This window comes from Syngnathus typhle, linkage group LG10, assembly GCF_033458585.1.
Source record: "Syngnathus typhle isolate RoL2023-S1 ecotype Sweden linkage group LG10, RoL_Styp_1.0, whole genome shotgun sequence".
Lineage (NCBI taxonomy): Eukaryota > Metazoa > Chordata > Actinopteri > Syngnathiformes > Syngnathidae > Syngnathus > Syngnathus typhle.
In genome coordinates this window covers 9,535,211-9,657,974 of record NC_083747.1, presented here as the reverse complement: position 1 = coordinate 9,657,974, position 122,764 = coordinate 9,535,211, and the positions used below count along the sequence as shown (strand labels likewise).

Here is a 122,764-nt window from a genome sequence, read left to right as displayed (position 1 = left end):
ACTAGGGTTAGGGTTTCAAACTACGGTTAGGGCAATTCCGGTCCTTGAGGGCCTGTGTCCTTCATGTTTTCTGTCACCCTGTTGCAACCAGCACATCTGATTTAAATGGTCAGATTATTAGCAACGTCGGCAGAAGCTGGATAACAATCCTGATCGTTTGAATCAGATGTCTTGCAGCAGGGAGACCGATAAAACATGCAGGACACCGGCCCTCGAGGACCGGAATTGCCCACCCCCGTCATATACTGTATGATTATTGCACAACATGCAAATATACCATGAGCAGCATGATAGCAGAGCAAAGTCCAATCTCCACAGGTGTACACAAAGTTTTTTTGTGACACCACATGGACATGACCTGCTGATATTATCATATGGTGGAAGACCCTCAGACAAATGACCGTTTTAAAAGACAACTACACCCAGGAAGACAAGCAGATGTCTCGTGGAAAATCTTTCACACTCCATCTGCAAGCATTCAAGTTGATATGCTCTCTTTCTTTTGTGATGTGTGAAATGGTTGGCTTGCTTTTATAAACATGTTGTGACAGATGTTTAAGACTCAAGATAGTGAGCATCAGTGGCAACTCACTTCCTGCCAATGTATTGCTTTTCTTTTATTTACACATGCTTTTTTTTATATATAATGTAGAAATTAAGATAAAAAATGTTGGTCGATTTAATAGAAAACACACAAATAATTTGTATCTATTAGTTTGAGGTACTCTAGTATGACAGCAACAAAATACTACTTAACAATAAAATAGTACTTAACAATGACAATTGTGCAAATACCGAAGAGACTCCATTAAAGATGGTCCATTTCTCACACAAAAAAACCCTCTATGCTCAGGAAAATGAAATTGGCATGCATTTTCAATATCCATCTGTCTATCCATTTTCTTTGGGGGGCAGCAGCTTCAGCAGGGATGCCCAAATTTCCCACTCCCCAGTCACGTTGTCCAGCTCATCCCGAGGAATCCCAAGTGATTCCCAGGCCAGTCGAGAGACTTAGCTTTTCCAGCGTGTCCTGGGTTATCCCAGGGGTCTACTGCCGGTGGGACATTAAGCATAAAGTGGACATTTGCGATGGTTATTAGGATCATTAATATATTGTTCTACAAGGTAACTTTAACTTCTAGCTTTTCTCTTCAGATTCCTAGTTTGACTCAAGACAAATCACATTCAGGGACTTATGTATATAGGTTTTATCAAAAATGTTAAAATGATCAAAATCTTTGCATCACATTTAAGCAATTAATCATTTCAGTTGTGTTCATTGTTGTTTTTACATCATGTATATTAATGGTGGTAACCTTTCCCCCCTCTCTTATTTTTATACTTTTTTCATCACTGCCAATTATTATCTTTAAGTGTGTGTTTATACGATCATAACTGTTCTCATTTCTACACATGGAAGTGAATGGAGTCAATATGGTCTTTCTGGTCCACTTTGTGGGCTGCATTTCTTCATGGAGACTTCCCAAGCAATCAGTCGTCCATTGCTGCCTGTAAATGTTTTAGCACATATGCGCAACGTTTACGTTGAAGTATATTGTAGCGCACATTAGAGATATACTTAATGGGCTTCAGTAAAAGCCCTGGCTAGTCAAGAATCGAGGCAGGTGCAGACTCTTACAGTAGATAAAGCAGACGGGCACTGAAGATGAGTTCATGACAAACACTGTGAGGCTTTTAGACGCCTTCTCCGAGCTCAATCTTCATTTCCCTTGACACTGATTTTGCAATAAGGATCCGGAGAAAAGGGGAATGTTCATCTATTCATTTTAATGATCCTTCATTATTGACTGCTGGCAGGGAGGGGGCGGGTAAAGGTAATGATTCTTTGTCTTTACTGGCCAATCACTCCTCTTAAAGGAATCAGACTCTAAATAAGGCCACTAATGGATGCCTACTGTGACCCAAAACTGACCCCGCATGCAATCCAGGACTTCCGCACAGACTGGAGATTGCTGTGTGATCTTCTGACTCAGTGTTGGTTCCAACTTCTCACATCACAGGGTGGAACTGTGAACAGGATTTATTCAAGCCACAAATCCAGCGTGGGCTGTGATTATGGATTGCAAAGACGAAGCGCACTGGAAACCATGATTGCAATAATTATTAATAATATAATAGTTCACTCTTATTGCTCTCATTAGAGAAAGACAAAGCGGTTGACATTATGGAAAATATGCCGATTGGCTCCCTTTCAGAGTTAGATGACAAAATGGATCACACATGTGTTTACACTCATTTATAAAGCCACAGACTGAGGTCTGTTAGCTTAGTTTAGTTCAAAATCTTGAAAACAGGCCAGACAGACTCTGTCCCAAGGTTACAAAAGCTGCTCGTCATACCTGCCGAGTCCACAAGTATGCTCTGATCCACCACATGTATGCGTGCAGTAAACTGAGAGGGTTTGTGTACCTGACAAATTGTTGAGTCTACTTGGAGTTGTCTGCACACTGACTGTGCATGGAGAACATATGATGAGGTGACTGCAAATCACTTCTATCATCACCTGTAAACATCCTGCTGATATTAAAACTGTCCAAGTTGGGATCTTTGCCAAATGTCTGCAATTTCAACCTATTTATCACTGTTTTGTTCTTTTTCATTCATCAGGCCTGCATTTTTTTTTGCTGTATGTGGACAAATGTTTTCCACAAGCTATAATTTTACAGGTATGCAGTTGAAATCAAATCACAATGCTGCACTTTCAATGAAAGGAAAATTGTGATAAACCGACCATAAAGTTATCACACATTCACACTGTCTTCTCTTTTATTCTCTGACGTGTTTTGATTAATGCTAATTTATCTTCAAATATCAGATTATTAAGACACAGTGCATGGCAAGCTTAAAATAATTCTAATCAATTCTGGAATATATATATCCAATTTGTTTGTGTTTATACAAAACTAAGCAAATGCCAATACTATGAGCAGTGACTTCATTTGTTGTCAGCTGTCATCAGTCTGTCACGGTAATGAACCCTACTTTGGTCCAGCCTCCAACAGCTCTTTAAGGCATCATTCACGCCGCTGAGGAGACACACTCAGGTATTAGTAGTTTTGCCTGGATGGTCCAGTGGATGATGGGTGGGCGGGGATGTTATTAGCAGCATTCATCTACAAGGCTCCCCAAGCTATACTATATTGAAACTGACCACAAGACAACCCTATCATCTTCAAAGATTACCTGTCTCCTGTACGCTATATGAATGTTTTATCATAAAAGCTTTTCTTTTTTCTTTTTGCTAAGTGCCTCCTTGAGTGTTTGCTTTCAACTTTTGATTACTTTATGTCTTGTTGCGAAGAAGAAAAAAGGCCAAGCCCATTTGAATATAATGGACCTAACGGGAAAGGTAATCTCCGATGCACTGGGTTTATAAATGTGGTGAAACTCAATGCAACGGGTGTGAAAAGTGGACACTTTTAAAATGTTGCTACCTAAAGTATGTTTTTAATCTCATTAATTTGTTGAGCATAGGGCAAATGAAAGTCTTGACAAAATTTATAAAATAAAATAACCTGGCAAATTCTGTATAAAAATCCACTTTTCAATATGAGAAGAATTATAGGATGTGGTGCATCTCCATGTAAAACACCTCATTCAAAACCTATAATAATACCAAATCACGTTTTCAAAAAAAAATGTCTTTTGATGTTCTCATTCACATCTCACTTTTCTCAGTTTTATATACACAATGCCTTAGTTTCATTTTTATACATAGTCTTGAGTCATTTACAAGAAGAAACATTTTCATACTCCTTTGGTCCAGACACTGACATTTCCAGCACCAAGACACTCCAACCCCCATCTAGTCGAGGTTTTAGCAGACACTGCGTTGTGAGTGAAGAACGATTGCATAACAGCAGGCGAGACGTGATCGTTCCTGGCCGTTTTGCAAAATTAAATCATTCTCTGCATACCGCAGTCCCATAACTACACATTAAAAAGCAGCATGAATGAGGACATTCGATCATGTGTTTTAGATTGACATTGTGAACATAAACGTGGATAAAGCAGAGACGAATTTAAGGTAAAATGAGACAATGTTACATATGAAGTAAAGAAAAATAAATATAAAGTTAAAGACTAGTGTGCTTTTACACTTTTCACCCTTAATTACGTGGGACCCACATTTATTCTGACCACTGTTAATGGGCCCCATTTAAGTGTATGGACTCAGTCACCCCCTTTGCAAATCCTTCCAAACTGCTCAGCAGTATTTACACTAAACACACCATAAGTCATAAAAACTACTGGAAGAGATAAGAGCCAGCAGGTGATGTATGAACCACACAGAGATGATGACCCCAGATGTTCACATGGAACCTCTGGGATCTGAATCAGACACCGACTAGTTATGACTTTTTCATTCTTACCTGTCCCTGGGGATTAAAGGAAAGAAAAATGAACACACTCCTTACACACATACAGTCTCTGATTTAGGGTGAGGGGGATATGATGCAGATGCTGTAATATGGGCAGACCCCCTCCAGAGGGATACCACACCAGGCCACCCCTAAAGTACAACAGCATTTTGGGGTATTGTAGAAAATATAATAAAGTCCCTATGTACCCAAAGTTCATATTTGAGATTTGAATTGATTTAATATAATTTATGGAATACCATTTGTATCATGAAGTTTGAGGAAAAGAAGCGGGCGCTTCAATTCTTTTTGGTTTTCCCATTCAAACAGAGACACCCAGTGTTCATTTGCAACACGTGCAAGTGAAGTCTCCTACCTAAAATACTCAGCAGCACCTTGTAACATAACATCAATAAAGTGCTATTGGCCTAATATATATATTTTTTTTAATCCACCCCAAATATGATGCACATTGTCAGGGGGCTATTGCGGGTACCAGTAAAAGGATGGATGACGTGATTTTTCCGGTCTTGCAAATTGTTAAAGGCAATATTCAGTCGTATTCTCTTAAAAACAAGATGATTGTTATGTTTGAGTTGCCATATGCAAACGTCAACAACCCATGTTTGAAATGCACCCAACGTTGATGCGAAAATGTACATGTGTATGTATAGCCTACAACAAACTTTGTTTAGATCCTCAGACTCCAATGTAAAACAGAAAAGACAAATCAAAGTTTGTCTTTGTGCTTGTATGTACGTAGATGACCCTAGTCTCTCAGTCTTCAAGACACATAAACTACCAATAGCAGGGACAATTGTATTAGGGTTTTTATTGCTCTTACAGTTGTGACATCACCCAGTGAATTATATTCTAATAGTTTGCACCACATGTAGTACAAAAAAAAAAAAAAAAAACGTGTACCTGATAAAACAGGGATGAGCAATTTAGTATAAAAAAACAAATGAAGGTGGCATAAGCACTACTAGGGAGCTAATATACTTGCATGCACTTCCTAACCAGATTTATGACAAAAAATGGTAAGTGCAAAATTTTATTGTGTGCATTTTTCTCACAAAACTTAACTCACTCAAAACTGTAATAATATTAAGACATTGTGTTTGGCCTTGTCATACCAAATCCCCAAATTATTAGGCCTACTCACAGAGTAAGGCTATAAATGGTACAAGCGCAACTAAGTGATGCCTGCCATCTAGTGGCGAACAATTGAATTACATATTCTATTGATTGTTTTGACCTGTTTGAAGAAACCGTGAACCTCTCAGTCTTCATCATCACCATCTCAGCAGACTAGAAAACACCTAATGCGAATATGTTTACCCATTCTCCCACATTTGTGAGACCGCGAGGCCACGGAAGGTGAACCGTGGTATAGGTACGGAACACTATGTACACATGCATACTGATATTATATAACACACCTGTAGATATGTTCTATAAAAATATTAGAAAAGGTGACATATAAATCACAACAAAAGTACTAAGAAAAGAGAATTTTCATTTTGGGTTTATTTGCATTGTTTTAACAGTAACAATTCTACAGCAATAACAATTCTACAGCAGTCTGTAATTCAATGCAACAGTGTAGTCTGAAATTAGCATCTTAATTAAAAAAAAATCTTTGAAGTGCACGCTCAAAATAATATTTTGAACTGTTAACAAACCTTGTAAAAACTAAGGAACTTACTGACAATGAAAAAAAAAACAGTAATACATATTTAGATCTGGTCATGTTTTGTGGTCTTTACTCTTTCGGAAGTTGATCAAGTGAAATAAGAAATCTACTATGTATTACCAATTAGGTTTACAAAACAAGATGGAGTGGCATCTAAACACCTAAGGCCACTCAGCTCTGTTAAAAAGTTGGAATATATAAGCCTTATCACTTAACACTGCCACTAATGTGCCCCCATTACAGCAAAAGAGCATGTTGAATCTCTGGTTTGAATAGCAGTATTTTTGACATGTTTCTTTGTCACAAGGGACACTTGGTGTTACAGGCATCGCCTGACTTAAAAAGGCCATAAATGCTCACCAGTGGAAACATAGAAAGGGCACCCAGCATGGAGCCCAACTGGACTACAGCCCCACACCACACAAGGGCGCCATGGCCCTCATCTCGTAGAATTACTCCGATTATTACCTTTACATAGGACAGGGAGAGAACAAATACGATCCAAACCAGCACCTGAAACACACAAGATCCAAAATAAATGCTAAGAATAATAAGTGAAGCTGGTGCTAGCACAAAACAAAATCTAAACTGAAACAACTAAGTACTATATCCTCATATGTACTACAATGCATGTTCATGCATTGTGTTTAAAATATTAATTTACCATTAGATAGACATTTGATTGTTGAGGTTCTTGATAGAAACAATGATAATACCCGTCCATTGTTGTCTCTTGTAAATAGACTGACAAACTCCACAGCTTCAGTTCCTTCAAGCAATGACTTTGCAGCCTTCTTCACAGATAAAATATTAGATGAGGCAAACAATAAATGGCTGCCCCTCCAGAAAAAAAGTACAATGACTAAGTCCATGTGTACTGCTCTCAATACATTATGTACTGTAGGTATAATGTTCTCAGAATTATAATGAAAAGTTTTAATGTTGAAAGTGTTGTCTTACTATAACAACGGTTCCAGATACACTGTGGACCAGCAAAGGACACGGACTAAGAGCAGCCATTGCCATGATGTAGGCTCCAAATCCAGTGCCAAAGACAGTCAGAAGACACATGAAGATGAGTGACCTGGAATAAAGAGCAACACATTAAATGCAATTCTACATTTTCAGTCTTTATTTAGGTTTACATGAATGGTATACATGCTACTGTGCTTCTTGCACCTGAGCTATATAGTAAGTGTCGCTACAGAAATATTTAGCCTTTGACCGGCTTATATTTGGACATCAGGATTTTCAGAATGCCGCATTAGTCACGCTTACCTGATTGGCCTAAACATGGCAATGAAACAGGCCATTGGGTTGGCGACAGCTGCCATTGTGGCAGCCAAATGGTAGGCCTGGTTCCCATAAGGCAGACAGGAGTAAGACTGCACTGAAGGCAGCACTGCATTGGTCAGAGCATTCACCCAAGCCAGTACAACAAAGATGAAAACCACCTCAGAGTTACTGTATGTGCCCCTGCCAAAGGCGCTGCGAGGTTCCCGCTTGGCAGATTCGAAGGAATTTAACATTGGCTTTTTCTCTGGTGTTTGGGTGTGTAAAGAGAAAGCTTGCTCTCTCTCCCGCCGTGTCACTTCTTCCTTGAAATAAAGCTCATTCCTCTTCTCCCGAGCCACAGCTGGGTGATGGTTGAGAAGAATGAAGGCAATCAGGCAAACAACCATCATTACGCTCAACAACAGGAAGAAGATTTGAACGGAGAATTTTGCTGGTTGATACACTGCTTGGAGCCCCCAAGTGTCAACTGTGGAATTTCCAAGCGTTTTGTTCAATGGCAGTGTCAAAGTGGCATTATGACAATGGACGACTCCAACACCTTGAACGAGAGCCACCAGTGCAGGTACCAGACCACTGAGGCCTTCACCTGCAAAGTAGCTGGTGAGGTACTGGGGGCACAGACGCATCATGAAAGGCAGAAAGGTGACAGAGGAGGTGCAGTCCACCACAGAGAGCAGGAAACATAATATCAAAAGAGGCACACTGTGCAGGGTGCTCCCTATTGTCACTGTGTGCTTCCAGAAGAACGCCAAAAGGAATCCCACAAAGATGCCCAACGTAACGATGCAGTAGATGATCGGCTTCTCATTCAGCACTCCTGGGCGAAAACGATGCATCAAGATGATGACGAGCGGGCCTATGTTGGCCATCTGGATGAGGACTGTGAGGTAGGACGGCAGGAACCAACCCTCAGGGATTTGTGGCACAATTAGTGGGAGCTCCACCCACATTCCGTTGATTGCCACCCAGGAGCCCATGCCAAACAAACATGCCAGCACGTGAGTCAGCACTGACATGATGGTGGCGTTGAAGAAGCAAATGAAGATTTATACAATCTGAAACACATAGAAAAAAGGCCAGTTTGATCTGAACTTTTTGATGGAAAGAAAGCTATAAATACATCATGTGCAATTTTTTTAATGTTATACATGTATAATAATGGTAATAGAAAAAAAAAAAGGTTTTCTACTTCACGGATTTCATCTATCACGGGTTCTTTTAGGAACGTAACCCGTAAATAAACATTAAAACCTGTTAAAACTTGTCTGGTGTTTTATTCCTTGTTTTTATTTTTTTGTGCATGAAAACAAAAATCTGACATTTGGTTAACTGCTTTGTATGACAATATGTATATGTGTTTTACGTTGTGTAATATGTAATATATAATAATATATTCATATTCGTTTTGTTTTACGGCGTGGAGGCACCAGCTTCAATGCGCATTACCGACACCGACTGGTTGAAGTCATATGAACTGAAAAAACAACAATCACTTCATGAAATGATTCGTTCACTCTTGTTCACTGAAATGATTCCTTCGTTTGAACGAATCGTTCACTCACGAACCAATTTTCAAACTTTCAGCCACGGCACTGTCACGATAATGCGACCAGCCCGGTGCAGTTGCGCGGTCGGCGGCGCGCTACGGTTGCGCGTTCGGGACTGCGCTGCAGTTGCGCGAACGGACAAAAGTTGCGCCAATGGAAAAATGCTTAAAAAACGCGGGGGGGTTTGTCTTGGAACGGATTAATGTTTTTTCCATTATTTGTAAGGGGGAAAATAGATTCGGAATTCGACCGATTTACTTCTCGAACCGCCTTCTGGAACGGATTGTGGTCGAAAACCGAGGTTTGACTGTACAACATTAACAAATACATAGTGCACAAGTGCTATTGACGGCGAAGAGATAGATTCTGAAAACGTCTTTATTTTTTGAAAGCAAAACAAAGCTGCAGCGCTGGACTATGCAGGGCCAATGATTCTCGCCCCCGCCCACACACATATTAAAAATAACTCCTGTATGTATGTGTCTGTCTGTCACATGATGCAGAGTAGTGTAAATAAAACACATTTGAAGACTCAAGAAACAATGCCGATGTCATTATTATCTACTATAAATAACACCTTTGAATGAAGAAAATAAAAATGCTTTGAAGTTGCTAGGTAAAAGTCCAGATTTAAATCAAACTGAGATGCAAGAGCATGACATTAAATAGATGATTTACACTCCATACAATATAATATTATTACTATTACAGAATTAAAACAAATCTGCAAAGGGATTTCTCCACAGTGAAGCAAAAGACTACACATTTATTGCAACAACACATCCTGATATTGTTCACAAGGCAATAACTGATTTATAAAACTAGCATTTACAACTGCATTCTGTCTATCTGGGATGATATTGAAATTGGTTTAACAATCTGATATTTCTCATCAATACCTTTTCATTGGATTTCCTTTTTATTATACTGCACTTGAACTGGGTTTCATAATGGTAAAAACAATGCTTCACTTTCAAAATACTCTTATTTTTGTCTATTTAGTGCATCAAATGCTTAAGATACTCAAAACACTGGCCAAACTCAACGAAAATAACTTAATCTCCTGTGCCCTTGTCTCCTCCTCCGGTGAAGGATGCCATGAACTTCAACACACTGCGCCCATATAAAGCAGCACGTGGATATACTCGCCAAGTTAAATAGCCATAATATTAACCTTTATAGAGTTCAACAGAAATAATTAACAATAATGTGATGAAGCCATACATTTAAAAAAAAAAAAAAAAAATTAAAACCCAAAGGGTTATATTAAGATAGCGGCATACTCAGTGACTTTGAAACCTTAGAATAATGCCACCATAATCCAGTCGCAGAAACCTAATTACAACAACAAAAATCGATCTGTTTACCTTGTCACCCAGAATTCTCACGCTCTCCCAACAAATTGTCTTCCCACTATTATGACTTTACTCTATGGCAGTGTGCGCGTTTGCCGTGCGTGCGCGTGCTGGCCGGCTTCACTTATACGTTCTGTAACTGTTAACTAAGGGAACTGCACATGCGTACATGCCATACTGTGAACACTAGCAACGTCAACATAGAACATTAACAACCTTGAGGATACTGGTCCGTTACAGCGATACGAGAGGGTGGTTGCCATATTGGACGTGACAAATCTGACTGTAAACTAAAGCACGTGAATGGACTACTCTTCATAAAACGGCATGACGGGCAACACATGGGCTCTAAAGTATATTTGCTATTTTATGGGAGAGAAAAAGGCTTTGTTTTATATTTCAAACTCATTTATTTCTTTATTTCTTTATTTCTTTAGTTAGTTAGTTAGTTAGTTAGTTAGTTAGTTAGTTAGTTAGTTAGTTAGTTAGTCAGTCAGTCAGTCAGTCAGTCAGTCAGTCAGTCAGTCAGTCAGTCAGTCAGTTAGTTAGTTAGTTAGTTAGTTAGTTAGTTAGTTAGTTTACATTTATTTATTCATTTATTTATTATTCATTTATTTATTTATAATCCCCTCAAAAAACAAAACAATATTGAGTGGAATAAACTTCATAAAACAACATTCTATATCAGGGACAGGCAACAGATGGGTTCAAAAGTATATTTGCCATTTTATGAGAGAGAAAAATGTTTTGTTTTATTTATTTATTGTTCATGTATTGATTTATTATTTCAAACATTCATTTATTTATTTATTTTTACTTATATTCCTGTACATTCCCCCCTCAAAAAAGACAGAAAAACAAAGCTACCCAGATAAAACGGGGTTAATGGAGAAACAAAACAGAAAACGGGCAAAATTCTATTTTAAACATCCTAGTAAGTGTGCTACAAGTTTCTCAATTTGCAACTGTTACTAAAACTCTCACAACTATATGTTTTTTTTTAGTTACAAAACATTGTTTGGCTGTTTGGCCAGCCTGTATTTATCAACTACCTGTTGAGTCCCATTGACTAAAAAGGCTTGATGTTCATTCCTGTTCATTAATTCATTTAATAAGTTAAAAAAATCAGTTTACAATGAAATTTTAACAATAATAATTATGAAATATTTTGTATTTCATAATATTTTGTAATTAATTATTTATTGTCTACTTATTATTTGTAATCATTGCAAAAGGATATCAAACACTAACCTACCTGCCTGTGGATATGAAAACGGTGAGTCAGCATTAGGTTTCACAACAGCCCTTAAGACAATGCGCAGCGAATCTGTGTTGGCCTTTTGGTGTTTCAGTAGAGTATTCATTATTCCCTTTGACTCCGGTGTTTTACTAATCTGGATTTCTGCAATATTGTCATGTGACTGCAGAGGGCTGAGCCAGGAGTCATGGCTGTGAACCAGTCAGAGAAAACATGTCTGGGTGGAGGAAGGGAATTCGGGAAGTGAGTAAAAGAGATGCAGAGAGCAAATTAAAATCTCAGTACCAGGGGAATGTACAAAGTAATAAAAACAAATTGTTAGAACCTAAAACGCATTAATAAGATTTGTTGTGCCGTACCCTAAAAGCTAGAGTTCTGTTTGTGATCCCATTCAAGGTAATGACATTAGTTCAATGTAGAGGCATGGATTGCAGAGTGGATTTAATTCCAAAATATAAGGAGTGGAACGTATTGAAGGAGAAATGCCAATTTGCTTTCTAAGTCATTGAGAATGGCATCAATTCTATTCCAGCTAGAATTTGTCTGCTTGAATAAAAAATATTTATTGTGTATTCGTGCCTCAAGTAGTTATATGTGAATATTGTAAATAACATTGTTAACTTCCTCTTGAGGGATTTTTACGGCCGGATCTAATGAACGTTTTCAATTTATCATCCCGTATAGTATACATGAGCCAAAGAGATCACAGGCTAGCCAACTTGCTTTGACAAAACCTCGCAGCAGGGTGTTGTTCTTATCTGGGTCATGGTCAGTAATTTCTAAGAACAATACACTGCTTTCTTTTGAAAACTGCTGTGTTTGAACCAGTATGACTGTTTGTAGAAAGATTGACAGCGGGATAGCAAACTGAGATGAGGATCCACAGATAAAGTTTCTCCCACTGAGACTTGATGATTATATAATATGCACAACAGAGGTCTATGTGTGCATATATGGCCTACATTTTCACATAACACTAGCACTGTTACTCTATTGCAGCCTGTACTACCACTATAACTACAACTGCTAGTAATACTACTCTTACTTTGACGTGATGGCAAAACATGGCAACTGATTGCATGAAAAACAAACAAATAACTTTTTGGGATAGAAAATACAGCAAAATCAGCCACTTACAATGTGATTGTTTAATATTAGAATCATATTGAGGCAATAATCACAACCAATATTTGAATTTTGTAACAAATTATTCATTTATTGGTGCACTTCAACAGAAAAGGATTAGTGACCTAAATCGAGAGGTCGCCAAAATTGGACATCGTAAAGAGTGCTGAATACAGGAACATGTGAAGATTAAGTTAAAGGTGCATAGTAATTGAGTTGAAATGTTGTTATTTCTCCACAGTATATCCCATATCCCAACACAAACAAATTGAGGCCAAAAGGCGTATTCTATGCTTAAAAATATTTAATGAATCAATTCAACTGCATAGACTCAACCCTACTAAATTTCACCTTCTGTCTGCAATACCAGATCTGAAAAACAAGAACACAAAATGGTGCATTTATGCTGCGTTATTTACAAAGATAGCAAAAATGTATTGCGCTCTCACTCACCAGCTTGTTTAATTGTCATGGATAGACGGTACCCCAAAAGAAAATTGTAATTTATTTAAAGTTGCTTGGTATCTTTCATTTATCACATACTAAAACGAGCAATAAAGCAGTGCACAATTGTGTTGTTTACATGTGAGCTGACCGTAAGAGACATTCCACACTACAGAAAGGAAAAACAAGAAACAAGATGCACTTTTGGTACAAGTTGCTAGTTACACAAGCAAAAAAAAAAATACCGTCAATTCTGAATTGTATTTTTTGGAAAACAGACTTGATGGCTATGTACAAAAACAGATTTTAACATGTATCTCATTACTACATTTTTTGCTAACAAATCAACCTGTATTGTAGTAAGAAAGTGCTTAATATGTGAAGAAAATTCAAGAAAAAACAAAAACTTTTACTGCAATAAAAAGCAAATATCAGATCAACACATTCACAGCAATGTTCCATGAAACCCCCCTTTAAAAACAATCCTGACAAAATAGTCGACTTTTCAAAATGTCATTGCATTTCCTGGATGCACAATTTTCAATGATGACACTATCCTAAAAGCATTAAAAACAATGCAAGATCACTTAAACGCACGGCCTCAGAAACCGTAAATGATATAAGGTTGTGGCCCTGCCAAAAATATCATCTTTGCAGCAGCAAAAAAACAAACCGCCCCAAAAAACAATTTACATTGTACAATTGAGGACCAACATACTGTATCCTCGCAAATTAATAGTGGTTTTGGTATTTGTGTTTTTGGATTCTCAGTGGACAAACAAGGAACATACTTTTTTTTCCATGGCAGTAAATGTTCACAACTGAGCATTGTACACTATTAGGTTAAACAGATGATTACTACATAGCAGTTTATACTTACTGATTCTGATCATATAAAAATCAGTAAACATTGCTAAGGGGGAAAAATGATCATAAGGCAACCATGCATAAAGTTTCCATGCAAAACATTTACAAAACCTTCCAGTGTCCATTTATATTTTTATGTGTAAATTGCAACTGGAGCGTGAACATGTTTGATGCTTCACACTTGGAGAGTTTCAACAGACACTCCAAAGCTGCAGATTTTTCTATATCTTGACCTTCTGTTGTTATTTTTCAGGGTCTGCATTTTGTGTTCGACCACATTTCTACTTATCAGTATGTCTGTGATTCAGGGCCGTAAGGCTGTTTGGGTTTAGTGCACACGTGGAGCTTGAAGGCAGAGGCAATCATGTAGGGAGCAGCCTCTCAGCTTCTTCTGGAGGATGAGAAAGAATGAAAACAAAGTGATATATTGTATAAAGAACAGACTGCATATGCAGTCACTTGAGATAAAAGTTTATTGCCTGACCTGATGGTGATAGAGAGTTGTGGCCTTCTGTAGAGACAAACAGGAATTCAGACCCTAATGCAGCAATGGAACTTCGTGGACGTATGCAACGGTCGCCTGAAAAACTTCGGCGGAGTAAAGCCTGAAAAGCAAGACTTGCTAGTCAGGTGTCATTTGTGAAGGACAAAAATATTTAACATGAAGTGGTAATGCACAAATCAAAGGTGGCAAAGGTGTGAGTACGTCATAGCTTGCCTTGCGTGTCATGGGGCTGGTGGGGGCGGAGGCGCTGCTATAGAGACTGAGGCTTGAGTTGGACCTGCTGACAGTCAAACCTTTCGATGTGCTCACTGTGGGAGATAAGTACTTTTGCTTGATCTTCAGGTTGGTCCGACCTTTTACTGTGGGAAAAGTGCAGTTTTTAGAACGCTGTTACCCATTTAAGAATTTCTTAATTGTCACAGAAATAACAAAAGACAAAAGTAATGATGAACAAAGTAGACAAATCCAACTAATGACAGTCACAGCATTGCTTTTGAATTACAGTCCCTAAAATTTAATAAAAATAATAATAATGAAATAGGTCTGACAAAACTAACCATTAATCCAATAGTTCGATGGTGCCTTATAACTCTCATGCACATTTACATTTGAGTTCACCTCTAATCAATGATAATGTTGTTCTCAGCTATTTTGCTCACAGTGCATATCTGTTCCCCTCACACCGAGGCTAAACATATCCAATGTCAGGTCATTTGTATTTTTCATTAGACCACAGTTTCAAGGTTTCAATGCATATTCTTGTTTTCTTTGACCATAGCATGTTTTTCTTTTGTTTAGCAGAAAGGTTCCAACAAGTTTGCAAGCATAAACATAAACAAGGTCAACCCTGCACAATATATTGCAGACGTTTACTGAAACCACCTGTAGGCTGTAATAAGGATCTTTTTTGTTGTTTTTTTTCTGTCAAGTTTTCATATAAATCAGGGGTCCCCAAACTTTTTCCTGTGAGGGCCACATAACCTTTCCCTTCTCTGATGGCGGGCCGGTGTCAGTTTGTAACAGAAAAAGTGTGACGATCGTAGGGTAGCTTAAAAAATTTATTGTTTTCCAGAAAGCCACACATAACCAAATAACGGTTATTTAATAACCCTTTCCAGGTTCTTTACAGAAAAAAAGTCAGGAAACAAATAATAACACTATTAATGAAATAAATAATAACTAAATAACCCTCTCTGAGTTCTTCACAGAAAAAACGGGAAATAAATAATAACTAAATAACTCTCTCTGGGTTCTTCATAGAAAAAAAACCATGGAACATTAACTTTCTGTTGTGCCATGCACAATCTTAACAGATAAAAGTTCAGCTCAGTTGTCAGAGCAGAACCTCTCTGACAAATATGAGCAGTCTCTTAAAGTTCTTGTGTTCCTTCCTTATAATCCTTTTGTAGGTTGTAGTTTCCAGCAAAACTGCATCTGAAAGCTCAGCGCGCAAATGACAAGCATGCTGTCGTCACAGCCCACGCTCTAAATTCGGGACTGATACAAATAGAGCGCGAGTGCGCCATGTCCGTAGACGCACTTGTGAGTGTGCACCGAGCTTTCTGACACGGCTTCCGGTAGTAAATGCGCAGGCGAGCGCTTCCCCATCTACTGGGGAAACGCAGTCATTGCAGGCAAAATGAGCAAAAAAAAAAAGTTTAATAATACAATTTGTTCAGTGTTGGCGGGCCGGATTAAACGGTCCCGTGGGCCGTATCCGGCCCGCGGGCCGTAGTTTGGTGACCCCTGATATAAATAAAATATTTGTTGAACTTGCTGTTTTTCTTGATACATGATTTGCACCGAAATGTAACGGTTTGTTCATTTCCCACAAAGTTTAGTGGTAATCGGTTGGGTACTACAACCATCTTTTGTGATTGATGCTTGGAACTTAAAACAACCTTGATACTACCGTACTATTATTTAAATGAATGACTTTATCTTTATAAATGCATTTGTTATGTTTGTTGATGCATTCTGTTATCAAACTGTGACCTTGAAGTAAAAAATACTATTGAGACAAGTCCAGTTTGCAGTAACCTTACCTCTGCAGGGATCATTCTTCACCAGGAACTCATCCAAAGCAGTCCAGCCTCCTCCCACTCTGACCATCAGTGTGCTCCGCAACATACGCACCATCCGCAACTGTTGGGAATCTCCAAACTGCACACAATTGAACATTTGCAATGACAATTCACTGTCAAACATATTTTTTGTAAGGAAACTCACCCGGTATCTGTTGGCACTGATCTGCTCTACTTGAAACCTCTTGGGACAATTACATTGTGATACCTGACGGCTCACCTGCAAAAAGAAAAATGCAAAAGTATGTGAACCATTTGAGTCACGGCAAGTAATTTTTCCACTAGTAAGCAATGTACCTCTTCATTGATTTGATCTGCGTCCAGAGTTTTCCTGTAAGGATCTCTGCTGGGGTGCAGCGCACTCACAAACTCATAATAATCAATGAAACCATCACTGTTCATGTCAAAAATGTTTGCAACTGCATTCATCTCCAGCGAGTTGGTGGGGAATTCTGCAGTGAATGGGGTGGGGAGGGAGGTCAGTTGATACAGGGAAGTAATAATAATACAATTAAATACTCACGGTACAGAAAAGTTTTATGGACATGATGTTGGTGACAATGGAGCACATGAGTCAAAAAAATGATTGCATTTAATTGGTAAAAGCACATTTTTACATGTCCTTTCGTGCAATGGCTTCAGAGTGCCTTCTGAAAAGTTTTTCATTACTTTATTAAATAGTAGTAATCAGACACAGTCGCAAATTTGTCTGGCTTTCTGTTCTGTAGACGGCATCACATTCACTTGTCATTTTTCATTCATAATTGGTAATTTATGAATTTTTTTAGTACACAAAAATAACAAAAGAGAAGCGCCAGCAGGTCTTACTCGAAGCCAGGACATAGTCGATGAACTCTTTCTGGCTGATGCGTCCATCCTGATCCCGATCAATGTTACGGAATACATCTAGGATGCGAGACTTCAAATGGCTTATCCACTGAATGTAACGTTTTCGCCAAATATTAAAGTCAAAGTTGGCAAATTCTTCAATCTGTATTTAAAAGAAAATAAAGCAAAAATACAAGGCTTAATGTCACATCAGAATTCATAAAAAAATAATCACAATGGGTCCATACACATTGGACTCTTCCAACAGTGTACTTGTTTCATTCTCAACAAACACAATAACCTCTTTGAGTTTTTGCTGGTGTTGTTCAAGATGTTTTTGTCTTGCTACCGCCAGGAGCCAAAGTTTCTGCCACTGACTGACCAGCTGACTGAGCAGTGGGGTCTGGGGGTCAAGGTGCTCCAGGGGGAGTGGTGCTGTAGGCTGCAACTTTAGAGTGCTCCGCCTCTCTGGGTAGACAAAGCGTGGAAGTCAAATAAATTCTAAACACAATTTGTTGATATTGCTTTATGTGTGGCACATTAACAGTGGTGTCCTTACTTATGATTGTTCGTTTGAAGGGTGAAACCTGATGTTTAGAAACACTTTTGCGTTTGCAGGACTTTGTTGCATGTTCAACTTCTGGTAGCTTCTTATTGAGCTCCTCCATGAATACCTGCAGGAAGAAATTACATTTAGCTGACGTGGTAAAGGGTTAGGCACCTTTCTTCTTTACATGATGCTAAAACACATACACAGTGCTGCTGAATAAGTTCTTGGTTCTGCTCTGTGTTTTCAGGCACAGGCTCTTCATCTCTGATACTGAGAGCTTCTTGTGCTGAGGAGATCCATTCCAACAGCCTCTGGACTTCCGCTCTCTCTTCCTCCAGTAAAGCTAAAGTCGTCTGGATCCTTAAGCCTTGTTGCTGGGCCCATGTCAGAACCTCAGAAAAGCACAAAAGGGATTCTCTAATGAAGAATACCGTACCTGTACTGTGTAACTGGCAAATCATTGACTGAAGAATGAATGTGTCATTTGTCATTATGCTGGCACCAGATCGCTCACCTCCTCGTAGCGGGTCTTGGTGACACCCATCCAAGACTTGAGGGTTACGACTGAGTCTGGATGACAAGAGGAGAGGATCTTTTGACCCAGACACTGGATATTCTCCAACTCTGCTGATTGGGCTTTTAAGGTAAACATTGTTTCCTGTGGAAAAGTACGCAAAAGTCAATTTTTCATGAATGTATTACATTTTGTAATGATCTACGAATACATTCATGGGCGACAAAGTTCCCATTACCAGACTTCATTGAGTCGCTCAGTAATCCTAATCAGATTTATTTTATGGCTCTGACCTGTGTAAACAGTGTTTACCTCATTGTGCTTGTGGAAGGCAAGCAAACTTTCTTCTTCTTCCGGTATGACCCCGTATTTAAAAAGCCTCTCCACCTCACTGAGACGCTCCATGAACGAGTGGACAAGGCCATCAAACTTCTCAGCCTCAAGAGAACAAAAATCAAGATATGAAAGTTAGCAATACTATCAACATTTATTACGTATCGCATAGCACAAAGTTACTAATACTAAGCTTGAACTACCTGCTGAAGTGCAGCCTCAAGTCTGTCCTGTTTTCCAACTGACAGCCTGCACACCACCTCCCAGCGGCCCTCCAGTTCATCCATTTGCTCCTGCAGCCAGTGGGAATCAGCCGTACTGCTCTTGGTCAGGTCCTTTACAGAGCGTTTCAGGGTCTTGATGCACCCTGCCCGCTTCCCCAGCTCCTTTTGAAATGCCTACACAAGAACAATGATCAGAATGTGCCAAATTGCGACACTAATAAAATGCATATGAAATACAATAATTTCCGAGAGGGCATCATTATGTGAATGAAGAAAATGACAACATTCCTTCCAAATCAGTTCTCAAAGTTTCAGAGTCAGAACAAAAATGAAATATTATTATCATCGGGGCAAAACAAGGTGATTCTTGGGAATGGGATATACTCTAGTTAAAAATATAATGTGTTTCGCAGAACATAGAACTAGTAATGTCAAAATTCAGTTTTGTTGCCTTACCTTATGTTTGTCTATCAAATTGTTGACCATGTCCTTGTCTCCACTGACAAGAACATCCTCAGCTAAGTGGGGCTCAGCTCTATAAAGCCAGCCATTCAGAGCTTGAAGAGCATCAGTGAACCTTCCTGAGAACAGCAACGCTTCCTCTAGTTTGTGTTGTCTGCAAGTAGAAAAACACAAGTAAGTTTTAAACTTAGGACTTAATATTCTCCTGCCAACAACAACGTATCTTGATACCTCTCCATTGACTTTCCATTGATGGTGTCCCAGGAGTCTTTCAATTCAGCCAGGAGGTTGTCCAGGTGCTGTTGGTCATAGCTACTTTGAGCTCGTTCATGAAGTTTGCGGCCACTCTTTAGCGTCGCTTCATACATTGGCCTCTTGGATCTGAGCATTTTCTGGAACTCCTAAAGAAAATGATCGGGATCGGTGAACATGTACAAATGACAAAACTGTTGTTAAACGCAAACCGCACCTTCTGCTCAGTTAGTTGTTGTTTAATCTCCTCATGTGACTGTGCAATCTCTTTATGGTTGTCCAAGGTTTCTTCTACCTCAAACATCCAGTCCACCAGGAGGCGCCAAGATTCATTAAACTGAAATAGAGTGGAGGTAACAGTCAGTGAGTTCAAAATAGGATGCCATGTTTCACACTCAAGGTTAATGCTTATAATGGTTGGTGATTGGAAATATATAAAAAAAAAACTCTACCTGTTTGGCATTCTTTTTGACCTCCTCTAGCGCAATGCTTCTCTCGGAAATACACTGCTGTAGTTTTTTGTAGCGATCGTGGACAGTCATGATGAGGTTATGAATGACATCACAATCCTCTTTCCTGCTAAGCGCAGCAAGTCTACTGCCAGCACTCTCTACCGTGGTCTTCTTCTCCCCATAACCATTCACCTCATCCACCAGCGTCTTTACAGATATGTATAAATTCAACAATAAACAGTTATTACATCAAGTCATGCTGAATAACAACAAGAAGAATGACGTATAAAACACATCCTACTCTGTGATCTTGTAGTTGGTTATAAACTGTGTCCAGAACAAAGCTGGGAGGTGTGAGGAGTCCAATAGACTCTTTACACTTGGACATCTTGGTGAGAAGGTCCTGGATGTCACTGTGGAATTCCTTGGCCAGTTTCAAGCCTTTCATAAGCTTTGCCTAAAAAAAGGGGGAAGAAAACAACACACAACTGTATCATGTCTTAATCATGAAGATTAATAATGGATGAAACAGAACGGAAGAGTTGAGAGACCTTTCGCTCTTGAACTTTGTTGTACACGGAAGACCACTTTTGTTCTATTATTGACAGGCTGTGTTCTGTACTTGATCCTGGCACAACACTGCTGCTTTCCAGCATTCTTTGAATGGCATTTTTCACATCTGTATAGGTGTGAAGCTTTGACTCTGTCTCGTTGCATAATTCCTGTTACAGGTGTGCAGAACAAAGCAAGTCGGTTCACTTTGAGTTACAAAGTTTGTAAACGAGTTTGTGTGTCTCACCAAATGAGCATTAAGCCTCTCAGTGGTGGTTTCTGGCATTCCCCACATGGATTTGGAAGATGGCAACCTGATGTCTGTGTTGTCCAACCACTGCAGAAGGTCTTGAATTTCCATTGTAATATCTTGCACCTGCAAAATATGACATAAAATCTATTTCACTTGAGTAAAGGTACACAAGCATGTTATTGGTAACCCAAAAAGGAGATCTCGTAAAAATCATGGTAAAGGGATATTGAGCTGCTTTACAGATGGTACCCCATAATTATACACTTACAATTGAAAATCATTACCTGACTGAGTCTGTTCTCTAACTCCAGCTGGTAACGTTCAGTTTCACAACAAACAAACTCCCAGCTTTCACTGAGTTGGTCCAGTCGAGACTGAAGTGCACAGTCCCCGGACCCAACTTCGAGCAACTCCTTGCCTGCCTGGTTCAAAGATTCCATTGTGCGAACATGAGACATGACATCATTACGCAACACCTGTAAGAAAAGAGAGACGTTCCATAGTTAATGTCATGAGCTTGTTCTTGGATTATGTCTGGAAATTTTGGTTACATATTTATGTGGACAAATTTGTGCAAACATAACCTTTTCAGGAAACAGTACGTGTAAGGAGGTATGTTTCTTTTTATCATTTGAGGTTTTATTGTTTGCAATTTGAGTGATGTTTGCCACAACGACTTTCTTTTGCAGGCATTTTCACTATTGAACATTATTATTTCATCACCAACCTTATGTTTGGCCAGCTCTATTTCACAAGCCTGGAGGTCGATGCTAATTGTCTTTTTGCCCCGCAATTGTTCAGCAGTATGGGCAAGCCATGTCTGTAATTCATCCAGTGTGTGTTGGAACTGTCCCAAACCCAGTAGAGCACACTCCAGTTGATGCTGCAAACAAAAAAGTATATAAAAAAAAATACATCTGCAAACAAAAAAGTAGCAAGCTAGATACTCGCCTACCTGTCTGTTGACAGTTTCTGACTCCAGATTGTCCCAACGCAGTCGAAAGTCACACAGGGGTGAGACTGAGCCTGGTGACGATCGAAATACAAAGCGATGGTTTTGGCTTTCTATTTCAATCTTCTTCTGGTACAGTTCTCGCTTAAATTCCTGAGAAACACAAATAACAGAATTAATCAACTATATCGATATCTAGTGGGGCCCGCTACTCGCGCTATATATCATAGTGAATCCTCACCTTGAGTTCACGCAGCTGCTCTTTGACTGATTCTAGGTCAGTTCCAACCATGAACTCTTCAGTTGACCTCAGTTCTGCAGATTTCAACCACTCAAAAAGTCCCTAAAATGTAAAATGTTAGGCTGACTGACTAATTTTCATACTGAACAAGATGCATGAATAAACATATACTAATATTTAGTACCTGCTCCTTTATTAAACACAAAATATCCATAATCATATACATACCTGCATAGTGTCTTGGTAATTTAAGGACATTTGGAAGGACTCCTCAAGTTTCTCATGGCATTCGTTCCATAATTTACTCAAATTGTTCCACAGGCAATAAAGCTTAAAAAGGTCAAACACATTGTTGTTCTTATTACATCTCATATCATCACAAATGATAAACTTAATCATACTCCTTACTTCGTCCAGGCTTTTTGTGACATCCGGTTTGTCCGTGTCCCCACATGCTGACATCAGATCCATTCCGAGAACACCAAGGGTGTCTAAATCTCCTTGCAAAGTGTCAATGTCTTCCCTGAGTGTCTGTTGGATGTCAGATTTAAAGAATAATTATGTCAAAATGAGTGTTTTGTCACACTGTAAGGCTTAAAATTTCACTAGCCAACCTGCATGGTCTCTAAGCACTGGCGGATTGTTTCACAGTCCGTTTGGCTTGCATTAAGATCCAAAACTGCTTGCTGAGCATTACTGAGAGCTGCGGTGACCTCAGCAACATCACTCCAAAACTTCATGGATAGATTCAGTAGTTTGAGCAACCAGCTTTCCCTTTCTTGAACCTGACTATGCGTCTCATCCAACAGCTGGGAAAGAGTCGAGACTTGCTCCTGGATTGCTAGCATTGTAAAGATGTCACAAAGTTCGTGGTGAGGAGCAGTGACACAGGAAGTATGGAATCTTAATATGAGTAGACACTGGCGGAGCTAGATAGGAGGCCGCAGAGACACTGCCCCCCCACACACTTAAATGTGCATGAATGCCCCCCCGTAGGGGCCAGGCCAGATAATTGACTTTTAGGTATTTAAAAAAAAAAAAAATCAGGATTTGTATTCACATTTTGCCTCAGTATCCATAGAGAACACATTATGAATGTTTATCAGATTTTCTGAAGAATTTGGGGCATTTGTAAAAAATGTTTTTGCTTGGCGGACCACTGAGCTAGCCTTGGCTACCCCTTGACCCCAAAGGATAAAAGTCTAGCTCCGCCACTGTGAGTAGATGACTGTGACATGGATTAAGGCAACATCTCTGTCTGTAAGGAATGTAAAGAGGTAACATTCAAGCATTGTTATCACCTGTGTCGAGGGATGTAATTCCTGCCGCCCTTGTGTTAGTCAGCAAGTCTTGTGCCTGTGTCTTGACACTTGTGAGGCTGAGCTCCAATTTGGATAGTTCAGACAGCAAGTGCTTGTTGTCATGCAGTTGCTCCTGAATCCTCTGGGTCAGACACTGAAGGGGTGTTGGACTCTGGATGTGACTGCGCAGGCGGTCAAGACTTTCTCTGAGAAGAACCATCCTCTCATTCAGCTAAAAAAATTAAAATGGTTGCATTATTGTTGCAACAAAATACAATGTAACACTCTGATTTCCTAAAAATTACATGCATAACTAAATATTTTATTTGTAACACTAAATGTTTCTGGAAAACTAGATATTGAAATAGAAATTCATCCACATTAGAGAGATGCCATAAATATTTGGTAAACCTAATTGTGGTGTTCCAACTTATATACTAGTACATCCATTATTTGTACCGCTTGTCCTCACAGGGGTCGCGGGCGTGCTGCAGCCTAACCCAACAGTCATCGGTCAGTAGGCGGGGGACACCCTGAACCGGTTGCCAGCCAATCGCAGGGCACACAGAGATGAACAACCATCCGCATTCACACTCACACTTACGGGCAATTTAGAATGTTCAATCTGCCTACCATGCATGTTTTTGAGGATGAGGGAAAAACCCAGAGTGCTTGAAGAAAACCTACGCAGGCACGGGAAGAACATGCAAACTCTACACGGGGAGGGCCGGAGGTTTGATTCCAACCTGGACCCTCTGAACTGTGAGGCAGACGTGCTAACCAGTACCACCATGCCGTCCAAGTACATACTCGTACTGTTAATTTCATTGCAAAATACATTTCATATTCAATACAGAGTAATTAGTCAAATATGCACATATTATTTGTAGTGCTGTTGTTGAATTAATTTGCACGTTTACTGAATTCCTGTTCCTTTGAGCAAGCGATACGCCCCAATTTGTCATTCAAACACCCATGTGCTGTTTATGCTATTGCCTTACTGGAAAATTTGTTATAAGTGTACTTGCATGATCCTAATTTAGAATTGGTGGAACCTTACTTGAGTGAATCTGGGTAGGGAGTCTTCAAGTACAATGGCGGTCTCTCTGACACGTTCTCTGATGGCTCTGTGCCGCTCCTCAGCCTCCGTGGCTTTGCAGCAAAATCCCTCTCCCTGAATTGGGTTTAGCTCGAACAGGCGTTTGGCCAAGGAGCATAAGCGTGTGATCAAAGGCCGATGTTCAGCTATTGACTCCCTGAGACCCTTAAAGTTGGAGGAAAAGAATAAAATTGTTTAACATCACTGAGTTTAAAGTCTTACAGCCTGATTTGCTGAAGATTTGCGTGTACAAAAATGGGCACAACAGAAGCTGATCTACTGACCGGGCGGAGCCAGAATTATGTCTACCAAATGTGGAATGTGTAAGCACACAATTGATCATTCTTGATTTGGGAATCGGGATCTTAGGGGATAAGGCTCTTGACATTTAGATAACAGGAAAATTACTTCTATATAACACATCTGAACTTTTTTTTTATTCACTAAAAGAGACGTGATGATGTAATGTGGAGAAGGCTCTTTTTACCTGTAAAAGGTCTTGTTGCTCACGTAATGCTTCAAAGCTGATTGTGCTGAGGGAGAGCTGCCCAACAAGGCTTTGTGTTTCATCTAGCCAGGGTGAAACCTCAGTAAGGCCCTCCGAGAACTGAACAACAAGTGACTGAGCATGCTCAAGCTGCAAAACTCCATGGGAATTAGTCGCTGATGTGGTGGCGCATTGTTCCTGTAAGGCATCTAATGGGGTCTGCATAGAAAGATAAAAGGACCATTTTAAAACTCCAACAACACACTGCAAGCAAAGTATTATGTGTTAAAGTGCTTACCTGCAGATTCCACACTTCACTTTCCTCGCTGTATGTTTGCAAGAGTTCAGCTATTTTTACCATCTTCTCAATGTTGAACCTGTGTTGAAGAATCTCCACAGCCAAAATCTACCCAGGAGACAAAACACCCAATTTGTTTGTGCTTTGAACTAGTTAAATTGCACCTTTATGCAAAATCTCTTACAATACAAATCAAAGTAGTGTTCAATGTGCACAACCTTCTGCTCATTGAGTTGTTCTGATATGAGGTCAGGATCCAGGTGAACAGTTTTCATCTTTTCAAGTCTTAGCGCTGCATCCTTAAACCAAGCCACTTCTTTCACTACAGCCTGTTCGAGCTATTAAAACATAAATAGAATCATAAAAAATATGACGAGGGTCATTTAAACACAACTATATAAAATAGTATGAATAGTATTTATAAAAGTAACATACCCCCAAGCCAAATGATTTTAATGTTGGTCTGACATTTAGGTTTCTCCCAAATATTTAAGGTAGTTTACAGCCACTGATCTAAGATTTAATTGAGAATGCAGTCTGGCTAGTCTCACCAATGTAATGCTATATTTAATATAGTACTTAACTAGCTATTGTATTGGATTTTTCACTGCTGTAAGTAACACTAACTTTAAATCCACTTTCTTTATCCGAGCATTAATTAACCGATAATTGAAGTTAGTAAGATATGTATTTTCCGTTTGCTCAACTGTCTTGCAAATGAGAGGAATATTACAGTTAAATCTAAAAATGTGAAGTCTGGCAATTAATATGATTCAATCTTGATTGATAAATTAGCAAATGTTGATGAACTCAATGGAAGGACAAACGTATGTCTGGGGAGGTTGGTAACAAAGTAACTTGGATATTTTAGCTTAACATATTTTTCAACGGCTTGATCTTACCCTCTGTCTTTCAGCTGCACATAGCACTGCATCTCCGCCATATGTTTGTGCTCCTGCTATACCCAAGAGTTCTCTCTCAATACGACCCAGCCACAGGTGGAGGTCCTCCTGACTGGATGTACAGCGATTGGATGCTTCCAGAGCTTGCTCCAGTCTTTGTAGTACATCCAGACTACTCAGATTTAGCACGGAGCATCGGATACGAAGTCCATCTAATTTCTCCTGCACCTGGTGTTCTTCCTCCTCTGAAATCACAGTCACACCATAAATCGTTGGTATAGTGCAATACGATACGATACGATACGATGCCACGCATACGATATAACTTTGTTTGTATAGTGCATTTAGCAACAGATGCAGCTGTAACAAAGCACTTTACATTTAACATAGCAATATAAAGTAAAGAGGAAGGGCCTGTAAATATCACCTTCGGTATAGCAATCATCATGAAATCCTAATGAGTTGGTGGGTATACGTATTATTACCTGAAATCACTTCCATGAGCTCATGGCCTGTTTTTTGAACTTTTGCAAGCTCCGCACTTTTAGCCTGAATCTCATCTGTAAATGCCTGAAAATAAATAACTGCATGTCAAGTTTGACTTGGATAAATAATAAAAAAATAAATAATAATAATACAGTATGAAGAAGAGGTCAACATTTCCAACCTTAGCCCTCTCTGTGGCTTCTGAAAGATTCAGCATCACTCTTTCAGCATTGCGTAGTTCAGCTAGGGCCTGCTCAACAGATATCAGCCACTGCTGCAGATTGTCTACGCCTTCCTGGAAGAGTCGGGCCATTGGTAGAATTCCTTCCAGACTGTCCTTCCTACAAAGAATATATATAGTTAATAAATAAGCTCTAGTGAGGTGTGTGTGTGTGTGTTGAAGACAATGCCTGTAATAGCTGACCTTTGATCCGCCTCCCACTGTATGGACTCCCACTTCTGTTTGAGAGCAGAGAGCTTGACCCTTGCCTGTTCCCCCTCCTCTCCTGGGTGGGCCTCCACCAGCCGAGGACCCTCTAACAACATAGTATGGATACTTTTCCGTCTGTCTGTTAGAAGGCGCAGCAGGAGCTAAAACATACAGTAAAATATTATGTTTAGTTGATGATTTATGATGTTACCAAAAGAGTAAAAAAAGATGTTCAATGTCAACAATAATTGGCAAATATGCATGCACATGACAGAAGTAAACATGGAAATGTCACAGTCAAGATTTATTCAATATTCATTCATAATGATTCAGTCATAATCCGGAGGGTCCAGAGGGTCCTCCCTCTGAGATTTGCCAACATCAGGTAAGCAAACTCTGCCCACTCACTCCTCAACAGGACACTTTCTCTTTCATTCAAAACAGGTCTTACCTTGCTATATCTTCATCCAACTTAACTATTTTGGTTTATCTGCCTACTCAAGGCAATTTAAGTGTCTATGGAGTGTGAAAGGAGGTGATAAGAAACAAACCCTTTGTTCTTGAAGCTGTGCTTTCACCACTTTGACTTCTGAAGATGGAGGCTTCTGATTAGCTGTGAGCTCCTCTATTTCACACACCCATGTCAGCAAGGCTTCCAGGCTTTGAAGGAACGTCCCAGTATCAGTAGATATGTTTCGCAGAGCCAAAGTAGACTTGGTTTCCTTTAGGAAAATCATGCATCCCATAATATTGACCACATCAATTAATTGAATGAATACTTTGAAGGCAAAATCTAATCAGTTTTGTCAACATGAAACGGTAAAGCATACCTTCCATTTATCTACAAGGGACTCTTGATCTGAGCTTGAGTGTCCATCACCTTGGAGCTGTGAAGTGAACAAGGTTGCATCATTTTTTTCTAAATTACACTTGGAGATAGATGAACGTCGGGCCACTGACAGAGATTGAGACCAAGCATTGCTTTATAATACACAATGTTAGTTTAGATGACAAAACAAAGGGATGGAATGGAAGGAATTGAGTGATTTAATAATGTTAAAAGTTTTTCGTATCAACCTCAGCAAGTTCCTGGGCAACTCCATTCAGGACTCGAACAGTTCTTGTGATTATGGGGTCCCCTCCCTTATCTCCTGTTGGATACTCTGTCACCTCCACGATCTCAGTCACAATAGTTTCAGTCACCTCTGTCACTTCCGTCACTTCCCGTGATGCCACCGTCTTCCACGACCAGGGACTTCCTTCTCTAGAGTCTCCCCTGTGAAAACTAGTCCTTCTCTCTGCAGCAGTCTTGTCAGGATAAGCCAAGGGAGATCTTGAAAACTCTGGGGGAACAGTTCTTCTAGTCAGTGTCCCATTTCGTGATGTTTTTACAGGAGAAGGGGTGCCCTGCCAGGCATTATCCAACGTACTGGTACTTCTGATTGTGGAGGCAGGGGAGCTGTGGAGGGGTTTGTCAGAAACTGGTGTATGAGATCCTTCTTCTCTCTTGGGATGAGGTTCTTGTGCCTCCTTGACTGTCTCTGCCACATTGTCATTGCTTTTATCCTGCCCATGGTGAGGAGGCTGACACTCTTTTCGTCGTTGGTAGCACTCTTTCAGGAAATCCTCATCTGATCGCACATGCTTGGACTTTTGGCCCAGGCAGGTGGGCCGGCTTATGAGGTTACCCATAATCCTTCAGCCCAGAGGCTAATGAGGCAATAATTGAGGTAAGAGCCCTCGGCCATGCATGTAGATTCTCCTTTAGCTACCTAAAATAAGACAAATAAATCATCATGCAAAAATACACTGTTTTTTCACAGCACTACATGCCACAGCTAAAATGAAACCAGCTCTCTGTATTACTCCTTTCTTGGCCAGAAGGAACCCTAGCGTGACATTTGGCTGTGATGTTTGCTGTGCTTTTGTTTTCATTTAGCCCACATACACACATGCTCTAACTCGCAGCTAAAATATTCTGGTCTTACAAATCAATGTGACAGGCATGTCAAGGATCCCACTGTCGGCATGACGAACCAGTGGCAATGAGCCAATCCCATTCACTCAGCCAAGTCCAAGTGACCCACTTCTATGAAACTTATTGTCAAACTAGTGTTAACAGTATCAACATATATTTTGGACACAGATTTGTATGTCCTTTAATCACAAGCGGACTGGACGAAACACTTCTGTTGTCTGCCTTAATTGTTTTGTACAGTGATCTAGGACTACAGAAGCTAAGGTGTGCTCATCAGACTATCACAGCAAATGGCCCTGCAAGTTTCACAACGTGCTACCTTTGGTGCTGTCCCAATTCAGACCTCTCAAGGTCACCTTAACTTGATGACCCAAAAGGGTCCGCAACTGTGTTGCATCAACAGACAAATAGAGGATTGGCTCATGTAACAGAAATGGGAATTAACTGTTTGACCGCCTATAGTTCATACTAGTATGTGTGCTTTTAATACCTTTTGTGATCCAAATAGTCTGTGGCCATTGAAAACAACAAAACATTTATTATGACATTGAACTTGGATTTCATTTTTCTCACACAAATGTTAAACTAGACACATTCTAGAGGACATGGCTTTTAACTAAATGAGAGTCGACGTATGATTCCTTCGTGTCCATTAGTAATTGCATCTCATGTACTGTATGTCTCACCAGGCAGCTGATGCTGTCAGATAATCCACAGGGGAGTACTGAGACTGATCAGAGAGTGGTCCCAGACAAAGCCTAGATCAATAATTACCCAGTTAGTTCACTTCACTGCCCACCAGTGGGGCACTGAGTATCTGGCTATATCCACATAGGTTAACAATTCAAAAGCATGGGTGTGCCATATTTTATTGCCACATCACAATGATCAGTCACCCACTGCCCAAAACTGTGTTTCTGTTTTTTTTTTGGTCTGCATGAAGGGTGAGGTTAAATTATACAAAAAATAATGTTTTTCATTGTCCCAACTTACATTATAATCAAGGCACCCTAAAAAGCCCTTGCTCCTGCATCTGAAATGCCAGTAACTGTCTGTGAGCTAACAGCCATAATACTACTGATCCATTTCATTATCTTGCAATGACCTAACCATCTCATCACTTAACCCGGGTCTACTTTAATTCAAACCAGCCGGTTCTCTGCTCTCAACAGTTATTTCTAGTAAATCAATGCACTCAATTTAATTCATTAGTAACAAAATATTATCCTTGGGTGTAAATAAATTATCCAATTGGGGAACTAGCAGCACAGTAATAATCCCGAATTACAGCAGTAGAGTAGTGCTCTTTTACGCTCACAGTTAAGCGAGGTATTAAAATAATAATGATTGTAGTGGTCCCTGAACGTGCATATTGGGCAATACATTTACTCAAGAGATTCATATAACAAAATAAGCCCATAGTATTCCATTGAAAGGCTAACCGATGGCTCAAGGATGTTAATCAGGACTAATAGGCCATAGTACAAAAATATACATATATGGGGGGTTTTTTTCCAGAAATTTTGCAGCCTGTCTAAAGTAATTGCTCTTTATTTGAATATAGCTAAACCACAGTCCAAAGTCCTTTATGATGTGAATTCCCAGTTCATGCACTGGAAACACAAATTGTAGTTTAATACTGGGAGTTTGGGCAGTTAGATATTACATGAATTACACTTACCCTATACCAGGGACCAACAACATGAGCAAAGGAATCCAGCCAGTCCCATTTCAGCATTCAAACGGGAAAGAAAAAAAGCTTTGTCTGAGCATCCTTTGAGTGGCCTCCCAGTTCCAACATCCCAAACTGAAGGCTGTGCACCCATACACATGCATGCTCTCCTGAATACACAATCAATAAATTCCATTCATTTATACATGCTCACCTACAAACACACTTTCTAAACACAACCATGCACATGTCCTGATAACTCATGCTTTTCCGTTGCCCACAGTCACAGGGAAACAATGTCCTCCTCCTTTCCCCTCACAGTGCGCCCCTCCCCTCAGCTTACTTCTCCTCCCACCGGCTCTCTGCTCCTCTCCTTTTCTTCTTTGTTGTAAGAGCTGTGATAGAGGAATTCCTTCCTTGTTAACGCCGCTGATGGGACAGTGCGCCGAGATGCAGACAACGTATTCCAACGACTCAATTGAACTCCCACAGTTCACTGCCAAGTGCAGCTTATACATGGAGGTCAGACCCGAACAGATCCACTTCACAAGACGATGTTGTTCTCACCAAGTCTGATGCTGCTCAGGTTGATCCTGTACCAGGCAGCTGGATGGCAAAGTGACCCTTTTACCTCTCTCTTGGTTTTCCCCTCATACCCTCCCTCTTTTCACCCGATAAGGCTGTCCTGCGGATCTGAAAGCAGCTTAAAAATTCCATGCTGCCGCGACTTGAGTGGGTGGGGGGGAGAAAAAAAATAAAGAGTTTTCTAAAGGCCCCCGGGCCGCCCTCAAAACATTCACATGTTAAGTGACAGCTGCCTCAGCCCATTCCCCTTTTGGTGGTGAGGGAGAGAAGTGCAGGCTACAAAAGAAGAGACCCACACCCACTCTGATCCCCACCCACTCATACAACATCCCAACCCCCTTGCATTGCTAATTCTCCATTCAGTCAGTTCAGCATGTCTCCTCAGGAGCAAGAAAGGCAACACATTTCTGCGAAATATCTCAAATTACATTTCATTTTACTTTCATCCATTGTAATCCTTGCTCAGAAACAAAAAATTCTTCACAATGATACCAACAACATTAGTATTTTCTCTGCTTATGGCCTTAAAAAGCAAAGGAAGGACTCTTACTGAGAAATATCTTGTTAAAAAATGCCACAATATTTCTGAGGACTACCAATCTTAGTTTAACGCAACAATTCATGTGAACATTGATGGATGTTATAAGAAACGGGGCACTTTTATTTTGGGTTTACGGTAAATAAAAGACTAACATTCCCAGCGTAAAACTACAGAATAGACTACTGTTTTCTGTGCAAGTGTACATAAGCACACAAGAAGTGTACACGCTCGTCACTTCCCAGAAGTTTATATCGTGCCCTATTTATTTTGTTGCCTCTGTATTTCTCCAACCAGCCAAATAATGAACCAAATCAACTGTTCCAACTAACAAATGCATGCTTGTACTGTGCATACACCCACACACTATCCTACTTAACAATTCCAATTAACAGACACGCAGATAGTTTTTTTCCCCCTACCTAATTCACAAGTTGAGTGTTCCTCTGTTAAATGTTAGTTTTTTAAAGCCAACCTAATATGTAGTTCAGAACAAATTTAGCGTTTTCTAAATCTGTTTCTAATGCAATTTATTGTAAAAAATTAAAACATTACTTGTCTTGTTTTTAGTTTTGGAGGAATTGATAGAAAACAAAATACTGTACTAAAGTGGAGAAAAATGGACAAATGTCAATGACATTGGCCAGAAAGAGCGAAATCGCATAAATGACGCCTGTGGGGTGATGTTATTAAACCCCTGGGGAGAGCTGAAGAAGAGTTCCTCATGTGTATTCTAAGAATCTACGATTGACAATCTGCAGCCAGATTGATATACAGAACAGTTTCTTTGGATCACTGTGATTTCAAGTATTTAACTTTTTTTTTTTTAAATCAAATCCATGACTCTGAACATAAGTTAGGAGTTAAAAATTCAATCAAAGATTAAAAGAAAAACAAATATTTAAATAAGTTCCCATTGTCTAAAAAGTAAACCAAGTCCTAAAAACAGAGGATTGTACAGGATTGTTATGCTAAATTTCTGCATTCTTAAACTAACTGCTTTCTTTAAATGTTGTTAAATAAGACTTCAAAATGTGTCCTCCCCCAAACATGGTAATTTGCCCTGTTCATGAGACACAAAAAGGAGGGTTCATTCCTTAGGGCAAACCAGAAGCCCTTTTCACGCACATTCATTTATCACCCAAAGTGGTTGCTTCAAAGAAAAGCAAATGAAAGGCTATGTAGTACTTCCCAATTGGGCTTTCTGGTCCGTGTCGGGTTGCCTTGATGCTAGAAGTTACAGTTATGGTTTGAGTATTTTTTATACACAGATGAAGGATTTGATACCCTACAACATGTAAAGCACAGAGCAATTGCGAGTGTCAGGGTTTAATCAAGACCCAAACGTTCACCAAACAGTCAGCAGCCTGTACTTTTCTTGTCGTAAGGGAATATTGGACATTTTCAAAAATTTCTCGCGACAAGAAAACTCGATAAAACAGTTCCCACGTTCTGCGAAGATTTGCAACCTCGAACGAACCCTGACGAATTCTGACGCAAACGCAGCATTGGATGCCTTTGAAAACACTTGCAATTGTTCAACGCTCAGTGGGACAGAAGCTTACGAAAGGCTCAAGGTTCTATGGAAAGAAATTTATGGGGGGTTACGATGTTTACCATATTCTGGGCAAGGAAACACCTTGTCCCTGAGGAAATGAAGACCCCTCTTATTATTGGTCGACATATATGACCAAATTTGGCAGTGTGTATTGATGAGATGCAAAATGCAACTTTTCCATCGCAAGCTGCAATGCTGTTTATTTCAAGCCTCGAATTATAAATGTAATAATCAGTCAAAAAATGTTCCACAAAAAGGTTAAAAATTACAACAGATTTTCTGTTCAAATAGATAATAATGGCATAGTTCATGTCTTCAGGAGCAGATGTGAGAGCCTCTGAAGTGTGATGTTAAAGGTCTGTATCGACTAGGTCCTCACTCATGCTGATAACTAACGAGTCCCAAAGGTACAACATGAAAAAAACAACGCCAGAAAAACTAGCAGAGCACCAGACTAACACGTTAGCATGACAAAGGTCTGTAACCGGATGTAGTATGACGAAGGCATTACAGAGCCAAATGTATATTTAACACGCTCTCATTGGGGATGGTGACAAGCCACCCAAAACATTCAAGCCACATTGGTGAAACATGCAGATATAACAAAACATGAAATGAATCAATCACCCAAAATTATGCCATTTGTTATTAAACTTTATTTTATACTACTACTTGTTTTATTCTATACAATGTATATTGCAAACCATCAATGAATTAGAAACATATAATCTACCTCAACACTATACTCTAACACAGCTAATAGCTCAATTCAACTAATTCACTTCAGACAAGATTTATTTTTTGCCAGAAATCCCCTAATTTATATTTTAACACTTTACACATTTAAAAAAAATATATAAGTCCTTAGTTATACATTTTTATTACCTAATTTCATGTTAAGCTCTTGTGATTTTTTTCTTAATAAAGATGTTTCTTAATACATCTTTCCACGTGGCAAAATAAATGCACTTGATATAAACATTCATGTGACAGTGGTGATCAATAAAACAGTGGGATATGATCACATTTACCGCAATGCTCCTCCTTCCTTTCTTTTCTTTTGCGACACCCTGTCCTTGTCATCCCCACAGCATTTCATGTCTTTTCAGTGTGTTCATTCATGTGAGCAGAGGGCCTCCAGTGATAAACACTTGTGTAGCCTGGCTTCCCAGACCAAACACAAAAAGCCTGATTCCCCCACACCTCTGCCCCCCTGTGGTCTAAAGAGGTTTCCCTGCAGGAGTAGAAATTTAGGTTTTCATTGTATTATGTTTGGTAAGAAAGAAAGAAACAAAAGAAACTACACATCCATTTTGTTTCACTGGGCTGAAGTCAATGTCACAGACAGTGCCTCCAAAAAGTATTCACAATGTTTAAGTTTTTCCACGTTTTATGTTACATCCTCATACCAAAATGGAATAATTTCTCCCTCCAAACAAAAAAAAAACTGGATGGACAACACCCAATAACCAGACCAGGAAAAAAAAAAAGATTCCTGACTGGTCTCTGTCTCAGCCACTCAAGGACATTCACAGAGTTCTCAGGAAGTCACCGCTTTGTTGTCTTGGTTGTTTGCTTATGTTGGTTGTCCTGCAAGAAGAAATATTTGCCCGATGCAGTCTGAAGTCCCAAGCACACTGCAGCGGCTCTTTAGCCAAGATTTCTCTGTAAATTGCTCTATGCATCCATCCTGAAATCCTGACTAGTCTTCCAATTCCCACTGTTGAAAACCAACCCGACAGCAGGTCAGTCAACTAGTTCAGAATTTATTCTATTTGTGTAAATACTTTGGCGATGCACTGATCTTTACACGATGACAATGTGGAGTACTCAATAAACCTAACATACGATTTGGAGTTAGGGGGAGTTAACCGTAACTATTCTGATGTAACTTCGTGAAGCTTTGTATGACAAAAGTGGCTCTATTAAAAAAAAAGTACTGCAAGCTAAATGTCCTGCTGGTAAAGGAAAAAAAAAACTTGCGATGAAAATGGGATGGAGGAAAATAAAAATAGCAGAGATTAGTACAGAGACAACAATATGAAAACAAGCAAAAACTGACCCTGAGGTTAAAGGAGGGAAGTCTCATCTCCATACACATCAGCCATTGTCTCAGTGCTCTGATTTGACCCCTGAACTCACACTGCCATTGGCTTGAATCCTCAACGTCCCTCCTGAAACAAAACAAAAAACAAACATTTATATACTACCAAATAAACCTGAATCAAGAAAAGTATTGTAACATCATGAAAACACTAATGTGAATTAAACTATTGGAAGTGTGCAAAACCTTCAGGGTGCTCAAATTCAGTTCACCTGTAAAGTCAATATTGCATTTTAGATAAATCTTGAAAGTTCACCTAAAAGCCAATGTTCCTATGTTTTTTTGAGTTGTGTATTTCCATTACTTTCATTTAAATTAATACAAGGCAATTTTCCTCAATAATGCAGACAAGTCATCTGCTTTTTTTTTTTTTTCTTATCCCAGCTCTTTGCATACCAGTGTTGCTGGTCCTGTGATGGTGTTGTTGAGTCAAACAAATCCCATCCTGTATCCTGCAAGATCACATGAACCGTCCATGTAATACATTTAAAATACACATGGTGTATGAAGAATAAGTGGCTTGATGCGCTTCGATTCTTGATGCTCTTTGATGCTTACCTCATTGCTTGCAGAAAATTCTGAGATGGAATGATTCAAATTTAAGAATTCAAGAAAGTTGTGAGAAGAACTGATTGGCATAAATTCCTCACTGCCTTTGCTTGAAGTCTTCTCGATAGGTGTCGTTGGCTAATATTGACACACAGAGCACAATGTGCATGCATGCAAATTCACAATACTAATATTAACATTGTTGTCATACTTTAAATATTTCATTGGATAAGAAAACTGCCGGACAAAGCCAAAATATGAGATTGTTACTAGACTCCAGAATAATCCCAACCACACATTTCACATTGAGCAAGGAGTTAGACAGGATATAAAACAGGATTCAACATTAACAGTAGCTGGATGGATTGTGCACCGGTGTGTCAGTCCACTACTGATCATCTTTGCGGCACTGTGTCATTATGGTCATAACTTGTCAGAATAAAGTGCAGCCAATGAGTGATATTTTCAATTCAATTTGTATTAGTTTTTTGTTCTTATGACGGTACTTAAAAACATGTCTTCACATTAAAATGATCAGTGAGACAGCTACTTTTACAATAATTTGTATAGATATGTATATTTCCCCCAGGGATCACTATCTATCTATCTATGAATGAATGAATGAATGCATATGTATCATATAAAGAGGCTCAATTAGAAATGATAACTAAAATTTATTATATCATGAATATCTGGGGGTAGTCTGCTTGTGTCAGGGTCACCACAGATGGTTCGCTAATGAAAATACTGTCCCCTTGTGGTCAATTCACTAAACTACCGTATTTTCCGGCCTATAAGGCGCACCGGACTATAAGGCGCACCTTCAATGAATGGCCCATTTTAAAACTTTATCCTTATATAAGGCGCACCGGACTATAAGGCGCACCATTAATGCATCATGTCAGATTTTTAATCCAAATCAAATCATTCTCCATTTTATCTTTTTTATTTCAACTTCAGACGGAACAAATTACTTTATAATCATAAAATAATGATCCATAGTCTTTTTGAGTCATGATTCATAGTCTTCAGCGGGCCACTTATGATTGATTTCATGACACAATACTTCGGGCCAGTTTGAATTTAGGAATTTGGTCCATATATAAGGCACACCGGACTATAAGGCGCACTGTTGGTTTTTGAGAAAATATTAGGTTTTTAGGTGCGCCTTATAGGGCGGAAAATACGGTAAGTCAATTGGCCGGTGTTTACCATATACCATATACATTATGGTCATGTATATTCCTTTTAAATGTTTAATTAGATTTTTTATTGATTTAAGCAGATGGATAAATGAAACAATAGTAAAAATAATGGAAATAGATGGTTTAACTCATATTAATATAAAATGACAATAGGGCATCTCAAAAATTTTATTTACATAAGTTAGGTCAAGAACATTCATCAGTCAAAACAAAAACGTAGTATAAACAAAAATCTCTTTAAAAGCAAGCTCATTATTACTATTGAATATCCATAATCACCCTAATATTACTGTAGCAAATTAAAACAAAAAACTAAACATTGTTGCTACGACAAAAATAATCGAAGATTAAACAAAAATGACAATGATTTGTATTTTAAGGTCTTGTGTAACAGAACATGCATGACTAATATGGATGTTAGGAAAAATATTAACAAAGGTTCATGTTGGTTGATCTTTTTCAAACATAAATGAATTTCTGAAATTGTGGGTGGTGATGAGTATTGTGGCAAAAAATTAAAAGTCCTTGATGAAGAAGGTTCCAGTACAAGCAACCAGAGTTGGTGTCAGGTTGAATCTGTCTCAGCTCTCTTCAATTGCAAAATACAAACAATGCTAAAAATAAATAAATAACTCAAGGTAAACAAATAATGGTGTAATGGCAAATCTTTGAATTAAATTATTCATATAAAGCTTAATGAAACTGAAATAACCCATTTCTAGACATTTAGTGTACCTGTGCTCCTATGGGATGTTCATACTGTTTGAAAAATCCATCTAGTTTGTTGGGCTCATAAACTGGGGTCATCTGGAAATCTGTGCTCAAAGGAGGGATTCTTAGAGACTGAAGGAGCTGTTGAAAAGAAGAAAAGCAATTGTAGTTAAACACCAATACAATTGCAAAGCAAAACTATTTCTAAATGTGTCAACTTGATTTTGTATTGCTGGTAACAAACTAATAAGAAATAAGTATACTGAATTTGATGAACAGGCAGTTCGAATGATGAATGACTTAATGAATGTAAGGGACACACACACAAAAACAAACCATGGAAAAGCAAAACAACTTACAACAAAATTAACAGATGGCAGGTCTGCATCATGTGTGGAAGGTAGGCTGACATCATCTTAGGGTTTGCAGGGAAGAATGATTATGAAGAATCCAAGATGTGTATAGAATGTGTATAGAGTACAAAAAGCATGCAAGCAAGTCCATTTAATATAAAATACAAAGCATCACAAAGACTCATATGAAAGTACTGTATTTTTTCATTTTTCATAACTTTCATTCAGACAGTAAATCTCACTGTTGTATTCTGGTGTTTACATTTTAGTGTGTCTTGGATACTGAAAATACACAATCCAATATTAGAATCAACAAAACACAAAATCTCTTTCGACTATACAAGCATTTGAATCTGTGTATGTATTAGATACATATTTGGATTTTGTCAAAACGTCGTAACTATGCATTTTGTTTAGTAGTGTCAAAAAAGATACAAAATAAACAATGTATTGAATTTCAAATAAAACAAGGAATACTGGAAAAATATTTTAGTTTGACAAAAAAATAGCATTAGTTCAGAAAACACAAATATGTTTCAAAATGTTAGCCATAAAATAAGAGCTATAAAGCCCTTTTGAAAAAGCAGAAACATGCTGGATATACTGAATGTTGAGTTTTTTTAATTTATACTTTCAAAAATATATAATTCCTATATTTGCAGAAATTCTTTGTTTTCTTTATTTTCAATTCTTTCAATAGACTTGAGACATGGTTCCTTGAAACAACATGAATAGTCAAGGTAGGGCTTGATTTGGCGGGCAAAATAAATAAATTACTCTGCTAATAATTTTTTTATTCCCCCACAGAAAGAAATGAACAATATAATCGTACTGTTGATTTATTTGTTGAGTATGTCAATTAATAAAGCTGTTGAAGGCAGATATGGCCAATCAAAACTTGCGGCTATAGCCAGTTGAGGAAGATGTGAAAGAAGAAGAAGAGTAGTTGACGGCGAAGCCTGCATCAATACTGCCTCTCCTGGATCCTGATCGGGAACCTGTCCTTGAACCCGACCGTGAACCATAAGCAGATCCAGAGCCACTGACATTGTAGGGACTATAGAGGCCTTTGCTAGACTGTGAAGAGGCCTCCAGAAGCCTCAGACTAGTTCCTTCCTCTACCATGCTTCTGTCCATAGCATCTCTGAAAGATATTTTGAGTTTAGTTTTTGGACATGTGAGGTATCTTGAGTAGGAATTGACATCTCTAAGTTTCTGGGCTGTGCGGGCATCGATTGTACCCTTCTTGATCGATTCATCCAGTGAGACTCTTCCCTCGACATCAGGCTCAACAAGTCCACCTGTCAGATATTGTATTTCAAGGAATCGCTGCCCAGCTTCATAATACAACCAGCCCTTCTTCAGAGCTTGGGAGGCAGACATCCTCTCTTTAGTTCTGGGGTCTTCAAATCCATTGAATGCTTTTTGAGCCAGATTAAGACGATCTACCATAACTTTGTCAACAAGACCCTTTTCTGCAGCGTCTGTGACTGAAAATCTCTCTCCACTGGAAGGGTCGATTATTCCCCCAGTACAGGCTTGGGCCTCCAACAGTCTTTGGCCAGTGATATTGTCTACCAAGTTTCTGCGAATAGCCTCAGTGATGGATACCTTCTCCAACGTGTCTATGTCCAGGATTCCGGCTATAGGGCCAGTCTCCTCTGTTGGATCATTCCATATGACTGCAGGTGGTTTTATGGAAGGAATTGGGCTCATGGGAGAGGAGAAATCAGAACCAAATGTGGAACCAAATGAAGATGAGCGAGAACGGAAGCCTGCCATGTTTCCGGTAAGCATGTCAGCAAACTCTGTGATGGACAGGTTTCCAGATCGATATGTTTCAAGAGAATTTTGGTCAATGAGGCCACGTGCAAGAGCGTCATCAACATCATATTGTCTTCCTGACTTCCTGTCAATAATGACGGATTTAACTGTACCATCTGAGGATGTCATTGTGATTTCTTCCCATTCACACTCTTGTTGAGCAAGCTCCAAGTAGGTCTGGTTGTCAATGAGTCCCCTCCTGTAGGCCTCATACACTGTCATTTCCTTGCCTGTATCTGGGTCAACAATAACAACTCTTCGTTTACGAACTGAGGATTTTGAGGAAGTCTTTCTCTCTCGCTTCTTTTGTTTAAGGAGAAGGAGAACCAGGCCAGTGTCAGGATCAGTAATGCATCTCTCCATGAGTTGCAGGTATGTTAGGTTCTCTTCAGTGTTGGGATCAAAGAACCCTTTAGTGTCATCAGATGGGTCTGTCAGTATTTCATTCATTTCCTCATCAAAGAAACCACGTTCATAGGCCATCTCAACTGGCAATCTGTGACTTTCCTCTGGGTCAATTATTCCACCAGTGGCTATCTGAGCCTCTAAGAGACGGATGCCATGATCTTTTAAGATGAGTCCCTTTTTCATGGCCTGGAAGAGTGATATTGTCTTGCCTGAATATGGATCTCTATATCCCGTCACTGCACGCTCCGCAGAAAGAAGTTTGTCTTTGAATTCAGGTCCAACAATTCCCATTTTCACTGCTTCATTAACAGTCAGCTTAAGGTTTTTGATTGGGTCAATAACATACCCTGTGGCTGCCTGGGCCTCAAGAAGTTCGAAGGCTGTGCCTGGCCTGATCATGTTTTTCTTCATGGCTTGGTAAATTGATAGACGTTCTCTTGTGTTCTCTATGAATACACCTGCAATGCAGCTTGTGCCCTCAAGGTACTTGGATAACCTATTACTGACCTCCTCCACTGAAATAAGACCTTCATTTAGTTCAGTGACCGTTTTCTGGTCAATAATTTGTGAACGGACAAGTTCTTCCATTGTGATTTGTTTTCTAAGGCCCTTGAACGTCAGTCTCTTGTCTCCCAGAGAGAGGAGACGCAACCCGCCCTCTAGCGTGCATCTCTTAAGTAGCTGTGCATATGACAAGTTCTCATCAGTAACAGGGTCAATGAAACCTTTAACGTCATCTGTCAATTTCTCGTTGGTTTCCTTGTTGATATAACCCCTCTGCATCGCAATGTCTGTGGGTAGGTGGAACTGGAATACAGGATCGATAATTCCTCCTGTGGCAGATTGTGCTTCTAACATTTTCAGAGCATAATCCTCTTTAACGAGATCTTTTTTCATCGCCTGGAAAAGAGATATGACTTTTCCGCTGTATGGGTCTTTGTATCCCGTAACTGCTCTCTCAGCAGAAAGTAGTTTATCATGGATCTCGGGGCCTACAACACCCTTACGAACGGCTTCATCAACAGTAAGCGTCTCATTTTTTACCGGATCAACAATGAATCCTGTCGCTGCCTGTGCTTCCAAGAGGCAAAGGGCAATTTCTGGTTTAAGAAATCCCCTGTTCATTGCTTGGTATATACTGATCTTTGAGCTCGAGTCAGTCTGGACTCCGGCAACACAGCCAGTGCCATATAAATACTGTTTTACACTAGTCATCTCCATTATGTCGCGGATATTTCGTTTGCCCTGTTTAAGAAGGTTGTACGTTTCCAAGTCAATGATACGGGCATTGTGCAGCTCCTCAATGGTAACTTGTCTCCTCATTGTCTTACATAGAGGAGGACTCTCATTTCGGATGATCTCTCTCTGCTCCATGATTTCAATAATAATTATGATCATTCGCTCTTTGGTGATGTTTCCAGAACGATATTCATCGATAAGCTTTTGTCTCTGCTGTTCTGGAATCAAATTTGAGTTCATGATATCCCAGAGGTTTGTGGATTGCTCAGCAACACCCTCAATCGGAACGTCAATTTGGGTATTGGCCAGGTCACTCTGTGTTTGCTCCTCAGTGATGAGATACGTCTTCTCCACAACTGTAGGAGACTGAGGCTTTGATAATGGGAGGACACACATGCCTGTATCTGGATCTCTTTTGCACTTGTCTTTAAGCTGTCTATATGTTACATTTTCATCAGTTTCTGGGTCTATGAAAACCTTGTTATCATCAGATGGCTGAGAGAGTCTGTTAGCCATTTCCTGACTGAAAATGTTCTTGTCAAATGCAACATCCATTGGGACACGGAAACTGTTTACAGGGTCAATTATTCCTCCAGTGACCATTTGTGCCTCTAGGAATGGCAGTGCTTGGTCTTTCAAAATCAGATCCTTTTGCATAGCTTCAAAGAGTCCTATTTTGTTGCCTGTAAATGGATCTTTATATCCCGTGACAGCCTTTTCTGCAGAGAGCAATTTTTCATGGAGCTCAGGGCCTACAAGACCAGATTTTACGGCTTCATCTACTGTCAAAAATTGTTTTTTCACAGGATCTACAATGAACCCGGTAGCGGCCTGAGCCTCCAGAAGTGAAAGACCCGTGTTCTGTCTGATCAGGTTTTTCTTCATAGCCTGATAAATGCTTAATGTCTCTTGTTTTGGCTCTAGGAAAATGCCAGCAACACAATCTGAGCCCTGGAGATATTTGTTCACATGGGGATTCTCACTAACTTTTTTAGGTGTTGTCTTGCCGTGTTGAAGAAGATTTAGTGTTGTTTTGTCAATTATTTTGGACTCATGAAGACGACCTGCTGGTATGGGTGATCTGAGACCCTTGAAGTTCAGCTGTTCCTGTTTCTTTGCCTCCTCTTCTTCTATAATTGTGATGATAATTTTAAGTATCTTTTCAATTGTTATCTTTCCAGACCTAAATTGTTTGAGCAGGTCAAGTCTTTGTGCCTCAGTCAAATAGTCAGAGTTTATAAGATCCCAAAGGGTCATTTTCCTGCCCTTGAGTGGCCCGTAATCCAGTTCAATAGTTTCCTGAGTCATAGCCTCTTTTGTCTGGGCCTCACTAAGTGTTGGCTCTTCCTTTGCATTGATGGCTTCATTGGTGAGAAAGAAAAGCTGCAGACCGGTTTTTTCGTCAGTTAAACATCTCTGGAACAGCTGTGCGTATGTGGCATTTTCTTTCTTGTTGGGGTCATAGAAACATTTGACTTCATCAGTTGGTTGACTTAGAACGTGTTTCATTTCATCATCAAAATAATTTCGCTTGCAAGCGACATCATGGGGAACACGATGGCTATTGACGGGATCAATGATGCCACCCGTGGTCATTTGGGCATCTAGCAGTCTGATTCCTTGCTCTTTAGGAATCAGATCTTTTTTCATTGCTTGAAACAGAGAGACCGTCTTTCCAGTATATGGATCTCTGTAACCGGTAACGGCTCTCTCTGCGCTCAAGAGTTTTTCGTGCAGTTCAGGACCAACAACCCCTGCTTTGACAGCTTCATCAACAGTGTACTTCTGATTTTCAACAGGATCAACCACATAGCCTGTTCCTGCTTGGGCTTCAAGCATATTTAAGGCAAGCCCAGGTCTCAATATGTCCTTCTTCATTGCCTTATAAAAGGACATGGGCTCCTTTGATGACTCAGTAACTATGCCTGCAATGCAATTTGTGCCTTTAAGAGCTTTGTTGACAGGGGCCATTTCAGATACCTCTTTGACAGTCTTATTACCCTTTTGCAATTTGTTGTACAGGTCCTTATCGATAATTTTGGATTCAAGGAGTTCAGAAGCAGGAACCGGTGCTCGAAGACCACTGAAGTTAATTTCATTCTTCTTTTCTTTTTCTTCTGCCACAGTGATTACAATCTTAATAATTTTCTCAATTGTGATCTTGCCTGTCTTGTACTGACGGAGAAGATCTTTCTTTTGATCTTCAGTGAAGTATTCCGAATTTATTATTTCCCAAATGGTGACAGTCTTTCCCTTGAATTTTCCAAATGGAACAGACACAGTTGTTTTACTGAACACATCCTTGGTCTCTTCCTCTGTGTATATACTTGAGCATTGTGCAGCTTTATCTGTGATTGGCAAAAGAAGCAAGCCAGTTTCAGGGTCAGGTTTACATCTCATCATTAGCTCAGAATATGTCAGTGGCTCTTGGGTGCTAGGATCAAAGTAACCTTTTGCATCATCTGCTGGTTTTTCTAAAGTCTTGTGCATTTCTGGATCATATAGTCCCTGTTTATAGGCCACTTCTTTGGGCACACGGTGACTATTGACAGGATCAATGATGCCCCCTGTCGCGATCTGAGCCTCAAGGACTCTGATAGCATGATCATGTTCTATCAGACCCTTCTTCATTGATTCAAAGACGGATATTTTGTCTCCTGTATATGGATCTTTGTATCCAATAACAGCTCTTTCGGCTAAAAGCATTTTATTATGTAGCTCTGGGCCAATCAAGCCTTCCTTGACAGCATCATTAACAGGAAGCTTTTTCTTATTAATGGGATCCAGCATGTAACCAGTTGCTGCCTGAGCTTCAAGAAGAATCATGGCTGTGCCTGGAGTAATTTGTTTCTCTTGAGATGCTTGGTAGATTGACACCTTTTTATTCGATGGTGTCAAAATACCAGCAATGCTGTTCTTTCCTTTGAGAATGGTTTTGAGGTGTTCTTTCTCACCAAGATCTTGAACTGTAGTTTTACCATTTTTGAGCTTATCAAAATCTTTCTTTGGTAAAAGACCTAACTCGAAAAGTCTGCTAGCTGGGACTTTTTCACGAATACCATCAAAAGATAATGGATCTGGTTTCTTCCCCACACTGTCTACTGCGTCACTGGCATTTTGCCCATTGAAAACATTGTCAACCGTAGTAACCTTGACAGTCTGGACTGTCTCCATCTGCTGGAGTTTCTCACGCAGTTTCTGGTTCTCTTCTGCTAGGATTCTTTCCTGATCCAGTCTCTTCTTTTCAAGTTCCTGCATTTCTTTTTGCTTGTTTATCATCTCCTTTTCAGCTTCTTTTTGTTTATTAAGAGCCGCATCCATAGTAGCTTGCAATTTCTTCTTCTCTTCTTCCATCTGTAGTCTTTGGCGCTCCTGTTCATCTTTCAGAGCTTGTGCCTTTTTGACTTCCTCTTCAAATTGGCTCTCCAGTCTCTTTTTCTCATCTTCAATGAGCTTCTCCTTTTTCAACAACATTTCTTTTTCTGTAAGGAATGTTTGCTGGAGCATTGTCTTCTCATGTTCAATTTGTTTCTGCTGCGCATCAGCCATCTGGCAGGGAAAAAGCAAGAAAAAAACAAGTCAGTAAAAGTTTTTGCTGGGCTACGTATATGTTCCTCGCACCAGTTTTTGTGTTTCAAACCACCACACCAAACACCATACAGTGCAATCTGCTAATGCATGATAATTTATTTTATGTGGATTAATTTCTAATTTTATCAAACAACTTGTTTTTCAACTGGGAGAAAGTAACATCTTTATTAACCACTCTATATACCACACCACATTTAGCCTGCTATGAGTAAAAAAAAAATTCGGATAGAATTAATTGCCCAGTTTTTTTTATACACAATCCCAGAAAGTCTAGTTTTGTCCTACTGCATTATCTCAAGCATTTACTATAACCATTTGCTGATAAAACGAAAATGGCTGCTTCTGTAAAATTGATATTACTTTTCACATTGTAGGTTACACATCCTAATTAGGATTTACTGCTGTGTGATATAGACATATTTTTAAACAACAATATAATGACGTGGTCCCTAGAAATGTTTCATGGCATGACACATTCAGGGTGGGATGTGCATGAGCACAGTGCACTGCAAAAATAAAGTGAAACTAAAAATCAAAGATGCATGGTTAGTTGAATCGAACAAAAGAGATAGGAGAAATTGGAAGAAAAAACTGGGTTAGTTTTGAGAGTTAACAATGGCATAAACTGCGTTGTTATGCCATTTTGACACAATACCTCTTTAGATTTATTTTGAAGTTCTTCAGCATCTCTTTTCAGTCTAGCCTTCTCTTTCTCAAGCTCTGCGATAGCTTTGCGTAAGTCGCCGGCTTCTTTGCTGTCATTTTGTCTCTCAGATTCCAGTTTTTCAACAACAGTCATTTTTTCTTTAGTGGCAATTTCAGTTTGATGAAGACGGGACGCTATTGTATCAGCTTGTTGCTTGAATTTTTTCGCTTCTTCTTCCGCTTTAGCCTGGGCTTCACTGAGCTGAGAAACTTGGAGCCTAAGTTTTTCTGCCTCTGCTACGATCTCCAATTGCCTTTTTCTTTCGGCTTCGAGGGATTTCTGATATTCCTCAGTTTCCTCTTCAAGAAGTTGCTGCATAAGCTGTTTGTCCTCTAGGAGCTTTTGTGCTTGCTCTTGAGCCAAGTCCTTCTGCCTCTGAAGCATCTCTGCCTCTGCTCTAAATTTTGATGCTTCCTGAATGGCCTGCATCTTCTCTTTGAGCATTTTATCCGCAAGAGCCCGTTGCTGATTCAGGTCTTCTTCAGCAAGCTGCCTCAAGCGAGCTGCCTCTTGTGCTTCTACAGTAAGTCTTGCAGCGTTCTCAGCAATATTTTTCATGTTTTCTGCTTCCTCTGCAAGGAATTTCTGAGTGTTGTCTTTGTCTTTCTTGATGAGGCGCTGATTCTCCTCCTCAATTTTCATTTTAAGCTTCAGCAGCTCTTCCATCTGAACTTTTACTTTCAACAGTTCATCTTCAACCTGGGATTTTTGTTTGACAGCATCGTCAACCTCATCCTTTAAGCGATGCAGCTCTGCATCGAGGAGAGACTTTTGATTATCGGTCTCATTAAGCTGAAGTTTAACTTTTGTGAGCTCTTGTTCTACGACAAATTTCTGCTTTAGTGTTTGCTCCGCCAGTTTTTTGTGCTTTGCCATTTCCGCATCCGCTTGTTGCTTCTGCTTCAATGCTGCAGCTTCAGCTTGGGCAAGTTTAGCAGCTTCAAATTCGGCTTCCTTCCTCAACCTCTCAGCATCTTCCTGGGCTTTGGCTTGGTTTGTGGCTTCTAATTCAGCAGCCATTTTTTGTCGCTCTGCTTCCTCCGCTTGTTGACGGAGCAGTGCTGCTTCCTGCTCTGCCTTCTCCTTTGCAGCCTCGGCTTCTTTGGCAAGCATTCTGGCTTTCTCATATTCGTCTTTGAGCTTCTTCTGCATGATACTATCCTCTTTCTGTTGGGCGAGAACACTCTGTGCTTGCTGTTCCGCTGCACTGCATTTCAGGGCAGCTTGTTGAGCTGCTACAACTTGTTTTTCAGCTTCTTTATCAGCCAATTCTTTTTGCTTCCTGGCTTCTTCTGCCTTCTTTTTTAGTCGCTGAAGTTCATCCTGAGCTGCCTTGCACTGTCGAGCTGCCTCTTCCTCTGCGGCAGTGATCATCTTAACTTTGTCCTCTGCTTCCCTCCTCTTTCGCTCCTCCTCAAGAGCAAGCCTTCTGAGGTTTTCAGCTTCCTCCTCTGCTTGGATCCTGCTTTGTTGTGTTTCCTCTGCAATATTTTTCAGCTTATTTAGCTCGAGTTCCAGATCGAGCTTTCCCGATGATGCTTTCTCAAAGTTGAACTTGAGGATTCTGATCTCTTCTTCGACAACTCGCCTCTGTTTGAGTGTGTCGTCCACTATAGCCTTTTGTCTATCCATTTCAGCTTCAGACGACATTTTCAGTTGAATTATCTTCTCTTCAATTGCTCGCTTGTGCTGATTGGCTTGGTCTTCTAAAGCTTTCCTCTGGTAAGCTTCGTCTTCAGCGTGCCTACGCAGTCTCTCATTTTCTGCTTCTTTTTCTTTCAAAGCAATTTCTGCCTCAGTTTTCAAACGGGTGGCCTCGCTGATGGCTGCAAGCTTCTCTTTGAGAATCCTCTCAGCCTCTGCTCTCTGACGAGCTGCTTCATCCTCAGCAACTTGTCTTTGATGCTTAGCCTCTTCAGCAATGGTTCTTAGCTTGCCTGCCTCTTCAGCCAGGTCCCTCATCTTGGCAGCCTCTGCCTCAAGAAGCTGTTTGCTTTTCTCTGTGTTTGACATGGTCTCCTTTTCTGCCTTTGACTTCAGCTGTAGGAGGACATCCATTTCACTTCTAACTTTGGCTAGTTCGTCTTCAAGCTGTTTCCTCTGTTGTTGAGCTGCGATGACTTCATTCTTCAGACGGTAGAGCTCGTCTTCTAGCAAGGATCGTTGTTGTTCTGCATTGTCAAAGTCTGCCTTGAGACGAATCAGCTCCTGTTCTGCAACGAGCTTCTGCTGTGCTGTGCTCTCGGCCATCTTCCTCTGCCTTTCGAGCTCTTTCTCAGCCATGTCTCTCTGCTTAAGGGCTGATTCTTCAGCCTTTGCTCTTTTTTTAGCCTCACGCTCTGCATCATCCTTTTGTTTCTCTGCTTCTTCTTGTGCAAGATTCTTTTTGTGGGATTCTTCTTCAGCCTGGAGCCTTAGACGAAGGGCCTCATTGGCTTTTTGTCTCCATTTCTCAAGTTCCTTTTCGGCCTCTTCTCTAGCCGATTCCGCATCTTCGTGTTGTTTCTTAAGGCGTGATGCTTCTTGTTGCAGTTGAAGGACAGTACCATGCTCCTGTTTGAGTGATTCTTCCAACTTTGAGGTCTTTTCCACAAAGGACAAGTGTTTGCTCTGGAGCTCGATGGCAGCACTTTTCTGCGCCGCCTGATGAGCAACCTGGATTTGTCTTTCCTTTTCGATTTCTGCTTGCTTCACTTGCCTTTCTGCCTCCTCTGCCTGCAATTTGAGCATTTCAAGGTCATCCAGTGCTTTTTGTTTTTGCCTTGCTGCCTCCTTTTCTGCCTCAAATTTTAATTTCAGTTCCTCCTCTGCCATACGCTTTTTCTGGGTCTCTTCATTAACCTGTTTGCGTAGCTTTTCTGCTTCTTCTTGGGCAGCCTTCCTCAGTTTCTCAGCATCAGCTGCTCTGTCACGAAGCTGCTGGAGCTCAGATTCAGCTGTAGACTTTTGTTTTACAGTTGTCTCAAGTTGGATTCTTATAAGACGGATTTCCTCTTCAATCTTTGTTCTGCTCTGTAGTGCATCATCCACTTGCTGAGTTTTGTCTTTAATTTGTTGCTCTGAAAGGTTTTTGAGCTCATGAAGTTCCATTTGGACATTGTGCTTTTGCTTTTCTGCATCTACAGCAGCAACTTCTCTCTTATTAACTTCTTCCTGCATTTTGAGTTTCAACTCTTGCGCCTCTTTTTCAGCCTTTTCAATGGCCTTTGCATGTGCTTCTGCTAATTGCTTTTGTTTGTCTAACTCAGCCTGCATCTCTGCCATTTTTTTCTGTTCTTCTGCTTTGAGTTTCTTTGCAGCTTTCTGCATTAGTGGAAGCAAATGGTAAAGAAAAGATTATAATTGAGCATGACAAGTAGAAGGTAACAGTTTACATTCACCAGCTCTAAACAGTGCGGGTTTAACATTGTAATTACAATGGTAATCACAACGTAATCACACTGGAATAAGAGCAATGCAATGTAATTTATTACCAGTGCAATGTTAATGTTAAAAGTCAGCTAACAGAACAAGTCAAAGATCAACGTCAGATGCAAAGTACAATTAACTGAGGTTAAATTCATGGTGCAATGAAATTAATTCATGACAAGGCAATTCAGTGAAAATGGATGAAGTTTTTTGTTAATGGATGGAATGGACATTATTTCACAAAAGGAAAAATCACATTGCATGCAAGAATATTGGTCTTCCACTTGCTGTCTATGATTATTTAATATCACAATCCTACAATAGTAGTGAGGCTGTACAAATGTAATTTGATGTACAGTCGTTTAAATTATTTATGTACCATACCAAATCATCATATATATTCAATTTTTAGTATATATTCATCTTATGGGACTTTAAAAAAAAAAAAAAAAAGGGTTCTTTAAATCACTACATATAAACCACACAACAAAATGAAGAAGAAGCAAAGGAAAAGTCAAAGCGAAAAGGCTTCAGAAAATTCCACTGTTAGTCAGGACACCAATTATAAGTATAAAATCCCCTCCACTCGAATATGCTATTAAGGTTGACTTAAAGAAGTTCCTTGAGTAAGTAAGGCTCCCATGCTCCCATGTTAAGTAACTAAATGTTCACTCTTGTAAGTTTCTTCCATTTGTGTAATGACTTAGCTTTGTTACGTCTCTTTAATACTAGGGTATTATTATAACTGAAAAAATGTACTGTATTTTATCACACCAGTCACCAAAGATGTCGAAATGATGCCATGTGGTACAGTGAAAAATGCAAGAAAATAAAAAAAACAATCCATGTGAAAAAACCATCACCACTAAACATTTACCTCTTTACTGCTCAAACAAGTTCAAGCATTCATCAGGGCAAACCACTGGCAAGCAGTTAAGAGAAGCAAACAAACACACCATTAGGGTAAGAAAAGAATTCAAAAACCCAAACGTGTGAATTTGACAAGGAAAACCCAAGATAGTGGGAAATAGAATGTAACTGTCTATAAGCGACCAGAGTTATAAATAAATAAATAAATAAATAAATAAATAAATAAATAAATAAATAAATAAATAAATAAATAAATAAATAAATAAATAAATAAATAAATAAATAAATAAATAAATAAATCAATCAATCAATCAATCAATCAATCAATCAATCAATCAATCAATCAATCAATCAATCAATCAATCAATCAATAAATCAATAAATAAATAAATAAATAAATAAATAAATAAATAAATAAATAAATAAATAAATAAATAACCTCCAACTAATGGGACAAATCCTCCAATTTAGAGACTGTAAATTTAACCCAAAAAAGAAAAACGTACCTACTTCCATACTTCACCCATTTCAGTTTGAAGCACCAAGTAATTTCACCGTAATCTCTCAAATAGCAGTGCTCTATCGATCAAATACTGTTTATCCATGTGTGTTTGTGCGTACTTGTGAATGTGTGATTGTACCATGAGCGTCAGTATGAAACACTCAGACATTACATGAGTGCGTGCTGATGGGAGAATACAAATGCTGCTAGTTTGGTTGATTAGCTTGTTGGTTAAGGTCATGTTAAATTTTAGTTTGTTTGGGATTCTCAGCAAGTGACGCACCTCCTCATTCTCCAGGCGTTGCTGTGCATCAGTGATGAACTTGATGTACTGACTGGTCAGAGTCATCAGTTCACTGTATCGGGTCCTCAGTGTTACATACTGGTATGGAAGAAGAGTCACATGAATAAGGAAGTTGTTTTAAGTCAAACACTGATTAATATGTGGTCCTGTAACATGTTCATTACATGGATTTGAAGAAACATACCTCCTGAATGATGTTATCAGATGTAGAATCCAGTTTTGTTTTCTTTAAAGGAGAAGTATGAGGCTCCACTTGAGCTTTATAGGCAACCAACTGGAGTTCATAGTCCTTTTGGGGGGGAAATTACACACTGGAGTTAAATTTGTAAATCTGTAAATGTGCCCGTCTTTATTGGCCTTTTTTTATTCTGTGGCATTTCATCTTAGCGACCACATGTCAAAAAGAGGGAGCTACAGTTTTAATTTTATAATACAAGCGTCTCATTCTCACCTTGATTGTGTCAATGTACCCTTTAGCATATTTCTGACATTCATCAACTTTGCCTTTGTTCTTCTCAATCTCCTCCAGTAATTTCTGTTTTGAAAAGCAGGATAGAAATGAAATTGAACTCAATTGTTGTATGCGATGACAATGCATTTGCCTGGTGGTAAAAATCAGCGTCAATAACTGACCTTTTCCAGGGCCAGTTGCTCTTTCAGTGTTTTGCTGTCAGTGATAGGCACAGTCTGGATCCTTTCTTGCCTTTGCTTGGCCTCTGCTATCCAAGTGATAAGCCAATCATAACTGTCACGGTAATAGCCAAGCTGCCGGCCGAGCTGCTCAAGCTCTCTCTGACGAAGGTCAATCTGCGTGAACACGGCCTTCCACCGGTCCTGAACGCTAGACTGAAGCTGCTTGTAGTGGTCCAACTCAGTATCGCGCTCACTGTGCACACGACTCATCTTGTCGCTCACAGTAGAGGCTTTCTTTAGTTCTTCTTCGAGAGAATCAAAAACTGGCTGTTCAGCCTCAGCCTCATTTCGGATTTTCTGCATTTTTGAGACCAAAACAGAAGTGGCAGGGTTATGAATAGTGACCACAAATTAAATCTTGACAAAGATTAGGTTAAATTATCAGTGTGGTGGGAAATGAGAAATGAGATACACAGACATATTTGTTATGTATCTAAAATTCACATGTGATCTATGATGAGGTATTCTTTTGTATTTTCTGATTACCTTAAGCTTTGTACGGCACGTCTCAACGGCCTGGATGTCATTGGGCACAGTGTGTGCTTCACCCAGGTAGTCCTCATACTGCTTGAGTACACCCTCAGCACCCTGACTGTTACGAATGACCATTTCCACAGTCTTGAGCCTGGTGCGAGATACAGTGAATCAGTTGAAAGCACACCAACATGGAAGCAATAAGAGCTACTGTGTAGAATTGTTTGAGAGTCTCACTTCTCAAGATAAATGGAGGAGAGCATGTTGGAGTGATCCATCTTCTGAACGGTGAGGTCTAGCTCAGAACGCAGCACAGGAGTAGAAGTAGATTCCTGTGGGGACTTCAAGATTTCTTGTGCCCTCACTGTCAGTTTATCAAGGTCCTTTTTGAGACCCTCAAGCTCTGTCTGCACTTTCTGTAAAACAAAGAGTCAAATATATTAGTTAAGAAAGAAAATAAATTCAACTGGGTAGATATGGGAAATGAAAGAGGTGGATGTAAATTGGAAATCTGCTACAACAGATCTCCTATTTTTCTCTTTAATTTGTAATTTGCCACCCATTCTTATCATTTAATGGTTATTGTGCGTCATGCTAAACCATTGTGGATTCATTTCTGAGTTTTTGGTCATGACATTCTTTGGCATCTATTGTTTAAACTTTGATGCACACATTCTACTGTAACTTTGTGTTAAAATAGCAAAAAGAGTGCAGCATACCTGCTGGTTTACGGTCTTTTGAACGCATTCTTTCAGAGGGTCTTTTTCCATTGGTTTGCGTATACGAGCGACAGTCTGAGCTTCACAGCCCTCGATTTGCAGTCGCAGGTCCTTGAGCTCTGTGATGTAGTTCTTACACAGAGACTCATTTTGTTGACCTATGAATAGGAGTTTCAATTTCATTATGTGTGAATAGAAAACAATGTATTCAGACAAAATAGCTCGCAAACTCACAATGAGAGCACATGCAATTCATGTTCACACCATATGCACTCACCTGTAATGAGGACTAATACTAAAAAAAATATACCTTTACAATGTTATACAACTCGATTTTTTTAACGGTACGAGCATACTGCCAATTTCATTTCCGTACGTGACCAATGAAACAATTTCATTCAATTAACCCAGAATTGCAGGCAGTAATTGTATTGTGCAGGCTTTTCAGTGGAAAACACCATGCAGTCAATCATCTACATCTACTGTACTCTCACAAAACCATATCCATGTCTAATCTAAAGCTTGGAAGCATAACTTTACATCACTCACCTCCGAGCCTAACAACCATTCGCCCTGGAACATGAATTGAGAACATAACATGTCTGCTCTATATACTACAGTAGATATGATTTATCCCTTCCGTCAGACAGACATTTTAAGATGTGTACCTTTCTCCATAGAGCGAAGCAAGCTGTCAAAGTGTTGGGTGGACTTGGTGTAGTCTCCCTCTACGTGTAGGCGGTCATCAGGTCCAAAAAGCTGAGAGTCCTGGCTGTCACGCATGAAGTCCTGGTAGTGGATCTCCAGGTTCCTCATCATTTGTCTATATTCATCTGGTTTCATTGACTTTAACTGCAAATGATAGAGGAAAATAGGTGGAATTAAAATCTAAAATATTGTTTGTCAATGTGAAACAGCAGTGATTGTAACACTGTTGAAATAATGCCTTTCAAATGAATTTGGGGTCACATTTTTTTTTTTTTTTTTACACAAACTTCAAATTTAATCCTCATACAAATACTAATTTTGATTTTTATTTTTTTAAGATGCTAGCAGAACTGTGTTGTTCCCATATATCATTTCATTTGATTTAAATGTAATCCTAAAACACAAAAATTAGACAATAAAATAAAAGTTTATCCAGCAGCCAAGATACATACCATGGTGATGTTCCACGAGCGAATCTGTGTAAAGTCCCTCATCAGGTACTGCCAGGATAGCAAGCTCTTCATGTTGATATAAAATGTCTGCCACATGGACATCATCTGCTGATGCCCTGTTTCCAGACTGTGAGGAGGAGGAGGAAGGTACACTTACTTTCACATTACTGCACTGCAGGCTCTATTAGGTTTAACAATCAACAGAACCTTTAAATCTATAAACTGCGCTTTTTTGGGTCTCTCACCTGGACACACTGTCCATGGCATCCTTGTTTACTGGAGGAACCAGGAAGCAAACAGATGGCACAGTTGCCTCATGTCCAGAGCGACTCAGAACCTTCCATTTGAAAGGCTGGGAGTTGTTGAGGAGTGCACACTCATCCCCTTTATGAACCGTAATCTGTGAAAGAATGGAGAATGTAAGACTAAAGTGGCTCTTTGGTTGATCCATGTAATCATTTTGCATACTTGCAACCAATCCTCACCTCTTGTTGTTTGAAGTCACAGACAGCTTGAATGGGCTGTTTGCCTTTGATGGACACGGTGGGGTTACGTGGTTTCAGCTGGATGATGGAACGAGCCCTTTTGTTCAGGCCATTCACATGTGTCTTGAATTCATTCAACTGTTCTCGCTCTTCCTGTTGACATTGAAGCAAACTAAATTAAAACCAGGTGACAACCTGATTGTACAATAAGGTATGTGCAAGCTATCATCCCTACCGCAGTATCCTGCAGCAGATCCTCCAGGCGTGTGGCTGTGGTAGAACGATCACAAGTGTATTTCTTATTCATGGTCTCCTGCATCTTTTTCATCTTGTTCTGAGCCTCTTTTACATCAGCAAAGAACTGCAATGGGAAGACAAAAATATTCATTAATCCATTATCCAGTCACATCTTTATACCTTTGTTTTCTTCACAGTCACGTGAAAATATTTTATGAATATATTTAAACATGAAAATCTTTACAGCAATATCCATTTTAAGTCATAATAAAATCATAAATACCTGGTAGTAAGCCGTGTTTTCTTTAAGATGAGCCTCAATGCAGCAACACAGTTGCAGTATCCAGCTCCACTGAGTCTGCAGGGCACCTGTGAAGGCCTGGGAGAGAGCAAGCAGTTATGATGATTGCAAGTCAAAAGAACATTTTTGCAAATGTCGCAGTCTAAAAGTTCTTGATGTAATCACCTCCACTGTCTTCTTGCCAGGATGGCCATCTTTGATAAACTTATCTCCTGTGGTCTGGATATCATTCACTTTTTTCTCCCTGTGCTCCAACTCTCGCATAAGAGCCTGAAGGGTAAGAAGAAGAAAAGAAAAAAACCCATTAAAATTACATTAATTTGTATAAACATATTCTCAAATGCTGAATGAAAGACCATAAGAAGAGGTCTACTTCAGAAACACACCGAGTAGTTGTCTTTCTTTGCTGCCATGTTGGTGTTTTGGTCACTCCAATCAAAGTGAACCTCCTCCTCCTCTTTGTCATTTAGCCACATAAGCTCCTTGGTCGCTGCACTGACAAATGCATGCAGTGAATCCAAGTTCCTCAAGCGGGACTTTGAGGAGGTCTGAGAGGAGAAAAGCGATTGAAAAAAAATGCGTCAGGTTATATTCAAATAATTGAAAAATGTTAAAGGCATGTACCAATTGGTGAACATGCAATTCAGGAACATGCATATCTATTTGCCTATTTACCAGGAGTTTGCCATAATGAAGATCCAGTTTACCCAGGTACTCTCTGTATGTGCCTTTGCTGGCAGGGGATAGCTGGTTCTGAAAACCAAGTCGGATAAAAAGAAACACTCAACAGAAGCTCATCTGAATGAAAATAAATGGGGAAAAAAAAATCAAATAAATAAGAGTACCTCATCAGCCTTTGCACGTTCGATCTTTGATCTGAAGTCTTCCACTGTCTGGTGCAGGCCTCTGTGGCTGCCAAGCTGTGACTCTACAGAAGGCAGATCTGAACCCCACTCAGCTCCGTCGATGCGCAGTTGATTCTCCTCCACCCAGGCAAGAAGATCTTGGACATAGCGCAATGTCACGTCATCCAATTCTGGCCGTACTTTCGACATGGTAGTCTTCTGGGATGTTTGCGTCATGGCAATCTGGGAAGTCCTCAGGCGAAGGTTGTAATCGCTGCGCAAGTTGACTAGGCGCTCGTGAAGGCTGTAGACTCTGCGCAGAAAGAGGATCATGTATGGCTATTTAGTGACCAATCCTTCCTGGTAAATGCAGTTTATGTGGCACCCACCTGCGGTACATCTGTTCAGACTGAGGGTGGCGCCCATCCTTGAGTGTCTGTACATCATTGAAGAGCAGACGAACAACGTTGTCGGCCCTGTCTAGTTCACGCTCAACTTCTGCTGTGTGCTGAGCTGGTTTCCCCGCATTAAGGAGGCGGATATCCTAACAGTACGAGATAATTATAATGTCAATGTTAATTACATTCAGAAATGTTATCTCAATGAGACTGACAGTTTGACATTTAGAGCATAATTCTGTGTAGGCTTGGGACTCACCGTCTGGAGCAAGGTCTCAAGGTGGATTAGGTGCTCATCATATCTTCCAGTCTCCATCTGGACTTTGCTTATAATCCTCTGAAGCCTCTCAAGTCTGAAAGAAAAATGAGATAAAAAGATATGTTAAGGATTCTCTATTATGTATCGCAATTTGTAGAGTAAAATATAATATCACATCAATTATCTCAATAAAACCTAACAAAATTCTCAGCAGTGTAGCAGAAGTGACTATGACTGACAACAATGTCTACGTTTCCACTTCTCGGCTTCATAATACTATGAGACTGACAAGATGAGTGGATAATCTTGTGATACAAATCATCCCATTTCTGAGGCATGACGCCGTGTGTCACTAAAGATATGCAAAATCTACAATCGCATATCATACAAGTTGATTCAGGAGAACAAGTGCAAAACCTTTCTCTAGCTGTGTACTATTGTTTAGACTGGTACTGTCTAGTACTCGGCTGCCAAGCCATAGAAATAAAGTATACATATATTGTTTTACAACAATACTTAATATTAATATTTTCATAATTTCATATGTATCAGTGGATAAAATAGTGAAGCTTATGGCAAAAATGATGACTGTAGAATCTAATTAAAAACAGCATGTGCTACAATGTTTTGTGTTGACACTTTGCTTTTTATAAATAAAAAAAGAAGCTGATATGTGATTGAACCTGGAGTAATACTGTTGGCCATATCTGGCATTGGAAATAGAGATAAGGAAATTTGTCCGTATTTTTCAGCCCTATTGAGAAATATTATATATTTATTTAAATCAAAATAAGGTTTATGTTATCAAATATCTGTCAGCTGACCTCTCAAACTCTGTCCTCAGCAGTCGTTCTCTCTCCAAAATAGAAACGTGAAGTCGACCCCATTCTTTCTCCACATCAATCGGATGGTAGCCAGGGGGGACCTTCACTTGTCCAGCATTGACTGCACTCTGTGATTAATCAAAGACTATTAATTATTGTTCGTTACAACAGGATACAAGCAAATAGAATGAATTAGCTTGCCTCAAAAGTTTGGTAGATGTGCTTGGAGCGGTTCTTATCAGATTCTTTTGGTGGCAGTTCTGACTCCTTGAACTTAATGAACTGGCGCCAAAGGAGCTAATGGAAAAACAACATTAAGGAAACGGACAATTTGTATTTAAAAAAAAAAAGTACACAAATCAACAATTAAGACAAATCCACAGAATGCATAACAGCATCATTTGCATATAGTCTCACCTCTATCTCCTCATAATTGGCTGGGAACCTCCTCTCCTCAAAGACCATGACATGGTGGTGGATCCACTGGAGCAGAAGAGTTACGAGCTCATAGTACTCTCGCCAGCGAACCTCCAACTCCTGAAGCCAAGACAGCAAAACGGATAGCAACAACAGTTCAGTTTAACAGCAGGGGGAAACAACAGGGGACCTTTTCTTCTTCGGATTCACCATTTTCCATCACTCGCATGTCACAGTAAACTTAATTAGGCACCGCCAAACAAAACAGGTATTGTGAAAAGGAACAGATTGGAAAATGAGGTCGACGATGGGAACAGTGCTGGTGTAAAGTAGGATACTAATTTTTGTTGACATTTCAAAAATGTTTACGTGAGCAGAGAACTTCTCCACATTGCTTCATTCTGCCTGCGCTACGCCGACAATGCTTTACAGCAGGTCTGTTCCTGCCTTTCATCATCGGTTTAAAGTCCGCTTTCCAGGCGCCGCTGGGTTGGACTGGGTTCTCGATATGGCTTTCTTCCATCGGGAACGGTCCATGACCATCTCGTGGTTCCTGCCTTTCAGATGTTCTTAAAAATGCAAACTTGCACTGGCAATTCATCTAAGGTATGAAGTATGATAAATGTTATATACTCCTAGCACAACATGCATCACGAGCCGTGCAGCAAATCATCGCATTTGGCAGATGCAATTCTGGTCACGCCCGTTCACATCTGGCAGGGCAATCATGAATACGCCTGTTTTTGTACATGCAAACCTGTCAAGGCCCTAACGCAGTATTGTAGAGTATTATTAGTGTTAACATTTTGGAAATACTTTACCGCTAATGTGACATTGTCTTTTCTCAGTAAGTCTCAATTTTGAGAAATACAAAAAATGTTCTGCTGGCATTCTTCTGTTAAATAATTAGTGGAACACAAGTAGATTCAGAGTGTGCAGAGCACTGCTTTCTTTCAAATGAGAGTTATCTTGTACCATTACAACATATGACATTGTGTAACTAACTTACACAGACAGTACTACGTATATGGCCAGATTTGCGCCATCCTAGACAGATTACGTTTTTACATTTCACTCACATTAGCTCTCATCGTGTCCTGTACAGCGGCCCGAGGCATGACATCATACAACGAAGACACATAAGTGATGATGGATTTCTCATCAGGGTGGGCAACATCAACATCTGAAATAAAAAGGCAAAATTGCATTATGAGACTCTGTACCATGCAAGTGGTGCAATAACACAAATTACCAGGAAAGGAAAGGCAGGTTTATTTAATGTACAAGACAACTCAAAGTGCTTTACATAAAACATTGAAAGTAATATGGAAAGAAAAAAAATATTAAGAGACTGTAATCATAATAAAATCATCTTAAATCATTAGATTTAAGTGGAAATAAACCAAGCATCAGCCAAGATAAAGTCAAAGAGAAAATGCTCCAAATGTTTGCTATGTTTAATCTGTAGAATCGATATAGGACTAGAAAATAAAATTTTGTAATTACTCCCTCTTTGTAGTTGACTGTGGGAAAAGTGTGGTGTGTGAACCTTTTTCTTTTCTCATTGAATATAATTTAGTTTTTTAACACACATCTACAACTCCAGAATTTTCTGGTCTTACAAAAGAAAAAAATAATCATAACTTTGTATGATGTTGGAAATCTTTAAAAAAAAATTAAATCATCCGTACCTTCAGGATCCAGAAGACGTGTCACACCCAGGTCTTTCTCAGCAACGTGGAAGGCCTGTTCTAGGTTCTGCAGGTTGGTCTGGTGATATACTTTGCCCATGTCAATAAGCCTGGGACTAGGAGAACACAGGGGAATTAATAGGAATAAGCCAGAAATAAAAAAATCCAAATGAACTACTTCCACATGCATTTTATAATAAATCTTAATATAGTTTTTTTGTTTGGCTAAAATATTAACATTAAGAGGTAAAACAGTAAATTTAACTTGTCTTGCACCTGTGTCATTATGAAAATAATGGATGAGGTGTCATGACAAGCTGTAACCTTAACCGTATTGACAGCAAAAAAGTGAGTAGACTTACTAGTGTTTATGTATGACAGCGTTGAAAAGTTTCCCATCTCTCCAGCTGGTGCTGAAGTTGTCACATCGGAGGCCTTGGTAGCCATCAGTCATCCTCTGAGACCAGAGAAGGAGCTTTTCCTTGGCCGTCATATCTTCAGACTGGCCGTTGACCTGAATATCCGAGATCTAAAATAGTACAAAGAAATTATGTAGTTAAACACTGAATGATGGAAAAAATTGGGAATGTGGAAAATAAAATAAGAATTAGATGATGCCCAAAGTTTGATCAGAATCAATATAGGAAACCAGGGGTAAAAATTATTTACTCCCAACTATAATGAGGAGCAGAATACAGTATGATTTATTATTAAGTCTGTTGATTTTTTTTTGTGTGTGAAATAAGTAATAAATTTGGCTGCCTAAAAATTCTCATCAATTTATTAGACCCCTATTTAATGTAACGTTTATGAATGAATCCAATGGTAATAACAAATCATACTTTTCTGCGACAGTTAACACAGCATTACTCCATAGCTGCTGGAGATTTTATTTAGGAAGTTTTGGGGATATTTGCTTTTGAAATACAAAGCGGGGAGAGGCCTGTATTTCTGGGATGTGGGCTCGGCACACCCTACCCTTGAGAGTCAGGCACGATGACTCATACTCACACACCCGCTTACACTGCGTTAGTAAACTATGGTGACTTCTCTGATTGTTGTATGAATTGAATAAGGAGATACGGTTTATTCTCTGAGAGCAGTGTGGAAGGGTGCAGTCCATTCTGATTGGTTCCAGACAGTTGGGAAGGCCCAGATCATAGGTGCAGATCCCAGAGATGGCGGGATGGAGCGATAAAATTATAAAACACAACACTGACAGCGGAGGAGACCTGGAAGTGTAAGATGATGGTCCATATTAACCCAAGGGTCAGCTTGGGGTTCCCGTCAGCAATGTCATCGTTTCTGATGTTAACAAGCTTGACCTGGTGACCAAAAATAAACAAGAAGCAATCATTTTATCAGAAAATTGAATAATAAGGAAAACAATTTACATTTTTAAATTGATTAAATTTGATATATTTTACCTGACGGTGTTTGAGGAAGTCCAGTGCTATTTGTACATTCTGCAGTTTGTGGAATCTCATGCGGCCTTTCTCTCTGGGCTGAAATGAACAGAGAACACAGTTTAAGCATAGAGTGATAAAACAATGCTAAACCAAAATGTTCATGCTTGCATTAAAAAAAATTGTGCAGTTGTTTGGTTCTTTTACTTTTTCACAGCAGTCATTATTAAAACACTAACTTATTGAAACATTACGAGATATAATAAATTCAGCTGATCAGTAGAAGAAGGTTGTATGTTCCAGCAATTGCTTATGGATGAGGGGAGGTCATGCTATAGACTTGGCACTTTATTTTGAGTTTTCATATTTTTTCTGTTCTTCTAAGGTCGAGGTATTGTAAAACAAACAGAAGACAAACAAAGACAAGACAAAAGACAAACAACAAATAATAAAAAAATCTCTAGGAAGGCATAAGGAAATGATGGGGGGAATGTGGGATATGACTAACCAGTTTATAAACCCACTCACCAACTGAACTCTCCTGAGAATGTTTTTCTCCCTCAGCTAGCTCCAAGAGGAGCAATGCAAAAAGAGCCAGATGGCAATGATCAGTTCACACAGAGAAAGGTTAAAGGGAGGCAAACAGGAGGTGAGGGAGAACAGGGAGAACAGGAGCTGAGCTCTGGATGCAACAGGCGATCAAAAAGAAAGGCCAAAGTTCACTATCATATTCACTTCTGACCACTGACCAAAAAAACAGTCTAATATTAGCAAGGATAAGCATTTGACCACATTTGCTTGAATTGAAGGAAATGTTTTAACTCTCACATTAATCATACGTTTTAAAACACAATTTTAGATTCATGTTTTTAATTCATGTATTTAATTGTAATACATTGAGCATAATAATTTTGCAGAGTTGTTTCGGAGCAGAGGTCAATCCTTTTTAAGGCCGCTAACGAGTTGACACTAAATCCACGCTGACTTACTAATTATAGTTGCAGCCAAGTAGTGCACTACGTAGATGACTAATCAGTATGATAAAACTAACAAACTATACTAACAGAATGGACCATTTATTGCTTCAGATCAGATTTTAGAGAGATACAGCAATACTGACCAGTTTTTCTCCAGAGAGGACCTCAAGCAATGAGATCAGGTTATGTCCATCTCGAAGGTCCTCGTACAGATCTGACACATGACGCTGGGCCTACCAGAAGAAACACAACAAAATATGAGCAACAATGTGACAACAGTTATATTAGTATATCTTGAAGAGGGATGTACAGCAGTTGTATTAGTTAATTTAAACTAATTGGAAATAACCTATTTGGATAAGAATTCCCCTAGAGATTTTTGTGCCAGTTCCATTATACATAGTAACTCAACTATGTATTGTTGTAAGCGACTCAAGTCTGAGCCCTCTTAAAATTGCAGAAAAAAAAGTGAGCAATCTGTTAAATCAGATTGGCCAAAACCAAAAATCAACTCAACTACATAAATGAAGATTTAAAGATGGCAATGAACTGAAAAACTGTGGTTACTGAATAATTAATGAAAGTGCTATTGTAATTCACTTTTCAAAAGTGTACAGACAAGTTGGAAGGTGAGGAATGTGAAGACGTGATTTGAAAATTGAGCACACACGGTGAATGTGGGGGCTGTCACAATGCAAGTACTGTATTAGCCATTTTCTAGTCCACACATGTTTAGAAAAGCTAAACTAAAACATGCCGGTACCTACCTCTGCTCTCCAGGGCTAAATAGAGAGATTAAAACAGATGAGTAATGTACAAAAGGAATGAAAACAGGTTAGTGCTAGAAAAATCTAAATTGAAAGTGCCAAATGCAGTATGATGTATAGACTGTCGGTTTAGAACTGATTATTTGGTTGCATGCAAGATAACAGAAGGTAAGAGAGAGAGACATTTTGATTAGCCTTGTCAAAGACTAAATATTACTAAAGGATAGGATTGTTTGGTCTTGTAGTAACCTCAGCCCCTAAATGGAATGAAACAAATTTGCCCTTACATGTTAGAACAGCAAATGATTCATTTAGGCAAGAATTTAAACCACGCTGGGCATAGTGGCCACCAGGATTTACTGTTCTCACAATCCAACTGTTTCTTAAGACATATACAACACGGTATTCGTTATAATATGCAACATTTTAGTCCTTTTTCATTTGTATTTCCACTATGCTAATGATATGATATAGAGAGTTGTTGCCCTGTCCTGTTTAAAGTTCTTATGCTTTTCTTGACTTGAATATCAGCACCTTTCATAATGTGTGTGGATTCAACATGATCTCAGGCCTCAAAGTCAAATGTTTTGCTCTCGGGTGAAAATCATTCACAAAAGAAAACTGATGGGCCCCTCAAACTTGTCACCAGCTACTCTGTCATCAAGTACCTAATATGCCCTGCACTTGACATAAAGTAAACATTACTTGACGTAATCGTCTACAACTCATTGAATGACCAAGGAAAACTCCGCTATGACTCTTTCGGGCCTCTCCTTACCACACAAACTATAGGGTGTCCTGGAGCCCACCATTTAACTATCACGATCAATCACTTTGTCAGTTTAACCTTAGCACAGCATTCCATACTGTTAACACATTCCTGTCAGTAAAATCGGACAAAAAAATTCTCCTACTTATAAATTACAGATGCAAATTTATAAAATCCGATTTTGTTTTGTCCTATTTTACCAAATTAAGTTGACAGGCAATAGTCAAAGTAATTCAAGAGTTTTTTCAAGAGTTTTTATTCGCCATGTTTGAGCGTGCCAAACAAGGAATTTGTAGAGTAAGTTACAACTTAACAATGGTTTGTCTTAAGATGCAGTACCAACTTTGTCTAAACTGCAATTTGCAATTTGAAATTGCTAAACAACTTGCCTGAAGAACTCTTTAAAAAATGTGTGTAAAAAAATCTGCATGCTTCAGTGTCTCTTGCAGTTTATGGGCCGGCATGCAAGTACCCACCTAAACCTTGCTCAGCACATATGCTACTGTTGGCTTCAATAACTAAAAACACCTAATTTTACCTCTTAGAGGGAACTAACATAATCCAGATGTCTATTGAGTCACATTCCATAGTAGTTTGAAGTGTTACACAGTAAGTGTAAAAAGAATGCACGAGTGCATGTGGTAGCATGATATGTTAGTGCTGCACTCACATAGAAAGGAAAAAACAATCTTGTGCTAGCCATCTTGTTCCATTCCTCAGGGATATACATAACAATTAAGCACTTAATGCCACAAGGCTAAAGATATATTACTGCCAATTGTAGCGTTCACAAAGACAAGTGACAGAATGATGGATATTTTCAGTACGATAAGGGAGGGGGTTGTTTTATTGAAGCAAATAAAAAAGTTAAAGTTAAAGTCCCAATGATCGTCACACACACATCTGGGTGTGGTGAAATGTGTCCTCTGCATTTAACCCATCCCCGTGTGATTTTAATCCATCCCCTGGGGGAGAGGGGAGCAGTGAGCAGCAGCGGTGCCGTGTACGGGAATCATTTGGTGATCTAAACCCCCAATTCCAACCCTTAATGCTGAGTGCTAAGCAGGGAGGCAATGGGTCCCATTTTTATAGTCTTTGTAATGACCCCGGCCAGGGTTTGAACCCACAAACTTCCAGTCTCAGGGCGGACACTCTACCACTAAGCCACTGAGCTGAGCTGAAATACTTTACTCAAGAGAAAATTCAGAGGGTCCTCATGGATTGTTCACACTCAGAAATTATCGTAGCCATTTATTAGGTAGCTTTCAGGCTTCAGTGTAAGTATAAAAAGTGGAGAAGGTGACAGTGGACGGAAGGTTTCCACAGATGACTGAATGGGCTTCTAGCGAGTCATTTGCGGCGGTAGTGATGTTAAAGATGGGAAACAACTAACAAGCGAGTGCGTAAAGAAAAGTGACTGGACAGAGAAATGCCAAATTCAGCTGTATCTGAAGAACTTGGAAACTTCATAATTATAATAAAAAATTGTAATATTTGATAAATCTTAAATGTAAATTTAATTGTGCTTTTATAAATCTTTTTAACACACATCTTTGGAAAACACATCTTTGTGCAGCTAGGAATTGGCTATTTGTAAAGTTATTAATAGCTGTATATAGGTTTTGACAATACTGAATGTTGTTTTTCCATGAAATACACTCAGCTATTTGCTGTTATTTCAGATCATGCTTTAAATGTTTAAGTGTCAATTTATTAACTTCCTCACATCTGGGTTTCAGCCCTCTCAACACTGAGCATTGCACCCTGTACTCAAAAATCAGTGCAATGATTTGTAAATAAAAAATAAAAAAAACTACATCTTCAATGTCGTAGATGTACACAATCTAGACGGGCGTGCCTCTAAGCAAGTGCGTCACTGCGGACGTGAATGAGTTCAAACTCAGGAGGGGGCAGCCGGCCACGCTCACCAACTGGTGCGAGACGTGACAATATCACGTGGGTGTTCTTTTCTTTACTGTACATGGACAGAACAGTGTAGGAATGGTTATTAAGGGAATAAAAAGGTTTATGTCATGTAAAAGTATTCAGGAGGGTTTAATATTGTGTACTGGACCACAATGTAACGGAAGATTTATACGCAACCGTAACGAACTTTGGTTTTGCTATGCCTGATGTCCCCTGGGTTAGTGTAGTCTTGCAATTCTAAAGATGGACACTTTGCATTGTTTTGCAAGGTAAACCATAATTCTAATTAACTTACAGTACACCCATGCACTCTAGCAGCCAACAAGAAACACGACGGGTTGGAAATGTGGTGTTTAAAATTCTAAATAATGCATTTACTGTTTCCACTTCACAGAATTTTGTTTGTCGCGGGTGGTTCTGAAACGCCTCTCCCGCAAAAAAACAGGGATCACTGTACAGTGATTATCTCTTGACAGTTTGATGAATGGATTTACCTTAATCAAGTGCTTGTTCACCCATTTTGTGAAGGTCTTTTTCTGTACTCGATCTCGCTCATCTGAAAAACACAAAAACCACAACGAAAACATCAGAATATATCATGCCCAGTCTATTGATGTCAACTTCCTGCTGAGCTGTCAGATGGAGAAATAAAATGTCCTACTGTATGACTGTGTTCCTTGAAACCTTACAGCTGATACATTCAATTTGTTTATATGGAGAAAGCGAACCAAAAGTTGTGGTTGCTAAGGTGTGTTTCATTTCACGGCAAACACAATTTGTCAATAGGTGGGTGGAAAATACCAGAAAATCCATTATTCTGTTTTAATCAGACAGCATCAGAGTACATGTTTGCCCCATTGTCTCAAAGGAAGTATATTAATAAGTCGAGGCTTGATTAATGTTTAACATACTTTCACTATATGACATAACATGGCACCAAGTGCAGGAAACAATTTTTCAACAAGACACAGCAAGACCCAAATACGGAACACACCCATTAATGCAACTCCACTACCTGCATTGACCCACCACCTGTTGTGTCTTTCTAAGAGAACAGGAAAAAACCACAGGGTGTGTTTTACCAACCTTTATAATTCTGACTGCTATAAACTATTAAGGCTACAAAGGATCTAACTAACAAGAATGATAGAGTGACGTCTAAACCTTAACTTTGTATTAGGAACAGGTTGTGGAAATGCTCACACCCCATGCAACTAGTGACTCTTCTTCTTAGAATTTCTGACTCACAAAGCAAGTCCCAGAGTGAACTATGCCCATCAATATAAAGTCATTTATCTTATCAGTTGCAAGAGTGTTATGTCTACAGCATAGTGACACACCTAGTAACGGGTAAGCAAAGGGCCCTCTCCACAGTGGATGTCAAAATGCTCCCATATTTTCCTTACAGTAATGACTACTCAGATTACTTTACTTCCATATAACTTGGAAGAAGTGAACACCACTTGAATCAATTTCCTGGGGAAATTTGAGATTTTTTTTACATGGACTTTATTGAGCTTAGCACATGTGGTCAATGCATTCTATCTCTATTGTGTTACCTCACCCTGTTTCCACTGCTGCATGCTGACATGACTTTATAAATGCAGGATGAGCTTGTTGATAGGGACACAAGCAAGTTTCTAGATCCAAAACTCAAAGCAGTCAAACAGCTAATAATATTTTAAGCGGCTATCAGTCCGGAGTGTGACACAAGGGAAACGTCAACAGTAGCAAAGTACCGTATTTCACTCCTGCATGGAATGACTTACGCATTTATCTCGTGAATAGCCCACTTGGCATATCACACAAGAGCATGGTTTTACTCACCTAAAATTTGTATGAATCAAATAATCATAGAGTATTTGTTAAACTTGTATGAATCAGATAGTTAGAGTATTTGTTTTGAAGATAAAGATTCAACTGGTACCCAGCCAAGTGAGCAACAAAGAAAAATGGACGGATGCTGCACAACAACATATGACCGGTTCACACAATGTAAGGTCAAGGCAGTACCTTTTACACACTATATAAATAGTTCTTCCAAAACAGTAGTACCATGTTTGAAAGGCATGAACTTCGCATACTGGTACCTTTCCTGGTGTCCATAGCCTTCAACATCCCCTGGTAATAGATTTCATCTGAGGGCATCCTCTCTCTGCCCATGCTGTCAGATGAAAAATTCCTGTACCGCTGATGTGGAGATGCCATTTTTGAATAATATTCCTAATTTCAATTAGTCAAAAGACTGGTTGCCAAAATTATATTAAAATTGACGCTATCTGTCCTTTGGTTTGTCCCAGCAGTCCCGTGCCCCAGGTACGCTCACTACTTTGAAATCTACCAATTACTCCTCCCTTGCCTCTCAACCTCCCCACTCCCTGACAGGGTTCAGTTTTCCCCTTGTTGATCCTCCTTGTGTGTTTTTCTTTTCCCTTTTCTCCGCTCAACCAGTCTCTTTCATAGTAAATGGTGCCTGTGGGCTATAAAGTCCAGGCCTGTCTTCCTATGTCTCGTTCCTAGTGTGTATTTAGTGCAGGACATTGTGGGTAGGGCTCTAAACACACCCTTAGATAGAAAAGAAGGGAGGCGGGAGAAGTGTGGCCACAAACATGTACTACTCCTTAATGGTACCATTTCCTAGAAAATATGACACACACACACACACACACCCTCTAGATGAGTCACAATGCCTATTGCAGCATATTTATATAGAGATAGCCTCTGCTATTCAGAGGCAATAAGGGCATGGCGTGAAGAGTGAAAATCCATAGATAAGTGGCTTCTTAAAATTAGTTTGTAATTACATATAGATGCCACCAGATGGCGGCAAACCCCTAAACACAAAGATCATAAAGTATCAACACGACTGTCTGCATCCAGCTAGTACACAATTTTGAAATCATATATATAAGCATTCAGTTGGTAAATAATCTAATAAACGAGATTTTCACGCAAAGTCCAACAGTTCAAACCGCAACCCTGGTGACTATGTTGAACTGTCCTTGAGCAAGACATTGAAACCTATTTTGCTCTGGCTAAGGCCTGGCAGTGCCTTGCATGGCAGCCACCTCCCACACATATCACTATATGGTTCGTTGGACTGACAGCAGGGTGTTTTCTGTTAGCTTCCCATTTTTGTATCATATTTTCACACCTTTTCTGACATCAAAATCTGAGGCAACCAAAGCCATTTTCTAAGGGGCAAAGTATTAAACCCAACCTGTACAAACATGAAGGTGCTGCATGTCTCAGTGTGGTTCGGGCTGGGTGTGGATTCATTAGCGCATTTTGAGCTACGTTAACATCAAGAGACACACCCTTCCACTCAATGTCTAGGCAAGCTCAGGAATTAAGGAGTGGTGCATGGGTGAGCCAAAAAAGGAAAATAATCATGATCTTTTTTCTAAAAGGAATTCAAGATGCATACACTATTGTAACTCACATTGCTTATGCAGTTATAGTTTGTTTTAATGAATAAGGTCGCCATGAAATATGATGATTATGTGCCTGATCATACAGAACTGTACGTACATTACAAACAGCAGAAAAACCTAAAAAAAAAAAATTGTAAACAACTTTTCCCGACTCGAGTATTTTTTATAACCGAGTTAGAAGTTGGTCAACTGTGTCGAATTACTAAAGAATGGTAAGAATAGTAACAAAACAGTGCTTAACTTTGAGAGCACATTCTACTAAATGCTTATAAGAAGACATTGACTTCAGAGGTGAGAGTTGGCTTTGAAAATGGAATTTATTCTTTGAGCGTCTCACATGAGGGATCACCTCAGAAAGTCATGTTCCAACGGCTCAGGTTTTACACGCTTTTCCTGGCACAACCCTCCCATTTCTCCTGGCTTGGACCATTAATGGTCATCTCTCATAACTAGGTGCCTCGGCAATAAATTGTACCTATTGAAGCTGCATGAAAGTAAACTATAGTCCGTATACCCCGACCCGTCAGTGTAAAAACTAGAGCTACTTATTGGAAACTCTGAGGACACCAAAATCACAGTCGAAAAAGATACAGAAAGTGTGGAACATTGTCGTCATGAGCTCTTTCCTCCACAAAGGAGACGTATCATTAAGGTCTCAAAATGCCTATTACTCGACTCTACCAGGCTTTATTAAAACCAGATGGAACACCCTAGTCTTATAGAAGCAGTCAGAACTTAAAGAAATTTGAAGGGTTTTCACTATATCACAAATCATACCACATGGCAATTTATTATTTTATGACTTAAATGCATTTTGTTACTTGTATGATTATATTTTGACCTTCACAAGCATAGGAGCAATACTGGTCTCCTGATTTTATATCAGTGGAATTGATCCAAACATTATTCTCTGGTTTTGTCTAATTTCAATGCGTTTTCAAGTAAAAAATAAGCCTAAATTAACTCAGTACTGTGTGACTCCCATGACAGATTGTACTCTCTTTATCTGTTGCTATTGTTGGAATGCTATGATGTTTTGTACACACAGTCCACAGATGATGAGGCTATACCGTTTAAATTAGGACTTGTAAAGTCATAGAAAACACAGTAGTGGTTTTTCACTGAAATCTGGATGCTGGCCTTCATTATTTGATGTTTTCCAAACCGATCCCTTGCTGCAGAACACTGGCGTGGATTTATTACGTTACACTTATTGCTGACTCATATTTCGTGGATAACGACATGTCTCCACTGGTTCATTCACTTGAGAGTGTAAATAATATTGCTTTATCTCACCAACCACACCTCAGTCGTAGAAAAGGAATGTCGATAAAAGTAGGTGTGATCCAAACACACCCTCGGGATTACATTACATAGATATATTTCTGAAAAGTGGAGGAGAATTTTGGGAAAACAAAGGCAGGACTAGGTCGGTAGCACATAAAGCGTATCACATACCAGTCCAAGTTCATTGTTTGATTGTGAAATTGGTGAATGGTTCCATTGATGAAATTAACTCCACAAATGTATCCATATTCTCCCCAAACGTGTTTGGATTCTTGTTGCCCATGTACCACTCATCTATGTAATTTTGGAAAATCCAGGGTTCTACATTCACAATGGCCCGGAAGCCTGGGGCCACTACGTGATTGTGTTGGGCCTGTTTGTTGACACTGGGCCGAGCTGGAGTCTCCTGTTACCACCCTAACCCACTCCAACCTGATGGCAGACATGTGAGTGAGATGCCCAAATTCAATGTAACAATTCTCCTAAAACTTAATTAAACTCAACAAGCATCTGGATTAGACACAACAGCTGAGTTTTAAAATAGCCCAGCTCTGACTTGCAGAGGCCTGGAAAGACACCAAGCGTCAGGTTGGCCATCATGTCGGTCGTTAAAACATCTATTTAGCTTGGACAGGTATGCAACGCCGCAGTGTACAAAGCTGAGGGTGGTGTTCTAGCGCTTGGCCTTAAAAGAGTATCAAATGTCGCCCTCTGCAGGGCAGAGCATAATATATCTTCACTAAGGCTAAAAGTAAAATGAGATTAGGTGATGTTTCCATCCATTTTGAAATGAGATTGAAAAAGTATTAATAAATTACAAAATACATAATGCATGGTATACATTTTTAATTTTTTGAAAGTATTCTCAGTATTTTGATTTTTTTCAAACTTAATTAATCCATTCACGCTGGAACCTATAAACCTAAATATATAAACTACACGATGCAGTTATGGAATTAATTTTCCATGTCCTGCCATGAGTAATAATCACAAATGAAAGTTTATGGTCGGATTTACGAAGATCCCAAATAAACTTTGTATTCTTGATGACTGCTGTTGGTGGGCGTTACACGACATTTACTAATATTGTGATATTTTAGTAAGATCTCAAATACTGGGGGCTAAAATTGCAATTGGACTCACCATTTTTTATTTGATTTAACTAACCTCGAGTCCATTGCAAGTGGTTGTATGCGCGTACCATTACGTTTAAAACTTGGAAAGCAGACCTGGAAAATGACCCTGAGAGAGGCCAGCACCAGTTGTCCCAGTGCGGGGATACGAGCCACTTGACAGACAGAATATGTCATGAATATGAATGTGGGATATGCATTAGCATGACTCCTCGTGACTGATTCCAAGTCGGTCATTAGATCATTTTTGCATACACAAGCCTTAAGGGAATCAAGCCCTATGTGTACTTAAATAAGACTCCTTTGAATAACACACACTGGAGCCAGTCAACTTTAGGATATGACAATTTACGATGGGGTTCTGACCTCATACTGTAGGACTAAAAGGAAAGTCATCTAAATATGCTGAATTTTCTTCCTTCAAGTCAGTGATCTCTGAACTGGAACTTTAAACTGATAGTCTAATCATATAGTTGTCATATTCACCCTCAATAAGAGAGCAAAATATTTTACAAGGGCAGGAAAATTAGGGCTTTTTGATGGAAATTCCCAGTATACCAAATATAGACAAAATCTACTGATGCAAAATAAAACATGACAAATTAAGAACTCTACTGACTACTTTAAAACAAGTCATACTGGTATTGCACAAACTGGGAATAATGATTCCCAGTTTTCAGTTTTAGTTTTTCTACTGTAAATAATTTTAACATCTTATCAAATCAGTACTTAACTGACATGAGGCTTAGTTCATGTTTGAGGTTTGCTTATTTTATCTGCTAGACAGTTTGTTGATTAGTCAACAGAGAACTGTCATTTCTCAGAAAAAAATTGGAATGGAATGTGGCAGAACACAAGGCACACCTTTTCTCTTGTTTTTTTGTTTACAGTTGGCACATTCCACGTTGTTGAATGACTCAGTGGGTTACACTGTGTCTGCTGCTCATTGTATTTGTTCACCTGAAAATGCACACCGTTCCAAACTATGTTGCGATGAGCTAAATGCTACCAAACTGAACAACCCCTGTCGGATCTACTTATCAGGTTTCACTCACTTGCTGCTGCAACAGACAGCAGTCTACATATGTATTCCCTTTTACATGGCGTTGTTCCACCTTGGTCATGGAAGAATGTTAATGTCCATGTTCTCACATTCACATCCACAACAAAATACATTGGATACAAGCTGAAGCAGTGCTGAGGATGAGGAAATAAAATCCCCAGAGTCTGTCATTACTCATTCACAGCTGCAATAAATGATAGTTTTCACTCAAGACCGAGCCATCAACATGCAGATTGGATCGCTAAAAGACCTGAGAGCCGAGTTCTAGGTATCATGATCATCCATTTGTGTGACTCCATTGTGTGTTGCGTTGTGTAAAATTTATATTCATTAAGGATGAACGTAAATCAACCAATTGTAAATTGCTTCATAGTATGTGTGAGTTTAGTCACATTCCAATAATAATAAATGTGCTCACATAAGAGAAACCACTCTCAGACGGCATAGTATATTTTAATTAATTACTGGTACTTGTTTTGAAAACAATGTAATGCCGCTGAGGGTAGTTCTGAGAGAGACACACAGACAGCATTTTAGCACTAAGCAAACATGACCAAACCAGTTTGGGAAGCAGGGTTGTTGTCAAGCTGTCATCTGCAGTCCTGCTGTAAAACGGCCTGCCAGTGTGTGCTCTGTTGCAATCCTATCAGTGCCACACATGCCTCTGCATCACGACACAAATAAAGTCAGCTATGTATTATCATAATGACAGTTATTATTTGCAATAGCAATTAAAAGCAGGCATTACTATAAGATCTTACAGGCACAATATGACACTAAGCTGTCACAAGACAATCTAACAAATTCCCCCTACACATACACACACCATCATCATCATAATAATGATAATAATAATAATAATAATTTGTACTTACTGTCACATAAAAGTCATATTTAGCATACTGGACTGAATGTTTGACAATGTTTAGAAAAAAAAACCGATACAATACTCTTGTATGTAAACACGTTCTCTGTTGACTATTGCAAAATGTTTGTGACTAATTCTACCGCAACTTGCATCATTCTTAATTTGTTAAAATCCAAGTTCTAAAATATAATGAGTGTCAGTAAGTGCTCAACCACTACGAATATATGGAATGTGGGGCCTAAGGGGCTTGCAGGCATTTTTGGAACAGAAGGTAAAACAAATGAGGATAGGAGCCTGGTTAGTGGTGACAGGTGGGGAATTCCTGTTTGGAGGAGGGGGTCAAAGAACACTGTGATGCCACGGGTGTGGCTTTTTTTTTTAAGGAGACCCTGTGCAATAATCCCTGCTGTTTTCTCCACCCTGAAATTGCCCATCATTTTATTTATTCAGCTGTTTTCAAGACCTTTGTGACAAATGGGACACAGGCCAAACCCTCCACTTTCAAAGTATTCTGAGCAGTGGCGACCTAAATCCTGGTTTAGCTGTTATCTCTATTGTACCATTCACATCTATTTCAGGTGCAGCTGTTCCAGTTTTTCTGACACACCACTGAGTGTTGTTCTAATATCGACCATATGATGGGATGGCCTTTGTCTTCCTGTGTGAGATTCTGGAGAAAAAGCATTATTGGACTATGACCCTACGTGACAACACCCTCATAATGTAAGATATATTATCAAACAGTGTGAAGTGGATTGGTTTATCTTGTATTAGGTGACACAAACTTGTAGGCCCTCACATGATCATCACCATAATAATAAACAAGTATAATCGCTGTGATGCCATTAAGCTTGTTTTAATAACATAATAAATATACATGCACACATTCCATCTGTCCAGCATTTCACAATAAACAGAAATAATTTAGAATATCGTACACACTTGTTGGCTTACATGCTTCTATTGGGAACAAACAGAGTTCCTAAAAGTAGCAAGGGGTGCACGTTAAGGCTGGTGGGCGGCGGCTTTGGTCCAGTGCCCCCCATTGACACACTATTAAATGAAATAAAGCAGTAGGGCAGCCAACCTTAATTCAATGCTTTAAATGTGACACGGAATGTGAGCAGCAGTAGCAGCCAGCTGGCATGCAATGTGAACACACACATAGGTAAGAAGGGTATCTGTGTTGTGTTCGTGTTAATATGTGAGGGAGCACCGGGACCACAAGACTGTCTTTCACCTTGTATTTGCCAACAAAATTCTGACAACTCGACAAACAAGCAAGGCAGAGAGACCACACTCTACACATAGACACCACAGCAACGCCAATCTGGTAACCTACCAGGTATGATCTTCATCTAAGAGACGATACAGAGAAGAACAGGAAGACGAAGAACACGAGAACTGAAAAGGACTGAGGGGGGACGAACGGGACAGGAGAGGCTGGTGTTTGTTTGTTCTGAACTGCCTTGTTTCTCCCTCGGGTTGAATTTTGACAGGGTGCGCCTGCTGCTTAGATCCGTCAGCCTGCTCTTCTGTGGCCAGGGGAGGAGGGACGACCCCAAGCCTGGGGAAAAGGGCAGGGGCTAAGGGCTAAGAGGGCTGGATGTTCGGGTAGAAAGGGTTGGGGCTGACTAGGGGCTATTAATATCTACCACTGCCAGATGATCACATAGTGTCACAGTTAGAAAATGATGGAAGCACTCTGGCGGGACATTTGGCAAATTTGCCCCTGGGGACGCGAAAACAATCAGATGGCCACCCCATCTCAAAATACCAATGATGATAAAATGCATTAATCCAATTAAAACATAACGGATGAGGTTTGCTCTATTTACAGCAGACACAGTGTGCCTTATGTGTATTTGTGAACAAATCCAGTGTCAATATGGGACCGAAAAACAAATGTAACCACCAATGTAGCAAATGTTGTGTTTCCAAGTATAAACACATATTGTCCTTTTAGATCACAAATGAATGCCACAGATTACCAATTCCAATTTAAACTCTGCCACTCATGCTTCTCACGGCAAAATTGCTCAGTTTACTCATGGCCTCTGGTGTTAATCCCATATTCCTTCTGGGAATACAGCAATGGACAAACAATATCTAAATATAGTGTTTTTTTATGTGTAGAACACATGATGAATTAGGGAATTGTCAACACGTCCCCTTGCTCTGCAATGTTAAAAGTAATTTAATACTGTGTCTTGGGAACAGACCTCAAATGTACAATGCTTTATATGTGAATGCATATTAAGTCCACCTATATGTAGAAACCATGTGGGGGCTTTCCAAGAAACTGTAGGAGACATGTCACGGACCTCCCTAGTTGCCTTTCTACAGAGGCCTCATACACATACCATACATGTATTTGTGTCCATGTGGAACTATGTTTTCATTTACACTCATTGGCAAAGGGTAGAGATAAGTGTACTAAGGATAATTTCATCCAACAAAATAACGAACACATGGAATCTTTACGTAAAAGAAAGGTATTCTTTCAATGTGCACACCACTGAAGTAGCCTCGCTAAGCCTCTGACGTTATTCTGGGACATGACTAAAGTCATAAGCATTTTGACTGAACCCACAATTATTTCCAGATGCTATTGATCTTTTTCCTCTGTTTAGTTGATACAGACTTAACCTCGCTTTTGCTGTATAATAATTGCTGTCTTGCCTTGCATCTAAGCATTTTTGTCTGCAGCAGGACTCAAACAATAACTTTTTGGCTCCAAAACCCAATCCTTATCAAATAAATTATGGCAGCCCCAAAAGTTCAATAATTGTAACATGACTGTCTTGCCCTGCTCAGACAGTAAATGAGAAGCAGAGAAGCACTCTATGATCTTTATCTGCCATGGGACTCAAATGGTAACTTGTGAGTTTCCATTATAGTGCACACTATATCGATGTAAACACACAATACATATTGATTGAAAAAACAAAAATGTATCTGTGAAACTGCCTGTGTAGTTTGTATTATTATTATTATTATTATTATTATTACTATTATTGAAATATTATTATTATTATTATTATTATTGTGATTGTTTCAAATATATTTTCCAAAATTAATATTTTTATCTAAAACTTTAAAGTTCAACATAAATGCACTTTCAAAATATTTTCCTAATGGCTTTGTGTGCACCTTAATGTATTTTTAACCCTGATTTAAATAGAGTATTTAAATGTTTGTCTAGCAAATTAGATGTTTGAAATATTTTCATTTCACTTGTAATTTTGACCTCTTCAATCTTATGCAATACATATTTTACCATTTGTTGCAACCCTAACCCTTAATTCATATATATTAGTAAATAAATTATATTGATATGATATGTATGCATATATATCATATTATAAATTGCCATTATTATTATTATTATTATTATTATTATTATTATTATTATTATTATTATTATTATTATTATTATTGCAAAAACGTTTAGTTGCATCTCTGATTTAAACATTTTGTAAAATCCGACTGTCAGTGGTCAACTGTTTCTGATTTTTAATTCAAACCGTTAAATTTGTGAATAGTTTGGTTTTTGAACCAGTATGATGCAATAGTACAAATTAAAGGCACTGAGCTGCATCATAGTGTAATTGTTCATTTAAGTGGTTACACAAGTATCCATTGGGCTTCAGTTCAGTTGAGAACAAGGAGGGCCTCAGTGGGCACGTCTGTGTTGTGTTCAAGTCCAATTGTCACTTGTGCCATGCGTGGGCAGAGTTGAAACACTTTCTCAACGCAAGTCTACAAGACTCAAGTGAGGAATGTGCAGTCTTAGAACAGCAGTCGCCATTCAAATCATGTTCTCTACAAAGCTACAAACGGAACATTAAACACACTCTCACTTTTGACAATACCTTAATGGCTTATAACATAAAAGTAATTTGAGATAAATAAAAGTAAACAAACTGCAGGAAAGTACACATGCATCCAGTAGTATAGATATTTGCAGCCATGTAAACCAACGACAAATAATAACAGTACCTTGCTAAAAATACCTTCAATGACAACCTGTGCATAACACTCAGCGAAGGTCAAATCAGAAGGACACACACCCGAGCACCACCTGTCTAAACTTGTTGAAATTAGCAGACTAAGACAACAGTGGTTGTGAATGAACAGTAGATGTCAGCAGTGGGACACCAAGCACTGAGAGTGACTTGATTGAAACTTGGGAGCCTTATCTAACCCCTTCACAAGAAAAACTCATAACTGATAAAACCACAAATAGAGAAATACATTCAAATACATTCAATATGATGAGTCTGCACTATGTTGGATCAGTGGGAGTCATTCAGTTTACAGTTAATTGCACGTCTTGATACTTTGCTGCAAGTTGTTACATTTGGAACACACATTGAAACATGTATGCTAATTAGTTCCAGATCTTGTGTCATGTGTTGAACTAAACAAATACAAGTGAAGCCATGAGCGAGCTTTTTCTTCACTCTTTGCCTATTACTTACACCCACACGAGACAACGCCCATGTGAAAAGCACTTCTTACACCCTTGTCACGTGAGCTGGACTATTGCATGCCTTTAACTTCTTATTTCCATATAATCTGAGTCACAAGGACAGAATTCAATGTCAATACTCGAGTTTCATCCAGATGTTATGCATAAAGCCAGATGGGTAACTAAAAAAAGAACTCTTACAGAACTCTTACCACATTGCATGCATACCTACCAAATCTTACACATGCTATTGCGTAATGGAATGTCATCAAACCTCTCTTTCATACATATCAGGCTGACAGGAGAACCAAAACACAGCCACAGTACACGTTAGAACGGAGAACATATCGTAACAGTGAGGAATTATTACTGCTAGAGAAAAAATATGAAATACTCCCAAAAGTGCCACACCTCCTTCATTTCAATCTAGCTATGGATCACAAGTATTTCTGCAGGGACCAGGCGAGGCCAAATCTCAGCAAACAGCCCCACCTTGCTGGAGTGACCTAAGGTCTGTAAAATCTCATTTGGCAAACATGTTAAGAGTGACCACAGATAGAATTCCTTGAACCTTATCAATTTGCAGATGAGTTCGTTATCCTGCAGATCCACAATACCCCACCTCAACTTTATTGATGTTTTTTGATCAATCAATTGCATGTGTACATAGGGAAGCTCCGGGATTCTTTGGAAAGATTGTTGATCTATTGTCTTTTAGCTTTATGTATAGAAGTAAAACATTCTTCTGCGATAACTGACAGTGACTAAAAAATACCACTAATAGTATGTTCTAAGAGCCTTTCAGACAATTTATCTGTCATAACATATGATTAAATTCCATGCATACTTCACACTATGAGACAACTAATTGGTCTTACTGGAAAGAGGTTGTCATTTGATACATTCCATGCTTAAATTCATCTTGAAAATGTATTTTGTCTTTATTCTCAGATCATTGGAACATGGTGTTGCTTTTAATCGATCATAATGCAATGCAGAAAGATAGAGGAAGTAGAGTAATTGGTACACCAACCTTCTATAAAGTTTGGCCATGTCTTGTCCTCCGGCTCCTCCAGTGAGTGGTCCCAGTCTGCCTCAGCTGACGCTCCATGCACCCTGACACCCGGTGCCCCTGACAAAAGCGCCCTCTCAATGGCAATCTCCTCCAAAACATCCAAGTCCAACTCCTCTTCTTCTTCTCCCTCAGGTTGCACAGGTTGTGGACTTGCTTGTGCCCCAGCAACCTCAGGACTAACAAGTTGCTTCACCTCCACTATCTCTTCAACCACTACAATTTTCCTCTTCATGTTGGCCTCGTCTGTTTCTGGGCTTTCAGACGAAACGATGTCCGCCACGTGAGGCTGGGCACTTACGGGTGCTGTAGTGGCAGAGGGTGTGTCCTCCTCCAAGTCCCTCTTCTTCTCTTCCTCCTGCTTTAAGGCCTGTGACACAGAGAGCCTATTTGCTGTGCCGCGCTCTGCTGCCGGAGTGGCTGAATGTTGTGCAACACTGGGCGGCTCCTCTTGCTTGACAAGGGGGTTGGCCCGTGCCTGAGCTACAGCTGCCTCTGCTGTTACCACTGGCTCTGCTGACGCTAATGCTCTGGCTTTGGGTGCTTCCCTAACAGCGGAGGATGTTTTTGCTTTCGGAACCTCCTGCTTGATTTTTTCTGCAAAGAGCAGTTCTGGCTCCACCTCCTCTTTGTCTGCTGGGGCCTGAGAGAGCACAACTGCTGCCTGACTGGTTTCCTCACGGTACATTCTCTCAGGAGTCGTTTTGGGAGAAACATTCATTTTTTTCAGTTCAGAGGTCACAGCTGGGCAGTCTGTGTCCCCGGGCAAAGGTGTCATTTTAGTGGGTAGCAATGTTTCTGCTTGCACCTTTTTGGTTGAAGCCACTGAAGTCTCAACCTTTTGTTTGCCATTCAAACTTTTCAACGATTTAACATGTTTCTTGTCAGACTTGACAGGTTCTTGTAATGGCGGGGTCACTGCTTTCAATTTAGCAGCAGAAATTTCACCACATATCTCTGAGTCTATGTCTGGCAGAACACATTTAGATTGTGCAACTTCTGGATGAACCACTGGGGGCACTGAAGCGTTTTGGCCAAATGGCAAAGGTGATTTTTCAGAAATAGCCTTTGTTTGTTTGGAGGTTTCAGCCACTGGTGTCACTGCCATTTGTTTAGATACATCAATTACTTGCTCCCTTGTATTATTTAATTTTGGTTCAGCCTTATTTGTCAGTGAAGAAGATGGTCCCTCGGGCAGTGTGCTTGGGCTTTGGTCTTTGTCATGGGCCTTGTCCTTCACATTTTTATCTTCTACCTTTGTGTCAGGTGTGTCCTCACTCGTCTTGACTTTCTCTACTTGAGACTTCTTCTTCTTTCGCTTGGATTTAGAGCTTCCCACAATCACTTGTTTGTCTTCAATAGCCAGTTCAGTGGGCAAAATAGTTTGAGTGAGCTCAGGGAAAGCGCCTTTTTCCAAAGAGACGGAGAGTTGTGCTGGAGTTTTACATGTTTCTTCAGGCCCAAATGCCTCTTCTTTCTTGATGCCTTCACTTGCATTTCCCTCAGTTTTCTTCTGCTTTGTTTTGTCTTTGTCTGGTTTTACCTTTTCAGTACTAACCATCATTCTTGTGACACTGGTTGTACTAACTTTAGTTAGTGAGGACTGCACTGATGTATTTTCACAAATTTCTTCATTTTGAGCCTTTGGTGGGACAGTCACTGTTGTCACAGAGACAATGGGATTGTGGATTTCTTTAGTTGTCAGTTCTTCTGCATCCACAGACATCAGTGGTTGGGATTTGGTTGTCGCCTGAATTATGGCGACATTTGATTTGTTTGAAAATGTTTTGGCCATTTCATTAAGCATTTTAGATTCAACTTGGTTCTTTGAACCAGTAGATTTAGCTGATTCTGGTTTGATCATTTCTTCTTTAAGATGTTCTCCCACTGCATCTTTATTGGCAGATTTCACAACAGGAATATCAGTACTGGTTAGGATTTTGGATGTTTCCTGGGAAGATGATTTAACCATTTTACTCTTCTTTATTTTATCAGCTACCATTTCAGTTGTGGCAATTTCCGGTTCAATATTCATCTTCATTTTTTCTTCGGCATCATTATTGGTGGCATTGGTTATGACATCTGTGGATGTGACAGTTTTTGTCACAAGGGTGCTAGGTCCCTGGGCAGAAGCCTGCAAGGTCAAAGCATTTACCTTATCATTCGCTGGTACAGCAGTGGGCGTTACATAAGATTTAACATGTGCAACAGGCTCCTTGTTGACCACCTTTTTGATCTCTGTTTCAGGAGGTGCTGAACTAGTTGAACTGCTGGTCATAATTTTACCAGCACTTGCATCCGCAATTTTCAGCTTGTCTGTGTTTGCCTTAGGACTAGAGGGCCCACGTCTACCTCCTGGAGGTGTAGCATCTGTAGCCTCAGCAGTAGGAGCCACAGTAAGCACTGGGGCTGTTTTGGAGGGTCCTGCAGTCAGAGAAGGTTTTGACACATCGCTTTTCCAAGGTGTTTTTGAAGAAGGGAACAAACTCAATTTCTCCTTTTGAACTTCAAATGTGTCTGTCTCCTGAGATGTTGCCTTCTCATTGCTCACATCAGGCTGCTGATATGAGCGGCCCATTGACATGGATTCACCCAGAAATGTGTTCCCCTTTGTAAACAACGAACCAGATTGGTCATCCATTTGTTTCGGCCTCATAGGTTCTGCAGACAGTGGACGGCCCCTGAATCTGGGGGTCTTGTCAGAGTAGCTCTCTTTTTCTCTGGGACCCATCATGCGATGGCGGTAGCTTTGGCGCTCTGCCACTGCTTCTTGGCTTTCAGCTTCACCCCTAAGGCCTGGTTTGGGTACGTAAGATGTAGGACCTTCAACTGATTGGACCCTTCCAGCTCGTTGAGCCATGGCCGTGGCTGCTGATTTCTTAAACCTCTGCAAGGAGGCAGGAACAATTTCAAGTGGCAGGCGGAGGTAGTCACGCAGGTAAACAATACCCTCATTGGTAAGGTACCAGTAGAAATGCCTCCAAGCAAAGGTTTCCTTTACCAAGCCTCTGGATTTAAGTGATCCCATAACACGGATTACTTGTAGGTTGGACACTCCTTGTACCTCAGGATGTTTGGTCTGAGGTCGCTTGTCCTTTTTGGCCACCATGACACCATCTCGAAAGAGAACCTCGTAGATTGCCCTCAGGTCCCGCAGGGGCATAAGCATTCCTGCAACCATTTTGCTATCTATCTACACTATCTTAAAGAGGAACAAAAATAAGACTCAACAGACCACACGTCTTACTGTGAGGGGAAAAAATATCCTCCGGCAAAACACGTGCTTCAGTTTAATTAAAGATAAATCAAAGAGAGAAAAAAGTCTGTGTAATATGTCCCCTTACTTTTCTCACTCTCGTTGATCCTGTAGGTTTTGTAGAAGAAAAAGAATAATCCGTTCAAATGTCATTCAAACAGAATTCAAATTATGTCGCCCCACAGCATGAAGTCTTGCTCCCTTCTGCTGGGATAGCAATGTCAGAATGGGAGAGAGAGAGAGAGAGCATGAGTGTGTGGAAGAGAAAGAGAGTGAAGCACACTTCGTTGGGCTCCTCCTACCGACCTTCTCAATTCCTTATGGAAAAAAAGACGCATGGAAAAAAATTCTCAGTTAAGTAAATATAACTGCAGCAACGAGGAAGTGAAGAAAACTATCCGCAAAAAAATGATTAACAGCAAGAAAGCGCAACGTAAAATGAATGGCGCAACACACTAGTGAAGTGTGTCTGAGCACATGTTCCAAAGCTCTGTGACTTCTACAGAAACGCCCACTCGTACACTAAAGTACACACCTCTAATTTCCACACAGACACACAATCGCTCACACACTTTTTTTTTAAACTAACACCGTTGCTGGCTGACACACGCCCAGCTCAGTGAATGGGCTTTTCTAAACTCAGATACACTTCAACAAGATGGAAGAACCAGTTGGCATACCTCCATCTGAGCCTGGAGCCACACGTTATTCATGCATGTAGGTTACCAAGAGCAAGCTATCTAGTTTTCCAGATCAGATATCATTCTACATTGAAGGTCTAACTTTCACACTCTTGGAATACATGAAAGAAATACTGATGAATTCAGACACACACACACACACACGTTAAAAGAGAAACAAATTATGCATATATTTCAATGCAAGACTTTCCATTATTGCAAAGACAGAAATTATTCATGTCGTCAATTTCACCGAAGAACTGCAAGTCACTATCGTAGCTCATTAAGATGACGCAACATGGCAATGCACCTCAAAGGTTTATTGCCGGCTAACATTAGAACGTCATACTTCGAATGAGCTGATAACTCTTGCATACCTATAAAAAGAACTTTGCATTACAGTCAACCTTTTCCGCACTCACAAACATGATATCAGATTTCTATCCCGAGATCACTTCTCCCCTCTACGCATCTGTCTCCTGTTCGTCTCTATGTGTCAGAAAGAGGACCTCTCATGGCCAGTGTCCAGTTAAAAGCAAAGGGGAACTGTTCAAGGACTGCATAGGAGCATATCAATCTGCAGTAGGTATGAACGCAGGAACAGAACAGAACAGAGAGTGGAAAGCTGTGTGAACACAGTTGCACAATTTTAGTGGGCAGCTATGAAAAGATTCTTCCCGGGTGTTTGAAACCACACACACTGTTACACATCCAACCACCAGTGGAAAACTTTTTTTCCCTTCTTTTTTTTACTATATTTACCATGGCAACAGTCAAATGAGCTACTTGCAACAGAGCCACATATACTCTTAAGGTGCAGCGGCGGCGCAGCAATTTATAAACTGATGTTATACGACAGCCCGAAGACCACTTAGAACAAAAAAAATCTTTCACTGTGAACATAATTTATTTTCCCCTTTTCTGTCAGACAGGGTGTGTTTGAGTACAACTAGGAATGAACTATACTCAGACAAAAGAATAGAATATGCCTATAGAACAATAGAAGTATGCCTTACACAATCAGGATTTTGGGGCTGATCACAGAGTTTAAAAAAACAAACAACCAATGATTGATTTGATAAGAAGATGGGGCAATACATATATTGATTTAAACAATTTGGTTATTTACTGCATGGTCTACCCCCCGCTATCCGTAGGGGATAGCTAATAGTCTGGACCATAAATTGTTTCAATCCGTGTAGAACTGATGCCCATTGCAGGGGGTACAAAAAATAAGGAATAGAAATTCTTCCAAAAGTACAGCAGTACCAAACAATCAATACAGTCAATCAAAATAGGGTAAAAAAAAAAAAAACACACACACACACACACCTCCTCAGAATTGAAAACTATTAAAACATTTTCAACTGAAAAAATAGATTATGTTGTGGAAAATTGAATTATCGACCTGATAGCTTCCCACAATAACACAGGACAATTCTCATTCATGTTTTTTTTTCTTTCGTCCATTCATTCGCCACATAAAATGATGTGGCGGGCCACATAAAATGATGTGGCGGGCCACATCTGGCCCCCGGGCCTTGAGTTTGACACGTGATCTACTCCATTCTCAGTGGGGGAAAATGATGGCCCATGCCGGTATGTACTCTACCCTTGTTAAATATCTTTCAAAACATCCCTCATGATTGTTTGGTTAATGATTCTTTCATGATCTGGGAGGAGGAGATTATAAACAAAGGGATTGGCATGTACCTTGTGCAGGGTGTGTATTCGGAGTAGTGTTTTTGATCGACTAACTTTGAATAATTTAAATAAATTCATGGTTGTAGTTATGCAAACCTGCCGCATGTATTTGATGCATCCAAACAGAAATGCAACTGCAAAAAATGCAAATAATTAAAGCTAATATTCCAGAAGTTAAAATAAAATTCATGCTAAGAGCTATCTTATGCAAAGACATTTGCATAACCAGACACTGAGGCTCTCAGAGATGAGTATCGGAGTTCACAAAGTAGCCCAGGAAATTTAGGGTTGTAAAACTCTTTAGCCATTACAATATAACATGTATGCAGCTACGCATGAGCAACCTTTAAATGAATATTAATAACAATGAAGATTGCCACTTAAGGGTGCACATCTTCTATGAATGTTTTAGACCTCAAGTCTTAGAATAGACCTCTTATGACAAAATAATATCAGCTGGCGACTGGCTGGATTTATGCAACACAAGTAGCCTTTATTTTGATGTCAGTGCCAAGTCAGGCCAGAAAGCAATTTAGAAAACTGTGATAATAAAATTCAGCACAACTAATAAATAATAAAGAATCAATGTTACAGTTAGCAAGGGTTAGCATTTTTCTTGAGATGATAGGCCTATTTTGATTGGACCAACTTGTCACCTGACAGGTTATATATAGGAGTCTGACCTCACAAGAGGAACAGCTGTGGCCCCTGACAGAGCTAAGGCACGATGAAGCTCCAACACTTCCAACCCAGAAATCTTCTAAATTTAGAGAATGTTGAATGAGGAGGCTTCCACACATATGTATGCGCTTATGTTTATGTTCTTTTAAATTAAATATTAAAGTTGATGTTTAGAAGTTTGCTTGTCATAATACATTTCAATAGACTACATACTGTAAAAATGTTCTTCAGTTGATCGAACTGTTTAGCCAATATAGACAATAATTAAAAACCTTAGTAACTGTGAACCTTACTAATGGAACATCAGTATTAGTGTTGCATTGACATATGTATCAATATTGAATTGTTCAATAGAGCGGTCACGGTTTGATAGGTAGATCTCTGTCGCTCTCTCTCTCTCCCTCTCTCAAGCAATGAAAAGATGCAGGTGTCACCAAAGAGGAGCATTTGGTATGGGCAGTGGGGGGAAAATGCAGATTTCTTGTCTTGTTTAATAAATTCAAGCATAAATATCCATGTAAAATCCCTAATGTATGACCTGCTCACACTGACCTTACCTTTTCCAGAGTGGAAATAAGTGAGGTCACAGATTTAAGCCCACAGTCACCAAAATAAGTAGAGGAATCCACAAAGACTCTAAATCTTCCTAGCTCTTCCTAAAGCAGCCAAGCAAGGATAATAATGGAGCACATTCGGCATGTTAACACCATGGAGTATGAAAAATGTACTCAATTAATGATGCTCAACTATTTCCCCTGCAACTGTTGAGAATAACAATAAGATGTCAATTGAACAATTTTTTCTGCACTCTTTGCACAAAGCAACATTAAACAAAAATTAAAAGCAATTTTTGTAAAATATTTGCTTGAATACAAGTTACGTTTTAGATGTTTGCTAGAGCCAGAGCATGAAATATTGTGCAAGCAATCAAAGAAGAACCATGAATGAAAGAAGCTAATAATTGGAAACAGTTACAAAACCAACAGCATGATCAAGAATTACTATTCGGGGTGTTTAACTGTACCTTTGGCGGATGGAGACGCTTCACAATTGTGCCACAAGAAATGCTTAACCCTTTGGTACTTTAAGTGGCAACTTGTGTGCAATGCATAATCAATTAGTGTCAGTCCGGCTATAGATTCAGATTTTTTTGATAACATGGGACTTACCTTTTTTGAGACTGAGCCAGAATCTGTCACCAAGTGGATCTCCTTTGTTCATGGTGTTTACAAACCCCTCTGAACAAAACAAGGTTTTACAGCAGCGCTATTCTGTCACTTGTACATTTCACCCCTGTGAGAGCAACTGCATGCCCAGCACCAACATGGCATCCACAATTTGGGTGCGAAAGAGAGAAGGAATGAGAGTGGAGGGGAACAAGGGAGGGAAGTACTGAGAAAAGAACAAGGGAATCTTTTCTTGTCTGTTGCAAAAAAGCAAAGGAAGATCTACACCATAAATCTGAGGCCTTGTCGGCTTGGACATTGTCCCTGCTGCCCAGGATACTGAATGCCATGTCCCACATGCATCTACTGGCAGCCATAACAGTCAAGACAGAAGAAATAACAATGATGGAAATTTAAAACTTGGGGTATTGATGAGCATACATTAGAATTCAATGTCAAATGATAAGAACGGCAATGCAATTTTTCTCCATCTGCAAGCACAGAAATATAAAAATTCAAAAGTATAGAAAAAACAAAAATACTAGTACATAAAACTGTTGAATTAAAATACGTAATTTCCAGTCTCATGTGTTGTATAATAATAGTATTATTTATGTACTAGTTGAGACTGAATCAACTGTGCCTCTGACAATCGACTGGATTATTTCCAATTTTTTGCATTGTGAAATGGCCCCAAGAAAAATGCAAATGGCAATCTCAAAAACGGTTCAGCATTCAAAATATTTCTGTTGACAGAAATATGACACATAATAATTTTGGTAATTATCACAGCAGCTGTGGCCTAACCGTATAATGAGGTGGCGGTCTCAAACGTTTGTTCAGCACTGTAAACTATAGATATTACAAAAACAGGACAAAAATCATATTTGCAGGGTGAGTCACCGTTTGGGTGTGGCCTTTGGTTGCTGTGGCAACCCAACCCGAAGGTTAGGCAAATGAGCTGGCGACGCTAAGGTCTGAGGGGAACGTGGCCATGCGCCAGTTGCTACGGGTAACCAACAATTGCACAACAAAACTTGTCACAGGATCCACACATTGGCCTTCCTGACCGCATAGCACAATGAGAGGAATTGCATTGCAACCAGAGAGGCTATATGTTATTTTTGTATCGGGATCCTGAAGATTGGTGTGTGATAAATTAGTCATTATCACAATGCGGGCACCTCCTCCATTGGATACACTGCACTCGCACACATACACACATATACAGAAGTGATTTATTATGCCCACTCCCACAAAACTCCTACATCTGGAGAGAATGAATCCATTGCATTCTTGCTTTCCTCCGAGCGGAAAAAAAAATGACTGCATGGGCTGTTACTTTCACGAAAGACTTGCAGAAAACTTACTGCTCTGTGTGTGCGTGTGTGTGTCTGTGTCTGTGCGTGCGTGTGTCTGTGCGTGCATCCGTGCGTGCATGGCATGACCGAGGGGAAGAAAAGGCCCATTATTCTGTGGCTTTGGAGTCACGTTACAGACAGTGACTCACCATCATCAGGAACTTCAATAAACTGTCACGGCAAAATTGTCCGTCATTAAGTAGAAACAGTCTTAGAAGCTTACTATTGTGACATCAAAATGGGTTTCATTTCTCATCCCAAATCCTGTTTTGCCACTGTAATGAGACACTAGCATACATTGCCACGCCCATGTAACACAATAAGACTTGCAATCCAGAATGTCTCGACTGCGACATAGACATATCAATAGTGAAGTTGTAGAAAAAAATATATCAGAAGTTTTAATTCTTTTTGCAGTAGTCTCACGCTGTACCAATGGCGGACAGGAAGAGGCTGCAGAGAGGAGTAAAAGCTGCCCGGTCCCCTCCATGATGGATATTTATGCCTCATACTGTCTCAGCAGAGCAAACATTGTTAGCAAGGATATCTCTCACCCATTGACCTGTTTGACTTGCTGCTTCTATTCTATTCTATTCTATTCTATTCTATTCTATTCTATTCTATTCTATTCTATTCTATTCTATTCTATTCTATTCTATTCTATTCTATTCTATTCTATTCTATTCTATTCTATTCTATTCTATTCTATTATATAGTATTAGATTATGAGGTGTTTCCTGCAATGAGCTATTACTACTACTATGCATCTATCTTATCTCACTCAACACATTAGGTACACTATCTAATGACATCCACTTGAAAGAGATATATCAAAATAAGATGACACAGTGAAAGAGATATTCATTGAATGAAATGTCTTTGAATGTAGTTTGCTGTTCTGCAGAAATGCACTGCATCATAATGATCAGGTGTTTCCGGTATTATTCCTCTCTCTTATGCACAAGTATCCAATGTTGTGGTCCATATAGATAAGATACCTACAGACATACACACACACACATAAGTGGCCTCACACCAGGACATTTCTTATCAGTACGGCTGGTTGACTCCATATCCTGTTTCCACTGACATGCACCTCTGAAACCTTCAGCCATAAAAAGATACTAGCAGTCCAAACAATGGGCAGCTTCCCTTCTTTCACTGTTTGGAAAATACATTGAACAATGCGCCAAAATCCTAATTCATGCAGTGAGGGGCGACATTCGGAAAAAAAAAATATGACATCAGTTGACACTACTTCTCAGGTTGCTCAGGAAACAGAGAGCTACCTAAGAGTTTGCAACATTGTTTTGTCCTGCAAACAACGATCTTGACAAAATAATCAGGATGCTAACATTATAGAATACAACTAATGGGAAGTATCACATTGTATAGGATGTATTCAATTAAGAGTATTTCCTAATGCTCAGGGTACAGTTAAAAGAAGTATCATAGAAGAGCTCTGGCTTGTACGGCAAAGCAAAAAAACAAAAAACAAAACATGCAACGTAAGACTGGTAGTACTTTTAGGGCAGTGGAAGAGCCTGCATAGTTGAGATGTGTGTATGACAGTGATATGCAGAATATATGTTTGCTTGAGGATGAAACAGGACTACTGCACATAATACAATATATAAAAAGTATATGTACAGTTACTCTTATTCTTGTTGTGGCCGATTTGGGTAAAGCCCAGAAAAATGCACCTTTCCCCAACTAAATTATAACCTGGTCCATGATGGGGCTTGGCTACACACAGGTGTTACAAGTTCAATACAGATCTAGTCAGCTGCATGTAAAATATTACAGATGAATTTCAAAAGAACATATTGATCAGGTGGGAGGTTTTTGAACCAACCCTTGGGAATCATGATATCAAAACTTATCAAAAGACGCGTGCACATTTATCTTTAAACTCTAATATCTGATGTAACAATGATTGCACGGTGTGTGTGTGCGTGCGTGTCTGTGTGTGTGTGTTTAAATGTTGTCAGAATACTTATGAGTCTTGACAGCTTCAGACGTTGACAATTACATCTTGTCACAAAGAATCAACTGAAGAGTGGACACTCACCTGAAAAAGAAACACAGAAAATGTATTTGAGTCATTTGTAAGTGCAAACAATAAATACATAGAATTGTCCAATATGTATATCTCAACATATATTCAAAGTGTGTTAATAAAAACATGTGGACTAATTGAAGCATGGATATTTTAAATCCACTGTATAATATTACTTTAGTTATATTTGGAAAACTATGTCTTTCATGTTACATTCTCAATGCACAGACCAAAATGAAATTCAAACAAATTATAGGTGGCTGTTTATATTACAAAAACACCTAAGTCATCATTTAAGAGAAGAGAAAATGTCAAACTTGTCTAGGGGAATGATTAAAAGTTAGTATAGATGGAGGAATCGGCCAACTGGAGCAGCTCTCCTTAACTGGGTAATATTACCATCTACTGGACAATAATAAAACGTCACGTTTTAGTGGTGTTGGGTTCTCCAAGTATAATCATTTAAAGTGTTGATGATAAAATGTTCACAAAAACAACATTTTGAAAAAATATGAGCTGCAATTCATTCAAAAAAATCTCAAATAAATAAATGCATTTGGTAAACATACCTTTTTATTATTATTTTTTAAAATCATCTACAAACAAAAGGGACAGATAGTTTGACTGCTTCTGGGGTAACAGGGATAAGAGAAAATCTTAAAAATTCAGATCTCCACTCGCTCTGTGCAAGGGCGTGCCACCTCATTGCTGGCACTTGCCACCCACGTTGCTTTACTAACGTATCGGACATTCCACATATTAGTGATAGTGCCGTTTCCTATGTGTATGAATTTCTGTCCTGTAACCAACACACTGCTGACCCATCACATCATGACATTGCTGACCTGGGATATTTCACACTCAAACTAAAATAAGACCTGCTAACCTGATGAACATTTTGAAAAGCTGGTAGGGGCATGGTGAGATTTGATGGCTTTTGATTGATGATTTTGTGGAAAAGAGTCTAGCTGTTGAAGAGATCCCAAAAGCAGTGTGAGGAAATCAAGAAGTCCGTTTAAAGCCTAGATAACATTTAGAGAACACTGTTTATTTTTTGATTGGATAAGCAGTGACTCTGTCTGTTGACTGAACAGAAATGTTATTTTCTTTTGGATTTTACCAGCTAATTTAAAGCTTATTACTCAAGAGAACATTTTACTATGTCTACTTTCAGGTGTGTAAGATCTCAACTGGGGAGTAAAGGTCAAGAGATTAGGTGGAAAGCTTTAGAAAGATGTTGGGTGGGCCGTGGACCAAAGTCAACATGACCAGATCTGGACTTTCAGTGTGTACACTAACAGTGGAAAAAGGAAGTCATGGAGTACTAAAAAGCAAAATATTATTTGGTATTATGCATAATGGCAACAGTCCCAGGCTTAGATGTGACTGCCATATGACTCCAGTTCCAGCTCACACATAGCTATGCATTTTGTGACTGACTGACAATCTGTGATAAAAATAAAAAAAAGATTATAGTGACTTTATCATTCTTTTTAACCTAAAAAATCACTCAGTTTGGAATGGGGAGGGAGGGTTAATCTCATGCAAAAGGGCCACAGCTCAACATGTCCACCTGTACATTGCCAAATACACAGGTGACAGAAGTACAAGATCATATGAAACAAAACAAGAGCAACTTCCTGTTCTCAGAAACCAGAATCGGAGTGACCAGATGGACATTTCATTCATGGAGGCTTGACTTCATCACAAAGCCTCTGAATTCCACTTATCGATTAATGTGGTAAATAGGGAAAAATGATACACTTTACTGTTTAATTTCACAGATGATGGATGGGCAGGCACATATGTCTATGAGAGGTTTGATCTTTTCAAAACAGTAAAATACTAAAAAATGGACGTGAGTGCAGATCAGTGTAAAATCAAGAGTCTCTGTCCTACAAACAGCATCTACTTGTCACATACCAACTTTCTGACCTCCAAACAGACAAACAACCTCAAACAACCGCAAACTGCAAACTAGTTCTTCTCCCTCTGTGGGAGATCATTAAATCATTCTGTGGCTCCATGACGGATCAGTGAGAATTTTAGCCTCTTATTCCAAAGAGTGACAGAAAAATAGCTCAATGACAGTGGAAAATAGCACCCTGTGAGTGCTCTACAGCTCTACTGAGTGGGCCTCAAAGTGTGCCATGAGAAAAAAAAAAATCACAAAAATAGACTCACCGCTACTGAAATATAAAGTGCATACAGTCACACATTTAAAACCCACAGTAAAATGTGATTCACGAATTGAGACTGTGATTGTTGGAGGGATGCTATTCTGCTTCCCTAGCACTGCCCAAGGGCAAGGTACTGCAAGTGCAAAAGTGTCACAGGAGTGTGACACATCTGTGCATTCCTTCACTCTCCCTCACCTGCAGAAATGAATTCACACTGAATTGTTTGCTTGTTTTTGAAATGCATGTATAAAACATGAAAACTGAGCTGAACCTAGTAATAATACAAAGATCAAAAATGTTGATTGGTGTTTCCAAAAATAAAATAAAAATACAGCATAGTGGATCTAATAGCAAAATAAAACACAATCGGATGCAAAACTTATGTTGTGACTTGTTCCTGTTTTCTTAATGAAATAATTAATGATCTGAACTGAAGCAATTCATTCAAAATGTCACATTTAAAATATCAGTTCAATTAAAAGTTTTGATCATTGATCTTCCGACATGCAAAGACTGAACAAGCACTCAGAGATACACGCGGTGTGGAATCCCTCCTGTAGCTCAGAAATTCCCAGTATGCTTTCCACCTGTATCCATTTACCTCTTGGCTTTGTCACCTGTCTTTGTTTGAAGCTGCACCTCTGTTCATCTACTTACAACAGCGTGTCTTACCTTTGCTCGAAGCGAAGGACGCCATGGGGAACGGGAAATCCGAAACATTTTGGAAATGCATGAAATCCCAAATCTCAAGAACTCTCCCTCACAGTTAATAGATTTGTTCAGAGAACTTTCTCTCTCGATGATCTTTCCTTCTCTCTTTCAAACAAGTCATGCTTCGCTGAACAGAATGGGAGAATCTCCCACACCCTCCCACACAGGTCAGAGCCGCCCTCCATTATAATGCCTTTACTTGTGTGTAAAACTCTGTAAAGTGTTTGAAAAGCAGGGCCTACAGTATTATGGGATAAAACATTAAATAAAATATCTCAAGATGTTTGTAAGCCTAGATAACATTTAGTCGTCTCTGTGTGTACAAAAAAGTATAGTTGACTAATATGTAGATAAAAAGTACACGAAATGCAGACGAGGCGGAAAGAGGTGTTGCATTTAATTTAATCCGACTTGAGAAGGCAGAAATTGTTACATTGTATAATTTATTTAGTACATGGGAACCTAAACCTAAACATAATGCAGCTAATACCGTGAACAATTGGGCATCTGTCTCAGGTAAATGTGCTAAATTCCTAGACAATTACTGAATATAGACACATGCTGCAGTTGAGATATTTGACATGGCGGTGTAAAAGCTGAACTGTGAGGCAAGGTGTTTAGCTGGATACGTCCATACAGGAGGTTAATGATTAATGCATCTCCTTAAATTGCAGCAAAGCACCACACACATTAACCCAGCACACAGATATCAGAGTAACCCGACATATGCTTCTTAAGTAGTCATTCAAAAGTCTAACATGAATCCCTCAGTTCATGTCAGCCTCTGCCGCACGAAAAAAATGCTATTTTAGTGCCTTTTCTTTTTTTCCTCACAACTGGTAGGTAAGGTTACAACAAGTCCGCTAAAATAAATCCGAGAAAAGTGGTGAACACACATTTTGTTCTCATCTCCAATTGGCACCTATTAACAATATCCTGTGTCTCATGTCACGTGACAAACCATGGAAATGAGCTATTCCGAGATATTGTAGTAGTGCTGCTACATTTACCATTTACTTTTAGCAAATAAGGTTTGCTGCCCCCAAGTGGACAGAATCATTTTCTGCTCTCTGATGCATTTAGGATTTACCGACATATTGATAGTAAAGGAGTGATTGTTTGTCACTCGACAGTATATGAGCCCGATTAATGACTGGCAATCAGCCCAGGGGCGTAACCCACCTTTCTCCATGAAGTCATAAAATACACACATACATAGGCGACATACGAATGAGTTGTAATTTGTTCACTCAATCGATTGGGCACGGCATAATAATCAATTTATAATTTGCAGAATCTGATGAGATGGTGTGACATCACCGGAACTAACGTTTTGTTGTTAGTGCTAGTCCTTTGATAGTCACCGACCAGCTTGTGGAGGAAGTAGAAATAAGTACGCCTATATGATATATAATGCAGTGCTTCATCCTAATAACCCGATTCAAGTTAAAACAAGCCCATTAGCTTCAAGCTGTCATGGCACCTTGATGTAAAACTATGTTAAGATGCTGGACAGTCACACACTGAAAACTACTCACACCAACATATTTCCTAAAAATTAGACATTGTTGTGGAGATGCCCTCCTGACATTTGCCTCGAACAATCAGTATCACCACATCACTGCAAAATGTGACATTGTGCAACACAAGCACTGACACTACCCGGAATGCAAACACACTTCTCTCTAATCAGCAAACTGGTAAAAAGTCAGTCAGCAAGAGGTACATCACTGCAGATGTTCGTAGCACAACAGCAGTAAGACACTACCAGGTTTAAACCGCCACCTTCATGCAATAATAGCTCAAAGGATATAGAGGACATTCCTCGGAAATCAGGGAAACTATCAGAGGAAGGGCATCATTGCATCTGCGCATCACATTAGGACACTATTGTTGGTTGTCAACCTTGCAGCATCCCACTAGAGTGGGAAAAAGGTTGCTATTAGCTTTGAGCAGCTTTCCTGACCAGGAAGTAGAGCAAGGTTAATGTACGACAGAAGGAAACAGTCTACGTAAGTGCTCTTTGCAAACTACAAAACGCTCAAACAGGTCACAGACTTTTTTTTTTTTTAGCAGTGGGACAGAAACTGAGAAAATGAAGCAGAGTGACAAATGTTGAGTGTGAGTTTCATTTATTTGTATTTATCGAGGTCTCGCTGGGGATCCATGTTCATCTACTATGTATGAGTATTAATTGATTAAATGCAGACTGTATATGTAGTTTACGGGTGACACATTTTACTACTGATCCAAATTAGGATGGTCCAGGTTAATTGTTTATGAGCAGTATCATTGTTGTTGTTGTTAATTTTTGCTAGATAGAGAAATAAAATTGGAGCCTTAAATCCAAATTATTGATCGGATAATCGCCTCTAGATTTAAAAAGATGAGTATGGTTTCTACTAAACATACCATAATTTCCGGACGATAAGGCCCACTTGAATATTTGACGCAGTGGAAAATCCTGTTTTATTCATATGTAAGACGCACCAGACTATAGGATGCAGGGTTCAAAGCTTGTGCAAAAAGTAGCAGTTTAGAGTCTGTAAATTATGGTAATCTTCTGAGACATGTACAGCTACTACGTTTATAGACCAAGACCATGTACTGCACATTTCAAAAAGCTTCTGACTTTGTAGTACAGTCTCATAAGCGGAGTGTGATGCAAAGCAATAAAACTTTATCTCTTGTTTGACTGCCTGTTTTAGGTAGCACTTAATACCAATAAAATTGACTAAAAATGCCTAACAATGCCAAAAGCTGTTATAATTAAAAACATATTATCTTTATCTCTTGTTTGACTGCCTGTAGGTCTTCATACTAATAAAATTGACTAACAATGCCCAACAATGCCAAAAGTTGTAATAATTAAAAACATGTTGTGGAACACTGCATTATATATTACCTTTCACAAATAAACACATACAAAACACGTATGTTATAGGTACATGGATGTAAGATTCTTCAGTTTAAGATAATCATAATAAAATAGCCCACAATTCAGACAGTTCTGAAAGAAAAGCCTGAAAACCTGGCATTTGGAAAAAAAAGTAACCTGGGGGCTGACCACAAAATAATGCAAACTAAAAAAAAATGTTATTGGTTATCTCTCTCTAGGCTCATGTTTCTTTCATCGTTTAACACTCCTATCAGTTTTTGGTGAAGTAGTCAAAAGACATCGCAGTTTCGGTCACATTCAAGCAGACGAGAAAAGAAATGTCAGTGATGCAGGTTTGCATGGAAACTTTGCATGGCAAATTTGTGGACTGAGTGCTTGAACTAATACGATCTATGTACAATACATGGATTGCATATTCTGTATGTATATGGTAACTGTACAAAGGTACCACAGGATAATCAAATACAACTAAAGGTTAAGGTTTTGCAAAGAAAAATGTGCGGTAAAGTGACAAATGAGTTGGAAAAGTCTTTTACTGGGAATTATTTTCCCTTCCGCTTCTCAAACAATGCCTGCCTCAGATATCCTTCCTTTGCATCATCACAATAGGGACAACTTTTGCTGTTATACGGTGCAAGTCTAAAATATGGAAAATACCTTTCAGATAAGTGATCTCTTGTTGGATTGATCTTGAATTGTCCATAGTAGCTCTTCTCTTTAGTGACGAATAAACTCTATATATTGATGACGCAGCTTTAGGAGCATTACCACCTGAACTGTTTGGCTTAGGAACTTAGAAAACTAAATACTTGTCTTGATGCTTTTCTACCTCTTTTGGACAAATATCCACTTCATTGTACAGTAGCAAGAATACTGCAGGTCTTCTGACTGGAAATCTTTGTTTTGGTACTTCAACACACACCCATTCACCGTCACAATGTATGGTTATAGACGTGAAACAGCTCCTCCCCTAACCCGTCCCACACATCCTCCACCAAACTTTCGCTCATGTAAAAAAAAATATTGGAAGGAGTTCCAGGAAGTGTCTATCTATGAACCATATGTTCATTTGTCTAACAGTTTTAGCACCACCAGGAAGTACGTACGTAAAGAATACACCCAAACGCCTCGGGCCGTTTTAAGAATGAACCTCATTCAACCAAACCACAGAATTAGGTAAATGTATAATGTCGCTATGTAATGAAATCTAATACCTGTATGGTTTTGATTAAGAACATCACAGCCAGATGGGTCAGCAATGCTGAATTTATCCTAATATATACAAATTATAATCCTCATAGCATTGTACCTAATTATGTTTCATATTCTATTTTTAAAAAGTTTACCATTTTAACTTAAAGTATGATGTTATGCAGATCATACTAAACTGGGATAAATGAAAATTATTGCTAGATACTGGGGACTTTACTGCACAATAATACACATTTATTGAATTGGGTGGCAAAAATAAAAAGATGACTACACCATTAGTTACATAGTGGTGAAGCACAGTACTGCCACTCAATGTTATGATACTCTCCCTTTTTGTGTCAAAATTGACACCTTGGCAGTCACCTCTTCTGTATTTGGTTGGTTTTCCTTGGGTGTGGTGGTTTGTTCAAATAAAAAATATTGGAACACACTGGACCAGGCTTTTATTTTGAAATGTTTTGTTGCCAACTTTTGTTGCTGAACTCAATTTCAATGGCGTTTGAATCTCTAATCTGTATGCCCCCAGCATCAGAAAATTCCAATAAAATGAAAATTCCTTCCTGCCTTTAGGTGTGTTTGAAGTATTCATGACATTATTAAATACCAAAGCTCAAGTCAATATTCTAAATGTAGATGTATACAGTTTAACATTCCTGCAAAAGTCACTTGATCTCTACAGTTCTTCTTTATCTGTCTTTGCTGATTTCTTCTTTTTCTGAGGGGGTGGCTTGACTAAACTGTACCAAAGTGTCTAATAAGCAATTTGACTCTTTGATGTCTTCATAAGAATGGTAGCGTTAAAATGGCCAGCCAGAAAAAACATTCCTCCTGCCTGAGGTCACTCACCCAGTGAAATATCTGGCCCAATGCGGTGGCTTAGAGTACTGGACACCAATCACCCAGTTTGTGTTTTCATCCAAGACAGACGCTACTGTTGTAGTCAGTAATAAAATAGTTAAGCCATTGGATGGAATGCCATAGTCTGGCAGATTGTGAATTGAAAGTTTGGGGCATTTCTTCCACTAGGCTGACAAAATACAGATGTAAAATCCTCCACAGTACATTAAGTGACTTTCCTCATACAAAGTGACAGGTCAGATTTCAGGAGGGGTTAATACAATACTTTTCAAATAAAAGATTACAATTTTAAACATCTGAATCGTGTCTACAAAAAAAAAAGATATGCCTAACTCATGCCATACAAATGGGCATGAGAGTTAGAGTTGAACCAGTTGCATCAGTGGAAAGATGCTGTCATTTTCTTCTCAACCTAAATATAACCACATAGTACCTTTTAGAGTCCGATTCAAAATGCTACTTAAGGTTCTACAATATCACACAATTTTCACGTGATAATTGTTTTATGCCAGCTCATTCTATAGAGTCATGTTTTTATCATTATTTTAATTCTAAAGAATGGTGGTAGGTGGACAGCAATCTAGTCAGGGCTGTTTGCTCACTCGAAACACTGACTTTGCCAAGTGACGACAAAAAGGAGCCTTCACGGAAGAGCCTGCATGGAGCTGGCAGGACTTGTATGTCTGTATAAACTCAACAGCTGAATGGAAAATGAAACTTTAGCACCTTGTCTCCATCCCTCCAACTATACAATGTCCAGGACATGACGACAATTGATACCCATTCAGAAATTAGATGGTGGGTAAAGATAAAACTGAATGGGAAAAAATATACTGTATATTGTAGTAATAGTTAATGCAACATAACTGAAAAATGTGTACACACAATTTATTCAAAGACAAAATAATCTTAAAACGGGTGATGCAAATATTCTATCTATTTGAAGCGGGTGATGTTCCCAGGAAATTTAAATGTTTTCGTCCAAAGGAGCATTTAGGAAAGGCCTACACTTACAGGCACTTACACTTATTTTGTAGGGTCATGCACACATAAAATCTAATTAAATTCTGTAACTGCTGTTTACCACAACATCCTTGGGGATGCAGGTTTTGCAACACGCGCATTTTACTTATTGGAAGGGTTTGTTTGTTTGTCAAATTAGTTTGTAGCCAGGGTACAGGATTATGGGACAGAAACTCTAGCCCATGTAATGCTCATATCATGAGAAATGCAATATCAGTAGAAGCAAATATAAAAGGCATCTAGTCATGTAACAATGACAGTATGGACATTAGTTGATTTCATGCTAGGCACTAGTTTATTTAGAGAAGGGAGCAATGGTAAAACGAGATGGGAGAATGATGATCTTGTAGGCTGATCACTGACAACTTTCTGCAAACGTTCTCTACACCTGCCACAACCTTGCTATGTTACTGACTGCTATATTTTGATTGTCACGTAAACTTCGCTCACCCAAGGATATATGACGCTAGCATGCAGGTCACTGCAGGTCCCTCAAACATTTTATGTTCACCTAACTTGCATGCGAATACTACCTTCAACTAAATGTGAAAGTCTGCAGGTAAAGCACATTTTGTTTGTTAAAAAGTATGAATTCTGAAATAATGAGTTTGTTTTTACATACATAGCCATTATGTACCAAATTGCATTACCCTGACAATGTTTTAATGACAAAACATTGACTTTAATAAAACCAAAATACAGCTCAAGCAACTGTACAGCTGAAATGTACACCTATGTTTACAACAATTCATCCACCACCTTCAAATCTGAATTCATGGAAAGATTACAAAAGTCAAAGACAAAATACTGTACAAAGCATTCCACCGACGTAAGCCTTCATGGTTCTGCTACACATCAAGGTTCTGCATCAGCCATAGCAACGTCAATATACACAATATACACTCGATACACACATCTAAGATATACGACAAGTTGGAAGGTGGCAAGAGGACAAAAACAGCCACACCGTTTTGTATTATCCTGATGCAATAGTAAAGGGTAGTTCCAATGTTACAGGAAAGACCAAATTAGCAGTGATTGGAGCTTTGAGATAAGACAAACAAATGGGAGTAGTAGTTGTTTTTTTTCCAGGGTTTGCCTTTTGACCTGTGCTCCGAGGGAGAGCAGCCACACCCCTCAGGGACCTCACAGTCAACAGAAACATGAACGTGTAGGAGGCTATGTTTAGTTTAACAGCCATTTATTATGTCCGAAGATTTTATTCATACCTTTTATGTAACTGAGCAGTGTGTAGCTCGTGGAGTCAGACCTGCCATTTAAGGCAGTTTTTAACTACCTAACCACATCTTCTGTCAGAGCTGGACAGAATCACTGTGAAAGGTATTCCGAGTTAACACACCTCATCCTTCTTTGGTATCGAGACTCAAAAGAGATTAAGTGATCTGCTTAGAGGGCATGATGCACCACTTCCTGTGTTTTCGTAAGATCTCAACCTTTTTTCTATTTCTTGTGAAATAGTTACTTATTTGAGGAGCATCTGATTTCAAAAGCAATTTTTGCCAGGATTATATCTCTTTGCGATGACGATCCTTGTCATACGTGTGGCTTCTTTGCCACTATGGAAGCGATGCTTACTGACTTAGAGGCGACTCCTCAACATGTGAGGCCACGTGAAAAGGAGCATGCGTCCAGCAATGCTTTTTGGGACAGTCTCGGCAGTTCATTTGTCAAACAAATTAAAGTCACTGTCAGTTTTGCTAGTCAATTTGCTTTAATGAATTTTGACTGACGACCAGAGAGATCTATTTTGAGAGGAGAAAGACAGAGAGAGAGAGAGTGAGAGAGAAAGAGAGAGCGAGACAGAGCAACAGAGACAGACAGAGAGACAGAATGAAAGAGTGAGAAAGCACGCATGAGGTGCAGTCACCCAAGAGTGTCAGCTGTGAGGGGTGACCTGTCGAGACATTCCTGGACTTTGTGGTTGGTGACTGTCACACTGGCTCCAGCTGCTCTGAATACCACTTGCCGCCAATAAAGTCAACGCCTGGCAGTGTCGGGAAACCGTTGACAACAAATAAGGCAAGACAACTCACTGTCAAACATCAGTGCACTGTATCACACAACAAGCATCCGATCAGGTGTCAGGGGGATTTTCATTATTATTATTATTATATTATTATAAGTTACACATGCGTAAATGTCATTTAAATGATTAATGGAGAGATGAGATGATTGAACTTTTTTGGCAAAAAAATTCTTTCTTTCAAAACATTTTCAATCTATATGCTTTTTTTGTCCTGTTTCATTCACAACAACAAACTCCACAGATAATCAAGTGAATGCTGATTTATTGCATTCCGTGTGTCGATCGTATGACCAAAAGTTGGAATGTCGATACGCATGATTGCACAGAATTATGCAAGGCAAGAAATCCATTTTAAATGGACAGGGAAAAGTAAGAGTCAATAAAGTGGAACTCTGTGCTTGCAGTTTGACCAACAACAGTAGCAGTTTTGTTTTGTTTCTTTTTAAAATGATAGTAACTTGTTTCCTGCCATGTGGTCACAGTAAATGTCTGACAGGAAGGATGTCAGCTTGGGGAAGTATCCCTTTGGAGCGCTCTTGCTCCCATAAAAGGCGCTGAAGGAATCCATTGCAGTTGTGTTATCATGCCCTCCAGTAATCTTTTCCCCAAAGATGCATGACCGTGCTGATCAATGCAAGGCATGAAATAGGTGTATATAAAACATAGAAGGGACAACAAATGGCTGCACGTTTCTGACAGCATGTCAACACATGTGAAGCTAAAAACCTCCTTCACGTGCACTGTGGCTAACTTTGCATGAAGCTCCAAGTGGAATACTACTTCTGCTGCTGCGGAACTGTTCCACGAAAAATAATTTTCTTAGTTTTAAAAGTTCCTCAGCTGGATCACTTTCTGCACTTTGCCACATTTCCCTAGTTTCTTCTGAGGGACATGCACACGTTCACAGATGCCGGCAAGTCTTCAGCAGCCAAGCAGTCTTCAGACCAAGGACCAATGCCTTGCTGCGACAGCTGGTGAATATTTGGCCCATTTCTCTGCTGCTCATCTCTGCTCAGTTTATTGGGCCATCATTAAACACATACTCAACCAAGGTGCACTAAGGGTGACCACAATGGTGTGACGACCCACAGCCGGATCCTTCCCCCTCTTTTTCTTCTACGTTAATCTCACCCTGATCTCCAAGGCAGCGCTCCGCAGTCAGCGGGCCATGACAGAGACTCTGAGATCATACAAAATCCAAAGGCTTTGTTCTTGTTGATATACTCTGAGAAGTGAGCTTGAACAGATAATGCGACACATGACATCATCCTTCAGGAAGTGGAAAATCATAGCAAAAGTGAAACCCACCACACAGAGCTAGTGTTGAAAAGAACTCTTAATTATTCATATCACAGAGAGATTGATAGATAGTCGCCATCATGCCATTCTTTTGCTGGAGAGAAGTGTTGCAAACCTCTCTGCCAAAAATACCTTTTAGAATTACTGCGAAAAAGTTCAACCTTGGTTTCATTTGATCATGTAACGCATTTTCCCAGAAGTGTTTGAGAGATTTCAAGTGCATTTTTGCAAAATTCCTTTACCCCTGTTGTCAGCCTGTTGGCAGAACTTCCTGAACAGTATTCTCCTTGTCTTTTCAACAATTTTGGAGGAATGTCAAGTTCTTTCAAAATATCACTCTTGTGGCATATATTCGGCACTTGACGTGTCTTTATTGCGTTGCACGATAATGGATGCCTTGGAAACTCTTTTGCTGTCTTCTCCTCACTGATTCCTTTGAACAAAGCGCTGCTTTTGATGCTGTAGAATCTCAGAGGACTCATCTTACGTTGCTCGATAATATTACCCAAAAAGCATGGCAACATCTGAACTTTAAAAACCACTTCAAATGACGGCTGGTAAATGACGACTTTCATTTAAAATGAGTTTGATTTTGATTGGTAAACTGAACACAACTTTATCCCCACTTATAATATAATCTGCACACTTGTGCAAATTCATTATCTCTGTTGTTTATTATTGCTTCCCTTCTCAAAAATCAACTTGTTTTCCTCTATTGAGTGTAACAGGTAATTGTTCACAAATTGGGAAATCTTTTGGAATTAGTAATTATTGCTCTTGTTTTTTTTTTAATATCACAAAAATAGCATTTAAACAGGTGTGTAGATGTCTGCAGATTGTCGATTAACGTATTATATTTCTGGACTGTCATTTGTACAAGGATTTACAGCAATAAGAAATGGGAATTTAAATGACTGCAGCCAAGCTTGCCAAAAACAACAGGCTAATTGGATGATTGAAAATGTCCCTGGCTATATTGGGATTATTTTAGGTCCTGCATACCAAAAGACTGGGCCATATAGAACACTTGCGCTTTGACAAAAGATGGATGCCAGCCATGGTTGTGCTCTATCAGCAATCCACCCAGCAGAACTGGGTAATCCCCCTTAGGTGTGCCTGGAACGACTTCTACTTCAGCTGCTGCTAGCGTATGTTTCCAAAGACGTCAACGGGACAATGGACAGGGCTCTCCCATCCAAAGCACTGCAAATTAGGTCAGGCAATGACCAGCGAATAATATTAGACGTAGCGTACTTAGTGCAATCATATTATAAAAGGCCTGGATGATACTTTTCAAAGGGATAGGCATTGCTTTCTTGGTCGAGGAAAGGAAATGTCAATGAACCAGTTAACTGTTCATTTATAAGATACAATGAACAAATTAAAGGGAGGGCAATATTTTACTGGATGTTGTGAATTTCTTATTTGATGCCAAGCAGATTAATGCTGACTGAGGAGTTGTCATGTCAAGGATGTATCTTGTCAAGGATGTTGTGTCAAGGATGTATAGCTCAGCAGTCCGAGGTTGACACCATACTCTACTTCAGACTTCAGAATGGAAACTAGCAATCAACATATATTTTTATTGTATATATTCTTGAGTATCATCTTCAAATAGTGATGACAGATGCAAAATCAAATTACAGTGGGCAATCTGACATGTATGCACACAGTAGGACTAAAAAAAAAAAAACAAAAAAAAACATCTGCATTTAATCAATTGGTCAGAGCCTTCATTTGGTTAAATACTGCTAAATAAGGTTTTGAGGTGGGACCAAGTTATTTATACTTGACAGTTTTCATTTTCTAAACAGACTGTGCTCATAGTAAGACTTTCAAGAAGAATTCTGAAACCAGTGATTTCTGCAGGAAAAACATTAGCTTGATGCAGGCTGATGAAAGAAACATGAAGATGAAGTAAATGATGAAAAATACGTGCCTTAATAAGGAGTCCATACAGTAACGTAATGCAACACTGATTGTGTCTAGAAGAGAACAGAGTGGAACGCCTGTAACATAAACAACTGCCACAGAACGAGCTCCTGCTTCTCATAACCTTGCAAAGAACCAACAAAACAAACAGAACAGTGATTCATGTTAACGACCATGAATGCTTGGAACAAATTTGTTACGATTGCAGACATTTCTTCTCCCCTGCTCTTCATTTGAAAGTTATTGAGCAAGTTCCTGAAGTCCATAATTAACTGATTGAAGACATTAATCATGACTATCATTTTGATGATCAATCTGCATCTTCTTTTTATTTTTGTTCAAATTTGACAGTAATGTAGTGCATTGATATGATAAAGGAAAGCCAAAATTAAAGTGAATATCAATACCAAAAAAGATGCTGCAATTAAAAATGAACAATTGATACCTGAAAATAATCAAACAAATTGGCTCAATATGTGTCATTTGATTGGAAGAAGTACAAGAAGCATGTAAAACTATAAAGACTACAGGTACGTTCAATGGCCACTATCACACTTACTATTTGTAACCTTGCCATGCGAGAATTTGACCAAAGAAGGTGTAAAAGCAAACCGTGCTAGAAGAGACAGGGAAAAATTAACTCACCTATCAAAGATACATTTTAGGTACAAATGGTTCATTCAATACAAAGGATTTGCCATTCTCCAAGGTCAACCAAGATGAAAGTATTTTCCAAAGTGTCAAGGGTAGAAAAGCAGTACCTTTTGGGTGCACCAAGGGTGACAAAGTAGCTAAATGTAAAATGATTCGGTAATAATGAGTTGAGATGATGCCGTGTCTGTGTAGGAAAAGAATCAGAAATCCAGTCAGTCCTAATCCCCCATCTAATTGCCTCATTAGGGTCAGAGATGACAAGAGCAGGCTTACTGCGACAGTCACACACGTAGAGTAAAACATGGACTTTTGTAACCCTCAACACACAAGATTTAAAACCTATGTACCAATCCAAAATCAATCATCAATACCTACACTGGAAGTCCAAACATATACAACATCAAGGCATAAACAGAATAGGTCAATAACCTGACAAATAGCCCGGGACTTGTGCAAACGACTAAAATGTGTCTTCAATGTATCATGCACAAGATGCCATCAGACAGGCTCTCACCTTTATACTTCTCTCTGACGCTTTCATACGCTTGGATGAAGTCCTGCTCCTCAGCGTCCGGAGGCAGGTAGGCGGGTTCGTACACGGCCATGCCCGGCACTCTCACCCCTCTTCCCTCCTTCTCCTGCAAGTCTACTTATTCCTATTACTTTGAATTAGCTTGTAAGTCTGAGCTGTTGTCTATCAACTCTCTCAGCTGTGTGTGAACCCTCCACAGCTGACAACTTCATTCCACGAACAAGCTTCACACACACACATGCCCCCCCCCCCATACACCTCAAACACACACTCACTAAAACGAGTATAAATGTCCAGCCCCTCCTTTTAAAGATACACTGACCAGAAGGGCAGGCACTCACTCACTGCTTATTCTTGCATTGCCGTAAGAGCAGAGTTCAAGAACTGCTCTTAATGGTAACACTTCAACTCAACTGGAATGTTATGGATGTCAGTACACACTCAGTAACCACATATCAGGGACACCGGTGCAACTCATTGGTTCAAGGGTTGAGTCGAAAATGCTACTGCACAAACATATCAATGCTTTTGACAAACTAAGCGAACGAAGCGAAGACTAAAGACAATTGCTTATTTTGACTGAATCCTCATTATTAACTTCATAAGGAGACACTTTTTTTTTTCTTTGATAACTTTAGCACAATGAATGTAGAACAAAGTAAAGTAATTATTTCACTTGAGTAACTGAAGAATTATACACAAACATTACGCGAGCAATTTGCAATGACAAACTAACCGTTTCCATGCATCCAAATAGTTTTAAAGCTTACAAATAGTATCTGAAAACAAGTCACAACCAAGTGACTACACACAAGAGATGAAATATTTCAGATCATTGAAATGTTTGCTTTTCATAAGCTTCCCTGATCGTGTTTACCCCTGCACGATTTGAAATATGTTTACAAGGCTGTGCCTGTTAGCCTCGAACAGTGGGGTTACATAGTAGCAAAAGGAAATCCCTGCAGACTCAGTTCTTGACAGTCCAACTTGGCAACAGCAAGCTCTTTCCTGGATGCAGCACAGTCAGTTCAAATGCTGACTGGTGCTTTGTGTACCGGGTGAATCCAGTACTAAATCATAAAGAAGGCCTTGATTATGGACATATACTCAGTTTTATGGAGAACAGTTTGGTATGCTTAGGATGTGAAAGTAAATACTTTTTTTTTCTCTCTCTTTTACACTTCTGTAATATCACATAACATCAGATATCTTTTTTCCTGACACATTAGGCCGTAAAAACCCAGTACATCACTAATGACAATGCATCAAGCTATCCACATTGTGCAACCCTAATCAATGAATGCTATAACATACTATAATTTTGCTATAATAAATAAACTCTTATTATACATCTTGGTGTTCGACTACAACGGGGAGGTAGAAAATCTGGTGGAATGCTGCAAAGATAGTAAGCACTGCATCAATAGGAAGAAGACAAAGGAGATGGCTATGGACTTCAGAAAGAAAAGACGGGCATTTACAGGGACTCTCATATTTAGACAGGGCTTTGGCGGCGGCCTTTGATATTTTAGGGCAAAAAAACTTTGTGGCGACCTGATCCGCAAGCAGCGCTATCTGATCTGTAGAAGAAGTCATACATTTATATCATTGAACGGGTGTCTGATGCCTACATTGTTTATTTATTTTTTTAAAGTAAAAAAAAACCCAAAAACATTCCATTGCATTTTCTCTATAGCTTATCCGCACTATTGTCACGGGTAAGCTGAAGCTCGACTTTAGGCAAGGTGTCACCGCAAACCGTAAACGAGTCGCCAGCCAATCACAGAGCGCACACTATAGATACAAACAAAAAACACTCACAATAACATTGAAGGACAATTTAGAGTCTAAATTTTAGACGATTCAGTTACCTAACAACAAGCTCCATGTCTTTCGAATGTGGGAGGAAACCGGAATGCAGAGAAAAAAAATCTATACAAACACACACAAAGGTCAAACTGCCAACCTCAGAGGCCTCTCATTTGCTTGTGGAATTCTCCACGCCAATAGATCAATGTTTGAAAAAAACAAAAACAAGCAAAAAAAAAAAAATTATTTCATTTTTGCCACTTGGATGTTGCACCCCAGATTTCGTCATCACTCGTACAGCCAATTTCTCTGATGGTATAAAAACTGATTGATGATATAGTAAAAGCGGAAGTGGAAATGTCATGGTTGTAAAGAACAGATGAAATAAAGACATTCTGTCTTCTAGACTACGTCACTGAGCATAAATCATATTGTCTTAGTGCACTGTAACACCAGCAGTACAATGGATACTCTATGTAGTCAATTCTATTTGAAGTGAGTGCGGAAAATGAGACACATTTTCCAGAGGATGTGGTGGTCTTTAGGAGGACAGCTTTCAGCCAACAAGCCCCTTTGACATAAAGTGCCATCTATTGGTCAACACGTTAACTGCGATCTCGATCCCAGAAGCTTCAACACAGAGTTTGCTGTTCTGGAAGTCGCAAAGCTAAATATCTCCATTATTTAAAGAGGACAGTAGAACAGGCAGACATGTATTGATGAATAAAAGTCATGGGCAGAGACATTTGTCTCTATGAAACTTTGCAATGTAAGACTATTAACAAAGATCCTTTTATTCCTGATTCAGATCTCCAGTCCAAAAAATGAGAAATAGAATGCTTTTGTGCTAAAATGCCAGTCTTAATAAATATTCTTCGTTGTATCATTTTTTTTTCTGCCTGAGGCAAGAATGGTAAGTGGCAATAGTAAGTGTCAGGGCAAAACGAGTCAGACTTTTGATTTCAGCAGCATACCAGCTCAGTGGCTAGTGGTAGAGTGTCTGCCCTGAGACTGGAAGGTTGTGGGTTCAAACCCTGGCTGGGTCATACCAAAGACTATAAAAATGGGACCCATTGCCTCCCCGCTTGGCACTCAGCATTAAGGGTTGGAATTGGGGGGTTAGATCACCAAATGATTCCCGCGCGCGGCACCGCTGCTGCTCACTGCTCCCCTCTCCCCCAGGCGATGGATCAAAATCACACGGTCAAATGCAGAGGACAAATTTCACCACACCCAGATGTGTGTGTGACGATCATTGGGACTTTATACATGCATAAATCGACTTGGCCTAAAAACCGCCTCTTGAGACCCGGTGTTAATATTGAGCAGCAAAGGTAAAAGGACCTCCGCTCATTTTGTTAAAGGCTGTCCACATCTGCACTTTGTGACCAACAATATCTGTACGCCGTAATACTCACCTACGGGTGTGGTGACAGTCCCTGACCTGACCCAATGGAAGATCACGGGAAGAGCAGCGCAGAATACGCTCATTGTAGGTACACCAGTTATGCAAAAATCCTCTTAGCCTGGCATTAACGCACCACATTCCAAAACAAACTACATCGAAGACATATTGTCCTAAAAATAGCAACATTAAGTAAAAAAAATATATAAATAAATAATAGTGTGGGACATTTCAACTGAAAGTGATTTGGTGCAAAAAAAGTTTAACTGTCGGAAGAAAAAACATTTTCAACTACTGTCGGTAGTACGGTATGCATTACATTTTCAATTCATTTTTCCTTGTATGTAACACCTGCACCTACAAAATACAAACGCCCCCTCTCTCACTTAACATGAATAAGTAATGTGTTTCCAGCACCACTACTGTTGGTTTAGACATGATCTGACCCTATTGTCTGTGCAGTGCGAACAAAACCACACCTCACAATTGGTTACAGTCTTATGCACTTCTCCTAATGTTAAAATGTGTCATTTTGTCAGGTAACAGTCCCAAAATTACTTTTTATGAATCCATTTAATACTAAATTTGTATTTTCTTCTGCACTTATTTGCAATGAAGTAAATAACTTGAAGGCATTTGAAGGTATTTTTCAGGCATTCCAAAAGGAAAAACATAAAATCATATTTAGAGAAGCTAATTATTCTACTAATAAATTATGGTTTCATAAACCTTTCAAAATAGTGCCATATACTGTTATCACTAGAGGTACACATAATTTAGTCTGCGCCTAAAAAAAAAAAAGCATGACGTTGTTGCTTGGTGTTTATTTTTACTCCAATCCACTGACCTTACTTCATGAATTTAAAGACTTAGTGCAGGTCACAGGTATGCATGGTCACCCAGGACAGCATGGGTGGCGGCGCAGCAACATGCCCTTCTGCCCCCCCGCAAAAAATATGCAAAATAATTGGCATTTGCCATGGTATGTTATGTCTGTAAAATTTAGATTTGCAAACAGCAGAACTACTTAACTTCAAAAACACAAGTACTGCTGTTTATATCACATTACATCTTACACCAATCGCATACTAAAACCAGCATCAACTTTTCTGCCATCTAATTAATTGCTGGAACCATGTTGACAAATGAAGTCACATTTTTTAAAATGACTTTACCTGCGATGCGGATTACTGCCCTTTCAGCTGGATCCAGGACCTCCCCGGAGGATGATTTGGAGCGTTTGGCCCATTGATGTTTGGACAGGTTCCAGGGGAGTGTGTCACCTGCACAGGGGACACTGCTCCCTTCTCGATCGCTCTCCTCCAGCAGGATACAATCCTTGATTATTTCTTTTGAGGTTGCCATTACCAACGCGCAGGGATGATCAAAGTGGAAAGTTGACACTGCTGCACGAAGCACAGACGGGAAACACAGACACGTCACACGTATACACATACAACCTGTAAGCACAAATGTTGTGTTTTACAATGTGTTTATCTATGTAAATGTAACTTTGGTTACTTGGTTACTCATAACATGCCAGCGTCAAAGCCATTTCATGTTCTTCTTTAGGAAGGTTCTAATCCTGTTGTTGTAATATTTCAAAGTCACAATTGAGCTGTACAGTACTAAAAACTGCGACTATTGTCAGTGACTTCTTATTCTTCAATAAGTTAAACAAGAGTTTGAATGATAATAATCCATCATTGACATAATTGTCAAACTGTATGTATTCATGTTCAAAACAAGGATGCACTGCACGATACATTTTGATGCACTGCATATAAGTATTGTGTCAACATCCCACCACATATACAAAGTTGCTGAGCAGAATCAAATGATCTTGGGCTGATACGACAAGCGTAAAGGCTCTTAATGACTTTGAAAGAGGAGATTGTTGGGAGGACGCAGCAAGAACAAAGTCTGCTTTACCTGGCTAATGTTTCAGAAGGAGTGAACAGAACGCCACACGACAAAGAGAGAAATGACAGATTAGTAGTCAACAACCAGTTTTGGTGGCCAGGCATTACATTACAATAATCTATTAAATTTAGGCAGTAACAAAGTAATATAACAGGATGCTCATTATATGTTTACCTATAATTCCAGTTACTGGGTCTGGTTATGTGTTACAATTTCAAAGCCATGATACATAAATGATCACTAGATTTAAAGAGTAAAGCAGCCCGTTACATTATTCACAATGTAACATCATTCATTTTCCTAAAATAATCACCACGACCGAAACTTCTTACTTTATCGTAGAAGTTGGTGCAATGCCCAGACCGAGGGTGGGATGATAATTCAATATCAATATGTATGTTTCACCATTAACACGTGATCGGTATCAATAGAAAATGCCTTTGATTAAATACTTGATATAGAAAAATCAGAATGCAAACACTTGAGCTTTGAGGACATTGATATTGCTTATTTTTTACCATGAAAAAAATGTAATTCTTTCATTAGTAAAAATGTCATTTCTGTGGGAATTCATTAAATATTGCAATAATATCAATATTGGGATATTCAACAACCATATTGCATGTTTTTCCATTATCTTAAAAATAAATGTAAGAGTTTCATTTAGCTGATGCTCATGTAGTGTTTTCTGATTGTAATATGCATGTCTCAATCTTTTCTGTATAAAACATTAAATGCAGCAAATACATTCTCTTGCCAACATTATGACTTTACAATCTAACGGGACAATGCAAGAGTTGTGCATAAAAAAAAAAAAAAACACCTTGATAAATATGCTCCGCTCAAAATGACACTATCAGGGAGGTAGCCTATAAATTTAAACAAATATACATTGCCATTAATGTAGTCTGCAATGGCGTACAGTGTACACCACTGTAAAATAAACTGGCACTGCAGTATACTGTTTATGTTTTGCTGTTTTTTTTTTTTCTTCTGTGTTGACAAAATATTCAAAACAGCTGTCAGAACGACACCACTCTTGAATGAGAATGTGCCGTCATCTGGTTACCTTAATAGAGACATAAGATAAACCTACGGTACATTTAATTTCAAATGACAAATCACGTTTTTGTTTTTATTTTACATCTATTACAATAGTGCACCTGCAGCGTCTTGATCGCACGAACAATGCGCTCTTTTCCTCACTGAGGGAATGTCATGCGTCTACTTACCTTGCGACTTTTGCTGCTGGCTCAGCAATGTCTGCAAAAGAACCATATGGATGCGTTTGCTTCAAAATATTCCGCAGGTTATGGGCGACACGTCGCAAAACCCGCATGAACTCAAAAGTGTGCGTTGCATTCAGCAATGACTTCCAGCAACAGTGAACCAGCCACTCCTTCATACGGTGGCATATAGTAAAACACTGGAAAGACAAAATGAGGCTGATCATTGTCCTTTCGCATCACACTGTATCCTACGACAGCAAGAAACATTCCAAGCTTCGTGGTCGTCCATGCTTCTGGTTGTAATTGGAACCGAGCTGCAACCTTCTCCTTCTCGTTTTCTTCACTGCAGAAGTGAAACGAGAGCAGTCTCATGGGACACGGGAAGCCATGGACTGACATGCGCATGGCATCAATTATGTGCGTGCGTGCGTGGGTGCGTGCGTGCGTATGTGCACGTGTGGATGCTGCGAAGAGCTGATGGATGATTCGATATGTTTGACCTATTTGTCCTTTTTGAATAGTTTTATCCGTTTTAACCTTTGAAAGCAATAAAGTTGCTATTGCTCAATAGAAATAAATTTAAAAAATCCACCAAATTTCAGGGTCATTCTTTAACCCTGAAATTTAGTGGGTTTACCAAAAGTGTGCTAGCGTTCACAGGTCACAGCAATTAAAAGGTCAAGCTCAATTTATGTGCCAAATAGGTCTACAGGTCACAGCAATTAAAAGGTCAAGCACAATTATAAGCCAGAGGTCTAAATCCAAGTAGGGGAAAAATAACAAAATTAAAAGACGCGCCAGCATCATCCAAGTCAAAAGTCTGGCAATATTCTATCTATCTATCTATCTATCTATCTATCTATCTATCTATCTATCTATCTATCTATCTATCTATCTATCTATCTATCTATCTATCTATCTATCTATCTATCTATCTATCTATCTATCTATCTATCTATCTATCTATCTATCTATCTATCTATCTATCTATCTAGCGTCTTTGGGTTCTTGAAAAGCGCTATACAAATTTAATGAATTATTTTTATTATTATTATCTATCCATCTATCTATCCTTGTGCGCTTTTTACTCATATCCTGTGTATCTCGGGGGGTTTGACCCTGCTTTTTATAATCCAATAAAAAAAAAAAAGTATTTATCATGTGGTCACACATTGAGCTACACTTCTGAAGACAGCAATTGCAAAAGGTGAAAACAATTACTTGACCAACACTGCCCTCCAGTGGAAACATGTCGTCGTCACGCAAAAGAGTTTACAAACAGTTTAAGAGCAAGTATTTGATTCAGAAGGTAACGCACATTAAGCTCCCGTGTAAAGGCAAGAAATACATTTTTATGGCGTTAGAAAGCATTTATCATAGAATTATAGGTAGCATTGCAATAAAGTAATGATGCAACTCTGGAAGGCCATTGACTGCCATTATATTTGATCTATAGGATTCACATTGGCATTACATTAATATTAAATGGAAAGAGTGAAAACTTTTTGGAACCGAATGCATCATGGGAGACATCGGAAGTGCCACACATGATGTGAGACTTTATCGAAGACTTATTAACAATTATAAGTGGCTCTCATTAGATTATTACAAACCACCAAACCACAGACACACAGGCATGCAGCATTTTCAAGATGCACACCCACACGCAAAATCAAATCCATGAAAAACCCAATGCAGTTTACCCATAGGAGTCGCCTCTCACCATAAACCGCATTTATGCAGCCTACCTCTCCATTAATGGTGCAGACACAGTACACCGCATGCCAGTTTACCTCGCTCCATGAACCACAGGCCGCAGCAGTAGACGTAGAAACAGATGTGTACCAGCTGCTTGGATGCAAGCCCTGCACTGCTACTGTATTGCACCACTCACACATGCTTAAACACAATCGCATGCACGTTGTTTAACTTGAATATGTGTGTAATCTTTAAAACATGTAGTAGGAAGAACAGATGCTGTATGAAAGACAGTAAGGTTAGATCTTGGGCTGACCAATTTAAAAAAATAATCAAATTGCAAAATATATGGGTATTTTAAGATCCTCTTTTCAACATCCATAAACAATAAATTCATCTGTATTATAATAATCATCCATTCGTCTGTCCTTCCCTCTGTTCTTCCGTCCGTTCAAATAAAAACATTATTTTTTAAAATTTCTGTGTTTGAAATACTTTGAACATGACTGGTAAATTCCATTACAACATTAAACTGGATACAGTATACATTTCTCTGTATTGTATATCCATATATGAGTGCATTACTTGTATTCTCTTTATTGATTTCCAGCACCTCCTGTGTCACTGATGTTTAAGAGATGAGATCATAGTTTCAATAGGCTGCCCAGATTAAAATAAGGTAAATAATGGAAAAACCCTATAATACAAAGACTACTTATCAAATGTACAATATAACAAAGGGATTTGCTTCAAGGAATATATGGATGCTCAGTGGAGCATAGCAGGAAACTAAGCAATCAAGTATCAATTTATAAATCTATCACTCAAAACACAAAGTAAAATTCACACAAACACACACAGCACTGTGCAAAATACTAACTTCATTATATTTGTTGTTTAGCAATTCGACAGACAATTACAATGATGCACAGCGGACCGGAGTCCTCCTGTGAAGCATGACTGGCAACAATCAGGGAGCGCCATTGCAGATAGCAGGCTACGTTCTGATTTATGAAGGATGTCTAATGGTGGTGTAATTATGATACTGAAAGGGAAATATATTCCATTGATGCCCTATTAACTCAACAAAAACGAACACATTCTTGTCATCATAGCTTCACCATGCTGTTTTGGACCACTCAGTCAACGATCAGTGAATGTATTTCCTGCCTCCACAAGAGAGTGCTGCTGTTGCATTTTAGAATTGAGCAAGCTTCTGTACCGAAAGGGTGGAAGAAAAAGCAACTTCACATCCTTATCATCATATCTTCAGAATGCTGTGATGGTTCAGTAACAGTGAGTGCAGATATACCTCATATTGGTTCAATTACCATTGATGTGAGCCATGCTTCAGGGAAATGCTTAAAATACTTAGGTTTGATCTTGTGGGCTCTTGTGAAACAGAAAATGAATGGGTGATTAACAATAATGATGATAATCATGGTGACATAATTTTTTTTATAACCACAGGTTGTTTCACTACGTGAGACGACATCATGGCCTTGAAAGGAAACTGCAGTGGTATTGATTAATTCAGCATGTGAATCATATTGGATGAGACATGTGTCAGTCTATTTATGTGCTGCTGTTGTCAATTTGAATCGATGCTGGAAATCAACACATGTACAGTATGTATGTGGAGTATTTGGACTCTTTGAAGTGCAGCGTGTGAAACGACATAATTAAAGTCGGCGCTACAGCAAAGGTGGTAATTAGGATCATAAACACTCGCTGTTTCATTTAACCCCTTTAATCAGGAATTTAAGTTTATTCAGAGCAGTGATTCATCACAAAATAGCTGCCTCAAATGTTGTTCTTACACTGCCACTAAGTTATGATGGTAGCAATAGAGAGGAGATTGTCTAGACTAGGAATACAGTTTCCAGGGAACAAGCACTTTGTATTGAATCATCGTATTGAACCGTTTCATGGCACCCTGCAAGTCTACTCCGATGTTTTGACATAAGCAAACAAATGTGTGTTGATTCCGGGTTTTTTTCCACTTTTTGTTAGTTTAAATGTCAACAACGCGACAACTCGCACGCCGAGCTGCGCAAACTACGGGGACTGAAGATCGTTAAGAAACAGGAAACACAACAGATACGATTCGGGCTGAGAGGCGCCGTCCGAGATATCAATACGTAAGGCCTTGACTGTGTTGAAGAAGTCCCGCGATGGTCTCTTTGTAAAAAGCCCGATTATGAAATGACACATGTGGCATGTATCATATATAGATGCATGTCTGATGGTTGTAACATATGTATGGGAATATTTATCCAGCTAATGAGCATTAAATCAAAATGTTAAGCAGCCAGTCATTAGAGCCCATCACAGCAGTGTATTACTGCCTCTGTCGTAACTTTGTTGTTGGCCTCTCGTGTCATCATTGCATCAAACCAAGGGAGTTTGCCAACTTAGGAAACTCCCCAGTGAGGTTAGCGATAGCTCGGATGATTACGAGAAAACAAGGTTGGACTTACCGCTCCAAAAAGTGCAAAAATCCACCCTGGGTTCTTCTGTTGCCAAGGGTACCTTTATACAGAAATGTATCAAAAAAAAATTGTGTACTAAAAAATGTTAATTGTTTTGAGTTGTTATGAAATGTTTACAAATATTTAAAATGTATTTCTTATCAATTGTATTCTAAAGATTGTTTATAGTATTTTTTAATTCATACAAACAAAACAAATTTGAAGTTGTTTCACTGTCAGCTATTTTTTTCACTGTTTTGTGTTTTAAGATTTTGCCTTTCAGTACTGTTATTGAGGCATTTCCTGCTGGTATAGTATCAAAGTACACATTTTGGTAATACGCCTTATTCAGTATTACTGAACCCATATTCATATACGTATGCCATCATTAATGGGATATCTTGCAACTAACAGTTTCTCATTTCATTTCATTTCATTCATTGTGATCATTCTTGTGTCTTGTTTATTCGTCTCATGTAAAATATAGGGACTGTTTTTGTTTAATTTCTCAGTTCTCAACTTCTTTAGTCCCCACCTACTTATTTTTATTTGGCTTCACATTCCAAAACTCCGAGAACTAAAAACAACAATATTAAATTTTATCCCAAACAGTTTGATGTGTGGTGTTGCTGTGATTACAGCGCTGTGAAAAGGATGTAAATCATTTTAATGTTCATCATATGTTCTTTATTGAACCATTAGCAATGTCTTTAATAAGTTACCCATTCCTTTTCCTTAAAAGTCAAAGGGTACAAAGCTTGACAGTCAAGATGAATTCCAAATAATGGGTAGCCATTTTACATAGGCTATACAAATTTACATCTTCTTGGAAATATATGCATTATTGAAGAAGAACACAGCTTGCATAATGGGTACATCTTACCCATCACAGTTGCAGACACAGCAAACACACAGTGGAGTGGCAGACACTCCACTACGGGCTGGCATGTTCTTTATTATGTCCACATTCTTCTACTGGTTGGTGGCTTGAAACCAAAGTCTAACTGTGACATCGATCGATCTTAAGCTCTTGGCCAAGGTTATCCGTTCTCTGTTCTCTCCAAATTCTAACCACCATGAACACAACTACATATGATAACTTCCAAGTACTTTACTATTTTGACAACATTTGAATGTAACCATTTGGTTGAAATTTGGAGACTGTATTAATTTCAACTTTTGAGAGCAAAGTCGTCCAAATGGAAAATTTAAAGAGTGGACTGTTCGCATGAATGTTCTTTCGAACATTGTTATTAGAACTTAATGGACCCTCTACTGCAAATCTGAAAACTGGGTTCTTTGGAATGAATGAGAAAGAGGAAAATAACGATACAATTTGTTCACCAGGCACCATACATAGTTCTTATGCTAAGATTTAAGACTGACATATTTTGTTTCCTGACTTTAAAAATAAATCCCAGTTCAGTTTCTTCGGGATATGTCTCTATAAAGATATAAGGTTTAGATTTTTATCAGCGAGGAAAGCAAAACACACTTTGATTCAAACATCAATGCTGAGTTGTTTAGGTAAAGTGTGAAGTTGTAGATGTAGTATGTTTTAAATATGCCACCATCAGCCCAGTCTACAGTAGATTGTCAGACGTCACAAAGCCTAAAATATTTAAATGGCTAAACCCTGCATATGCTTTCACTGCTTTGACAGTTGCTGACTGAAAGTGTTGGAGTAAATATTTAGCCTACACCCTGGCTGCTGAGATTGAGATCTGTTTAACATTCTTTTCTGACCCATTCAAAAGCAATTTTTCCCTTCAGTGATTCCAGTTCAACCCCACTTTAAAATCGTTTGACTTAGCCATTTCCACAATACAGTAGAAGGAGCATTAATTTATTAGAATTCTTTGACGAAGAGGCCTGGAGGAAGCTCACCCTGTCAGTGTTCCCATTTGCCCTTCCGATTCCAAATGCAGGATGACATGTTTGACAAAGTGAACGAAGGGAATAACACCGGTTGTCAGGTAGAAAAGAGCCAGGCTAAAAGGCCACAGCAATCAGGAACATTTGGTCCGGCGTTAGGCATGACTTCAATAAACTACCTCCAGTCCCACTTTTAAAAGCATTAGTCTTGGGTAAATTAAAAAGTAGAGTGCAATTAAAAGAAATCACTGTGTAAATGTTAGCATGTGGAAGTTGTTCTTTTTCCTTTCCCCCTTTTTTCCCTCCTCCATGCCGAACAAAGAATGCCCCAGAGGCAGAGTGGCGCAGCTGCCGAATATTACGGCATCCATGTGTTTTAAATAAGACCCCATTATAATCCAAATCATAAAAAAGGCAGTGGCTTCCTTAAACGGATCTTCCAAAAAACATTTAAATTCAACTTAACCATTGGACTAAAGCGTTTGTGATTCATGGTTAAATAATAAATTAAAGACTCTAAATTAAAGACTAGAATCACAGCAAATTTATGTTTTTAAGCATTTGTTGTAAAACAAACTTAAATGTTACAATTTCTCAGAACACATTTGTTGACTTTTGACAACATTACACATTGGGAAATACTGCTGTTGCATAAAATGACATATGCTTCCAAAAGATATTGATTGATCATCTGCAGGCTGCTTTGCGGGAAGGTAAGGCGCCCCGTCCAAGCAGCTTAACCTTAAAACAGTATTTTTTGTAGTTACATCACGATGATATGAGATTAAAGTGTAAACCAATAGTTCAGTGGCCTTCTAGATAAGCTCTGGGCTCAGTAAATGAGCATATTGGCTGGATGTGTTGTGAAGTATTTTCCCACAGTTCTTCTCTTCCAAATGTGGTTACCAGATTAACTCTTAACAGCTAGTCCCAAGGGAAGAAACATGACATTTAAAATGAAATGATCTGTCATGCAAAATTCAAACAAACATGAGGGAATAAACAGCTGATTTACAGCACTCGCAAACAACCTGTAGTTTTCAAAGAAGCTCTCAAGTGCACTTGAAGTTAAGTCATTTTCAAAGAAACCAGAAGACCAAATTGCAGATTCATTTTGTGGGACGTACTGATCCGCCGCAGTCTACACTCAACCCTTTAGTTAAAAGTCACTGAGGGTGTCGCCTCACACCAGGACAGATGAGTTTCCATGGGAGGAATGAGGATGTCTGGCCAAATCCACTTTTCCACCTTATTAAAATGGATATTTCCAAGTTGTCAGAGGGTGAAGTCTGGGTTTTGCAGACTCTCGCTGACAGTAGGCTTCCTTTCGCCACTGGTTCTGTATCTCCTGTGGCTCTCTCTCTTCCACTGTGCGGTATAGCGGGTTCCCTATTGGTCCCAAGCCAGCAGAGTTCTGGCAAAATGTACAGTTTTCGCTTAGCAGCAAACACTAATTTACTCTGACTCCACGCTCTTTTGAGTCGGCAGGGCAATTCCCAAATTCCATTTGACAAAATATATAATTTGTCCCCCATCGTGTAAATGCTTGTTCATGGTAAAAAACTGGGTGTAAAACTGCTTGGCGAGATCAACAGTGATCTTGTGTGCATCACTCTAACCACCAGTCTGGAATAAAGAGTGGGCATTGGGAATTTCAGTCTACCAAAGCTCAGCTTCAATTAAGTTTCTAAAATAATTTGATTAAATAATATTACATTATACCTATGGTATGGGCACCCCAGCAGTATATGTGTAACCAATATACACATAGACACAGATTATTCTAAGTAAGTAGTTAATTGATGATGATTGTTATTATTATTATACAATATATAACACTTTTATTTTTCATTAATTTAAACTAAAACCAATGTCATCCAGAAATGGCACAATACTTAGTATGTGAAGCAAATCAAGACAAGTACCCTAAACTCATTCAGAGAGTTTTGGCCCCAGATATTTATGCAGCAAGGATTCTGGACACAAACAAGATTGGAAATTGGGTCGAAGCAGTTGCTGATGTGTTTGGCTTAGCTCACACAGTTAATCTTTTGCCAATGCACAAGGGTGCTCAGCCCATTCTGCCTCCAAACTCGGCAAAGCACCAGGAGACAGAAGCCAAGGTGCAACGGAGACCCTAGGAGCTGCCAATGACTAAGAAACCTGCAAAGGCACACCTGGAAGGGCTCTAGGGGGTCACGCCTCAAGAAATGCCAGGAACCCCTACCACCACACAATCAACATTGCATGTATTAAATCAGAGTGCAGATATCTCATAGGGGGGCCATAGCAGATTACTGGATGGCAGAGTCTCCTGAACAAACACCATCACCAGTCACGTACTGCATAAACAAGTATTTATGTGTGCCCGCCTAAACTTGTGTGCATGAATTGGTGAGACAAACAAAGTTCTCAAGTTTTGTGACACGAAAGGGGGATTTGATTGTTGAATTTCAATAAAAACACATACATACATCTCCATCTTGGATTAATTTGAATAATACACCATAAAAAAATCTTTAAAAACATTGTCATAATAATGGTTATAAATTCATCAATTTTCATCAGTGAGTCCGCATAAGTTATCCAGTCTATTATTAGTCCAATGACCATAGATTATCTGTCATGCATTTATGAAGGGAAATGCGCCTCAATTGTAATGTCTATCCATCCGGCTTCTATCACTCATATCCTCACAAGGGTTGCAGGTGTACAAAAAGCCTATCCCAACTGAATAAGAGGCGAGAGGCAGGCTACTCCCTGAACTGGTTGACAGCCAAAGTGCAGGTCACATATAGAGAAACAAACAGTCACACTGTTATTCATAACTTTTAAAAATAATGGGCTTTTTTCTTTTTTTGATACAGTCAGAATCTAGAGTAGCTGGAGAAAGTCCACCAAGCGTGAAGAGAACATAGAAAACGTCAGACAGGAGGGCTGGAGTCCTGAATCAAAGGCCCAGCCTATGTAGGAATTGTGAGATTGATGTGCTCAGTGCTGGCTGCCACCATACCACCCTTCTGGTAATGTATATATTATGATAAAACATAAAATACAGAATGTTTTTACGATTGCATTCATGGGAGCTAGCTAGTCGAGAGGCAGTTAATACTGGATTCACATTTATGCCATAGAGAAACCTGAAAAATCCCCTCTCTTGTTCCAATCTCCAGTTGACGAGGGAGGCATAGTCCATTCAGGAAGCAGGTAAATTCTGTCAGACATGATGAAAGAGTGTCCTTGGTTGAAAACTATATATAAGCGGTTCTTGCTATTTTTGACAGGATTATCTCAACAGAGTCAAAGAAACTGAACACAATCGACAAACACCACATACTCTCGAGACGATGAAGACCTTCAGTTTGTCTGTTGCAGTGATCATCATGCTTGCTTTCCTTCTGATTCAGGAGGGTTGCACCATCTCTACTGATAATGGGGTAACCATATCATATACAGGCTATACATTTCTTTTTTAATCTGACATCGTTTCATCCTGGAAATATAATTCATAGGATCATGACCAGCATACCGATGACGCAACCGCGGGAACTGCTGATGAGATACTGGCAGACCAATGGAACGTATGAGCTTTTAATTCATCGATACTTTTTAAATCAAAAACAGTTCTCAAGATTTGTGTTGTTCAAACAGGTGCCAGACAGCAACAGGCAGAAACGCCACAGTGGACCTTGCCGCTTTTGCTGTAATTGCTGTGGTCGTATGAATTTCTGTGGCCTCTGCTGCGAATGGAGATTCTAGGAATCATCTACATTGTTACAGCAATCAAAAACTATCTGCATTTGGTGGTTGTGCATGCTGATATGCTCAGCAAAGTGACCCTTAGGACAAAAAAACGCTTCAGAAATGTGTCTTTTCTCAATAAAAGCCAATTTAAACAGTTAGTGTTGTTTGCGTGGATAATTTAACGCACTAATAACATACATTCATTTCTTGAACATCTCATTAGGAAAATCTCAGATGTGGCTGGAAGAACAACATTTTATAATGTTAATTGACTGGAACAAGATGTCCATTTCAACTGTATTCATAAATCACTTTAAAAACATTCATGACTACATACCAACTGCTGCGCATGAATTAAAAATCAGACATATGAGAATGACAGTTGAAGCAATAAATCAATAACATAAAGACAGTAAATAAAAAAAGAAAACACTAAAACAATGCCGTAAATACATGCCATGAGCCATTCTGACTCAAAAGCAAGAGAATAAAATATGTGTTGTTAGACAAGTTTTAAAAATAGACAGTCAAATATTTTGTGCTAGGTCATTCCAAAGAGAGGCACTGGACACTTGACGCCTCCATTAGCACAGCCAAAAAAAAATAAAAATAAACTTAAGCTAGTTGAAGTGAGCTTCAGAACTATTTGGTTTACATAACCCTAACCCATCCCCTTTCACCCTCGAACCCAAGTGACCTCACATCCATCCATAGAGCAGGTGTTGCACCAGACGCTTATGAAGCAAGGATTCTGGTCCTGATGACACGAGTACTAAAAATTGGGTCACAGTGGTTGCTGATGTTTTGGCATCAGATCAGACAGTCAAATTTTCTGCCAATGCAGAAAGGAGCTCAGCCCGTTCTGCCTCCAAGGTAGGCAAAGCCAGGGCACTAAAGCCAAGGTGCTACTGAAACCCCAATACAGAGGAACTTCCAGAGACCATAAAAAAAACACCCCACCTGACGCAGCCAAGCACTCAGGCACATGCTGAGTGCGTAGGCTCCAGGAACTGCAATGCACATATCGACAAACAATTATTCCCATCCTTGGACAACTGACATACCCAAACCCAATAGGCATTTTGGGTGAGCGGGGGGGCAGAAATGAGACTACAAGAGAGTGGATTGCCAACATACCAATCCTAGACAGGAGACCTGGAGCCCAGAATCTAAGACCCAACATAAGCACTTTGAGGTTGATATGCTAAGCCCTGGTCCACCATGCCACCTTAATGTAGTATAGTATGATGTTAAAGCGCAAGACATGTGGAGCACTTTTTGATCACATGACACTCATGGGACCTAGCCAATTGGGTAAGTAGTTAAAACTGGATTGACATTTGTGCAACACAGCAACCTGAAAAATTCCCTCTCTTGTTCCAGTCTCAAAGTCCACT

The 122,764-nt window shown here is 39.2% G+C and overlaps 4 protein-coding genes across 28 annotated transcripts; 1 reads left to right on the top strand and 3 right to left on the bottom strand.

Moving 5' to 3' along the window:
• Positions 1-5,971: 5,971 nt before the first annotated feature.
• zgc:91890 (solute carrier family 52, riboflavin transporter, member 3-B) lies at positions 5,972-11,642 on the bottom strand. Of its 2 annotated transcripts, none has more exons than XM_061288521.1 (4): positions 11,532-11,642; positions 7,357-8,429; positions 7,039-7,162; positions 5,972-6,591 (listed from the first exon to the last, which is right to left on the bottom strand). In XM_061288521.1, the coding sequence occupies exons 2-4, from the start codon at positions 8,388-8,390 to the stop codon at positions 6,379-6,381; spliced, it is 1,371 nt and encodes a 456-aa protein (XP_061144505.1). In that variant the 5' UTR covers positions 8,391-8,429; positions 11,532-11,642; the 3' UTR covers positions 5,972-6,378. The 2 variants fall into 2 exon arrangements, with proteins under 2 accessions (XP_061144505.1, XP_061144504.1); XM_061288520.1 differs by lacking the exon at positions 11,532-11,642 and adding an exon at positions 10,289-10,480.
• A 1,081-nt stretch (positions 11,643-12,723) lies between these two features.
• Positions 12,724-38,106, bottom strand: macf1b (microtubule actin crosslinking factor 1b). Of its 2 annotated transcripts, none has more exons than XM_061288519.1 (40): positions 36,007-38,106; positions 35,569-35,680; positions 28,006-28,062; positions 27,727-27,897; positions 27,170-27,336; positions 26,927-27,086; positions 26,745-26,829; positions 26,260-26,504; positions 25,576-25,695; positions 25,358-25,465; positions 25,060-25,278; positions 24,534-24,737; positions 23,474-23,705; positions 22,787-23,013; positions 22,581-22,703; positions 22,401-22,502; positions 22,173-22,274; positions 21,935-22,084; positions 21,707-21,862; positions 21,264-21,455; positions 20,974-21,102; positions 20,726-20,896; positions 20,476-20,631; positions 20,175-20,381; positions 19,940-20,059; positions 19,702-19,871; positions 19,465-19,624; positions 18,988-19,182; positions 18,764-18,889; positions 18,452-18,595; positions 18,141-18,329; positions 17,947-18,061; positions 17,689-17,855; positions 17,388-17,550; positions 16,857-17,011; positions 16,705-16,779; positions 16,521-16,638; positions 14,689-14,834; positions 14,455-14,575; positions 12,724-14,361 (listed from the first exon to the last, which is right to left on the bottom strand). In XM_061288519.1, the coding sequence occupies exons 2-40, from the start codon at positions 35,605-35,607 to the stop codon at positions 14,333-14,335; spliced, it is 5,715 nt and encodes a 1,904-aa protein (XP_061144503.1). In that variant the 5' UTR covers positions 35,608-35,680; positions 36,007-38,106; the 3' UTR covers positions 12,724-14,332. The 2 variants fall into 2 exon arrangements, with proteins under 2 accessions (XP_061144503.1, XP_061144502.1); XM_061288518.1 differs by lacking the exons at positions 35,569-35,680; positions 36,007-38,106 and adding exons at positions 28,253-28,947; positions 30,835-32,070.
• Positions 38,107-38,609: 503 nt separating this feature from the next.
• Positions 38,610-105,398, bottom strand: LOC133160646 (plectin-like). Of its 23 annotated transcripts, none has more exons than XM_061288505.1 (34): positions 105,196-105,398; positions 66,123-66,184; positions 62,934-62,948; positions 62,310-62,399; positions 61,211-61,288; positions 61,004-61,108; positions 60,146-60,312; positions 59,784-59,899; positions 59,172-59,275; positions 58,093-58,212; positions 57,877-57,972; positions 57,676-57,803; positions 56,852-56,945; positions 56,584-56,738; positions 56,195-56,507; positions 56,025-56,102; positions 55,736-55,897; positions 55,515-55,619; positions 55,332-55,427; positions 55,047-55,172; positions 54,812-54,964; positions 54,572-54,726; positions 54,327-54,453; positions 53,835-54,018; positions 53,716-53,739; positions 53,167-53,324; positions 52,685-52,863; positions 52,460-52,598; positions 51,914-52,270; positions 51,732-51,815; positions 51,465-51,569; positions 51,260-51,358; positions 46,146-49,499; positions 38,610-45,448 (listed from the first exon to the last, which is right to left on the bottom strand). In XM_061288505.1, the coding sequence occupies exons 1-34, from the start codon at positions 105,284-105,286 to the stop codon at positions 39,320-39,322; spliced, it is 13,548 nt and encodes a 4,515-aa protein (XP_061144489.1). In that variant the 5' UTR covers positions 105,287-105,398; the 3' UTR covers positions 38,610-39,319. The 23 variants fall into 23 exon arrangements, with proteins under 23 accessions (XP_061144489.1, XP_061144495.1, XP_061144493.1 ...); XM_061288511.1 differs by lacking the exon at positions 105,196-105,398 and adding an exon at positions 96,314-96,374; XM_061288509.1 differs by lacking the exon at positions 105,196-105,398 and adding an exon at positions 92,719-92,758.
• Positions 105,399-120,495: 15,097 nt separating this feature from the next.
• LOC133161014 (hepcidin-like) lies at positions 120,496-121,507 on the top strand. Its single transcript, XM_061289184.1, has 5 exons — positions 120,496-120,646; positions 120,758-120,830; positions 120,908-121,060; positions 121,136-121,204; positions 121,275-121,507. The coding sequence occupies exons 3-5, from the start codon at positions 120,971-120,973 to the stop codon at positions 121,380-121,382; spliced, it is 267 nt and encodes an 88-aa protein (XP_061145168.1). The 5' UTR covers positions 120,496-120,646; positions 120,758-120,830; positions 120,908-120,970; the 3' UTR covers positions 121,383-121,507.
• Positions 121,508-122,764: the final 1,257 nt, after the last annotated feature.

Excerpts from the sequence above, each read along its gene's own strand:
- zgc:91890 (XM_061288521.1), bottom strand. The coding sequence starts at position 8,390 with ATGTCAGTGCTGACTCACGTGCTGGCATGTTTGTTTGGCATGGGCTCC. Across the intron at positions 7,163-7,356 it reads GCCATGTTTAGGCCAATCAG|GTCACTCATCTTCATGTGTC; the intron begins GTAAGCGTGACT and ends TCTTTATTCCAG. Across the intron at positions 6,592-7,038 it reads TATCTGGAACCGTTGTTATA|GTGCTGGTTTGGATCGTATT; the intron begins GTAAGACAACAC and ends TGTGTGTTTCAG.
- macf1b (XM_061288518.1), bottom strand. The coding sequence starts at position 28,867 with ATGGGTAACCTCATAAGCCGGCCCACCTGCCTGGGCCAAAAGTCCAAG. Across the intron at positions 23,706-24,533 it reads CCCTACCCAGATTCACTCAA|CTGAATGAGAGGATGGTTCT; the intron begins GTAAGGTTCCAC and ends TAATTTTTTTAG. Across the intron at positions 20,632-20,725 it reads ACAAAGTTCAAGAGCGAAAG|GCAAAGCTTATGAAAGGCTT; the intron begins GTCTCTCAACTC and ends CCCTTTTTTTAG.
- LOC133160646 (XM_061288494.1), bottom strand. The coding sequence starts at position 82,140 with ATGGTTGCAGGAATGCTTATGCCCCTGCGGGACCTGAGGGCAATCTAC. Across the intron at positions 60,313-61,003 it reads ACTTCCAGGTCTCCTCCGCT|ATCTCGGATATTCAGGTCAA; the intron begins GTCAGTGTTGTG and ends GTACTATTTTAG. Across the intron at positions 49,500-51,259 it reads AACGCCTGGAGAATGAGGAG|AAAGCTGCAAAGAAACTCAA; the intron begins GTGCGTCACTTG and ends CCACTAATGCAG.
- LOC133161014 (XM_061289184.1), top strand. The coding sequence starts at position 120,971 with ATGAAGACCTTCAGTTTGTCTGTTGCAGTGATCATCATGCTTGCTTTC. Across the intron at positions 121,061-121,135 it reads CCATCTCTACTGATAATGGG|GATCATGACCAGCATACCGA; the intron begins GTAACCATATCA and ends TATAATTCATAG. Across the intron at positions 121,205-121,274 it reads TACTGGCAGACCAATGGAAC|GTGCCAGACAGCAACAGGCA; the intron begins GTATGAGCTTTT and ends TTGTTCAAACAG.